The sequence below is a fragment of the Protomyctophum bolini genome (genome assembly GCF_963924005.1).
Source record: "Protomyctophum bolini genome assembly, chromosome: 12".
Lineage (NCBI taxonomy): Eukaryota > Metazoa > Chordata > Actinopteri > Myctophiformes > Myctophidae > Protomyctophum > Protomyctophum bolini.
The window spans coordinates 12,882,879-13,027,057 of NC_137873.1; the positions used below are offsets into that span (position 1 = coordinate 12,882,879).

The 144,179-nt window shown below is 42.9% G+C and overlaps 7 protein-coding genes across 10 annotated transcripts in view; 5 read left to right on the forward strand and 2 right to left on the reverse strand.

Annotated features, from left to right (window-relative positions):
- gnal2 (guanine nucleotide binding protein (G protein), alpha activating activity polypeptide, olfactory type 2) overlaps positions 1-6,767 on the forward strand; it is a 79,707-nt gene extending 72,940 nt beyond the window's left edge. For both annotated transcript variants that reach the window (XM_080779214.1, XM_080779215.1), the window contains exons 8-12: positions 1,636-1,694; positions 2,359-2,479; positions 3,485-3,615; positions 4,469-4,536; positions 5,200-6,767. In XM_080779214.1, the coding sequence (XP_080635340.1) occupies positions 1,636-1,694; positions 2,359-2,479; positions 3,485-3,615; positions 4,469-4,536; positions 5,200-5,346 (526 nt within the window). In that variant the 3' untranslated portion in view covers positions 5,347-6,767. The remainder of the gene's footprint in view (positions 1-1,635; positions 1,695-2,358; positions 2,480-3,484; positions 3,616-4,468; positions 4,537-5,199) is intronic.
- Positions 6,768-12,219: 5,452 nt separating this feature from the next.
- On the forward strand, positions 12,220-30,614 carry gipc2 (GIPC PDZ domain containing family, member 2). Its single transcript, XM_080779216.1, has 6 exons — positions 12,220-12,708; positions 24,804-24,989; positions 26,258-26,438; positions 27,933-28,045; positions 28,247-28,328; positions 28,769-30,614. Exons 1-6 carry the CDS (start codon positions 12,391-12,393, stop codon positions 28,918-28,920), a joined length of 1,032 nt encoding a protein of 343 aa, XP_080635342.1. The 5' UTR covers positions 12,220-12,390; the 3' UTR covers positions 28,921-30,614.
- Positions 30,615-30,683: 69 nt separating this feature from the next.
- txndc12 (thioredoxin domain containing 12 (endoplasmic reticulum)) lies at positions 30,684-36,997 on the reverse strand. The gene is made up of 7 exons (XM_080778843.1): positions 36,853-36,997; positions 34,952-35,012; positions 33,750-33,802; positions 33,143-33,216; positions 32,699-32,768; positions 32,175-32,258; positions 30,684-31,924 (listed from the first exon to the last, which is right to left on the reverse strand). Exons 1-7 carry the CDS (start codon positions 36,950-36,952, stop codon positions 31,845-31,847), a joined length of 522 nt encoding a protein of 173 aa, XP_080634969.1. The 5' UTR covers positions 36,953-36,997; the 3' UTR covers positions 30,684-31,844.
- Positions 36,998-39,610: 2,613 nt separating this feature from the next.
- On the forward strand, positions 39,611-45,981 carry LOC308325771 (transcription factor BTF3 homolog 4-like). The gene is made up of 6 exons (XM_080778455.1): positions 39,611-39,739; positions 40,450-40,505; positions 43,047-43,160; positions 44,198-44,399; positions 44,955-45,014; positions 45,540-45,981. The coding sequence occupies exons 2-6, from the start codon at positions 40,452-40,454 to the stop codon at positions 45,584-45,586; spliced, it is 477 nt and encodes a 158-aa protein (XP_080634581.1). The 5' UTR covers positions 39,611-39,739; positions 40,450-40,451; the 3' UTR covers positions 45,587-45,981.
- A 919-nt stretch (positions 45,982-46,900) lies between these two features.
- Positions 46,901-103,198, forward strand: zfyve9a (zinc finger, FYVE domain containing 9a). Of its 3 annotated transcripts, none has more exons than XM_080778650.1 (21): positions 46,901-47,182; positions 57,520-57,629; positions 59,828-59,939; positions 64,478-64,899; positions 65,341-66,244; positions 66,966-67,489; positions 69,225-69,324; positions 71,732-71,911; positions 73,044-73,210; positions 81,714-81,852; positions 82,568-82,690; positions 83,006-83,161; positions 88,146-88,370; positions 90,178-90,260; positions 90,402-90,506; positions 92,263-92,413; positions 95,341-95,421; positions 96,380-96,545; positions 97,320-97,425; positions 97,730-97,912; positions 100,874-103,198. In XM_080778650.1, the coding sequence occupies exons 3-21, from the start codon at positions 59,870-59,872 to the stop codon at positions 101,033-101,035; spliced, it is 4,047 nt and encodes a 1,348-aa protein (XP_080634776.1). In that variant the 5' UTR covers positions 46,901-47,182; positions 57,520-57,629; positions 59,828-59,869; the 3' UTR covers positions 101,036-103,198. The 3 variants fall into 3 exon arrangements, with proteins under 3 accessions (XP_080634776.1, XP_080634777.1, XP_080634778.1); XM_080778651.1 differs by having other exon boundaries at positions 81,714-81,828; XM_080778652.1 differs by lacking the exon at positions 100,874-103,198 and adding an exon at positions 98,143-98,259.
- Positions 103,199-110,207: 7,009 nt separating this feature from the next.
- LOC308326069 (kelch domain-containing protein 3-like) lies at positions 110,208-111,167 on the reverse strand (the record flags this gene model as incomplete). Its single annotated transcript, XM_080778880.1, has 1 exon — positions 110,208-111,167. One exon carries the CDS (start codon positions 111,165-111,167, stop codon positions 110,208-110,210), a length of 960 nt encoding a protein of 319 aa, XP_080635006.1.
- Positions 111,168-112,495: 1,328 nt separating this feature from the next.
- On the forward strand, positions 112,496-113,272 carry LOC308325094 (vesicle transport protein USE1-like; the record flags this gene model as incomplete). The annotated part of the gene is made up of 1 exon (XM_080777502.1): positions 112,496-113,272. One exon carries the CDS (start codon positions 112,496-112,498, stop codon positions 113,270-113,272), a length of 777 nt encoding a protein of 258 aa, XP_080633628.1.
- Between the last annotated feature and the right edge of the window lie 30,907 nt (positions 113,273-144,179).

The following is a 144,179-nucleotide window of genomic DNA, read 5'->3' on the forward strand; positions in this document are numbered from 1 at the left end:
CCCTAGGTTGAGACCGTGCAGCTGTTTTGGTGAAGCAGAATTTGCCAATAGTAATTTTGCGTGTCATTTAGACATTTATTTTAACCCCCTTTTCTCCCCAATTTGGTCGTTAAAATTGTTGATTCCTCCTCAGTGGCACACATTTCTGTGTTGTCACTGCTGTTTTATCCTACTGGTCCACCTGCCAGCGAGGAGCCTCCACCAGGAGGATGGATGTGGTCGGAGCCTTCGTCCTACTCCTCCCGCCCAACACTCCCCGCTGACAGGTGCCGCCCCCTCCCTGCCCGTAGGAGTAAGTGTAGTGGCAAATTCCACCGTCCCCGCCCGGCTTCCCTCCCCCAAACACCGGCCAATTGTGTTGGTATAGATAGACGGCAGTGGCTCAGGGGTAGAGAACATATCTATATCTATCATGTTCAGTGGCTCAGGGGTAGAGAACATATCTATATCTATCATGTTCAGTGGCTCAGGGGTAGAGACATATCTATATCTATCATGTTCAGTGGCTCAGGGGTAGAGAACATATCTGTCTATCATGTTCCATCCCGGGCTCCCCCAGAGTTATGTTGAAGTGTCCTTGAGCAAGACTGTGAACCTCTAATTGTTGCCGATGTGCAGGTTGGTGCCTCGCATGGTTTCCTCTGCCATCGGTGTGGGTGTGTGTGTGTGTGTGTGTGTGTGTGTGTGTGTGTGTGTGCGTGCGCGTGTGTGTGTGCGTGCTATGTAAAGCGCTTTGGATAAAAGTGCTATACCATTTATAGACACTCGACACATGGTGATAATCTCAGATTATGTCCATAACTGTTGATATATTGAAGATACTGTGACTCACCAGGCCTTTACTTTGCCTTTAAGTTCTTCACCAGATCATTTTCTTCTTGCCATCTTTATTGTGTAAATTGTCAATTTAATTTCAGTATACTGTAGGTCTCCCTCAGTGCATTATCCATTCATACCGAAACAAAAGTAACATTTAGCCAAACAATATAAAGGTAGGGTAAGTGAGTTCCTTTGGTTACAATAAGTGTTAAAAAACCTCTATATTGTGATAGTACTCATTGCTATAGAATGTGTGTTCAATAACAGGAGACTCCATGTCTCTCCAGCTTTTTATTAAGCTTAAAATGCATTTTCAGGTCGGGATACCAATTTTATCCAATCAGGATAGAGAACGCAGTCAGGATACAGATTAAACAAGTGGAATTGTACTGTAAGTGATGACACAAATGAGCAGACAAAATTGGAACTGGAACACAAAAGATTATGCTGATAAATGGCTACTCTCCTGATTGGCTGAAAGTTTGTCACCTACCTGAAAATGTATTTTATGTTTATTTATAGTTTATTGGAGAGACAGGGAGACCCCTGTTACTGAACAAATACTCTATAGCAATGATTACTATAGAATATAGTGATTTAGCCTTTTAACAGAAAGCTTTTGTTTTAACCAGTCCAAAACATATCACTTACCCTACCTTTAAACATCAGTAACATCAAAAGAACTCATTGACCCATGTGTTCATCAAGCTCACATGCTTGGTGGCGTGGTGCTCTCTGTGAACACTAGAGGGCATACTGTAGCAGTAGTTGGTGTCTGGCTATGACCTAATATTTTCTTTTTGTCTTTCTCTGCAGCATGTTTGATGTAGGAGGCCAGCGGGACGAGAGAAGAAAATGGATTCAGTGCTTTAACGGTACGTTCTTTGTTCTACGTTCATATTTTTTATACCTTTTAAACTAGTGATCTTGAACCGGTGGTCCGGGGACCACATTATAGAACTTCAACTCTCGAGGGCGTAAAATGAAACCAAATGGACACAATGTGTCATGTTAGCCAGTAATTAAGTACATTTACTTGAGTACTGTTACTGTACTTAAGTAGTAATTACTGGAATATTTAAAATTTAAAACTTGTACTTTTACTCCACTACATTTATTTGAAAACTTCTACTAGTTACTTTGTAGATTTTGATTATTATCACAAAACATACATGAACCACTTCAGTCCTCCTATATACATTTCGGCCATTTGAAAATAGCCGATATACCAGCTTGCATTGCGACACATTGCAAGCTTGTATATCTGCTATTTTCAAAATATTAATATTTGAAAACTTGACAGACATTGACATTCTGCACAATGAGTACTTTTACTTTTGGTACATTTTAAACACCGGATTTTTACTTGTAACAGAGTATTTATACATTGTAGTATTGATACTTTTACCCAAGTAAAAAAAACGGAGTAGCCTACTATTTCCACCACTGAGGACACATACTTTGGTAATATCGTCGCTTTTCAGTCGGGAGATAATGATGTTTTTGTTTTGTTTTTCTTGAATGTGTGTGTGTGTGCAGACGTCACCGCTATCATCTTTGTGGTGGCCAGCAGCAGCTACAACATGGTAATAAGGGAAGACAATAATACCAACAGGCTACGAGAAGCCCTGGATCTCTTCCGCAGTATTTGGAACAACAGGTCAGTGTGGTGATAGTTATGTCAATAATCCACTGGAGAATAGAAAAGACGATAATAGAATGGAACAGAATACAGTTGGAGTTGGTTCTTTTTACCAGTGGCTTGAAAAGCACTGGTCTATGAATAGCCATGAAAACTTGATCATGCACTTCAGTCATACTGACGCGTAGTTCTGTAGTTCTGATTGGCTGCCTTTCTACACAATCCATAGAGGGGGGGGGGGGGGGGGGGGGACACAACCAGACACGTATAATGCCATAGTCGAAACGGTCGCGCGAGTGGCGCCGCCGCCATGATGCCTCAGCGCAGCAAAGCAGAGCACTCCCGCTGATTTAACAGTAACACATTCAGACCCTCACGCAGCCTACCGCCGACCTCCGCGGGGACCCCGTTGGACCCATATAATGGCTTGGAGAATGTGCTACCTGAGTGCACAAATACAAATTCAAGCAGTCCATTTGTATTTCCATCAGTTTATTGCTTTTGTTCCATTTGTAGTAGGCTAAGGCTACACTGTCAGTTACAGAGTCCCCTCGACAGATCCTGTTGTTGTTAAAACTCATTCAGTGCCACCTGCTTGACACCAAAGTGTAGAGGTTGTGCCATTTTTGGCCATTATGACAAATACAAGGCAATTAAAATCTGTTGTGCACGTCGTCACGTGCACACCGGATTAGATTAAATTAAAAATATATATTATATATTATATATTCGTTTATTTTTAATATAATTTGCGCCACGAGAGACGCCACCATGCGAGCTAAAGAAAACGAGTTGCCGACTCAAGCGAACTTCGCCACGTTCAACACGGCAACTCGCTTGCTGTAGCTTGCTTGGTGGCGTCTCTCGTGGCTCAAATTCAAGCGGCTCAGCCCAAACCGGGGGAAGAAAACAGGGTGGCTTCTGGGAAGAGGAACTACTCTCATGCACAGAGCCTATTCCACCGCTGCTCATCCCGTGTCTGATTCTGATGTATGCATCTCCCTCCCCTCGTTTCCTTTCCAGGTGGCTACGTACTATATCGGTCATCTTATTCCTGAACAAGCAGGACATGCTGGCTGAGAAAGTATTAGCTGGAAAATCCAAAATTGAGGACTACTTCCCTGAATATGCTCGCTACACCATACCAAATGAAGGTGAGTGCTCCCGCTGGGACCTTTTAACCACACAAATACTATTGTCCCTAATCTGGGGTGAACAACATTTGGCGAAAATGGCCGATCTACAATCACTTTGTGGTGCGTTGTGTGTGAGCTTGTAGATCAGCAATTTTTAGCAAGAAGGTGGTGTAGGGGAGGGACTAAGTATAGAGGTTTGGGGGACCCTGGTCCACTAAGTATATAGAGCTTAAGTGGTTAAAATGGTTTAGTCATTTGGATGTGATACTAGATCTTACTGCTCAATAAGCATTTTTATCTTCAATCACAAATTTAGCTTCGAACGATTATGAAAACAAGATAGTTCAGATGAAACAATCATTGTGCCACATTCCGGCTCGCAATGATGCTCTTGTTGTGTCTCATGTTATGGACCCAGCGCACCCCTTTCATTCACAGAGGTGGTGGAGCCCGCCTCCCCAAAAGCAGAATGTCACTGTCAGTTGTTAGGCTGTGGCATGTTTAGATCAACTCAAGCTAGGAAGACAGAAACAGAAGAAGGTAAAACCAAATCAGCTGCAACAGCAAGCACTGTGAAAGTTGTGTTACACGTTGGCGTGTTGTGCAGTGCACCACAAGGCAATACGATCAATGTGTTTAATCATCTGGAAATCAAATACAAAGTGGTATATGATCAGACAATAAAGGAGCAAAACATGTATTTAAAACAAAGTGAGCAGTTGTGTTAATGTGATAATCGGGATAATGATAATTTAATCAATAATGACTGTAATAATTGTGATTATGATCTTTGCTATAATTGAGCAGCCCTACTAATCTGCACTTCTGCACATGATCTGTATCTGAGTTGTTTGTCTTTGGGTTCTTTCAGCATCCCCTGAACCTGGTGAAGACCCAAAAGTGACGAGAGCGAAGTTTTTCATTCGCGACGAGTTCCTTGTGAGTATCAGTCATGATTCATGGGTTGGCTCTGTTGCAAGTTAAAACTCATTGACTGCCACTATTAGTTCATTCATTCTTCCGCCAAGGCCAAGGCCTTTTCAGTGCATACTCTTATTTTGAAGGCCATTTGGTCCCGAGCCGTGAACCGGAAGTAAAAATGTTATTTTAATTCCCCGAAACATACATTTTGTAACCACAATAATCAATGCTTTAGTTCTGTGAATAAAGCTTGTTTAGTTATGTGCGTTGAATAAAGCTTGTTTTCCGAGAATCCGAGATAAATGCATTTTAAAAAAAAATAGCTGTTTACATGGAGGCAAACCTTTTCACTACCGGTTGATTTCCTGTTTACTCGGTTGCCTAGCAACCCAGAGACTTTCATACCGTGGTGAACTATTTACAATTCATCCAGACCGATTTTCAGTCTACATAATATGCTATCTAAATTACATAATTTAAGCCTTCGTATATGCCTGCAAGCTCGTCAAGGCTAGGGCAAGTGCTACGGCATGTGCTGCAGGTGAAGAGCTTGATCTAACTTAATCAAGAAAAATCTAAACATTACGCATTTTTCATCATTGGCAATATGGAGAGCTTTTTGACGTATTTTTTGTCACTGGCATTCAATTAATATCATCATTTTGTCTCTCTCTCTTTCAGAGGATCAGCACTGCGAGTGGTGACGGCAGACACTACTGCTACCCTCACTTCACCTGTGCCGTCGACACCGAGAACATCAGGCGGGTGTTCAACGACTGCCGGGACATCATCCAGAGAATGCACCTGAGGCAGTACGAACTCTTGTGATGAGAGAGAGAGAGAGCGCCCCCTGGAGGCAAAGCCCCTCCCTTTTTTCACCATTCTGCATCCTCGACAACCCCCTCCTTACACCACCACAACCCACCCCCCATCCCGCTGCCCTTCCCAAACAAACAAACAAACAAACAAACTCCCGACCAACTCCCATCCCGCTCTCCTTCCTGTCGAGGACTATGAAGTACTACTGAAGTGTGTCAAATCCTCTTCTCCTCTCCTCTTAATTTAGCTTTTCTCTGTCTTTTTCTTTTTGTAGTTTTTGTTTTTATTTTTAGGAGCTTGGTTCACCCTCCCCCCCCATTTCACCCACGTGAAGCCTAATTTACACGCCGTGGCATGACAGTGTACGACAGTGTGGGGCGGCGTGCCGACAGACAACACCGTCGTTTACGGAGTAGTATATTATATTAAGCTTAAACGGAAGGCAGGGGAACAACGTTTAGCTCTCGAATGCCTTGTTTTTGTTTTGTTTTGTCATTCCACTAAGCCTTGGGCTACCTCCTTATTCCCCCCCCACCCCCCACCCCCTCCTTTTGTTTTCGATCCTGATGTTGGCTTTGTGATTGGACCTGGACTGGTGGGTGTGGACATGTAAAACACACCCCCAGGACCTCAGCGTGGAGGCTGTGTGTGCGTGTGTGTGTGTGTGTGTGTGTGCGTGTGTGTGTGTGTGTGTGTGTGTGTGTGTGTGTGTGTGTGTGTGTGTGTGTGTGTGTGTGTGTGTGTGTGTGTGTGCGAGCGTGCATGTGTGCACGTGCGTGTGTATGACCGTTAAAACAGTGAGAGGGTGGGAGCATGTGATGGTGCAAGCGGCTGCCGTATATTGTCCGTGTGTCACTTTGCCAATCGAAGCTGGCATCACCACCATGACCTTTGCCCCTCCCACCCCACCATAATGATTCCCCTGCACGCACACACACACACACACACACACACACACACACACACACACATGCACACACACACACGATGACGGCTTGTTAACAGTGGACACGGAGGGGCGAAACAAGCAGCTGAGATAATGAAGAGATATATACTGTAATGCACTTTGCATCAGGTTCCTTAATAACTTTGTTCTTTTGTTGGAGGAGGCATACACACAATGTAGCATCACACATATTTATTACTCTGTCACAATGTAAGCGTGCCGAGTCGCAGGTGGACCGTGAGGCGTGTGTGTGTGTGTGTGTGTGTGTGTGTGTGTGTGCACGCACGTGGGATTCACACATGTGGAGCCTAAAAAAGCCAGATCTATACTTTGTCGTACGGCAGTGAGTAAGACGGAGCATGGATTAAGCATAAGTGTGTGTGTGTGTGTGTGTGTGTGTGTGTGTGTGTGTGTGTGTGTGTGTGTGTGTGTGTGTGTGTGTGCGCGCGCGCGCGCGTGTGTCAAGCGAGTGAGAGAGAGAGAGCGAGAGAGAGAAACGTAAAAAGAAAGAAAGAAACAAAGAAAGAAAGGGACGCACACGAGAAGGAAGGAAGGAACGGTGGTGGAATCTATTGGAATGAAAGGTTTTGACGGACAAGAAGCCTCCTGTGCAAACCACCACAATCGCTGCCCGCCCGCCGCTGCTTTCCGCCTACAAGCGTGTCTGCCAACGAAGAAAGACACCTTTTTTATTTTATTTTTCACAGGACTCGGCCACGTCTTGTTCACACAAACCATCCTTTTTAATTTAGCTCAGAAACAGTGGTTCTCAAACTTTTTTCTCCTTTCTTTTTCAAGAACCCCCCCCCCATAACTCTGAGAGTGTACGAATGCAAATGAACGGACCTGTATTTACGGGTCCGTTCATTTGCATTTGTACACTTAGAGTTTACAGACCTGTAGGGGTCTATTTGGAACCCCCACAAGGAACACTGAGGGTCTCTGGACCCCCAACTTTGAGAACCACTGGCTTTGGAAGATTATTCTTTTCCTTTTTCTTATTCTTCTTGATGGGGCGGGAGAGGGGAGGGGATGGAGAGAAAAAATGTATTGGGTTTTCTTCTTTTTTCTTTTCCTTTTTCGGTTGAACTTGTACACTGTGCAAGGCTGATTTATCCTGTACAGACTGTAAAATGTAATATTATTTTGTACAACTTTATTGAAAGAAAAACGAATCTACTTGTAGATCTTTGTGCCTTGATTATGGCTGTACCTGTAAAAATGAGCTCAGATGTAAGTATGTTTTTGACTGCGCTGTACAGCTTGATGTCACATCTCTATCGGGCAGTGGAGGCACTGCGGCGGTAGGGGACTTTCTCTGTAGAGTTTAGTTTTTTCTGGTTTATAAAAAAAAAGAAAAGAGGAAATGCTGTTTAGTAAAAAATAAAAAAATAGGGGAAAAAAATCCTACAAAACCTGTATACATTATGCAAATTAACCACTTACCTGCAGTAAGGACCACATGTTGCAGCGTCATGCCTTTTTTCTCTTTCTTTCTTTCATTTTTATTGTTATTTTTCTCTTCCTTTTTACTTTTGAATTTCACAGCTTTAAGAAAAAAAAGAAAAAGAAGAAAAAAAAAAGAACATTGGAAATCCATTTAAAAGTGTCCAAAATTGCAACCTGGTGTTGTTTTAATAGGAACCAACGTTTTATTTTTATTTTATTTTTTTGTTTTGTTTATTTTTTGTTTTCGATATGCTGTATGTCTGAGATGTGTACGTGCGTGTGCCCGGTGCGTATGTGTGCGCATGTGTACATAAAAACAAAACGTTAAGATTCACAGACGCATTTTTTGTGTGTGGGGCGTATGCGCACTCACTCATGCGTGTGTGTGTGTGTGTGTGTGTGTGTGTGTGTGTGTGTGTGTGTGTGTGTGTGAGAGCGAGCACGAGTGTCTGTTTGTGCGTAATCTTTTATAAATGTATGTACATGTAAATTTATAGGTCTATATAAATATATATGTACAATTATACATGTTTAATTATGTGTGTGGCCTAGGTGTACATACCTATGTATGTATACGGTAAATATGTATACATACACACATAGGAAAGCATGTTTTAGAATGGAGGTGAATAAATGAGAGCGTGCAATATTAGTAATTCTTTGGTCCTTTTGGAGCCATATAAAGCCTAATTTATACTTTGTCGTACGACGGTGTATAAATTAAGCGACACCCGATGGCACAGGCGCTATGAATGTGTGAGCAGCATCCAACAAGACAAAGCTATTTTCCTTGTACAAACGGCATCGAGCCTAATTCATGCTGCGTCGCACTGCGGCGTCGCGCGGCTATTCTCCACTCGAGGCGCCGCCGCGCGACAAAGTAATGGATTTGCCTTTAGTCTTTTCGTCTGCTACAGTACACAGTAAAGTCCTCAGTGTCATATTATAGAGCTGTAACTCTCTTTGAGTTACCCGTGTGAGGATTCTACTGCGTACACGTCTAAATCCCCAAAAGAGTGAAACTGATTGGAGGTGTGAAACCTTTGTTTGGCCTGGGAGGATAATTAAATGACATTTTTATTTTTCTTTAAATAAAGAGGCACATTAGAGGAATTGCTTTATTTCATATCATGGTTGTCCACCTGTTTTTGTCGGCGGTGAGCTGTGTTAGGGTGCAGTATAGGATTGGATATGTTGTAGAGTTCTCAACCTACTGGGCCGGCCCGAGGCTAGCCCTGGCCTGAACATTTACCATACTTTTAGGCCTGAAAATCTAACAAACCTGAAAAGGTCATTATGCGCTTAATGCAACAAGCTTTGAACTGAGCAGAATGGACCTTCCGTTCCAGGGATAATGGCCAAAACATCTTGAAAGCGGCCATGCACTTTCACGGATTTTCAATTGACGATTTTCGTTTGAGCTTTGGCTATAGTCGCCCGTTTTTCTTTAATAACACAGGCCTTACCGTTAGGCCGCTAGGGGCAGTTGAAATATTTTGTTTTTAACCCAACCATCATACATTTTGGGCCCAGCCCCACCCGGAAACGTCGGGTGGGATCTGCTTCAGGCCCTATGGTTCAGGCAGAATTTGAGAACTCTAATATGGTGTTCAGGTGCAATAGTATACTGCAGCATGTCAGGGTGAGGTGCCAGTTTAGGATGATGTGTTTCCTGTTTGGTTCATTCACACAGACTATACTTTTAAACAATTCTACCAAATAGTACTGGCCTAACTGTTGATGATTCTTGTGTCTACTCACTGTGGTCGCTGATGCTGAACCGCCAGCCGCCCACCCCCCAGTTGGCCTGGGCTTTGACCAGGAGTCACAGGTGCAAAGGTTCATCCACAGATGCCCTTTGAACATTTGAACAAGCACAACACTGGTCCGTTGGAGGCCCCCTGAGTCGAGGCACCGCTGGCTGGAGCCGTACCCTGGATGGAGCCGTACCCTGGATGGAGCTGTACCCTGGATGGAGCCGTACCCTGGATGGAGCTGTACCCTGGATGGAGATGGAGCTGTACCCTGGATGGAGCTGTACCCTGGATGGAGCTGTATGGATGGAGCTGTATGGATGGAGCCGTACCCTGGATGGAGCTGTACCCTGGATGGAGCTGTACCCTGGATGGAGCTGTACCCTGGATGGAGCTGTATGGATGGAGCTGTATGGATGGAGCTGTACCCTGGATGGAGCTGTATGGATGGAGCTGTACCCTGGATGGAGCTGTATGGATGGAGCTGTACCCTGGATGGAGCCGTACCCTGGATGGAGCTGTACCCTGGTCTCTGTGAAGTTAACCATAATCTCTGCCAAGACAAGAGTTATGGGAGTTATGTTTTCATCTTATTCTGTCTGTTTAGCAACATCATTTGAGAACTGATGGTGGTTTGGAGGTTTATATGACACCCAGGTAGGGGTGTACTGTACATGTTTGTGCTGCTATTGATGACACATTAGATGCAGCTGTAGCTGTAGGCCAGGGGAGATGAGAACACACAACACAACACACAGGCCCTGAAGGGCCCTTTAGGGACAAGCCCCTGGGCTGTGGCAACAGTTGAGCAAGCAAACATGTTTATACTGAGCTTTACAACAATCAGAATGTTAGAATGAGGCACTCAAGGACTCAAGGAGGACACTATAACACTTTATTGCCTAAGGGCTAGATCAGCGGGTCTCTGGAACTCTGGGGGTCCCTGGACTCCATTTTGATCGAGAACAGGTGGGGGTGGGGCTGGACAATGAAGCCCTATCATAGTGGTCACTGGTCACCTTAACAGAAAACTGGACTATGGATAGGCCTTTAGCATACGAATGTGTGCCAGATTACAGCTTTTTCTAAAATGAAATATCATAGGCTGCCTAACATGCTGAAATTTTCACATTTCCCTCATACTACTAGCTAATGTTGGCAAGTTAGCCTGATTGCTAGCTACATGTAAACAGACTGGCCGCCCAGTCAATGTAAAGCTCTTTTAACTCAAAAGCAAAACTGTAAACTGGAACATCTGTGTCATCCACGTCGTTAGGTGGCGCTAAGAAAAAACACCACGGTTCTACTAGGTTTTTAGAGGTTCTCTTGATGGTTCTAGGAGTGCAGCGGTAGTCCACTAGATGGTGCTGTCTGATGAAGATCAGTGAGAGACGGTCTAGTATAGTGGAATTTAGCAGCAGAATTAAACAGAAAGCTAGCTGTCTGGGACATAGGCCTGGATTATATAAAAACAACAGTGGTGGAAAATAATTCTCAAATTGTTTACTTAAGCAAAAGTATCAATACTGCAATATAAAATACTCTGTTACGATTCAAAATGTACTTGAGTAAAAGCATTTAAATTTCAATAACTGCAGAGGCCCCTTTTCCAGCTTTTTTTGCTCGTTTTTATCCCTGCCTATAATATTGAACCAGCCAGTGTTTCCACTGAAAATTGGTTCAGAATCCTAAAAGAATTGGTTCGGGACAGAATTCTGTGAAAGCACCAAGGTTCCAAGAATCTGGAACAGAACCAGTCCTAGAACCAAAGTTCTTTTGGTGGTACAAACAGACCCCTTTTCCACCGCTTGGTTCCCAATGGGAACCGGTTCAGTTATTTGTGCTTCTTATTCTTATAGTTCACAGGGCTTAAAGTTCTCAGTCCTGGGGACGGATTTCAGGGGTCATTTAATGAGATCAATGCAGATTTGCAAAAAATATTTTCAGTTTTATTTGGAACGTTATTTTATTAATTGAGTGGGCAAAACCTACATACTACTACTTACATTGTTATCACCATGAAACTTCCCCAGTTGATTACTTACACGAAGACAATGATTTATTATATTTTACTATTTTACTTTTTTTAATATGCAAATGAGGCATTATATAGGAAAATATGCAAAAAATTTAAAATATTAAAAAGCTACTACTGTGGAAGGGTTATCATATATTAATTTACTTATATTTATCCTATAAACAATTTAATATAGGTATAGTTTTGCCCACTCAATTGATAATTAACATTCCAATTTTGAAGCTCTGGCTCATGGACTAAGAACCACAAAGAACCACAAAGAACTGAACCGAAAAGGGGTCTGTCTGTGCTCTGGCTCTCAGAGTTACAGTTACAGACCTAAGAAGGGTCCATTTGGAACCTCCTTCAGGAGCCCTGAAGGTCCCTCGACTTCACTTTGAGAACCACTACACCAGGGTTCCAGGGGGTCACCTGGAAGCTTCCCCCTGAAATAGCTGGGGACCCCCTGGCTGGAACTGGAACTCCTCAGGGACACTGCTGGCCCCACTTTTGAGAACCACACTGGACTGGGTCATCATCACAACATCACCGTACAATAGTAGGCTACTGTGCGTGTGTTCTGTATTGTTTCCCTGCGACCAGCAGGGGGTGTCAGAGGTCAGGCTACCGTACAACCACGCCACCTACCTGTTGAATATTTACGACATTAATTTGTAAGCAAGAGAGCGAGAGGGGGAGAGAGAGAGGAGGGTTGAGTCACGCACACTGTCGAAGAACAAAGTCAAATCTAGGTAATAAAGACCAGTCAACCACAGAGCAGGTAAAGCGGAAGGCAGGGAGGGAAGACAAGACAGGTAAAAGAAAAACACGGCCACTTCAATGTTGTTTTAATCCCTAAAAGAAAGACTGCTGTGTACGCCACCACAATGCCTCTGGGACCGTGGAAAAAGAAAAACAAGGCGAGCAAGGAGAGCTCGTCCCATCTGGTGGAGAACGATGTGCTCAGTGGTGGACACCCAGGTGGCGGTGCCTCGTCCTCGGGCTCCTCCGTCAAGTCGGCCCTCGGTATGAATGGCGCCGCCAGTGCCGGCGGACTGCCGCCTCCACCTGCCAACCTGCGGCCCAAGCTGGTGTTCCACACGCAGCTGGCCCATGGCAGCCCCACGGGAAGGATCGAGGGCTTCACCAACGTCAAGGAACTGTACTCCAAGATAGCAGACGCTTTCAGTATCAGTCCGCCCGAGGTGAGTTATTCTAATACGATCGAGGAGGGGGGGGGGGGGGGGGGGAGTTGGAACTAAAATAAGTGCAGTTTCGACAGCTAGCTGGGGTTTGGTCGGGGAGTGTGATGATAATGGTTATTTTTGGTGTTTATTATTAATATGAAAATATGAACACTGGAGAATACTACCAGCAGGTGTTTGCATAAAGGCGCGCCCCATAAAGCACATAAAAGATCATAATAAATACTAGCCTTACAAACCCAACACACTGTACACACATTGACGCATTCCTGAGTTTTTTGAATAGTTAACCACTTAAGCCCTATAGGCTACTACTACACACTTTGTCTACGAGATCTGCTGTTTACACTGAAAATGGAAAAACAAAAACAACAAAATGATTACACTTTCGCCCATGACTTGCCTAAAATAAGGGATCCTTTTGAAAGTGGTTTAAATAATTAAATTTAAAAAGCTCATCTCATCAGCAAACCAAATACCGGTAGGCTATTATGTGCAGGAAATAGAATGGATTGTGACATTTCATGAATCATGATCACTGATCAGATAGATCCAGGATTTATATAAGTCGGACTTTTCAAGGGAGTAGGCAACTGCATGAACAACAGGAGTACACCTGTTGTTCAGTTAAACCTATCTGTAATCTGAACTAAAATACTAGAATAGATCTGTCCTGGCTAATGCCTAGAACTATACGCATCAAATGCTGCATGCATCATGCATGTGTGTTCACGGAGCATAACGAACTTTAATACGGTAACCAAGTGCAAGTTCACTGGCCCGGAGCCCTCCCCCTCTCCAGTCCTGACTTGCTTTTTGTAGGCCTACTTTTCAAAACAATCAGTGAAGAATGGTAGTGGTGGAAGAAGTACTCAAATATTTTACTTCAAGTAAAAGTAGCAATACCACAATATAAAAATACTGTTAATTATTACTTGAGTGAAAATACAAAAGTATTGGCATCAAAATATAGGTTACTTAAAGTACCTACTTAAAGCCTACTAAAATGTTTGAAAATAGCAGCGTTGTGAGCTTGTAGATCAGCTATTTTCAAATAGCCTATGTATAAAATAGGGCTAAAGTGGTTAATGTACTTAATAGCCTACCAAATAGGTAGCCTATAATAATCTATATAGTAACTAAGGCAACTATTAACTAAAGTTTTCAAATAATAGTAGTAGGCCTAGAGTAAAAGTACAATATTTGGAATTAGGCCTACTCTAGTAGCCTCAATTTACAAAGAACCTAAAAAATGTGGTTCTTCCTTACTTTCCACCAGTGTGTGGTGGTGAATGGTGCTATGCCTCTGAGCATGGGGACCAGATAGGCCGGCCAGACGGCCTGCTATCACCCAGAGCACTCAGAGCACAGAGGGACACGTTGATGCTCACCTTCCCCCACACAACCAAACAATGGATTCCAGTTCCACTGTGGTGATGGGAAATCTGGGAATCAGGGCCATTTGTATTTGCCCAAGTGCAGTAAATGTGTGGGAATTTGGCATTGGTGCATGTGTATATATTCGTAGGCTACCGGGATTGTCCGTCAGTCACATGTGGGCCATGCCTTATACAGTAGGACCTCAAGATGTACGATGCGATTTTTTCCTACCCATAACTTGCGTAATAACAGATAACAGTGTACTGTGTATGTAATAAAACATTAAAAAATGATCTAGGACAGTGGTTCTCAAAGTGGAGTCCAGGAACTCTCAGGCTTTCAAATGGACCCTTGCAGGTCTGTAACTCTGAGAGTTGGGGGTCCTTGAGAATAAAAGGTTTGAGATCCACTGATCTAGGAATAAAATAAATACAAATCCCATTAATTATTGTTAAAGTGCAGCTACAAGTTAGTATAAGAATCATGTCAAATTGTTTAACTAGTACAGTAAAGGTCCCTGCACACAGCGTGTTTTTTGGATTTTTAGCGGCGTTAGATTGTGCATTACATTCACCCATTCATACAGCGATGGTGGAGGAAACCATGCAAGACACCAACATGCTCATCTGGAGCAGGGTTCAGCGTCAGGACATCTCGACACTAACTCTGGGGGAACCTTCCGGTTCCCAACTGGCCGCTCTACCCCTGAACCACTGGCATAGTCATACTCACCGATAGCGATGCCAGCATTTTAGGAAGTATCAGCAACTTTTCTGATACTGGTATCGGTATCGGAATAACTACTCGCATAGCTGCTGTCCTGTGTAGTGAAGGGCTGGTTCGGTGAAGCTATAGAAACAATCAAAGTCTTTTTGAACTGGAGAAATGATGCAAATGATCCTGATCAGACGCTCAAACTGCACTGATGTTTTTTGAACAAAACCCCACCAGCCATAATTATTTATCTGTGGAACTAGCTGTTCCATCACAACACGTCTAGCAATGATCATAATCACTCTCTCTGTCTAGGCTTGTTGTTCTTTCAACAGTGTATTGTGGATTAGCACATTGTGTAATTGAAGCGTTACAGGACATCTTGTTTGTTGTTGTTCTTCTTCACCAAACTATTTAGAAACGTTCTACCTTTGTTCTGAGCTGTATGTTAAGTGACATACTGTACATACCACTGGGCTTCTGGCAGCAAGCTGATTTGCCTACATTACCTCCATCCATGTAAACATACTGTAGAGCCTTTCCTTTTGTGATAACTATAGCTTGTTAAATAGCACTGTTTTCAAAGTTTTAATGAATCAATCAATGAATCAGTATCAGCATTCTTTTTTTAATACTGTTTTTATTAGGCATTTTTTGTATGACATCAGAATATTATCGACAATGATAATGAGTAGTTCAGTTCTAAAAATGAACAGTATCAGCATTTTAACCACTTCCAAACTTTTTAAGCGTTCTAAACATATTTAAAACAAGCTCACAAGGTGTCACAACAATTTCCGATAATCAGTGGTCTACCCATTGGGGTACCCACACACGGAGTGACCCAAATTCGTTCAGGCTCTCTGAGTTTGTGTATTATTATTATTATTACATATTCATGGAGTGAGAGACAAACAGAGAGACAGTCAGAGATACAGTGTGATGTGATGGAGGGGGTAGAATTCAACATGGTCCTCCAGAGGAAGTCCCTCACGTCCGGAGCTGCCCTGATAACACCTCCTCCTCCAGCTGCAGTCCCCAGGGAGCCCCCTCCATCCACAAACACCCCCACAGCACAGCACTGTGGAAGAGCCCACGTCAACCTGGGTCACATCCAGAAGCAGCACACAGCAGTGCTGAGATATTATCCCATTGAGACATTCTACAGATGTCTTCTTAAATCGAGAAAAAATCTATATCAGTGGTTTTCAAACGTTTTCATGTCAAGGACCCCAAAAATTATATGTATGTGCCGCCAAGCCCCCCATCTCAAACTATTTTGTTCCAGGGACCCCAGAAGCAACGATTTGAGTAAAAACTTAAGCTGTGAAAGGATATATATTAAAAGATTTGCATACGTTTTCATGATTAAATACCAGATCTACAAGCTCGTAGCGTGGCTATGCGCTTGTAGATCTTCTATTTTTCAACAGCTAAAGTATAAAATAATGGTTAAAGTGGTTAAAGGCTAAGGTGACACAGATGCGTTCCAGGTCATTGGAAAGGGCAAATATGGAATGGTTGGCACACCATGCCCCAGAGGCTGCTGCTTTATAAATAAGAGTTTACAAATAGATGGATAGAGATGGCCGGCATTATTCTTTTTTACTCGAATTTAGGCCTGCACCCCCCCTTTTCTCTCTCTCTCTCTCTCTCTCTCTCTCTCTCTCTCTCTCTCTCTCTCTCTCTCTCTTGCGCACTTAAAAAAAACAAACAAGCGAGATATAAAGTAGTTGTGTCATCAGTACATCACATGGGTATGGCCAATGATTAGCCTCCACCTTATCTTAAATCAGAAATGAGCTGGCCTGTTCCTTCATATCAATGTACAGGTTGACAACTACTTTATATCTTGCTCGTTATTTTTTTGAAGCGAGATAGAGATATGGAGAGAGGGGGAGAGGGAGAGAGAGAGGGAGAAGCGTGAACTGAACTGAACGGAATTAACTTTGAGTAAATTTGAGTAAAAAAGGACGGCCATCTCTATCCATCTATTTATAAACTCTTATTTATAAAGCAGTTTTAAAGATGCACGTTATTATACACTATGGAAACAGCCAGCCAATTGAGACTCTAGCAGCACCTTGGGGGGGCGTTGTGTGCCAACCATTCCCAAATCATGCGCGTGAGCCATATTTATTGTATTGACTGTTGGGTTTGGCGGTAGATGTTGGACTTTGGCTGATGCATCAACATGGCAACATTACTGTACAACACCTTGCTGGAACAGAACTGGCCTTCAACTTCTAATGAAAACTGGAAGATAATGTGTAACATGATCTCCAAAATCACTCAAGTGAGCTACGAAAAGCCATAACTAAAGTTGTAAAGGGAAGGAATAGCTTAGTAACTCTGAGTTTACCTGCATTCATTACCCATTATGTAATGACCGGTGACGCTGATGTCTTCTTTCTATTAATGGTAAATGGTGCCTTTTTATCCAAAGTGCTGTACATACAATGTGCATTACACACATCGACAGTACGAACCTGCTCATTGGGGTTCAGTGTCTTGCTCGATGACCCTTCAACACTAACCCAGTGTTGAAGGGAGCCAGTGCTCAAACTGGGAACTTTATGATTCCCAAGCTGCCACTTGAACTCCTGTTACCTCCTGTCAAAATTAGATTACATTACAGTGCATGCATGTGAATTCGCTGTAATTATCTGTTGCTGGGCCTTTATTTAGAACTTTGTTTCATAATTAAGTCTTACGTCATTGCGTGAACAGTATGAAGCCTTTACAGTGCACACTACACAGGTCAAAGTCTGCTTATTGTCCCTGCAGTCGTAGTTTGAGGTGTGGCAGCCAACATGTCCACCTGTTCTCCCTGCTCCATAATCACTGGCCACAAGTCATTTGTTTAGATTTTGAATAGCCAAGCTGTCATCCCCTCCCTAGGCTGTGACAGAACTGCATGTTAAGAGTTTTTTCCTTCGCAAATTCCACAGGCTGGTTTTAGGCAGTGGTGCAAAGAATGGGTTAGTTAGCGCCCGTTCAGATTTAAGCGCACACCCAAACATTTCTTAATTAAGCAGGAGGATTAGCTGAGGTATTACCGTCTCATTTGATGGAGACTGTCTAGTGTTTGCATTATCCCTGGCTTCTACAATCACCTGAGCCCAATGCCATGGGCGTCTTAAAGGGAACAACATGCTATGCTGTGCAGATAGTGCTTACGAGACATGGGACCATATGATTTCCATGTTGTGATTATACTTGCCACAATAACTGAGATTCACAATATTATTTCGTGAAATTACGATTGAAACTTCAAATGGCAATACAACATACTAGAATCACTTTTACAGATATTTGTAGGCTATTGGATCACAGGACTTTTTTGTGAATCTACTATTTTACTGAAAAACAAACAAGGATCGAGTCAGACTCTGGTCAACAACCACCCTGCAGGTATTCACAATGAGAGAAAATAAAGCCATTGATAACAATAATATACCTATCAACCTGATATCAAAGCAGGCACATGGCTCACAATTACTTATGTGTAAATGCACACACAGTAAATTCATATTTTCTTTTCAGGTCACACAGACAGAGCAATAGCAAACACATTACAATCAATGCAAAAGAATATACCGTATTGTATACATGCTTTATTATAAGGTGTATAGTATTGTAACATAGTATTGTACTACTTTGAATCTGTCTTAAAACAGTGGCAGCTTTCTGTCACTGCTAGACCTGAGGCCCCAGAGAACATGAGTCACTGGCACACACCTTTCTCTTAGAAGGAAGTGGAACTGCTGAGCCACAATTTGTACATTTAAATTGGCCACAAAACAATTATCTAAAGTGTTTATTTTATTTATTTATTTTTGTATCACTATAAAACTATGGAATCATATATCCTACCATCCTTAGAAAGTTAGCATAGCAATGTGTAACATATTTGTACAGTGTTTTCATTGATACAATAGTGGAAGAAAAGTAACCGCCAAAAAGGACGTGTGATAAGAGACATTTTATGCTAAGATACAAAAAGTGACAAGAGTGCCACTATCAGTGCATAGGCTGCAGTGTTTCACTTGCAAAGGTTCTGAAAGTCAAACAGAAAGGAATTACAACCAGCCATGTTTGAAGTTTTAAAGTGCTGCTATTTGTGTTTCTTCCAGGGCCCATAGCCTACTGTATGTCTGCACAAAACCAGGGATTACTGGAAAATATAGGCTATTGCAGATATTAAGTATAGATTACAACCTTCAAAGGAATAGTTGAGATTACATGATTTGTTATTGAAAAACAAACTGAGGGTAGCACGTGGAGACTGGGGAGAGCTAAAAGGTTGTGCTGATTTAAGCTCTTTCTCAAGAAACAATAATAATTATCCTTTATTTCCAATAAAACACTTTTTATCATAGTAAAGAAAAGGGGACATTGTATGCTATTCAATGCAAACCAATGTTCAACTCAAGTGTGTGTGTGTGTGTGTGTGTGTGTGTGTGTGTGTGTGTGTGTGTGTGTGTGTGTGTGTGTGTGTGTGTGTGTGTGTGTGTGTGTGTGTGTGTGTGTGTGTGTGTGTGATGTGTGTGTGTGTGTGTGTGTGTGTGTGTGTGTGTGTGTGTGTGTGTGTGCGCGCGCGCGCGCGTGTTACGGCATTATTATTATCTAGCTAGAAAGTAATTCAGAAGTTGTTATGCAATGTTATGTGAAAGGAAAAATAGCGACTGCTGCCAATAATCGCCTAATTACACATGGCAAACAAGTAGAATAGATAAATAAATATTAGATGAGTGCACAATTTGGCTTTTATACTTCGTCAGTGTTCTGAAACCGAGCGGTACAGTACATTCCCAGTCACAGGTTTTATAATGGGCACACCGCTCCGCAGCTGAGAGACAGACCTCAGGTGTGGCTTAAGCCATGATTGGAATAAAAACGGGACTGATAGCGACTAAGTGGTTGTTTACCAGCAGATCAGACGGAAGGGTTGCTACGCCACAGCAGCCTTCTGAGGTCACTGGCGGGGAAGAGTTCTCATTGGCCGTCCCGCTCCAGAGAGAGGGCTGACTGTGTGGTGATGATATCGCAAAGCAGGAATGGGAGCTTGACAAAACAGCTACTGTTGATAGAGAAAGAAGAGTAGGGTTCTCGTTCTACTCTACTCGGATAGTTGTCATCACCTGCGTGGAATGGGTGTGTTTGTGCCTCTGGACTTCTTCTTCTTAGTTACTTTGTAAATTTAGATTAATATTACAAAAGCTAACCACTTCAGCCCTATATACATTACGGCGGCCGGGCCATTTGAAAATATCAGATCTATAGCTCACAATGCGCCATGATGAATTGTGAGAGTGTAGATCTGATATTTTCAAAATATCTTAAACATTTGAAAACTTTAAAATTAGACATTCTGCATAGTGAGTACTTTCTACTTTTGGTACTTTAATTTTTACACCAATATATGTGTACTTTTACTCAAAGTATTTTTCTACACTGCAGTATTGATACTTTCCCATCACTGGTTGTAACCAAGATTCTCGTGCTGTTGTTAAAGAATTGTATGTGTGTGACATCCGCAGTCTGGTGAATGATTACAAATGAAAGTGCTGATCAGTGTCATTCCTTGTCAAGAAATGAGCCGTGCATGGTGGTGGTTAAGAGAGCTGTTTAGAGAGTTATTCAATACATGTCTTTTAATAAATAATTAAATGCACCGCTACTTCCACTTCTTGATGCGGAGTCTGGCATGGTTGAGGTCAGCGAGTCCTTTTGGTGATAACAACACTAAGCAGAGAATACTGTAGGTAAACAATGGACAAATATAGCATTTCATTGTTAGACGTAAATCCATGACTCTGTAACAGTGAGCCACAATAAACCACTTATATACTTTCAAAAACAGCCTATCTACAAGTCACAACCCATCACAAATGTGTTGTAGAACATTTAGAAAATGTTCACCTATAATGAAATGCCCAAAGTAGGGAGTACTAGGGACGCCAGGTTGAAAGAAAGTGGTTGATCCTTTGACTTCTCTTTTGTTCCTGTCATCATCAGAAGACCTGTTGAAAAGGCGGTAAAATGAACAGTCGAGTGGGTTTACCCAAGGAACTGGTTCCCCAAGCTTTGTGTGATAAACACTATCTCATTACGGGCCAGGTTTCAAGGTAGTCAATTAATGTCTTCATCTCTCTAGCCTAAACTTCCCCCAAGTACAAGGACGACAAGCCTTTTTTTGGTGCAGTGTAGGTAATCAGATTACATGTTGGTTGGTGCGGGTGTGGGGGAGGAAGGAAGGAATACAGTGACAACTTTACTCAATTCTGTTTTCCATCTTGCTCTTTCCAAGTGTATTTTCTTCCAATATGTCGTTACGCATATGACTAGTAAAAATACAAGAGTTCTACATTATTGAACATGTAAATGACTGCAAAGGCCAGCAGATTGTGTGTACGTTCAAAATGCCCCACTCGTCAGTGTCACCGCTGCCTTTATTAAGCACCCATCCACCTTACAGCAAATGACATGTGAAGCCTCTTAGACTTAGATTTATACTTAGACTCTAAGTATAAATCGGGCTTAACGGCATCAATGCATCCTAGGCTTTATGGTGGTGGTGGAGTGTAAATGCATGCAGAAGCCGTAATGGGGTGAGGGGAGCAGGCGGTCTCATGGGTAATGCCCCTCCAGAGGGGAGGGGAGGCGTTCAAGGGGACTCTGGCATGGCGAGCACAGTGGGCCTAGCCGTAGAGAGTGACCGTTCAATTACAGTCCCCCTCTTATCCTCCCTTTTCCCTTTCTCTGCCCCCCCCCCCCTTTTCTGTAATCCCGTTCTTTTATACTCTGGTAACCAAAGGCAACGCTGCTTGTGTCTGTCAGCTGGTGTGTGTGTGTGTGTGTGTGTGTGTGTGTGTGTGTGTGTGTGTGTGTGTATGTGTGTGTGTGTGTGTGTGTGTGTGCTTGCCTGTTAGTACACAAAAGGGGGCCAAATACTGCCGGGTTTTGGCTGCCTTATTATTATACAGTATGCTGCTCGCTTGGCGGAATGCAAAAGTCTATCCTCTTGATGAACCCGTACGGATAAATCCTCCTTTTTTATTTCTACACATGGTAAATCACGGATAGGTGTTTATTCACAAAGCCCTAGGTGGTAGGGCGTTTGGAAGTGAAAGCACATTTCATGCATAGAATGCAAAAGGGGGGCCTGGGCCGTGGCTCAGCGGTCCAGGCACCTTGGCCGGTAGTCCAAGTCTGGCAGTGTGCCGCGGGCTCGACTCCCGATCCCGACGGGCTTTACTGCATGTCACTCCCCCATCTCTCTATAAAAAATATAAAATAAAGGCGAAAGCCGCAAAAAAAAGAATACAAAAGGGAAGCACGCACATCCAAACAATTCTGCAGGTGCTGAACAAACATACTGTATGTACAGTTTAGAAGGAATGAAGTCCACACACCGATCTTAAACTCCCATGCTCTTTATTAACAAACGGGTACAACGTTTCAACCCTTGTGGGTCTTTGTCAGGTATGTCATACCTGACGTTTGTAATTGTTGGATAAGATTTTGTCCACAATTCCATGCTGTATTGATGTGGCACTATGAGACGATAGGCAAACATTTATCAAAATAAATAATAATAATAAATAATGCAAATATGTAACTTTTGAGAGACTAAAATGAAACCCAATGGACCCATAAGGGGACCATTTCGTTCCCTTTTACACTGAATTAAATCAAATTGTAAATGAATGAAATTGTAAATCGAAATAGAAAATAAAACAAATATAAATGAAATATGTTTTCTTGGTTTCTATTTGCATGATCTTCTCTTGTAAATAAAACACCTTTTATCATTTTTTTAAAATGTGATTAACAGTTCTAGATAGTAGGATTCCTCAAGAGTTGCTGATCGCATCTAGTGCCTAGAGTCGACAAAGACAGCTGCCATACACTACACTATGTTTTATGGTCTTAAATTGGGGGAAATAAAATGTATCTAATTATAGATAGATAGTGGTTAGTTAAGTTACACAGTGGTTTTTTTTTATTGTACTGTATCATGATTAGCATACAAATACTAGTGTTGATTAACAACTTTCAACCGTATTTGCTCATTAGGGCATGGCAATATCTAGGGAAATTATTTCAAAGAATAGCAGATCCACAATGTGTTGCGATACAGTGCTGTGTTGTGACTCTGAGCTTGTAGATCTGCTATATTTTAATTAAAGTGATTAAAGGAGATAATTCAGTGTTCACCAGGCTCCTCCTGCTGGCTTTCACTGGCAATAAAGCAGTGGTGGAAAAAGTTCTCCCATTTTTTACTTAAGTAAAAGTATCAATGTAGAAACACCCCGTTAGAAGTCAAAGTGTTGAATTCAAAATGTACTTCAGTAAAAAGTTTCCACCACTGCAATAAAGGCTTAGAAATCAATCAGGCAACAAGTATATTGTTGCTGTCGGGCAGAAACCTCTTATCTCCATATTCTAACATTTTGTATTTTTTGTAAATGAATGCCCTACTTCAGTGGTTTTCAACCTTTGTCATATCAAGGCCCATTATTTCTTCGGCATTTGAGCCATGGACCACCATTTGATGTGATTTAGCCTTGCAGACCCAAAACTAAAGAATAGTTTTAATCATTGGATAACATAGCATACCGTGCTGTATTGATAGGAGAGATAACAGGCAAATGTTTATCAAAAGTAATTGTTTTACATTCTCAAAATGTTCTTTTAAATGAAGTAATGCAGTTATGCAGATGCTTAACAATAATTTTACTCTTGAGAGTGTAAAATGAAACCAAATGGACCCTCACTCGTCCATCTGGTTTTCATTTCAAGACAACTGGTTGAGAACCACTGCCACTGATTTTTTTCTTCTTTTTTTTATCCTGAAAAGTAACAGTTTTGGTCATATGAGGTTTCCTCCACTACAGAGACGATAGATATCCTGTTCCCAGTGATCACATTTACCACCGTCTATCACCATGTCAGCTCTGCCAACATGTCGCAACCGCATATTTCCATTTGTGATGCGGCGCCCTATTGCAATATCACTGTAGATTTCCTTTGTAGGAGTTAGAAACCGGTGTCTACCTATATTATTATTATTCAATTGTTTTGAGTGACTGAATTTTATCAACAGTATTATACATACACGACACCACATGACTTCAACAGTAATATACATACACGTTTATCAACAGTAATATACATACACGACACCACATGACTTCAACAGTAATATACATACACGTTTATCAACAGTAATATACATACACGACACCACATGACTTCAACAGTAATATACATACACGTTTATCAACAGTAATATACATACACGACACCACATGACTTCATGAAACAATATAAAAATATACATACACGACACCACATGACTTCATGAAACAATATAATAAAATACATACACCACACCACATGACTTCATGTGTTTCACCGTCCTGTGTGTCCCCAGCTGGAAAGTTTTGATTAATATAATCCAAAAACCTTTTAATTCTGCGTCTATTAAGGAAATATACCGATAGTTGATTGAACAATAAGGTGCAGAGTCAATACATCAATGTCTAGAACATGGACTAAAACACATGCACTTTAAAACACATACATGTATTTTAAAACATTTCACATGTGCTATAAAAACATACATGTACAGTATTATAAAACATGTACATGCACAGTACTATAGTGACATATTTTGGAAAGGAGAGGCCCTCCTTTCCTTATCTTGATGATTTATATTTGCATGCTGATAGAGAGATCTCATCTCCTATATTAAATAAAACACTGTTATTGTTTTTCTAGCTTGGTTTTCAAGCTTTGATTGACAGTGGTTTTGAATACAGGTAGGTATTGATTGATTGACTCATCTAATGCCTAGACAAAGGCAGCACCTATTATACACTGCACTAGATTGGCGTAGTGTGTGTGTGTGTGTGTGTGTGTGTGTGTGTAGTGCGTACAGTATGCTTAATGCATGTTCCTTCGTGTGTGTGTGTGTGTGTGTGTGTGTGCAGATCCTGTTCGCCACTCTCAACACCCACAAGATCGACATGGAGAAGCTGCTGGGCGGGCAGATCGGTCTGGAGGACTTCATCTTCGCCCACGTCAAAGGGATCAGGAAGGAGGTGGAGGTGTTCAAGTCCGAGGACGCGCTGGGCCTGACCATCACTGACAACGGAGCGGGCTACGCCTTCATCAAGGTAACCACCACGCCAACCCTATAGTGTCACTATTATGCTATTCTCCTTGCTATTCAACGAGAATAGCACATCTACAAGCTCACAACGTGCTTCGTTGCGGAGGAAACCATGCAAGGCACCAACCAAAGTCGGATTCACACTATGGTTCCAGGTGTGCACTCGGGACCACTTAGACAACCAGTAAGGCTATCCACCGTTGTAGCTGCCACTACCTACTGGCGAAAAGTGGAACTGCAGCACGTTCATGGAGGTGGACGGACGTTCATGACGTCATGTGTGTAACGTGCGTCACCCCAGTACCTCAAATTTGAGGTCTGGGCTTAACTTCCGCTCACTCGAGCCATTGAGTTATAATTGTACTTCCGGCAGTCTTCCGGGTGCTTCAAAACGCCACTGAGCAACTTCCATCGAAATGAATAGCGGGGGGCGGGGCTAACCCTCCGGTTCGGTCTCTATCCTTTTATTACTCTATGGCAGCAGCTAGGACAAAAATCACACCCGTGTGAAGTGAGGGGCGCTCTTATCATCATACATCATCTCATTCCTGCCCAACACAAGTTGTGTCCTCACTTTTGTCTTCAATGTTTGTGTTACACAATGTTTGTGTTTATACGAACACTCAAAATTGTCCATTCATTGTCAATGGCATTTAGGTTGGCACACACACTAAAAACTGGACATAGGAGGACCCTAAATGTTCATAATTATAACTTAACTTACTTAAGACAATGTCAGGAACACCCGTGCTGCAATTGTTAAACATCACGGTGGCTTCCTGTGAGGTTAGGGTTAGGGCTTGGGTACGGTGTTGGTATGTCTACTAAACAGTTAAGTGGAGTGTACTCAGGTGCGGTAGAATCAATGGCCATTGTGAATCATGGCCAGCGGGGACCTTAAACTCTTTCTTCTAGTACAATTCGGGGGTCCTCCTCCAAGGGAAATGGAAAATGGGAGATGGGAGGGAAATGTTTGAGAACCACTGAATGATATTCTTCTGCCTACACATACGTATCATGTCCTAGTAAGAGAGCAAATGGGGGAAGGGGATCAACGTCACAATTGATTAATTTCCCACTTGCGCTTCCCCCCTCTCTCTCCCTCCCTCTCCCTCTCTCTCTCCCTCTCTCTCCCCCTCTCTCTCCCTCTCTCTCTCCCTCTCTCTCTCTCCCTCTCTCTCCCTCTCTCTCTCCCTCTCTCTCCCTCTCTCTCCCCCTCTCTCCCCCTCTCTCTCTCTCCCTCTCTCTCCCCCTCTCTCTCCCTCTCTCCAGCGCATCAAGGAGGGCAGTGTGGTGGATGGGGTGAAGGTGATCTGCGTGGGTGACCACCTCGAGTGCATCAACGGCAGGAACATTGTGGGGACGCGTCACTACGAGGTGGCCCGCATGCTGAAGGAGCTGCCCAAGGACAAGTCCTTCACCCTCAAACTGGTGGAGCCCATGAAGGCGTTCGGTGAGTCAACATGGGGTGTGCACTGTGCAGTAGGGCATTCACTAAAAAGTCGATTTATCGATTTCATTAACACAAGTCGATTCAGATTAGGAGAAGTCGAAAGTTGAAAAAAAGAAGTTTGTCCCATATCATATTTTTTGCTCTATGTTTGCGTGTGTACAGAATTCAAACTGTAGCATTGATTATTGTCATGGACAGAAGTCATTCTTTCCCTTTGCATATGCACCGGAGTGCACTCGCCTATTGGTTTGCATTGCATTCAGAACGCGCCCTTAATTAAAAACCAAATGCAGCTGTGTATGTGGCTCTCAGCACGCGGTGTCCCTCAATTTGAAGTTTGAACTGCGCTGTGTCAGAGAAGTAACAGATAGAAGCGCGCAAACGTTACCCCCAAACGATATCCCCCTCACCTCCGTGCTGGAAATAAAACTTTTCCGAGGCTACATCCGTGCTGACGCAATGACTGTCCTGTTTCTGGTTAAGCTTTACGCGTGGGAGACATGAACCTCTCCGTCTCCGGTCAGTTGTTGTTTATTTGCATGGCTCAGAAAATAAGTAACAAACTAAAATGAGAACGTTATCGAGTTGTTGGAGGAGGAGGAGGAGGAGGAGAATAATAATGATATATTTTTTATTGTGTTCTCGGGCCGCTGTGCTGCGCTGCTGCTGCGCTGTGTGCCAATGCCACTACTTTACCTGGATAACATCATCTTCATCATCTTTTCATTTTTACATGAAATAATAATCCTGTACCGGCACCGCGTGTAGCGTTTGGTTTCATTAACGCGATCGTGACAAAATAGCCTACAGCTGCTGCTGCCAGCAGAGCATAATATGATGAACGGTAAAGATACCAACAGTGCTACGCAACATGGAAGTAACACTGACTCGAAGCCGTTTATGAATCAGTCAGTGAACGGACGAGTCAACTTTTCACCGCCATCCCCGTCGTCCGTCCGCCCAGACAGGGGGTCCAACTGGGCTACGGACCTCCGAGGTTTATGAGGTTTTCCACCCGACAGAGACGATATGCAACAAACAAAATCTAAGAATTAAGCAACAGAAGTTGAGGAGTGTATTGTCATGAATAACATGATTCATTATGCCTCATCATGTTATTTTTGATAAGGTGATCTCTGGAATGTTATGTTAAAAAAAATGTTTTTAGGGACACGTGACACAATCACAGTTTTAAATCAACCTGAGTAATAGACATTTTAGAGAACAATAACAAAATCGATGTCTGACATTTCTTTCTATGAGGTGTAATGGAGAAATGATTTTCCATAGCCTACAACGGCTTCCACGAATTGCAGTTTCAAAATATAACATAATTGTCAGGAATGGAAAATGTCACATAACAAATAACCCATCACAACATAAAAGTATCTCCTCAGTATCTTGTGGACAATGAAAATGGCCAACATGTACATACTGTACGTACCCTGTGACAGCACAGCAGTCATTCATATTTAGTCCTTTTTGAATGATCAGAAATGCTGGAGCCCAGGTCAAAGGGATCTAAACCTGCCAGTGAGAACAAGATTGGCACAGGGAGAGGGACCCTGAGACTGCGTTCCAAGGGTCCTGCTACTGTGGAGGACGTGGTAAGTGACTTCCCTTAATTGGTCCAGCAATGCTTTCCATAGCTGCATTATGACTTTGATAGATCCATCCTTAAAGATATACATGCAGTGATAGACAATTTGCAACACAAATAAAGGGATATTCATGACATCTGGTAGGAATGATGATCAGCAGGCTGCCCATGCTTGACATAACATATTGGTCTGTGTTTTGTTTTCTAGCCTACAGAATTTGAGGAGAAAGCAGTGAGGAAAGTGGACGATCTCTTGGAGAGCTACATGGGAATCAGAGACACTGAACTTGGTCGGTAGATTTGTCTTGGCCTCTTTTTTTTTCCTTCAGTTGGTTGACTAAGAACAACACACCACAGCAGGGCCTTAGGGAGTAATTACATCAGAGACATTTACAGCAGGGTAACATCACCCTATGCAATATTGTGGTTTAATGCTACAATCCATAATATTTATGTCCTTACGTGACGGGGAGAGGTAATTGCAACTCTTAAACACCTGGGATTCGAACCGGCGTCTCCTCAAACAAGAGCTAAACTCCACCCACGGTTAAGGGAGGCTTATGAGCGTCAGGCAGTGTTACTATTTTTTGTTCATAAGATAGCTAACATTTCCGATCATTCACTACTTATGTCATTTTTGTCAACATAGATTTGTCAATATTATGTTTACATTATCTTCCAAAATGTATTTATTTTGTTATTCTCACTGTGAACCACTTCCATGTTCCAGCTGCAACTATGGTTGAAGTCGGCAAAGACAAGAACAACCCAGATGAATTCGCCATGGCCCTGGACGAAGCCCTCGGAGATTTTGCCTTTCCGGACGAGTTTGTGTTCGACGTTTGGGGGGCCATAGGAGATGCCAAGCAGGGACGATTTTAAGGTTGAAGCACCCCTTTATACTGCATCATTCCCAGCATGTGCTGGGCTTTTTTTAGCCAACTGGACAAATTTCAACCAGCAGAACAAGGAGTGCGAAGCGTGTTCACGGGGGTAGTGCTGCACTACCTGGATCTTACCGCTTAATGCAGTGACTGTGGCGAAAGGGGGATCTAGGCTGTGTAAGGCAAGCCTGTGTAAGGCAAACCTGTGATATTTGTGAAATTTGGATTGCAGTTCCATCTCCGGAACTGGTCTTGGATGGTTAAAAACCTAGTAGGCCGTTCACTGTATACACGCATGCTGCTGTCATCTTGCCCAAAGCACATTACTTTACACACTGGTTACAAATGGTACGTATGCAAGATCATTCACGCTTTTTTAATCACGCTTCTTTATCTTATCTTTCTGTCTGGTAAATTTGAATATACAGTTATATACACGCGACGTATGTATGTATCACACGTTTTTATATTATGTGCAAATGCTACTGAGATTTTTGAGCAGCAGCATCCTGTAATTAGTGTATAATTATAGTGAACATACCAATATTTCTCGTGGGTCAGCCTTAAAGCCTGATTCATACTTTGTTTGCAAGCTGGTGTCACACGCCCAAAATAGCCAATTTACAAGATTTTAGATTGGCTATTTTTGGAGTTCAACACAATGTGCAGCCAAGTACAAATCAGGCAGTACAGTTGTCTTTTTATTGGTGATGATTTTGTGTCATGCTTCCATGGAAGCCCAGCCCATATGGACTTAAAGGACACTTTTACTTACATTTTACATGGTTATGGACTAGTTTTGTAGATGAATATATCTGTAAATGCTCTCATTCTGAGGGGGACAAACTTGATATTTTATTGATGCCAGTTTAACCTGTTTTGAACTGAATGTGATTTTTAATGAATTCCCTCTTCGTGCCCTTGCCTTCAATCCAGCTGGCAGTAGCTGCTGGAAGCATACTGCATATAGACGAGGCTGTGGAGTAGTTCAGTGGTTCTCAAACCTTTTCATTTCAAGGACCTCCATGGTCCATGTGGTTCCATGTGTACACTATGGAACCCTGAGGGTCCCTGGACCCCTGCTTTGAGAACCTCACTGCATTAGTCTGTTGTGATAACTTGGCATTTTGTTTTGAATGTTTTTGGCAGAGGTGTTGCCAGAACTTCAACTAACATTCCATCCTTTTAGGCTATGTTCAGAACTTCAGACTGGCAGAATCCCATTTTGGGCTATCGAGATTTGAATCAGATTGCTTTTACTGTATCAAGTCTGAACAGTACTAATCACATTTGAGCCACGTTCCGTGGCCGTTTGAAGGGAGGGAACCAAATTGGATATGTCTGCAGTCTGAACAGAGCCTGTGTGTGTCACTTTTGTATGTCACTTTGGAACAGAATTATAGATGCTTATTGTCTTAATTTATTTTTTCCACAATAGATTTGATATGCTGGAAAGATATTTTTACAGTCCTTAACTTTAGCTCCAATTCCACCAGCTTCTCTCCTGTCAAAAGGTGTTCTGTATATGGATACTTGTTATCCAATGCCTTGTGCGCACCATCCATCAGAAGGAATTTAAATAGTGACAACACTAAGTAATGTTTCAGGTTATTGCTCAACTCAAGGTACAATTGTATATTGTTTGACAATCCAGGGATCACTGATGTTATGTTGGAGAATAAAAAAGTACATAATAGTCTGTATTATTCACAACACTGTTTACCATGAAAAGAAAATACAGAGACTGCAATGGAAACCACAAACCACTCAATACAACAAATTTTATTTGCATACTTGGCTGTGTACTTGTATAAAATACAGCATGTGACAAGAGACACTCCAGCGGTTTCTTGATCGCATCTTTACAGAAAGTTTAACAAGGCCATTAAAAAGAACCACCGGTTTATCACTTCACAAGCAGCAGGGAGAAAGAAAGAAAACATGATTCACAAACCTTTTTTTTTTAAGTACAGGATTCTCCCCCACCTACACCATTCTAGTAAAGTTAATACAAAATTACAATTCCCCCTTGACAGATGTGACCAGTCTCAGCATTATTATAATTTCAGTACTGTAGAGGATTTGGAAGCACATTTTTTTAGTCAAAGATAGTATTCTAACAATATGATTGAAGTACCTGAAGAAGCAGGCGTGGGTTGAAATACTGCAGTAAGCTGGGATAACTTGAGCAGTTTTACAACCTCTACAAACAGTAGGTATATAATATGGCATTATATTCAAGTACAGTACATCTCATTGGACAGTAGTTAAGAGAAAGCGGACACAAACTGAAATTGTTAAGAGCTCTTAGTATTGTGAAATTCATAAAAGAGTAGATGGAATCGGTATATTTGGTTTGTATAGCTTCACTACCTGGCAATGATACAAGTCCAAATATTGTAGCTCATTTATGTATGGTCAAACATACCTCAGTGCTCGCCTCATACTGATATTAGTGACCTGTTGATTTTTGTTTCATCAAGGGTAATATGACATGAACACAGCCATATCACTTATAGGTTCTGTTTAATATAGGCAGAATCGGCTTCGTTTGCATTTTGTTCACATGCGGAAAACGTGAACGAATCAAAACTTCCATTTTGTCGCTCACGGAGCAGAGTCAACAGACTTGGACCGCCATAATGGCCAGGTAGGTCTACAAACCAAAGTTACACATGACCGCTTTAAGCTGCAACGGCTCAAAGTGTTGAGTTTGAGTTGGGTTTGCCTTGGGACAGCAAAATGGACTCAACTTGAAAGCACATGACCTTCCAACTCATCTAGAAGCATTATTGAAGTGAAATGAAAGGCAAAAACAAAAGTGAGAGGTTTTGAAGGAAGGGGTGAAATGGCTGACTTTGGACCAGGCTAGGATAGTGTGAAACATAGACCTTGTAGACTCCTGCCCCGTCTCTCTGCCTCCTAAAGTTCATCCCCGACGTGAGGCTGCCTAAACGCATCGCCCGTCAGCTTCTCCTGAGCTTCTTTCATACCGGATACAACTGAGGTGGAGGAAACAAAGGAAGTTCACATTCCAGGTAAAGCCACTTTCAACATGGTGTCCCCATCTTAGAATTTGAATTTTAGATCTATACAACTCGTAGATTAAATTGTGAACTTGGGCATCTTGTAGATGCACTTGCTATCCAATGATATTGAATAGTGAGTTCTAGACATTATTTTTGCGTAACATTTCTAACTTGGCAGATATAGTAGCACACAACATGGCAAGACTATAGTTGTATTTGTTACCTTGATCGGCACTGCTGTAAAAGTACTTGTAGTTGGGGTTCCCATTCTTGTTGGTTATGTCAGGATGGACTTTGCCACTGGGATCTACAAGGAAGAAGTTAAGACTTAAGAGATAATGAACTATTCTAAATGGCGTCACATATCTAGTGTCATGTTTTATTACTTAGTCAAACTTGCAAAACATGACATTCTGACATGATCCCAACGCTGATGATGGAGAAATAAAAAGGCTATTAACCATAGACCAGAGTCCCTATTTTGGGCCAAAACAATGGCTTATCTACAAGATCACAGCATGTTGCAATGAGACACGTGAGTTTGCAGATCGGCTATTTTTGGGGAAGAAGCAAAAAAGGAGAGGGCCTACCATAGACCTCTGGGGGACTCTGGTTTGATTTGGATGGCTAAAAGAAATGTCTAAAAAAGAAACGCTGCAAATAAGCTGGCAGACGGGGCAGCTGCACAGTCTCTCACTTGTTCCCAAACAATGTTTACAAGGAAGAGTGATAGGAGCGCCTCCTTACCAAGGAAAAGAATCCTAGGAATGTATCCGCCATCTGGGCTGAACGTCTCATCCTTGGGTTCCTCCTCGTCCTGTCGAAATAAGACACTAATGACGCTCTGAATTCCACATCCAACCACACAGTTTGTTTACACGCAGAGCGATAAAACGATGAAAACAAAGAAGGAAGAGAGAGACAATACTCATGTGTGCAGTGAAGATGAAAAGAACAAAGATTATTCCATTCTCAAACTAAACCAAATGAAAAGGTACAAGTACAAGACTGAACAAACTAAACGACACCCAAAAAGGAATGCAGTCAATTTGTGTAACATGCAAATAAATCAACAGCGCCGCTATATATATATACATACACACAGTATATATGTATGGATGACAATAAAACAAAAATAATCAGGTCCCGTTATATCTGAACGAGACCTTTGCTGCAGCCAAATGTTCTTACTTCCAGGTTGACCATGACAAAGTTGTGGGCAAGTTCAGAGATGTCTTTGGACTCAGCAAATTTTGGCTTCAGTGCTGCGAGAAGTGCACATAATTAAGCATGTTATTATTACATTAAGCATATTGTATTTGATCTACAAGATATTTTTTATCTTGTAGATCAGATGGTTCAGATCTATTTTCACAATTTTTGAGACACAGTTGAGTCAAACTGTGACTGAGATAGTTCACCCCCAAAATAAATGTCCTATCCATTACTCGCTCCATGGAGACTTGAATTCATAGATATTTTTGATCACATACCTAAGCCAAGAGGGGGGGGAAAAAATAATAATATATATATATATAAACTGTCCCTTTAAGTAGTTAATGGTAATATTCACGGCGTCTACCAAATCCATGATAAAAACGATGTTTTGTTATCGCTACCCTATTACTAATGAAAGCGACTTTTGGAATTTATGGCCATCTTGTAGAATTTGAGCATGGCTAATATTCCTCTTGTGGTATTAAGAGGGTTGACAAATAATGACTCAGTTTATGGCCCAGTTTATGGCCCACCTTAATCTCTTTCTGGTTATGTCAATATTAATAATGGAACATTTCACCTTTGCAGGCTCCACACCAGGTCTTGTGGATGATCACCATCATTGGCAGACCACTGTCGAAAGTAAACACACGAACAGGTTGTCACACAAACAAAGTCAATACTAGCACAGAGCCAACATACAATCTAATATCCGCACTGTGTTGGCACAACATATAGCCCTGGCCATTTGGACATACAGGAGTACATAATGTAATGCCGTGTGCACAGAAACACCTGCTCTCTTTCCATGAAACAACCTGCATTAACCATGGGAAATAAACCTTATTTATATCGTTGCTGTCGGGCAGAGACCTCCTATCTCAATATTCTACCAAAATAGATCCTACAGCGTCACAAAAGCATACAAAGTAGCAGATACCGTATACAAGCTTTGCGCCTAAAGATCTGTTCAATCTGAAAAGGAACAGCTTCGATGATATTAATTTCAACTATTATATCCTGTTAATACCATGTTAATACTATGATGAGCGATTGTGATAAAACAAAAGGGGGAGTAGAACTGATTGGAGAAAGTTTGTAGATACACAAGAGGACAGTCATTGAAAAATCAACATTGGGGAAAAGATGACCCCTGCTGTTAAGTTATAATTAAGCAGGTATTAATGAAAGACTTTTGCAGGCTAGAATCCTCCAGATATTACAATATGTACCATTATTATTGAGTTAATTAAAAGCCCTACTAGCACCACCTGTAGTCTGTGATGCTCCTTACACTCGGACTAAAGACATTTGAACCAACCAATGTTTACATGCGTGCATTGACACTAATGGGGCAACTATGCATTCTATTTTGATAGATCTTGTGGTACTAATGTGTGCTGCCCATTTTCATGCATTTAATGTTTCTTTCCCCATGCTTTTTATACTCTTTTAAATGTACTCTTAAACTGTCTGTAACAGTGAAAGCATGCATAAATAAGAATGTCACGTTACTTTTACCTTGTATCCGTGTTGTGACAATAACATTTGACTGATTCATTGATCGAAGTACTGGACAGACTGACCATCCTTGGAGCCCTGGCCTGCTGTGACATAGTGTAGTGTGGTGCTAAAAAGTTCATCAAATAGAGCGTCGCAGTCCCTCCCCCTTTCAGAACGACGAGTGGCCCAGGAAATGAATCGAAAAGTATTTATTTAAAGACGGTTATGCCGTGGACAAAGGGGGCTATCCTATCGTAAAACACAATCGGTCCTACTCACCTGGCCTCTGCTTCTTTCTTCCCATCGTCCAAGGTCCTCCAGTTGATGTTGTCTCCAAAACCTGCAGAGAGGACGAATCAATACTCTACATTAGAATCTAATCCATTGTTAGCTCTGGTCCATAGCTCTAATGCCATCGCATTTAGAGCTATGTTACTGTCGACTTCCGGGGCTCGCATAAATGCAGACCAGCCTCCTCTAAAAATAACGTTTTACATACTCACCAATACAAAGACGGGTTGTGTAATTAGAAAGCCTACTTTCCTTACTGGACGCACTTTGAGCCTCCCAGCACACGTATAAATACACTTTTTGGCCAGAAAGGGATTTTCTTTCACAGAAGGAAAAATCTTCTCTATGAGGGTTTTCTCTTGGCAATATGGGCACAGTGGAGTAACTAAAATTATTATTTTTTCCGGTGAAAACAAAATCCCTTCCTGGTCAAAAAGTGCATTTATACGCGTGGTGGGGTGCGTCCACTAAGGAAAGTAGGCTTTCTAATTACACAACCCGTCTTTGTATTGGTGAGTAGGTAAAACATTATTTTATAGATACAGAGGAGAGGCTGGCCTGCATTTCATGTGAGGCAGGAAGCCAATCAGTTCCATAGCCTTAATGCAACGGCAGCAAGAGCAGTAAGGCTATGGACCAGAGCAAATCCATTGTATGCCATAATACAGGGCAATGTTACATAATTTCACTCTTTTTGTACTCTCTCCACAGCACCATGGCCCTAAGGAACATGCCTTTCTTGTGTCAGGGGAAATGGAAATACAGAGCGGGCCACAAATGAACTGGGCTGGGTGAGTAGGTTTCATGCTTGTATTGGTTTTAGATTTCTGGGTTAAGGGTGTGTCTTTTTATGTACAATGTTGCTTTGCAAATTAAGGCCCTTCCTGGGGCAGAGCTCTGAATGGGAAGTAACTCGATAGGAGGCAAACAACAGAAATGATGACTTTGTACTCAACTCACCTGCAATAATTTCTTAATTCAGTTTACGGCTGCCCAATTAATCGAATATTTCTCTTTTTCGTTTCACAATTACATAAGTGTGACTTTATTTAGTTTGCAAATGGTTGCTATCTCCATATTCTAACTTTTGTCTTTTTTCATCAATTAAATCCCCTACTTGATCATACTACATTGTGTCACACAAATGCATCAAAGGTAGCAGATCCACAAGCTCGAAACATGGCACGAAACGATGCGTTTTGGGCTTGTAGATCTGCTACTTTTACTAAACTAAAAAGGGTCTAGCATTTTATTCATCATTGTGAAGTCCTACAATCCCGGGCCCCCCAGGAGTCCATAGGGCTGGTCCAGGGGGTCCCCAGGCAAATTATTATTGGTAAGTTAATCTTCAACATTATTTACATGTAAAAGTTCAATTAAAAATAACCTACAAGAACAGGTTCTGTACTTTAATCAGATTTCCACTGTAAGTATCTCTCTAGCTACAGTACAGTACATAGACAGACATTAAAGGAATTCTGGACCAAATGACAGACTAGATCATCCCAAATCATTTCTAATCCAACAATAAAAAGATTGGGGTCACAAATCCAATTAACATCGTCGTCCCTGAAATTCAAAGGTTTGAGAATGGGCTGTTCAGGATGTAGGCTCTGTGATCCAGGATGTCAATGAATTACTTATTACACAATAAAATCCTCAGTATTCATTTGTAACTCTGGATTGAGTCTGGAAGGGTACAGATGTAATGTAACCAAACATCTGGTACCCTCTCAGAGCTTAATGATGCGAATTAAAGTATTAAAGAGGAGAATTATCTTCCCAAAATGGTCATCATTGCTACCCCGGTATTATTCTGAGACTCGCACAGGTGACCCAATATAACACTCAATATTAAGATAAGAATGTGCACTTTAAATATCACTTACCTCTACTTTGGTTTGCAGCTACAACCTTGTTAAAAAAGGACAGAGAAAATAAGACATGGACAGAAGACAACAAGACAATGTTGAGCCTAGAGGACTGCATTTTTACAATGGTAGCTTGATGCTAGCTGCTGTCTGCTGCTGCAGAGCGACGAGGAAGAAGACTCCATATCCCATGGGTGGGAAGGAGTAGCGCTGTGATTGGGTAGTAGGTTGCCAATAAATAAAATGAACGAATGAATCAAATAAATACTATTTGGATTTATTAACTTTAACTTGTAACTTTAATTATCAAATAATTCGTTGAAAAACAAAGATAAGGCACACTTAGCCATTATAATTAAAGCTAACCTGAAACCCCCACCCACCCCTTTTCCCCCATGTTTCCCCCCCAAAATTCTACCTCCTCTATGATGATTTCCTGATTTTAGCTATATAGAAGAATTTGTACGTCTCTAATTGTTATGATGAATTGAACATGGTGGGCCCTATTGTAAACAAGTGTAATACTTTATAGTTACAGCCTATAGAGCCCCGGACCCGGGACATGTTGTCTACACCAAGGTTTTAAAACTTTTATGTTCGAAATGTTGAGTAGCCTATAGGTAGAAACTGCCAGATGCTAACTTGCATACATGTTGAGCCATTTCATAATATGTGACCATACCATTAACAACCTATAGAAGGCAAAAAATTCACAATTTCATCATACTCCGGATCGGTCTCTATCCTTTTATCCTTTTATTATGTGAAAATCCCCTAGTTTGACACGTCACATGCTACATAAAGCAAAAGCATGATGAAATTTAGATTTTTTTTGCCACAGTCCAGGCCCTTCTATAGGTTGTTAATGGTATGGTCACATACCGGTATTATGCCAATTGCAAGTTAGCATCCAGCAGTTTCTATATGCTGGGGAGGGGGACCTATACTCAACATTTCATAAAACGTTGGTGTACTCAACATGCCTTCATGGTTCACATTCTGGCAAGTGGTGTACTCCACTGTTAACAGTTTTGTATTGAGTTTTGTTTTCAATCAATTAATCAATCAATCAATCAATCAATCAATCAATCAATCAATCAATCAATCAATGAATCAAATATTTAACAACGAAACTAACGCTGCAGGTGCACATTCCTCGCGTTAACAGTTGTCTGCCTTGACAACCAACTAGCCAATCACAGCTGCGTCCAGTCCCGCCAGACCATGGAACCTGGAAGCTATCTTCTTCTCGTCAACCAATGAACGATGATGGCGAGGCGCTCGAGACTCGAATTTTCACAATAAAAGTATTTTGTAGTTTGTGTGTGTGTGTGTGTGTGTGTGTGTGTGTGTGTGTGTGTGTGTGTGTGTGTGTGTGTGTGTGTGTGTGTGCGTGTGTGCGTGTGCGTGTGTGTGTGTGTGTGTGTGTGTGCGTGTGTGTGTGTGTGTGTGTGTGTGTGTGTGTGTGTGTGTGTGTGTGTGTGTGCGTAAACGGATCTCTGTAAATAGAAATTGATTTATTGGAGAATTGTAGGTAGCCATGACGCACTGGAGCAGGGCTAAATTGTACACCATACATTTTGTTTTAATTGTATTGTTGCACTTTTTGTTTAGATATAGGCGTTTTGCCTACTCATGCCAATTAAGCCCTTTGATCCCCCCCCCCCCCCCCCCCCCCCTCCCAGTGAGCTGTGGCATTACACAAGGAAGCATGCTAGGGACTTTATTGTTCCTAGTATATCAAACTTTATTGTTCCTAGTATATCAAACTGGTCAGGCTCCTACTTGGCCTCAGTCTCACCCCCCGAACCCACCTCACCCCTGCCCACTTTGACAGGCTGGGATGGCTTAGGGTCGACGACAGAGTACAGCATCTTGCAATGGGTCTGGTCCACAAGATTCGATACACCACCAAGATACCCATGTACCCATGTTCCACTCACTGTAAATGTTTCTTTTCCCTTTTTGCTTCCTTTATGATGAATTCCTGTTCTGTTCTTTAACTAGAAGTGTCTATTTGTACGTCTCTAAATGTTTTGATGAATTGAACATAACCATAATTGGGTCAGGGTACTACTCGGCCTCACCCCCCGAACCCACCTCACCCCTCCCCACTTTGACAGGCTGGAATGGCTTAGGGTTGACGACAGAGTACAGCATCTTGCAATGGGTCTGGTCCACAATATTCGATACATACACCACTACCCATGTACCTAAATACTTCCTTAATGTCAATAAAGTCCACACCCACAACACCAGAGGGAGTTCAACAAACCATCTGCAACCCAGATTCGGCACAAACTACATTTATTTCGCACCTATGCCACAGAAATGTGGAACGCCCTACCATCTGTCATTAAGACAAGTGAATCCCTTGACTCCTTCAAAACCGCTCTCAAAGGGCACCTACCGACGGCTGAAATTCGAAACTGGCCCCTGTAAAATCTGAATCCCCCCCCACCCCCTTTTCCCCCTCACTGTATGTTTTCCCCCTTTTTACCTTCTTTATGATGATTTCCTGTTTTTGCTTAAGTGTATATTTGTACGTCTCTAAATATTATGATGAATTGAAAACGGTGGACTCGATCTTGTAAACAAGTGTAATGCTTTATGTTATGGTGTCGTTCACTCACAGTTAACAGTTTTTGTATTAAGTTGTGCTTGAAATGTACTGTAATTCTGCAAATAAATATTTCAATCAATCAATCAAAATCGAATTGAATTGTGTGCGCAAGTTTTTGTCGCCCCCTTGTGGCCTTCGTACGCTCCACACGTCCGCATGACGTCACAGATTAAGCACACACCGCGTGTTGCTCCAGCTGCCTGCAGTGCTAACTAACTAACAACCCCCCCAGTGTGTGTGAGAAGAACCTTTCTGCTGCTCATACAGCACTGATCATCTCAGGTAAAAACAAACATTCATGTCTTCAATACTTATCGATCGTTTTATTTCTAATTATCATGTATGGGCTTTAGACGCATTTAGACGTTAAGAACGTTAGGTGGTATGGTGGCTAACTAACTAGCATTACATTAGGTGTGTGTGGCTGGCTATCTGCTACGAGAGCTGGTGGTTGGTTTTGCTAGTTTGCTGCCTCACTTTAGCCAAAATGCTATCGTGAAGCTAGCCCCGTACTTTAATAGCAACTTTAGCTGACCCGAGCAGAGTTAGAAATGTGAGTACCCTATGGGTTTTAAACCTCTGTTGTCATCATTATTTGTCTGTAACTAAAAGGACACTGTTGACACTTAATGGATTGCTAGTACTATCAGTATGGCAAGTAACAGCGAGCAAAACTCAGTCTCAATGTATATGGGCTAAGCTCAATGCTTAGCTCATTAGCAGTCTGCTAGCGTTTCATGTTATGTGTTGTAGATGTTAAAACAACTTGGAAGTCCTCTTTTGTGATTGTGATAGCCTCTAAACGTTGTGTTGATGATAATTTGGCCAGTAAGCTACACATGTGACTTGTCTCCCTGAAGATTTAATTCAGCCAGTCAGCTGTTTGTGGAGAGCTGTGTGTGTGTGAGAGAGAGAGAGACAGACAGACAGAAGGCCATTTAGCAGCTGAGTAACTAATACTAATAATCCCATCACTTCTCTTCCCCACACAGCCATGAACCAGGAGAAGCTCGCCAAACTCCAGGCCCAAGTTCGGATAGGTGGAAAGGTACAGCAACACAACCTCTTAACCAACCACAATGTTAACTAAATGCCGCTAAAACGAATACTATAAATCTGTTGCAAATAACGGGCCTGTGTTCAAAAGTACAGAATTTACAGAGGTGTTGGTAATGGCATCAAAATATACTTGCAGCAAAAGTACTTAATTTGCTGTAGTAGTATATACTTTGGCTTATTTGGTAAATAATGTATAGTTTTGTATTAATAATAATCTAATTCTGCAAAGTAACTAGTAACCTAATATTAAAAATAATCCTAGTTGAGTAAAAAGTACAATATTCAAACTTGTATTAAATATACTTGTGTAAAGTCAAAGTTGCACTCAAGTACAGTACTTTCCACCACTGCCAACCAGTAACAACATGTGGGGGCTTGATCAACAGGTTTATAGAGGCCCTTATGCTAAGAACCTGATTATTTTACAGTAATACATGGCTGTTCAAGTTATGACAGCAGTTCTACATTTTGGTTTGATTGTCGCTGATACTCTAAAATTAGCCTTATTGTTTTTTCAATTCTTGCTCGGTTAAAAGGAGTTTGACGTAACGCAGCAGGTTTTCCTCCTGACCTCAGCATTCCTTTTATAGCCTGAGAGCATGACCCCTTTCAACAGTGGCTTGTGATAGTTAGCCCTTTTTTTGGACTGGGCAGGCAATTAACCCATTCACCCACTAGATGGCACCATATACATGATTTCATGATGATGAGCTCTTGCCCCAAGCATTGTTCATATTTCTGTATGCAGAGACTAAGAGTACAGCTACACGACTCTGGGTGTTTTTTGAAACGCACATTTCTATGTGCGTTTGGGCCTTTCAGCCAGACGCAAACGGCGTTTTCGGCCACTCAAACGGAGGTTTTTGGCAACGGATAAATAAGTGGAGATTTTCGAAAAGATCCGGATGGTGGAGCTGTGTAGTCATGCAAAACGGAGTTTTTGAGGAAGTATGACGTCACCTCCCTAGTCGCGCATGTTCGTTTTGTTGCTTTTAACATTTAAAATTGTCAAGCGTTTTCCAAAATAGCTATAATCAAAATGACAGAGTGGGGTATTCTGACAGAGTTGGGTGTCATGTGGTTTGGGAGGTGGGGTGGTGATGGAGTATGGGGGGTGGGAGTTTGGGAAAATTTCAGAAAATAGATCCACATGCATGCTCATAACAAGTCACATTGTAGATCGGACTTATGTGGTTACTGTAGGTTTTGTACTAATAATAAAATCTGCAAAGTAACAAGTACTAAAGCTATCAAATGCTGTAATTTTAGTGGAGTTGAAGAAACAAAAATGGAAAGTAAAGTAAAAGTACCACAATATTTTACTGTGCATTGTAAGCAGTAAGCACGTCTTCTATAGTACTTGAGTAAATGTACATATTTCTTATCGCCACCTACTGGCATGGCATGCTTGTTGGAGTCAAAAATGATCGTTTTGGGTTGTATGTGTGGACACAGATATCTTTGTCATATGGGCCCCTGCCCATACGACAACGGAGTACGAAAATATCCGTTTTATTAAAGATTGAGTACGTATAGCCCAGGCCTAAATGTTTTTATAATCGCCATGGGGGTGCCCCTCCTCCCCTTCCGCTATGGATGGTTAGAGCTGCGCGATTACATACAAAGTCAATGCAAAGACGAGCACGAACGGGCACGGCACGACCTGGTGCGGTACAAACGGGACGAACCGATTAAGCGAATATACTGTAGGCCTATATATTCAGGTCTAATTCATCATGGGGGCTCGAGCCCCGCCGCCCCCACGGAGTCGTCACTGTCTACACTCTACAGTATGTATGTGTATGAATGCGGAAGCATTCACTGGTGTGAATAATGGCAAAAAAATAATTTTTCTGTATGTCCCCACAGAAATAACCCACCACGAAAAACAAACTTAACAGTGGCTGGTGTAATTTTCCATAGCAGATAATAAGAGCTGATACAGGACCTGACACGACCATCTGTGGTCTCATTATGATGGACGTTGTGTGTATACTGATTATGCTAAAACTGGGCGGCTGTGGCTCAGGAGGTAGAGCAGGTCGTCCAATGATTCCTGGGTCGGCGGCTCGAATCTCGGCTCCTCCTGTCCATATGTCGAAGTGTCCTTGGGCAAGACACTGAACCCTACATTGCCTCCAATGAGTTGGTCGGTGTGAGCTCGCCACCATTGGTGTGGGAAGTGAGGACGCTGGCGTTGACTGTTCGCCGCTTCACCTCCAAATGAATGAACCATTGTAAAGCGCTGTGAGCACTTGGAAAGGGGGGGTGGCGTTATGGGTTTTTTGCTGCTTTCGCCTTTATTTTATATTTTTTATAGAGGGACAGACAGTAGGTAAAGGCCATTGGGATCGGGAGTCGAACCTGCAGCACACTGCCAGACTTGGACTGCCGGCCAAGGTGCCTGGACCGCTGAGCCACGGCCCAGGCCTTTACATGGGTTTTGCCTGTTTTTGCCTGTCATCCATCTGTCTTCTTGCATTTGTGCTCTCCCAGCACTAATGTGACTGTCTGTTCCATCCATCCTTAGGGAACAGCTCGTAGGAAGAAAAAGGTGGTTCACAAGACGGCAACAGCTGACGACAAGAAACTCCAAGGGTCATTGAAGAAACTGTCGGTGAACAACATTGCAGGAATAGAAGAGGTAAAGACACGATCTGTAGAACAGATCTCATTGTGAGAAACCTGGTCATGTTTTAGTTTTGGGCCACACAAAAAGAAAAAGTAATCATCTAACAATATGATGGGTTACATTGATATAATTTGCTCGCTATATGATACGTTATATTAACGAAAGCTTGAAGATTTGCTATATTCGGTGAAGAGATTTGGTACAGTAGGCGGGGGAAAAAGTAGCGGATCAAGTACAGAGCCCTGTGGGACCATAGTCAAATAAGTATAGAAGGCAGTAGTAAACAACTTTATAGTCGTGGACATATGAAATGCGTATTAAACAAAGATCCTGTCTTTTCATATGACGTCTCTGTCGTGTGGAAACCTTACTTCATATGTCAAACTGTTACTTTTCAGGATTCAAATTTAAAAAAATGGCAAAAGTAGCATGTTTCGAGTTTGCATATCTGCTACTTTTGATGCTTTTGGCGACACTAGTATGATCAAGTAGGCCATTCATTTAACAGAAAAAAACAAAGTTATAATATGGAGATAAGAGGACGGTATCAGCCTGACGGCAACGATGACTTAATTGGAAGTGCTTGTACTCTAACCAAGTAGAATCACTGATGCTTCGCTCAGCCTGTTAGAGAATAAGCTCCTTTACTCACAGGAAAACCAGGTTACTTTTAATGATGCCGTTAATCATTCAACCCACTTTATCATAGCTCTCTCTGTACCCTTCACAGTGTGAGGAGTTGCGAGTTTGTAGTTCGGCTATTTTCACAATATTTATCCATGGATAAATGGATAAAAATGGATTATATTAATTGGGGGGGGGGTCGCTGCCTGAAAGGTTTGGGAACCCTTTCTCTAGATGAGACAGCTGTACTTCCGATGGGAGTTTTTTACCCCGTAGCCTCTAGTCTAAACTAGCCTTGCGTAGCGATTGCCTACTAATATCACTTTGTGGATATTAGTCTCGTCCCACGAATCTGATTGCAAAGGCAGATGAGGGCTGGCTATGAGAGGCTAAGTCTAAACGGCGACATTGATCTCCTTCCCCAGGTGAACATGATAAAGGACGACGGCACAGTGATCCACTTCAACAACCCCAAGGTTCAGGCCTCTCTGTCTGCCAACACCTTCGCCATCACGGGCCACGCTGAGACCAAGCAGCTGACTGAGATGCTGCCTGGCATCCTCAGCCAGCTAGGAGCCGACAGCCTCACCAGCCTGCGCAAACTGGCAGAACACTTTCCTAGGCAACGTAGGCAGACACACAAATGGAACACACACACACACACACACACACACACACATAGACCATCAGGGTTCCAGCTGGTAATGGAATTTTTGTGTCATCACAGAATTTTGAGAGAAATGGTTCTGGAAGCTGGGGCACATTCTAAACTCATGGAAATTGTGACCGTTTTTATAGGTGAAGTCATATAAGTCGCTGAATTACAGAAATAATTTATGGGTGTCTCAAATGTATGTTGAACAACTTAAGCTCTATTGCAAGAAAGGCTGATCTGCCAGCTTGATGAAATGCTTTTGAGCTAAGCTTGTAGATATTTTATCTTTTTTTCCCCTCTTTTTTTGCATATGACACATCCATAATTTGCATGCCAGGCTGACGGTCTTTAATTGTCTCCTTTGTTCATCTGTTCCACAGCGAGGGTAGAAAACAATACACTATTATAATCATATCATCCGTTTAGAAATGCACACATTAAAACAAATGGTAGTACAAATAGTATACTATCGAGGACATTTGTTTGAGTGTATTTAACTAAAGCTAATTCTTTTTTTTCATTGTCAGCAATGGACATCAAAACGATCAAGGAGGATAAGGCTGAGGACGACGATGATGATGTTCCAGGTAGATGATCACACAGAACATGATTTATCATTATGTTCCTGATTGTACACTTTGTACACGTTTGATGGATTCGTAAAAACTAAAACATAAACGTAAGGAATAGGCTTTAGAGTTTTCTAGCAATAAAAGTATAATGCACATTTTTCCATCAGTAATTTTGAACATAACGTCTATTGCTGTTGACAGTGAATACAATACTGATGGTGTCAGCCTGCCTACAGCTGTGGGTATATGGATGATACATGTACAGTCTATGAACTGTAATGACTGTAATGAGTCAATATACAATTTATCTATCCTAACTGAGCATCATGGTTTCGTAGTGTACATTCCAGTAGTCCATGTGCAAATGTGCCAGAGTCGAGCAAGAGTTGTTAATCTCACTAAAGGAGCATAATGTATGGGAGTCAGGCCTGCTTGTGGAGATTGATGGCTGTCAAGCTCCACAACTGTCAAGAGTTGCTTTGCGTTGGACCGGGGGGGTGATCTGATTTTACAATAAATGTATTTTTTTCCATGTCACAGATCTTGTGGAGAACTTCGACGAAGCTTCTAAGAACGAAGCCAACTGATGATGCGTTGAGCGCCGCTGCAAAACATTTTCACCACTCGTGGGCTTACAAAAGGCCGGGTTTTGTTTTTCCTGTCATGGGAAATGGTTGTTGTTGAAGTGCATTGCCTCACCTCTGGAGACGTCAACCACTTCAGTGTATACCCAAAACAAACAGCACACAGATAACAGTATATCAAATATAGAACTTTTGTCTTCATTTAATTAGGCTGTCATCATATTCCGAATGAGCAGGATATTATGTGCAGCTCTTGTCATTCTGAGGACCACAATTGCCTTGGAAATGCTTTCTAAGTGGTTTGAACCCAGCGCTGTTAAATGTTACTAGTATTTAATATGTTATGTTTATTAATAATACAAATAAAAGGTGATTGAATTTTCTCACATACCATAGAATGGTGTTTGTGAATTTATTAACAGTGTGATTTGGTTTAAGTAATATGTATCTTTCTATGAGTATTATTTATACTTTGGCCATTTGAAAATAACCGATCTTCAAGTTCACATCACCTCACATTGCAATGCGTTGTGATTGCAATGTGTTGTGATTGTAGATCAGCTATTTAAAAAAATAGGACTGACAATATTTTGGAAAGATTACGATTTTGGAACAATTGGCCATTTCCCAATAAAGGGACTCCACTCTGTCATGGTTAAGTGGGATTAGGCCTTAAATCTGTGATTTTATAAATGTAATAAACATTGATTAGCACACAAGAAGACAAAGCCACTGGGGAATCCCTTCCCTGGTACAGTTCACCGAGCAGCAGCAGCATCAGACTGGGTAGAATTCATAGATGATCACGTCTTTAACAGAGGTCTTCGCTCTGAACCGTTACGTAACACTAATCCCGTTTGAATTGATCGCTATCGGTGACGTGTTCTCGCGTGGTCATTTGCTGCATCGCTGTCATTCACTACGACGAGCTACCGCGCAAGGAGACAAGGTTATTCATAGTCGGGTAATTAAACTAAATATCATAAATGCCATTTTGCCTCACTCCGCGGTGTTGTAACTTGTAACTATAGACGCAGTGATGCTCGCGCCGCCTTTAAGACACTTGCCTGGTGTGTCTTGTCTTTTCTGCGGTGGCTGGAAGTAGCCTGGCGGTTTCCAATCCCCCCCCCCCCCCCAAGTGTGCCTACATCATCCCATGGCCCAGAGGGACGGCAGCGGCTTGATTCGCTGTGTTTCTGTATAGCAGTTGCCCTGACAACTAAAACGAGCCAATCGCAGCGCGACAACGCCCTCCCGGGCCATGGGTTCTATGCGCTGCCTTATTTTTTTCCTGTCCATAATAAACCTTGGGGGAGGGAACGCGGAGTCCCGTCGCACTAACTCCGCCAACAGACTGGACAGCATTCTTTACTTTATCCCCACTGTACTCTCTGAACGTGGTAGCTAGCCTAGGTGGATAGCCGCTAGGCAGGTGGGTGCTAGGTTGTTTACACGGGGGCGACGGACGGTACTCGGAAATAGCATCCAAAGGCGATTGTTTGAGTGCTCGGGATTAAGGAGGCAACACATCACCATCATGACGGATACCGACGGAGGTGTTTGGCGGTGGCACCGCGCGTAAAGATGAGGATTCCTCCGGTGAGTGAGCGCTTGGATTGGTTTATATCGTGACATGGCCATATCATATCATTGCACTGTTATTACACCGCCATTGCAAGCTGTGAATAATAAATTGAGGGTTGATCGACCCCCATGGCCATGAATGATACGATAGCAGCAGGTGTTGGTTATCTGTCTCTGTGTATATGTAATTGAATATTATGGATAGAATGGTGATTCTGCATGCTCTACGGGGGGCATTTGGATTATTACAATAGTTTACATATGTTATTATTGTTACATCATATCCAGTAGAAAACACTATGTATCGGAGATGGCCAGCATCAATGGTCATTTAAAATGGGGAAACAAACTGGGAAAAGTCGAATGAAAAGCGTATAACGGTGTCTCTTCTCTCGCCAAGAACAGAACAGATCTACAGTCGCATCGCGACGAATTGCTATAGCTTGTAGCTTGTAGATAGTAGTTATTTTCGGCAAGTGACACGAACAGTGTCTGGGTGTGATTGTGATGATCGGCGGGTCTGTGGCGGTGTGACTGGCCGCGAGTCAGCCACTGCTCATCGGCCAGGGAGCGCCTGCAGCACTGCTGCTGCTGCTAGCGGCTACATTGTATCCAGTGTCTGTCTCTGTAACAAAAGTGTTACTTGGATACGATCAGCGGCGCTCGTGTCTGCCCCGTTACATTGTTGCCCGTGAGACGGCACCCGACTTTTATCTCTTTTAAAAAAAAAACAATTTTGGGAAACTTGCTCGCGACCGCTCTGGTGTGATTTGGGGGAAATATTGACTTGGCGGATCAGTCAAGCTAGCAGCTAACATTAACGACACCATCTGTGTGGTGCTGCTACTCCCAACTTGGAGCAAAACAAAATAAATACATGATCTCTGATCTGTGTTGGAGTCTACCATGCATCTACACTAATGGAGGCAGCCGTTGCTTTCCAGTCTACTTCTGAATCCGATGACCGTACTACCTTTGATCATAGTATACAGAAGCACACAGACAGCTGCTATTGTGTTTGCATAATCCAAGAATCTACCCAGTACCCAGGCAACGATTTTATTTTCGGATGCGTTTTTCAATGTATAGCCTAGCTCTTATTGCTTCATGTTATGCCACACCTAATCATTTAGGCCACAGGCCTTTACTTAAAACTCAAACTTAGATTTATGAAGTAACCGGGTCTGGCTTTAGTGCTTTCTGAAGTGCCAGGTCATAAGGAGTTTAAAGTCACTTTAGGCAGCAGAATGTAAAGACCTTTGCAGGACAGGGGGATTCTAAACTAAAGTGCCATTTCTTTCCTCAGCCCACAATGACATTCAACTTATTGACAAACAGATAACTATTGACATAACAGTCGGAAGCTCTGACTCAGCCATGGACTGTGGTGGTGCACTGGCCCTGTCCTCTTTGCAGGGCAGCCCCCATGGAATTCTGGGCCCGGCCCAATGACCACACGTATAGCATATCACAATTCATTTTCATAGTAGATCGGGTACACTAGGTAACCACGTAGAGTCCCTATTGTGGGCATGTCATACCTCTTAATAAGCAAACCGTTGCCAAAAACAGTAGATCTACTACTGCAGGCTCTGAGCTTGGAGATCTGCTATTTACAGCAAAGATGTGGGGCGTTCAAGTTCAAACACCTGACGGACCCCGGTCAAAGAACGATTTAGTGTTTATTATATTTGATGCGATTATCAATAACATATGATTATGATGAAGGAATCTTCTGAATTCTTATATTAGTTATTTCACACATATTCCCTCATTCAGTTCGAGAGCCTGTTTGATATATCTCTGCCATGAATAATAACAAGACAGTGAAGCATTCAGATGATGCTATATCATGACCAAGTTTCTTACATAATGGCAACAGAAGTTGATATTAAAGTGCCTCTGAAAGTAGCTTTCAAAGCCAACAGAAAGACTTGTAGCCCGATCCAACAGGCGTCCATGGTAGTAATGCCTGTAGCTCTTGCTAAAATTATGTCTACAACAGTATCCCAGACTTCAAAGATGTAGGTTAGCGTATGCCTTCAGAAAGTATTACGCCTGTTTTCCCTGATGGGGCCTGGCAGCGTGGCTTTTGCTGTTTTCTTGTCTCTCGTCGTTTGGATGTAGTAGATCAAAACATGAGGCAGAGAAAGAATCCCATAATATCTTCTGACGTCTCGCTGTGAAGCAGGGAGCCTGAGAACTGCTTTGTGTGACAGAATGATGACCACTCTATTTAGCTTTCTTGGCTTCAAATCTCTGTGGATTTAAACCTTTTTTATCCCCCCCGCCCCCCTTCTTGCATGTCAGGAAAATTATCGCTTTTTAAGCACCAAAGCAACCGTGACCTGCTATTTCTCTAGAGGATATTAACTTGTGGCGGCCTGTTATTCTTTTACCTTTGAGATTCTTTAGTTCCTTTTTAATCGCCAGCACAGCAGTTGTTCCTCTGACATGTATAATGCAGCCTACAGTATAAGCCTTCTAGGGAAGAGTAACTTCCAGTCTACAGTATAAGCCTTCTAGGGAAGAGTATAGGGCATTAGGTAACTTCCAGTCTTGCTCCCAGACAGTTGCATTCCCAGTGAGGGCGTAAAAGGTTACATAATACAATGTCATCCAGTCAGTCATGCATTTCTTTTTAGATTGTTAAGAAGTGATGTCAGTCAGTTCATTTTTTAAAGGGAGAGGAGGAAGTAATCATGTGTGGTTTCCTGTGTCCACCCTGTTACTGGAGCGGACAATATTCTGGAGCACAGGAGAAAAATAACAGGAAGTTAGTCCGGGAGACGGCTGCTCGCTCGGAGAGGACTCAGGACACCACTTTCAACCTGGCGTCTCTCATTCTTGTCAGGGGTCATCGTCATGTTGGCAAGTTGTGATGGATATTTTCGCCAGAATTCAATTTTTGCCACAGACAAAATGAGTGTACAATAATATTACCAGAAACACATAAAGACTGACCTGAATGACCATTTATTTATTTATTTTACAGGGACAATGCTCATTAATCAACACGTCAGTTTTCACATCCATGTAAATGGGCCAGAGTTAGCCAGAAGTTAATTTATCTGTAATCTGTAGTCCCTGAGCAGGCTCTTAAAAATGATGATAAAACTATCCATACAAAAACACATTGCAATACAATACAATACAATACAGGATAAATATAAACATTGTACAGGAGACAGAACAACCACAGAGTGGTTACTCGTAATTACAGATTTTATTTGTTTTTAGCCACCTCTTCAGGTTGAATTTGAAGGTCAACTAATTGGATTTCTCTCTTACTTCTGTAGGGAGACTGTTCCAGTGATGGGAGGCTCTAACAGAGTACTTCACAGTCCCCTCTGGTAGTTGCCCAGTCCCCTCTGGTAGTTGCCCAGTCCCCTCTGGTAGTTGCCCTTGTTGCTCTGTCACCACTGTCCGTTCGACCTATGAACTGTTTCAGTGGTGGAGGTGCAAGTCCATTTAAGATCTTAAAAGTGAGACGAGCATCTGCAAAATGTTTAAATCTGTCAAAATTAAATATATATATAATATATAAAATACCATGTGCCAATGGTGGTAATGGTTGGGTTGGGTTTTGGTCAAGTGTTTGTAATATCTGTTTGTAAAGTGATTCTATGGGTTTTAAAGTAGTCTGCAACCAGGTTGTGAAACAGTACGTTACCATAACAGGTCTGTAACTCAGAGAGTGTTCAAATGGACAAGGTTCCAGTGGTTCCATGTACACTCTCAAAAGTTTTGAGAACCACTAGTACTAGTTGGATGTCATCGTGTCATAGTAAAGAAGTGTCACATATTCTGAAAGAGACTTGGCATTCAGTAAGTGGGTCTTATGATCAAAATAAGAACATTATAATGATGTGTAAAAAGACAAAATAAAAAAACTGCCATGGACACATTTGTCCATATTGGTGGAAATTGCACGTTTTTTGTAAAGAAGATTCAAAGATTTAAAAAAAATAGCGTATCCATCTATAAGCTCACAATGAGTGGTAGTGCATGTTGAGGTTATAGGTTAAAATTGGGCTTAAATGGATATTTCACGGCTGGACTTTGAATTTCTCTAACTATAAACTTTCATGACACAGACAGCCTGCAAAGTACAAATATAATTTATGAAAAGCTACTACATTGAAGTCTGTTCACAGAAGTTGTTGTAGGCAATGTGGGGATTATCTGACGAGGTACCATTTGAGTGTGCAAAACCTTACATATACTAAATAATACTAAATTGTTTATAGGGTCAATATAAGTAAAATAATATAGCCTTTCTACAGGAGTATCTTTTTATATTTTTCCAAAAAGATTACAAACAGCCAATAGCATATTACAAAGTTATCCCCCTCACTGGTGACAATTCCGGGAGGAAAAACGGGCAAGCACCGGGGCGAGTCATCCGGTATTCCCTTCAAGTAGTTAATATTGCTTCATTCAGTTTCATTGCCATTCCTCCGTATCCAGCCAGGCATGGTTATCATATTAGCGCAGCGTTGAACCATTTCATTACCATGTCTGGCTAGTGGCTACTCCATTGAAGTCTATTTCTGGTTGTGGTGAATGAATGGAGACGTCCAGTTAGCTTAAGTCCAGCATGAAAATTAATCAATGGTTCGGCTCTCATTTCCCATTTAATGTTACTATTTGAACAGGCTTCAAGTCTGTATGTGCAGTAATTGCCCTCAGCGTCTGTCCATTTAATCATGTTCCATTTGTCTCCTGTAGTCAACAGTATGTTGATACACTTTAAACGGTAGTAGACCAGCTGGGATTAATTCATATTTGATGGCCTTTGTAAGGACCTCTGACATTAAGCTAACTTAGTTTTTAAAGCCACGAGTGGTGTGCGGATGCTCTTAAATGTAGCGTGCTTCCTCGAGTCATGCATGTTATTAGCAGCGATACATGCTGTACATGCACGCACAGTCAGAATAATCTTGGTTTTAATTTAGGCCATGCTACTAGGGATGAAAATTACACTTCTGATCGATTAATAATATAATTAATATAATCTAATTATAATCTTTTAGTTTGTATTTATTTTGATTAGTTGGGCTACTATGTGCTAAACACATAAGCCTATAGGTTTAATATTTTTCATTTAGACCTACACTGTTTATTTTACAATTGTTTATTTTATCATTTCTATCCATTGTGTGGCAGGGTAGTCTATATAGCCTATGATGTGTGATTCCCCTCATTTATACTGCATTTGCGCATATACAAATATTAAAAATAAACCTTTCATATAGAAAACACAACAATTGTATTGATAATTGCTGATGGGTGGGTAACACAGGCAGCAGACATTTCCTTAATGATTAATTCAACGAGTTTCAATTAACGATTATGAATATAAAATAAATAGTATCCCTACATTCTACATTTAATTGAATTGCATTTAATCAATCATTAATGTATTTCGACCAGTCATTGGATGTCTTCTTGCTATTTGATCCTCCTCATCCATCAGGATGGATGAGGTTGTACTTGTACAGAAGCCTTTCTAGACATTGTGAAACCTTTTAACAAACCGTCACAGATGGTGCCCTTCCTGCATTTTCAAATGTATACGTCTGTGACAGTGACAGACAGATGTTGCGTCACACACACACACACACACACACACACACACACACACACACACACACACACACACACAGTCACACACACACACACACACCTCTTTTGAGCCTCATCCTGAGTTTACACGTCTAAAAATACAACCACTTCACTTTGACGAAAGATGCATTATTCAGCACCTCTGCAGTGAGCAATTAAATCTTAATTAGGGAGTGACTCCTGTCCTCATGTCGGTGGTGTTGGTTTGTTTCCTTCTCACGCTGTGCGAGCTGGGGTCTGAGGAGTCGCGGTGAGTGTTAGGGGGAAATTATTTAAAGTTGAGTGAGGAGTCGGACGGGTCCGGTACTTCTTCATGCAGGCATGGCAGTTCTGGCATCTCTCTCTCTCTCTCTCTCTCTCTCTCTCTCTCTCGCTCTCTGGTGTGTTTCACACCAGAATTTTGGTAGTTTGTTTTGGTAGCCCAGAACCCCCCCCGTCTACTATAACAAACAGTGAGGGCATGTGTGTTTGTGCAGGTAAACACCACCACACTACTCATGTGGCTGATGATGACTGCTCCTATAGAGCCAGCGATGTGATGATGGGTACAAATACAAAACATTTGTGTCATGCTGTGGACTGCCACACCACCAAACATACATTAACTGCAATTGGTTTTCACCTCAAGGAGAGGAGATTTACTGAAGCAAGGGTTGAGGTCAGTGGTGGAAAGTAACTAAGTACATGTCACGTACTGTCTCAAGCACTGTGCAATGTTGCTGAACTAGTCTGGAGTATCTCCAATATTCAATACGTATTACACCATATAGGCAAATATTGTATTATTTTTTACTTATTACTTATTATTTGAAAACTTTAGTTACTAGTTACTTTGTAGATTTTGAAAACAACAACACATACACTTCAGCACTATACTTTGGCTAGTTTAAAATAGCAGATCTACAAGCTGACGTTGTGACGTATTGTGAGCTTGTACTGTTCTACTATCTTAAAAAGATTTTTATACAATTTAAAACTTGTGAAATGGGACATTCTGCGCAATGAGACTTTTACTTTTGGTACTTTAGTGCAAGTATATTTTGATATAGCAGTATTGGTACTTATACTTAAGAAACAAATGCTAGTAGTTCTTCATGTCAGATGAGTTCCACTGACTCCCTGGCTGCCTGGTGTACATGTTCCATGTTTAAGGATTAGATCAGGTGGACCTAATTAACTTTAACCAGATTAGATTACAAAGTGCTTAGTATTTTTACTTTTGCTCGCTGAATGAAAAGGCTCAGTCATCCTAAGGCCCAATTCTAATGGTTTCCCCCCCACTCACCCCAGGAAGTAAGTATGTATACTGTGTGTGTGTGTGTGTGTGTGTGTGTGTGTGTGTGTGTGTGTGTGTGTGTGTGACTGTGTGTGTGTGGGGGGGGGGGGGGTCTAAGAATGGTCTGGGTTTTTTTTTGTTAAGAAAGATGGCTTACAGTTAGGGAAATACCCAGGTTGGTGTTGGGTTTGGGTTAAAGGTAAGGTATTGTGCATGTGTGTGTGGTAGCATTTCATTCATGTACACATCCCTTGTGTCACTCTCAGCGCATCATGGGGTCTGCCTTAGCAGATAACTAGGCTACAGATATGTTTTGGCACTAGAAACGATCCCACGAAAGCGGTGTGGTTGTACTGTAAGTTACCAATGAATGGCACAGTATTGGCTCAGTGGCATACATCATGCCACTAAATAAATTATGTCCATGCACACTGGGGTAGGGCTGTCAGCCTGTCACGATTACAAATGTAATATATAATATAAGTGAGCCTTGCCGAGCCATGAGACCCATAGGGCAGGAGCCTATCTCTTGTTTCTGTAGCGTGAGCTAGTGACGCTAGTTGTATGTCGCAGGGACTTACCCACCATCCAACCCTTGATGCTGATCGAGTGCCACCACATTTTCATGACAAATTCTGGTCATGAACATGGCATCATGACTAAAATATCTAAAAGCACATACACGCACAAATCCCAGGAAAAAGAAACAAGAAGTGTTTCCTAAACATCATTAAAATAAGATCTGTTTGCAAAAGGTGGCCCTTTAATTTGACGATTAATTGTCAAACAAATAATTGCGATTAACAAATGAATAGTGTTTTTCTGCATTGAAGATTGGAATGTCCCATTTGCCTTTAGGCTTCGTAGTCACAAATTGCACAGGGCAGATATGACAAATAAATGTAAATATTTCCAAATTATTTTTAACAAAATGGCAGAAATAGATGATCTGTAAGTTCACGCGTTACAAAGTGACATGTTGTAAGTATGTAGATATGCTATTTCATATTGAAAAATAAATTATCAACATGGAAACGATTGACGATTATGCAAAAGTAATTGTGATCATCTCAAATAATTGCGATTAGGTGATTATATAATAATTGTGACAGGCCTACACTGGACCCATGTGAGTTTCTTTGTTTGGATGAAGCTATCCACCACATGATATATTGATGCTTTCTTTAAAACAACTTGGCATGATAAATCCCTCTGGGGCCTGGGCTTTTCATCAAGTGTTAAACAGACATGTGTTGGAATGTTTGTGTTCCATACTGTGTCCTCTCCAAGGTCTGTTGTTATCTGCTGCAAAATGACTGGCTGCTGTTTAGTTTACTGCACTGCTCTATTATTTATGTTCTACTTTGGCACGAGGAGAGAATGAGGTTCATGCTGTCTTGAGGTTGTAACTTTTCATTCATTCGGCCTCGTATTTATTTTCCCTGAAATACACTTGAGGGCAAGACCCTCATTTTCTACTGTACTACTGCTTTGTACTCGACTGTGGAATTTGGCTCCCGTGCCGACAGGGGTCTCTGATATGTCACGCTTTTTTGGGGGGCGTGGCTGATGTCACTGCCTGTGTGTTGGAGCATCTGCCATCTGTTCGCTGTCTTCGCTGCGCTGTGCTGACGGCGTGGCCAGAGCTTGCATCTTAAACCAAGTGGAAAATGTGTCGACTCTGTACCTGTCCTACCAAAGCCCCCACTCTGCTCCACCATGATTGATCTTGTCCTTACGTGAGTGGCACTGAAGTCGAGATGTTTGCCTTGTGTTCAGTCGCGATCGCTTGGTGCAGTCGGTGTAGTTCATCATTCTGCAGTGCAGGGCGGTAGGCTAGGTTTTAACAAACAATATTTAGGGACCAAATATCGATACTGGTGCAGTATGTCTATGTCACAGTATTATTATTGGGCCACATTCTCTAAAATTGGCTTAATTCTACAATGCAACAATATGTCTTTATCAGAAGCAGACTTTTGAGAGACAAAGTGTATGCTCTCACATTGCTGAAATGAAAGACACATTAAAGCACATTCCGAACTCGCCCCCTGGCAAATGTTTGTTTGTGAAAATATTAACATTATAGACTGAAAGTGTTAATTTAACCATTTGTAACTTTGTAAAGAGTGCGTACAAATGGAACCACAGGTCCAACTCCATTTGGTTCCATTTGTAGATTTTGTACACTCACTCTCAGAGTTAAATGAACACTGAGGTTATCACTGCTTATACTACTGTAAGTAAGTATCAGGGTGAAAACCAAGGGCTCTCGAGCCATGTGGCCGATAATTCAGGAACCTATCTCCTGTTTACTTTGCGTGAAGCAGCTGGATGTACAACTACACACCCTGGAAAGCACCAACAAACATTGATGCTGAGTGCCAAGCAGGGAGGCATTGGGTACCATCTTTATATCCTTTGATATGACTGGGCCAGGGATCGAACCCTCAACCCACCCCCCATCTCAGGGTATTCTAACCACAAGGCCACTGAGCTATGTGGACAATGGACGGACACACTGGCTTATTGTCTCCACCAGGCCGAAGGCATGGGGAGAGAGTATGTTTTGCACTCCGTCCGTGTGTGTGTGTGCGTGTGTCCGTCCTTCCATCTGTCCGTTACCAGCTAATCTCCGGCACCGTTGAGGCCGATTTAGGCAAAACACATTTATGTAGATTACTCGTACACATTTTATCCATACATCACACAATTCGGTATACCGATCGTGTTAATCACATCTCCATAGTCATGTGATCAACACGGATCTGCCATCTTGATTGGCTAAGATGGGCTTCCAAAGCTCACATGATTGGTCCGTTTCGATCAAAATGCCACAAATCACAAACACTGTGTGCAATTTCTGTGAAATTATACATGCACATTTCCACTAGGCAGAGGACGACATGCCACAAATCTTTTCTCAAAATTAGCCTCACGGTGGCGCTATAACAGGGAAATTCCTGTTTTTACCTATAACTGCATCGATCTGTATACAACTTATGTATGCGCACATGGAAAAACATCCCTCCACATCTGCCGGTTATAGCGCTACCATGTCGCACAGATTTCATCCAAATCTCACGCAAATCACATGATTTCTGTAATCATTTGATCAAGACGAGTCTGTTGGATTTCTCAGATTCTACACCGATTGGCTAAGATTGCCTTCCAAAGTTTTCAGGAGTGTTGTTCTGCGATCCTCAGAGATGCTATGAGTGATCTGGCTCTGCATTTCCTCAACAAAATGAAGAAAATTGTTGCGAACAAAAAAACATGTTTACATTACTCCTAAACATTTTGCCAAACATCACACACACTCCTATCCTCCTGGTGGAGATCTGTGCCCAGAAGGGCACTTTTTCTAGTTACATCTGAGAAAGCCAGTGAGAAGAAGGGCTGTTCTGTGTTCTAGTGAATGGTGTCGTTATCCCCCGCTTTGTCTCAGGTGTGGGCGCGGGGAGCGTGCCAGACTGGATGAACTGAAGGCCGACACAGAAACCTGCAGAGGGCACAGCGCTGCCACCCGGGACCGAGGAGGACCTCTGCTCTGCGCAGGTGAGGAACAATTAAACTGAGACGCGTTAACGTTCTGTCACTGTCGGGCTGGAAACCTCATGTGTCCACAATGTCCCACATTGAGAACCACCGTGTCTGGAGTAGTCTACCCAAGAAAATACATTTGTTTATTTCTGTAGTTCTGTCACAGGGTTGTCTTTGACACGTGTAGAGGCTTTAGTTTGTAAAACATTCCTTAACGTTAACGTTGAATCCAGAATCCACAAACGAAGTAAAGACTTGATGAATGGAACTGATCAGAGAGGCTCCATGTAACGTTAACAACAGCAAAACTCTATCAAAGATCTGTCCACGTAGTCCAAAACACTGCTCATTATTTATCATTTAGATTCTGTTCTACAGAAGTCCGCTGAGAAACCTGTGGGGTTCAACCGGAGCTTATTCACATGCACTCGAGCGGCCAGGTGCGTTCTTCGCTCCTGCATGATCTGGTTTAGCTGCTGACTGTTTTTAAAATTTTTATTTATTATTTTCTTCTGTGGTGATATTTCAGTTGGTAGAACAGTCGTGAGTCAAAGTCAACAACGGGTTGGTAAGCGATAGAAATAACGTAATTTCTTGGGTGAACTACTCCTTTAAGTTCGGGTATAACGGCCCTGATACGAGCTGTCTACATAAACTATTGCTACTATTCTTCAGCACAAACGCACAACTTTGTATATCTCGTCTTGTAGAAGGAACTTCAACAGTATTTTGGTTGAAACTTATTGACAACACGTCAATACAAATGCAACTTTTATGAAAAGGGAAAATCCAGAGGGAAAAACGATCATAAAAGTTTGGAGTTTCTACTGTTTTCAATCAATAAAGCCCTACTGCAATATGTAACTCCCTTAAAAATAAGTGTATGATGAAAGAGCTCAAGAACCTGATGTTGGATAGGAATTTGTGGAGGGCAGCGATCCAGGAATCCCGAGTTGGTGTTGGCTAGACTTCACTCTCGCAGCAAGAAGAAGAAGATGAAACCTCACAGCAGAATCAATCAGAATCATCATTGACAAACTCAGCACTAGAATAGGCTTGTTGACTTGCTGACATTAAAGTATGTGTAGTAGAGAGACCGAAGACTCTCTGGTTTACACACCGGTGGTTTTCAAACGTTGTGGGTAATTGAAAATCTCATGGCACACCTGTATTTGTGGGGAAAATATCCGATCTCCAAGCTCACACACGTGATGCGTTGTGAGCTTGTAGTACAGCTAAGTAGTAAAATCTGTAGCTTAGCAGCTTGGAGCTTTACTGTAAGTATACCGTGTAATTATTATTGCGGTTTTGGAAAATGTATGAATCGATGCAAACTGTTTCGCACACCCGGATTAAAAGTCTAAAAGCAAGTGCGCATGAACGGTGAACATCAACAATAGATAACCTGGCGCACACTGCCACTTGCAAGGTACAAGCAGGATGATTTTCAATTAGAGCAACGTTCCAGTCACGCACGAGTCACTTCATTTTCCCAAAATAGTGAGGCCAGGTTGAAACGTGGTTAAAATACTGAATAGAATAGAATTTGCCTCTGTATTGGGGAAACTACTGATGTACTGAATTTAAAAAACGATACTTTTTTATATACACCTGGACTTGTCTTGCGGCACTTTGGGGAGCACTGCTGTACACAATATTATTATGTAAATATAGGCATGTGCAGTGGTGTTAACTAAGTACATGTACTCAAGTACTGTACTTTTGAGGTATTTTTCTTTACTTTACTGGAGTATTTTCACATTTCTTTACTTTTACTTGTACTCTCAGAGGCAAATATTGTACTTTTACTCCACTACAATTATTTGAATACTTACAAGTTACTACTAGTTACTTTGTAGATTTTGATTATTATTACAAAACATATATTAACCACTTCAACCCTATATTATTAACATTTCGGCCATTTGAAAATAGCTGATCTATAAGCTCACAATGCCTCGATGTGACGCATTGTGAGCTTGTAGATCTGCTTCTTTCAAAAGATTATTATACATTTGAAAACCTTAAATGGGACATTCTGCACAATGAGTACTTTCACTTTAGGTACTTTACGTACATTTTCAAGCCAATACTTTTGTACTTCTACTCTTTTAATTGTAACATAGTATTTCTACATTGCATTATTGATACTTTTACTTAAGTAAAAGAATGTGAGTATTTTGTCCACCACTGTGTTGATCTCCTCCCTGTAGGTTCACTGGGCCGCCGGCAGGGTGGGCGGGGCTTGGTGACCCATGGAGAATTACTTCCAGGCAGAGGCCTTCAACCTGGACAAGGTGCTGGACGACTTTGAGCAGAATGAAGGTGACCACGTGCAACCACTTCATTAATACTATTATTATTTGATTAAAGCCCCCTAACCTTGCGTCACCAGATTTTCCACTTAGGAGGAAAGCCTGGTCTGTGTTCCTAAATCGCCCGTGTGATCTGGTCTAGGCGTGGCTTATAATAAATAAAAAGCTCTGCGTGGCTTTGTTTTGGTCTCCCCGCTCCCGTAAAGTTATGGTTGTTTTGGTCTCCCCGCTCCCATAAAGTTATGGTCACCCCTGTTTGGTCTTTGTCTTTGTTTTGGTCTCCCCGCTCCCATAAAGTTATGGTCACCCCTGTTTGGTCTTAGTCTTTGTTTTGGTCTCCCCGCTCCCATAAAGTTATGGTCGCCCCTGTTTGGTCTTAGTCTTTGTTTTGGTCTCCCCGCTCCCATAAAGTTATGGTTGTTTTGGTCTCCCCCCGCTCCCATAAAGTTATGGTTGCCCCCGTTTGGTCTTAGTCTCGCCAGTCACTACGAGTTGGAATAAAAGATGGATATACCAAATAAACTATTCCAAGAAGTACTTGTCGGATTCATACGCTGCAATGCCACATCAAGATTGAAAGTTAACATGGCCGAAGTCTGGACTGGTGACATGATCAGTATGTTTGTTCTACAGACCATTGTAAATGTACAGACAGTTATGGACAATTAATATTGTATTATGGATATGTAACATAAGATTAGGACGTTGGCAGACAGCTTTTTATTTTCTTTTTCAAGCAACAAGAAGACATTGACAAAACAGAATATGATACGTGATTACTTTTGTGAGCAATAAATCTTCTGTTCCCGTCTATTCCTCCAAGATATGAAATGGAGGAGGAACACATCAATCGATTTTGATTGATAGATCTGAACGCGTTGCTCGCTCGTCGGTGACGCCGTTACATAAGAGCTACGGCAAGGAGAAATGATGAGCGGTGCTGAGAACGCAGGTGTGTCAGACAATCTGCGACTTTTGAGTAATATTTGCGGGAGGTAAACAAGGGTGGGAAGAGTGGGAATAGGATTAATTGGATTAGCCGTTTCCCCTGGGCGTGTGTGGCTGCGTGTAATTGGTGCAAAGCAATAGAGTGGAGGGGATGATGCATCGCCCCTCTTCACACTTAGCCTCGGTCCCAGGCTTACTCATCTGCGAAGAGAAAAGCCTGGTCACAACCTAAGCCTATCGGCGGAAGTGTCCGTCCGGAACATCCAACAAATGTATTTCCCCCGGATACGATATTATTCCGACCAATCACAACACTTGTTTCATTCACGGAGAACGTAAACTGATTTGTAAAGCATCAACGTAATTTCCTTGAGCGGTACTTCCGCCAAAATCCCGCAACATCCGCCCAAAACAAATGATAGCCTCTACAGCTTAGGTCTTGCCCAGCGTGCTTCACACTTCACTCTGCACTGGGGCAGGACACAAGGTGTCTCTCTGCACTGGGGCAGGACACATGGTGTCTCTCTGCACTGGGGCAGGACACATGGTGTCTCTCTGCACTGGGGCAGGACACATGGTGTCAGTCACTCTGCACTGGGGCAGGACACATGGTGTCACTCTGCACTGGGGCAGGACACATGGTGTCAGTCACTCTGCACTGGGGAAGGACACATGGTGTCTCTCTGCACTGGGGCAGGACACATGGTATTAGAGTAGAGGGGAGCATTTTCAAAGGGGGCTTCCAGGGGATTTGTTTGTACTAGGGATGCACCGAAAGGGAAATTCTTGGCCGAAAACTGAATACCGAATAGGAAACAGTTGGCCGAAAACCGAATACCGAATATCCGAATATGATTAATATTATACATCTTTTTTCCTACCATTGCTGTCATTGCCGTACCTTAAAGCTATACCTGATTTTATGGCAAAATAAATGGTTATGGCAAAACTTAACTTAAATAATAATCACTATTATGGGTCCATAAAACATTTATTCAGCCCTCTTGAATGCATTAATTGCATACACTATTCGGTGATATATTTTCTGGCTATTCGTGCCGAAACCGAATAGGCCGAAAATGATTTTTTTGCCATTTTCTGCCGAACATTTTTTTACAGAATAAATAATCTCTCAATCACCTGGTAATGACTGTGACACAGTCCTGTATCTGAAAGGTCAGAAATGCTGTCCTTGCAACCACAATGTTTCCAGCCGGACAGGTCTAGTCCACTTAAGCACTATATACTTTGTTGTACAACAAATAGCAAAAATATGTTGACATACAAGCTTGTAGATGTTTGGAAAATTTGAAAGATTTAGAAAGCTTTTGCCTATAATCCCATGTTGAAAGTGGTTATCACTTAACATACCTACACCCGCACAGTATCATTGGTATGAAGTGTAACTGAATATCGCTGTTTTAGTATCCTCACTTATTAACCTGAGTTTGATTCTACAAATGTTATGTTATGGTTATGGCAAAACTTAACTTAAATAATAATCACTATTATGGATCCATAAAACATTTATTCAGCTCTTTTGAATGCATTAATTGCATACACTATTCGGTGATATATTTCTGCCTATTTGGGCCGAAACCGAATAGGCCGAAAATGCATTTTTAACCATTTTCTGCAGAATATTTTCTGCGGCCGAATATTCGGTGCATCACTAGATTGTACAGTAATTGTACAGTCAGTAAACAAACATTGTGTTTGTTGGGCTTTCTAAATGCGTCCGGTTATTCTATGGGGATGAGATTCTTCGCTGCTTCTTCAAAGGTGACCCTTGGATTGATGGCCTTACTGGGCGGGCATGCATGCACGCACGCACGCTACGTTACGTTATTTGACCCTCAGTGTGACTTTAGTGTGTGGATTTTGGCTGCGACTGATTATCTGTATCCTTTGCCAGAGGTCCAGCACGGCAGATTAAAGCGAGATCTATGATTATTTGCGCGGCGGTGTCGTGTACTCATGAGGATATTTGTCTCTTAAATATTGTCCATACTTGTGAGGGCCAAATATCCTCGCGAGTACAGTCTGGAATGTGAGAAATAGACACTAATGGGAGGACCATTTTAGGAATCCTCACAAAATAGCTTTTATAATGGTTTAAGAGGTCTTTAGAGTTAGGTTTAGAACTATGTGAAAAGATTCAGATTGGATTTAGGATTAGGCATTGAGGTTAGGTTTAGGAGTTTAGGAGAATTATGCCAATTTATACTTACTTGAGCGACACCAAAAATAGCCGATCTACAAGCTCACAAAGCGGTATGCTGCGACACGTATGAAGTTGTAAGCCAGCTATTTTGTGTGTGTGTGTGTGTGTGTGTGTGTGTGTGTGTGTTGTTTTAAGAATTTCCTCCCACATTCCACAGCATTCATGTGTCAGTTTGACTGATGGCCCCCAGGGGGAGCAGAACAGATTGGCCCATTTTCAGAGAACTTCCCAGTTCGTCCACAACACTTAATTTCCCAAATCGGTGCCAACCTCATTTCTCCAACCATCCCCCCCAGGACTCCAACACCCCCCCCCCCCCCCCCCCGATCCCTCCTGTGTCTTTAATAGCGCTCACTAAGTGAGACATGGCTTCCGTTGAAATACAAGTTTTCATTGGTTTGCGACAATCTGCTACTTTCTAGCGTTTCAAGTGAAGTGAGCTTTTTATGGTTGTCCATCCTTCCGTCTTGTCCCTCCACCGGTTCGTCTGTCCGTTTGTCTGTCCGTCAGTCCATAAAAAGCCTAAGAAACGTTGCGAGTGAAGTTCTGACACAAATGTCCACCTGGACTCCAGGATGAACTGATTAGACGTAGGAAGTCAAAGGTCAAGGTCACTGACCTCACAAATCGAACAGAGATTCTTATCTCCATATTTAAAATTTAGTTAGTCTTTTCTCTCCGTAAATGAACGGCTATACTACAGCAAAGCCACAGAAAAGCATCAACCGTTTGCTGCTTTTGAATTTGAGTCATGAAAAGTAACTGTTTTGGACATAATGACGTTTCCACTCCACAGAGACGATATTATACATACTGTATACTGTATGACACGTCAAATAGTTACAGATTCAGCCACCATGTATTTCTGGTTATTTATGCTTTCTATCCTTTCAAGTAGTTTTATTTGTACGTCTCTAAATGTTTTGATGAATTGAACATGGTGGACCCTCTTGTAAACAAGTGCAATGCTTAATTGGGTCGTCCACTCACAGTTAACAGTCTTTGTATTGAGTTTGTGCTTGAAATGTACTGTAATTCTGCAAACTGTTAATAAATATTTCAATCAATCAATCAATAGTTGGCTTTTAGTAAATTTTTTAGTACAAAAACCAAAAAGTATTTACGGCCTTTTGACAGTCAAAAGGTTAGTCTGACTGTATTAACTAATATTTGTGAAACCTAAAAACTTCAACAGTACAGTAGGGTTCAACAGCACAGTAGGGTTAGCGTATATTTCATCCACTCTAAGCCTGATTTTATACTGGCCTTGCACCGAAAATCCACAAGCTCACAATGTGTCGTGGTCCGACGCATTGTGAGCTTAAAGATCAGCTATTTTTGGTGCAAGACAAGACACCTCCTGTTTTCTCTCCCAGATGAGACGGACTCTCCCACCACGCTCTCGGACGCCAAGTGGACCCAGATCCTGGCCCCACCGGCCCACCTGCTCTCTCTGAACCCTGCCCTGACCCACGCCGACCTGAGCCCCCAGGAGAGCAGCCTGTTGCCCCCCTTCAAAACAATCGGGGACCCCGACAGCTCGCTGGCAGGTGGCGACCCCAAACGTCTCCTCCCCGGCGGCCCCGACTCTGCTCCGTCCTGGGGCGACGAGCGATCGGCGGATGTCCACAGCCCTCCTCTGCCCCAGCCCAACATCGGAAAACTGGTGGGAACCGACGACCTTTCGCCGCCGTCTCCGGCGCCCTCCAGTGGCGTCCTGGAGAACGGCCGCCCCAGCAGCCCAGAGCTCAACGGGCTCAGCCCGGAGAGAGACGGCGGTGGCTCCTCTCCTCTTCCGGTAGGATTGTTACAATTATTACATAATCGACTAATTGCAATTATTTGAGATATCGCAATGATTTTTTCCTAATCGTCATAATCGCGTTTCACAATGATGCGCGACCTCATCACACCTGTACACCCTCCAACGGGCACTGTTCATCAAATACATTAAATAAATACATGAAACACGTAAGCTTGTAGATCAGCTTTTTCCAAAATTGCAGTAATTTCTTATTTGTATATTATACAAATATATATATATATATATATATATATATATATATATATATATATATATGGTATATTTCAGTTATTTGTCATATGCCCTGTGCACGAATTACGAAGCCTACAAGGCAAACAGACATTTTACCTTGTTTCAATGCCAAAAAACAATGAGTTAATTACAATAATTTTGTTGTGACAATTAATGCTCAATCTAAATGTGTAATGTTGTCAGCCCCATCTTCCGGACGTCCAGCCCGGCGCCTCAGACCAGCGTCCCCATGGACTCACGCAGGAGGAGGAGGAGGAGGAGGAGGGAGGTCTCCGAGCGGGTCACATTCACTTCACCTTCGAGGGCGGGGGCGGACTGGAGGAGCGGCGCCCGACACCAGAGTCGGTGACGGCGGCGAGCAGCGAGGTTCACGAAGAAGAGGCCGTTCTCCTGCAAGATTCCGGTCACGGAAGACGGCGACGAACGGGAACCACGAACGCCGCCGTCGAACTTGTCCAGAACGGGGGCGGAGGAACGGTGGCCTCGGACGTCAACGGGAACGAACAGAGCTGTATGTCTCCCGACTCGCGGCTCAAAGTGGTCAAGGAGAGGGTCGCCAAAGAGGGACACACAGCTGCCCAGCTCTCTGAGATGATGAAGCCCCTCCCCTGCAACGGCGTGGTGGAGCACGAGAGACTGGACTGCAAGGCAGATGAGGAGGAAGAGGAGGGCATCTCTCCCAGTCCTGTTCCCTCCAAAGAGGAGGAGGAGGGCATCTCTCCCAGTCCTGTTCCCTCCAAAGAGGAGGAGGAGGGCATCTCTCCCAGTCCCGTTCCCTCCAAAGAGGACTCTGTGACGGAGGAGAAGAAGGCAGATGAGGAGGAGGGCATCTCTCCCAGTCCCATTCCCTCCAAGGCAGATGAGGAGGGCATCTCTCCCAGTCCCGTTCCCTCCAAGGCAGATGAGGAGGGCATCTCTCCCAGTCCCGTTCCCTCCAAGGCAGATGAGGAGGGCATCTCTCCCAGTCCCGTTCCCTCCAAGGCAGATGAGGAGGGCATCTCTCCCAGTCCCGTTCCCTCCAAAGAAGACTCTGTGACGGAGGAGAAGGAGATGGAGGAGAGCAAACAGGACGACGTGGGAGGTGGAGGTAGGCGGTGTCACCATTATTACATCATCGCGATTATTCGAGATAATCGCAATTATTTTTCGCAATCATTCCATACATTTTTCTAAAATAGCAGAAATGGCAACACATCACTTTGTGACGTGTTGTAAGCTCACAGATTAGCTCTTTTGTACATTATTTAAACATTATTAAATGTGTCTGAGTTCTTTGTGTATTTAAGTTGTTTGTCATATCTGCCCGGTGCGATTTGTGATTGCGAAGCCTCAAAGGCAAACAGAAATACAAATTGTAACGTTCCCAATGTTCAATGCAAAAAACACAATGAAATCGTTAAAGGTGTAGTGAAGTGAAAACTATCATTGTCTCTGTTCCATTTAGTGTAGAGTGGTTCTCAAACATTTGAATTTAAAGGTCCCCATAACTCTGGGAGTATACAAATGGAATTTGTACAAAGAGGGACACTCTGAGTGTACAAATGGAAATTGTACACTCAGAGTTACAGACCCGTACGGGGCCATTTGGGACCCACTCAAGGACACTTTGAGACCCACTGAGTGTTTCCAGTGAGCCAACATGCACAATAGCAGCACCCTGACTCTGTTTGACCAGAATGGAACAGAGCCTTCATTAGCATCATTGGTAACACCTGTGAAGGAAGTAGGGAAGGGTCCCAAGTTCTTTCCAAAATGTCATGTGTGCATGGAGCCCATTAATCGCCAACCTAATCTTGTAATCGTGACAGGCCTAGGATCAGGGGTGAGCGGCGGCGTCCAAAGCAAAGTGACCAACAGCAGCAGCCGCCTGCAGCCGGTCAGTGTGCCGTACGGCGGGGCGCGGCCCAAGCAGCCCGTCAGCCTCAAGCTCCAGATGCCCCGCCCCCTCTCTGGCCACCAGGTCCAGAACCACCTCAGCCCTGCACCCTCGCCGCTCGCCGGCAAGAACAAGAACTCTGAGTCGGGTCACTGTCCAGAGCTGCCGGGCCCCGCCGGGGCTGCCGGAGCCGCCGACCAGGGCGCCGCGACGAGCCGAGATGGCGTCGTGGACTCACTGTCGTGTCCGATGCCTCCTCCTCCTCCGCAGAGCCCCGACAACGACCTCCAGGCGGGCCAACAGCAGGGGGCGCTAGTGTCCAGGAAGGCGGTGGTCAGCGCCCTGGGGGAGGTGGCCCCAGTGTGGGTGCCCGACTCCCAGGCACCTGTCTGCATGAAGTGTGAGCTGAAGTTCACCTTCACCAAGAGGAGACACCACTGCAGGGCCTGTGGCAAGGTCAGTGTTCTCTAAGCGGTAACCAAAGGTCCTTCAGGCCATGGGGAGGCTCCAGTGGGTCCCCGGGTTAAACGGCTCTTTGAAGAGAACGGATCTACAAGCTCACAACACATTGTGAGCTTGTTACTTTCGAAAAATGCTTACAAAGGTTGTCAAACGATTAACAAACTGCGTAAACATAAGACGAAAGCAAGTGAGAACAACAAACGCATGCACGACACACATCTGTGTGTGTGTGTGTGTGTGTGTGTGTGTGCGCGCCTGCGTGCGCGCATGTGTGTGTAGGTATTGTTGCAACAGCAGCAGAGACCAGTGTTGCCATGTCTCCTTATGATAAGCGACTTTGGGCTTGTTTTTGTGTAGTTGCGGGTTGAGCTGTTTTTATTGAGCTGTTAATTTGGGCTTGCTTCCAATTATTTATTTATGTTATTGTTCACAAACATTTGCATGTCAAGGCCCAATATATTTGAATATATTTGACTTTACTGAGGACTTTTTTCCATTAAAGTGCCCACGTGGCCGCTTCTTTTGGGTTTGTTTTCATAAGACCTGGCTGCTTATTTCCTCTCGCGAAACCTGGCAACAGCGGCGGCCGTTCCTTCCAACACAGTGCCTGAAAGCGGAGCCGTGCACTGCTGTGAATGCTGCTTAATTTCCCCTGGTGGTAAACAAACACGCGCACTCTGCCACTTGAGCTGGGAGGAGCAGGCAGAGCAGTAACACTGACAGACACCAGCACAGGGCAGAGAATAGACACAGCACTCAATAACATGACTCAACTGTGTGCGCTAGTAAACCTGCAAACAAGCCGGCCATGTTGAGGTCAAGCTATTCTTCCATCAGTTAAGTGGTCACTAACAGTGGTGGAAAGTAACTTAAGTTAATTTAAGTACAATTTTGAGGTACTTTTACTTTACTGAGGTATTTCCAATTCTCCACCACAATTATTTGAAAACTTCAGTTGCTAGTTACTCTGTAGATTTGAACTATTGAAATTAGTGACATACATTCAACTCTTCAGTCCCATTTAAACTTTGGCTATCTACAAGCTCAGAGATGCGACACAATGTGAGCTTGTAGATCTGCTATTTTCAAATGATTTTATTTCATACACAATTGCTTGTGACATGGGACATTCTGCACAATGAGCACTTTTACTTTTGGTACTTTAAGCAGGCTATATTCTGACGCCCAATTAACCTCTTGAGCTCTATATTTCAAATACACTATAGTGGAAATCTACAAGATCTACAAGCTCACACCGCATCGTGTTGTTTGAGTGTTGAGCTCAGCTTGCTTTAGATTTTTTATAAAAAAAATTATAAAAAAAATTATATGTACGGTAGTTATTTATTTTAAGTTATTTTCTCATAATTAAATAAATAAATAAATAAATTTAATACATTTTCCACCATTGTCGCATACTGAGTTAATTAGCCATATGCAGGTGTTGGTGATGTGCAGGATATCATTATCTATGTCCATCCAAAGAAACTGTGTTTTTTTTCTCCGAGCTTGATTAATACTCACTGTCAAACTTGTTACAAATATCTTTTTCATTTTCTGTTGAGCAAGTAAAACCATTGGTGCAAATTGGATGTTCCATATTGTTGCTTAGTCAGGATTGCGTTTTCTATTATTCATGTGTGTGTGTGTGTGTGTGTGTGTGTGTGTGTGTGTGTGTGTGTGTGTGACTGTGTGTGTGTGTGTGTGTGACTGTGTGTGTGTGTCTCAGGTGTTCTGTGCGGCGTGCTGTAGCCTGAAGTGCAGACTGGTGTACATGGACAGGAAGGAGGCCCGGGTCTGCGTCACGTGTCATTCTGCGCTGACCAATGGTGAGTCGCTTCACAGTCACACACAGCGGATCGTTCAGAAACTCAATACGTGAACTACGGTAGTTGGAATAACGTGTTCCTTCCATGCACTACGTCCAACCGAGGAAACTCCCCTCTGTCAGGTGAAAAGAAGCGGCTTGGACTCCTCATGCACTGAAGGAAGCATGAGGTCAGTCCGTTGCTCTCCCCAGGTGGGCAGAGGGAGTGTAGCGCCCAGGATTACATTTGATAATTGACACTGGGTGAACAAAATGGGTTACAATAATCACAGGATAAAATGGCAAGTAAAACAAATAAACTCAATACGTGGCTAAACCTCCCGCACATACACTAAGACATAAATGGACCATGTCATCATGAATACAGTAGCGACAGTCCACACTGAGTTCTCAGCCTTTTCAGACTTGCATTACCGACCTACTGTATTCCAAATCCCCCTTTTCTACATCCCTTTCTTTGAACGTTTTTGTGTTCCATGAGCCCCCTACACACCAAGTAAAGCTAATGCATTATTTTGCTTTTATTTCAACGTAATATGCGAATGAGTTTTTTCCATTACATTTTGTTTTACATTTTTAATAGCTTCTAGAAGCTCGAAAATAGAAAGCATGTTTTTTTTCCCCTGGACCTCAATTTTGAAGCAGCTTTTTAAAGCTGTGTTCTAGCCTTCAGTTTCAGATTGTGGTCCGGCTTGGATCAGTGGAACTATCGTCGTAGTATACAAGTAAGTTCCTACATGGCTGTGTAATCACAATGACAACGTATTATGTTAATGTTAATACAATAAATAAATAACTGCATTTACAGCAGCTTGCCTTGGCAGGCATCTAATTATGATGCCAGTGAAATGCCAGCAGTCCGTGAGAGAGAAAAAACAACAACGCCACAGTCATGAGCATGAGTCATGAATCCCAAGGACAAAGCAGAACGCCTGGTGCCTTCGTTATGTAGTTTCATGGCTACCGGCACAAAGGACCAACCAAGGCGGCCAGTCTCACTTTGCATGGGGGGTCGGTTAGAATGCTGCGGGTGCTCATCTGTCCTGCCTGCTGCTCGTTAAGCGTAAGAGCATCAGATTTGGGGCACATTTAACCTTAAATTCTGTTATTTTATGCATAATATTGTCCTCAACTCTGTTTTTTGCAGATTGATCTGATTTCATCGCAATCCATGCATCTACATGTGTTGTAATTTAGATAAACGTTTTACTGTTTAATGCAACCATTAATTTATTTACCAGTTGGGAATGTCGTTATTGGCAAACATTTTGCTTGGCAAGTGAAGAACTATGACAAATGAAAAACGATCACGAAGAGGAAATAGAATAGACAAATATGTCGGAGCAGACACAATGAAGAATTTACATGAGTTGGATAAGTATATGATAAACCCCTATGAATGAAAAATGTGTTTGTCCAATTCTTATTATTCTGTTTAAAACCTGAGGTGTCTCATTCCAAAAAAAATATAGATATTTCCATAGCTATACCTTGAGCCTCTTGCACACGTGATATTATATATATTTTTTTATTATATATATTTTTTTTCACATTGGCCTGTTATAGCACCACCAACAGGTGGATTTTAGCAAAACACATTTTTGGAACAAATCATCCAATTGCCATCAAAGCCCTAAGAAGAAATATCACCCTTTTCACATTGGCCTATTATAGCGCCACCAGGAGGCCACAACCTGACCTGGCCTTGTGGAGACCTGTGCCCCAAGGGGCACTGTTTCCTTCTGCTGTATAGTGTACACTACAATAACGTTAGCTTGACCTTGACCTTGAATGGAGTTTAATAGGAGAGCAATGTTCATCCATGTAAAACATAAATGGTAACCGTCAGGTTTCTGTGTCAATCGCTAAAAATAGGACTCCTTTCCACCGTAAGATGAAGTAAAGTAGACCACTGGTTCTCAACGTGGGGTCCGGGTACCCCTAGGTGTCCTTGAGGGGGTTCCAGGGGGTCCCCAGCTAAATGGAACCAAATAGATCTGTCTATTAGAAAAAACACATGACATGCATCACGTCCACATCCCAAAATCAACACCTCTCGAACTGTGACACACTCATGGATTAAAGTTGTCAGTTATAAGATTAAAGATTACTAGAAGGAATCAAACCGGCAATATACATGCTGTTTAGAAGCATCTTCCAATAAATCCCAATGCTGTCCGATATTTCATAAAAGCAAAAGGTCAAAGCCGTCTGTGATTTCTTCTAGTTGGCTGGGCGCTACACTCCCTCTGCCAACCTGGGGAGAACAACGGACTGACCTCAAGCTTCCTTCTATGCATGAGGAGGAAAAAAATGGTTCAGTCATGACTCTCATGAGGTGTAGTTTTAGTTTTTTCTGCCTTAACGCCTGCTCTCTTTCCCATCACCTCCTCTCCCTACACCTGCAGTTCACTCCTGGGAGAGCCAGCAGGTGAGCGGCTGCAACCAGAGCCCCAACCCCAACAACCCAGCGGAGTACTGCTCCACCATCCCGCCACTGCAGCAGGCGCAGGCCTCGGGGGCACTCAGCTCGCCCCCGCCCACTGTCATGGTCCCTGTGGGGGTCCTCAAGACGCCTGGCTCCGAGGGTACGCAACCACCCGCCCCCACCCAATGGCTGACGCGCCCATAAATCCAATTACCACTTTATTTTTAGTATTTGCAACCTCTTTGAAATGTGTAGCCGTGATTTCCCTTCTCCTCCTCCTCCTCCTCCGCTTGTAGCTCAAGTATCAAGTGTTTTGTGCGTACGTGCGTGCGTTTCTTTCCCCCTGTTAGTTCTGTCCTTGTTTTTTTGCTCTGCTGCTTGCAATGAGTGTTCGTGAGTTTTGTTGTACTTGTATTTTTTATTATATATGTCTGTGCTTGACTGCTTGTTTGAGGGTGGGTTTGTTTATTCGTTGGAACAAATCACATCATTTATTTACTGCGGTGGTTCTCAAAGTTGGGTCCTTGGGGTTCCCTAGCTAAATGATTGATAGTTAGGGACCAAATGGACCCTTATGGGTCTGTGACTCTGTGAGTGTACGAATGGGACCAAATGGACCCTTATGGGTCTGTGACTCTGTGAGTGTACCAATGGAACCAAATGGACCCTTATGGGTCTGTGACTCTGTGAGTGTACCAATGGAACCAAATGGACCCTTATGGGTCTGTGACTCTGTGAGTGTACCAATGGGACCAAATGGACCCTTATGGGTCTGTGACTCTGTGAGTGTACGAATGGGACCAAATGGACCCTTATGGGTCTGTGACTCTGTGAGGGTACCAATGGAACCAAATGGACACTTTATTATGGGTCTATTTGGTCCCATTCGTACACTCACAGAGTTATGGGTAAGAGTTACTAACCGTGACGGAAAATGTTCGTCAACTACCTTTTTTCACTGACAAAAATGTGCCATAATGACTAAATCTAAGACTATATATACTAAAACGAAACAAAAGTGTTAAGGAGGGAGTAGTGCAGAAGAGATTATTCCATGTTTGGGTATTTTCAGCATGCAACCAAGTGTAAAATCAGGCATTACGACGACATCAAGGACCGCCAAAATTCATTATTCACTAAATCTACTGTAGATTTAGTAGACTAAAATCGTACGATATTTAGTCAACTAAAGCTAGACTAACATTAAACATTTCGGGTGACAAAAATATGTCTAAAGCTAAAATAAATGTTTGCCGTCAAAATCAACCCTGCTGCCCGTCCCTCCTCTCCAGGGTCGCTGTCGCGTGAGCAGAGGAGGGTGTGGTTTGCCGACGGCGTCTTGCCCAACGGGGACGTGGCGGAGGAGGAATCAAACCCCAAACCTCTGAGTGACGATGGCCCCGCCCCCTCGTCACCCTCCTCCAATAAATGTGCTGCTGCTGCTGCTGAGTCCTCTGAGGTAAGCCCCGCCCCCCTCGCCCCCTCCAATAAATCTGCTGCTGCCACCGAGTCCTCTGAGGTAAGCCCCCTCGTTGTTCCCCTCCTCCAATGAACACTTTAATTACCCAGGGTTATTTAATCCATTACATTATAGCGCTCAGTCGATTTATAAACACGGACCACTTTTACCGACGGACCGGATGTTGTTCCGGATGTGGCTGTATAGCAGCTAGATATAGCCACACTAGAGTCGATCGACAACGGGAGGTAAGAATAAATCTATCGCGACTAGCGACTGGACAGCGGAGGGCCGTCTAACACAGGATGTTTTTTTATAATTAGACGGGATGATTTAGATTGCGAGTTATTAACGTTTTAAGATTTTAGTTGTCGGCTAAACAGGGGAGGAACATTTTCGATGACGTCTCACTGTTGCGCAACATCGAGGATTGCACAACAGGTGCTTCCAGGCTGTGGAGCGATGCGATCCGTTTTCATATCAATAAACTTCGTCTTTTGGATCAAACTTCGTCTTGGGCGTCAGGTGTTACTAATAGAAAGGACAAAGAACTTCGTCCTGGGCGATTAATATGCTGAGGTAGGCCCACCTGGAGGTTACCGTCGCAACGACGAGCGGTGGTGGGAAAGTAACTAAGTGCATTTCCTCAAGTACTGTAGGCCTACTTAAGTACAATTTTTGGTAAAGTTTGTACTTTACTTGAGTATTTCCAATTTCCAATACTTTTACTTCTACTCCACTATACATCTCAGAGGAAAATATTGTGCTTTTACTCCACTACAATTATTTGAAACCTTTAGTTACTAGTTTCTTTGAAGATTTGTATTATTATTACAAAACATACAGTAACCACTTCAGCCATATGTTATGTATATATTTCGGCCAATCTACATAATTAGTACTTTCGATACCAAATACTTCTGTACTTTTACTCAAGTGCATATTGAATTCCGGCCTTCTACTTGTAAAAGAGTATTGCAATATTGATACTTAAGTAAAACATTTGAGTACTTTTTTCCACCACTGACCACGAGTCACCTGCACAACATTAATGTTACAGCTTAGTGCCATTAGATTAGCTTGTTAGGACCATGTTGCCACACATTGTGTGTTGCTAAGAGTTACTAGCTCTCATACAGAGGCTGCCTTTGTCCAGGGCTCGTGGTGAGTAGGGGTCAACAGCTACTAAACAAGGTTCAAAAGGAGCATTCCACATTGGCTTTGGCAGAGTTAACGGCTGTGTCCACACCAAGCACTGGAACTGTTCTGTAATTACTGTATATTGCTCACCACTGCTGCTGTGCTGCTGTTGTTGTTGTTGTGGTGGTGGTGGTGGTGGTGGTGGTGGTGTCATAAATGGCTTAAAGTTCTAGTTATACAGTAGTGCTTGGTGTGGTGGATGGCTCCACAGTGATAGCACTTGACCTAAGTGCTTGCATATGAAAGAAATACACACTGTTTACACAACTGTTAGAATAACGCCTTGAAAGCTACAATCCCTGTCGCGTTTAGAGTTTAGTCCGGTTTGCCATTTTGCTTCAATAACGTTATTGACACTGTCATTCTGTAGCTATCGTACCGGCATCTAAATGTCGGCTAAATGTCTCAATAGAAGAGTAGGGAGACCAGATCCAGCCATTATAGATGTGCTAGTTATATTGTTTCAACACAATGGTTTTGAACTTCGGCCACATTTGTACCACCATCACTTCAAATGGGCCCTTATGGGTCTGTAACTCTGAGAGTGTATGAATGGACCCAAATGGACCCTTACAGGTCTGTAACTCTGAGAGTATGAATGGAACCAATTATACACTCGGAGTTAGATTAACATTTTACACTGTAGATTGGGGTCCCAGGGATAAAATAAAAGGTATCAAATGGGGCTATGTAGCCTAATGCACACCAATCAGGCGGTTCTTCAATGAAGAATATATTGATCATCATTGATCTTGGTATTAACATAGTCTACAGTACAAAATTTAATTAAATCCCAGATGTGTAGCTTTTAAAGTTTCACTTGTACAGAACAAACAAAGCAGGACCTGTGCAGGATGATGAATGAAAAGCGTTGGAACTACTTCATTGACAGTTGAACTGAGTGGTTGTCACAATGTCACAGCCTTGACGACGTTTCATCATTTTATCTATGCTGCTACCATGCTAGTCACACAGTCTACCATGCTAGTCACACAGTCTACCATGCTAGTCACACAGTCTACCATGCTAGTCACACAGTCTACCATGCTAGTCACACAGTCTACCATGCTAGTCACACAGTCTACCATGCTAGTCACACAGTCTACCATGCTAGTCACACAGTCTACCATGCTAGTCACACAGTCTACCATGCTAGTCACACAGTCTACCATGCTAGTCACACAGTCTACCATGCTAAATGGTAAATGGTAAATGGTGCATTTATATAGCGCCTTTATCCAAGGCGCTTTACATAGATTGTGCATTACATTCACCCATTCACACACCGATGGCAGCGGAAACCATGCAAGGCACCAACTAGCACATCGGGAGCAATTAGGGGTTCAGTGTCTTGCTCAAGGACACTTCGACAGTAACTCTGGGGGAGCCCGGGTTCGAACTGGCAACCTTGCGGTTCCCATCCAGGCACTCTACCCCTGAGCCACCGCCGCCCCAGTCACACAGTCTACCATGCTAGTCACACAGTCTACCATGCTAGTCACACAGTTGGTCCGTCTGCACTTCAACAATGTTTCAGTGGTGGAAATCAGTCACTAAGTACATTTACTTAAGTACTGTACTTAATTTTGGGGTATTTGTACTATACCTTTACTTCTACTCCACTATATCTCAGAGGCAAATATTGTACTTTTACTCCACTACAATTATTTGAGAACCTTATTTACTAGTTACTATATTTGGATTATTATTAGGAACTAACCACTTCAGCAGTGAGCACTATACATATTTTGGCTATTTGAAACTAGCAGATATACAAGCTCACGGTGTGTCACGATGTGACACATTGTGAGCTTCTAAATCGACCTGTAGATATATATATATATATATTTTTTACTTTACATTTTTATCCCACGATTTTGTAACCCAGTTTTTCTTTTCACCCAGTGCCAATTATCTAAGTAATCCTGGGTGCTACACTTCCTCTGCCAACCTGGGGGGGGGCAGCGGACTGACCTCATGCCTCCTTCTATGCATGAGGAGTCCAAGCTGCTTCTTTTCACCTGACAGAGGGGAATTTCCCCGGGCGGACATAGCATGTGGAAGGGACACGTTATTCCGACCAGTTCTTTCCCCTCCATCAGGCGCCCCGGCTGGCCAGGGGGAGGTAGTTTTAGAGACCAGGATTACGGCATGTTTTTGTGAGGGTATCTACCCTAGGGGACACGGGGAGAACATGCAAACTCCACACAGAAAGGCCCTATCACCAACCCCCGCCTCGGGTATAGATATTTCTTTAAACATTTTGAACTTGCTAAATGAGACATTCTGCACAATGATTACATTTATTTTTGGTACTTTAAGTATGATTTGATGCCAATACTTTTATTCAAGTAAAAATTTAATTCCGGACTTTTACTCGTAACAGTATATCTATATTTCAGTATTGATACTTTTACTTCAGTAAAGAATGTGAGTATTTTTCCACCACTGGAATGTTTATGTTATGGCTGGATTTCTGACACTTAAACGCATGAGACCAAGTTCCCTTGTAGATCATTCTTTATTAACGTGCACTCAGTATACACGGATGCTACTGGCTCGCAGGCCGGTCCTCCCAAGAAGCATAAGCATTTCAATCACAGAGGTACACATATATACAGTAGATAGATCCCACCCATAAAGGTGGAGCAGAATGAGAGCAGACAGGATGGGGAGGTGAATAAGCAAAGGACCATTTGTTTACAACACAAAGGAAGAGAAGGGGGGGGGGGGGGGAACAGGTGAGAAGAGGTCCCAGGGGCAGGACGTAGACACAGGAAGAGGGGGGGGGGGGGGGGGGGGGGGGGTACAGGTGAAAAGAGGCTCCTGGACAACAGAGCAAGAACAAGTTCTGTTGTTATCACAGCATGGCTCCGTGCTTCAAAGCTCGGTCTGTATAGGCTCATTTAAATGTATTCCAATGAGCTTTTGGTGATGGTAAATTCCTCGTCAAATCCTTCCTCTTGTTAATTAAACAACAGCTTAATTAAACAATTAATTGTGAATTTCCCATCAATATCAAAATAATACATCATAATACATTTGAAGAAAATACATAATCTCACTAGCTGTCACTCATTCTGGGTGAACTGACTTAGGGAAAAATACCCCCTTTGATCACATTTACATCTATAGAACAGTGCCACTGGTTTTGTCAAATAACCCAGAAAACATCATATATTTCAAACAATATTTTCTTTCCGGGTATTGCATTTAGCTTTTTTAGCAATGATATCAAACTGGCATGCTGCAGGTGTCGATTTTCACACCTTACACCTACCTCCCTTAACTGAAGGAAAGAAGTTAACATGGTATAGACATTATTTTCCATTTCATCCTATGAGTCAGGTCATCTTTGGTGTGCCTGATTTTGGTTAGGAGATTTTGTACTTGGTAATGTTATTTTCTATATAACACAATTTTCACAATTTACATAATACAATTGTTTTAACAACACAGATCAATCCCACTGCCTCCTTGACAGCTGCAATGGGACATCTTTTCCCCTGGCTGCATCGGCGGCCATCTTCTGATAGGGGTGTGTGTGTGTGTGTGTTGAGGCGGTGGGCAAGTCATATGTCTGTAAATCATCATTCTGGCAGCCTTGGTCAGACGTGGGACCGGCGGTTGTAAGCGTAATTTTCTTCATTCCTGTGGTCCCCCTCGGAGTCATAATCTTCTTCATCCATGTGGTCCCCCTCGGAGTCATAATCTTCGTCATCCCTGGGGTCCCCCTCGGAGTCTGAATAGTCTCTACTGTCCACTCTTTGCATGTGATGTCTTTCTGACAGCATAGTAACCGCGCTAATCATTGCAAGCTGAAGGACTTCTGCCTTGTTTTTATCCTGTTTCTTCTCTTTTTCTTTCATCTCGTTTTCGACGTCCTCTGCATGAATTGCATGCTTGATGATTTCTGCCGGATCAGCGGTTCTGTAGCCAATGAGAGATTGTTTCACACGTTTAGAGAGTTTGTCATGCATGTTGCTTATTAGCTGGCTGGCCAGGAATGCTTTTGCAAACGGGTCGTTGGGGTTTTCCCCTCCCCCGTAGGTCAGAATGTATTCCTCCAGGCGGTGGCGGAACTGACTGATCGTTTCATCTTTGCCCTGCTTACAGTTCTGCACTTCAGTCAGATTTAATATCGTTGGGAAGAGTGTCATAACCTTCTCACACACTGCATCCACAGCAGTCATGTATCTGCGATTGTCCTCAAATTGTACAAGGACAGGCCTCTCATCTTGATACATTTGGGCGACATCTAGGACTGCTTGCATTTTCGAAGGTTCCATATTCTTGGCACAGATGTCAAGTACCTCTTTCATTGTAGGTCTGTATGTACGACAAAAGGCCTGCAGTTCTTTAGTCCAGCGGCATCCTCCCACTTCAGTAGGCGTTTTCAGTGTAGCTGCGTATTGGCCTATGTCGTCTGGAGACCACAGGCGTTGTACCATCATTACATCACCGTACGGATTGGCTACTTCTATCATGGGGCACTGTATGTCAGCCAGCAGTATGTTGTCCCCGTCCTCCTGGTCCATCCATGGGTCAGAATAAAGTCCATTTGGGGTGGGGACCCCGCCCGGCAGGCGACAGTACTCTGATGCACCCTGTGTACGTCTCGCTGTCCCAGGCCCTCTTCTAACCTGTTCATGTGGCGGTGTGCTGCCCTGGGTGATGGTGGCACTGCTGCGATGAGGCGTTGTCCCCCTATGTTGGCCAGGGGTGGACAGATGCATAGATGGGAGCAAGGTCTGTGGTTTTCGAGATCTTGGCTGTGTCGTGCCCGTATCGCCACTGTTGGCCAGCTCTGGGCCAGAGATGCCAGTGCAGGATGGAGCTTCTTTCAATAGGCCCAGTGCAGCAGAAACCAGGATCGTCGTTGGAGTAGTCAGGCTTGTAGTAACATTCTCCAGGCTCAGCGCAGCGGACACCAGAATTGGAGTAGAGGCCTGTAGACCCCGACTGGCTTGCATGGGGGACTGCTGTGAGGGAGACAAAAAAGAATTCTGAGGAGACAGTGGTCTGTTCTCTTCCCTCAAAGAATATTCAGGGGGAGCAAGTAGCTGGCTCTCTTCCCACAAAGAATCAAAGTTTGGTAGTTGTCTCATATCACTTTCTCGTTGTCTAAATTGTGCTTCCTCCATCCACAGTGAAAATACCTTTTTGTGGCGGTTGCATCTGTCAAGTTTGTGTGTCTTTACTGATTTTTTCTTTCTCAGTTTCTTCTCCGCTTCTTTTAGCAGTCGCTCTAAGGCAAGCAATCTTATTATACTCAAAGAGCCTTGTTCCGGAAAGCCCATGCGTTTCCACTCATCAATGCAGCATAGCGCTTCTGTACCATATTTTGCAAACATGTCTTGCATAACCAAAGACCATCTCTCTTTGTTCTCTGTGGCCGAAGGGGCACTTTTTTTATTCCCCATATTGAAATACTGTCAGATAAATGCTTTACAATACATACAGAGATCTAGTCTATTTAACACGGTTTTCTTAAATGCAACACGGTATTGTGTTGTCTTGCTTGACGTTCTTTTCTTTACTTAAAGCAAGCACTGTATCTTTATGTCATTCTGTGACGACAACAAATTGTATGTTGTATTGTAACAGTTAAACAAGTTGTCTTTGTGCTTTCAACTTAACTTTCTTTGCAAGCACCTTTCTTTATGTTGTTTCAACAAGGTTCTTTGGCTTGACTTATCTGGCAAGCACGGTTCTTTGTGCTGCAGCTGACTTAATGCAAACAAGGTGTCTTTATGTTTTTTTATGTTGTTTTACAACAAGGTTTAACAAGGTGTCTTTATGTTTTACAATCTTGACGTTAATTCAAGGTCTCTTTTCTTTTCTGTCCACTAGGCTAGATTTCTGTATTTTGTGCTTTAAGCATACTTGACTATTACAATAGGTAGGTTGGCAAAATATGGTCTTTAGAATTTATAATTAGCACTTCAATTGTCTGGAATTCGGAAGGTTCTCACCGTTTCAGTGTAGCCACAGGGTTTTTTTAAATCCAGGCGTTGAAACTCCATAGATCTGTCCTTTGGAGCCGTTTCGTTGATGTGATGGACAAAGATGCATGCAGCATTGACTCCTTTTGTAGATCTGTCCTTCCGGAGTTTCAGACGACACAGGATCCCACTTCTAGACACCAAATGTTATGGCTGGATTTCTGACACTTAAACGCATGAGACCAAGTTCCCTTGTAGATCATTCTTTATTAACGTGCACTCAGTATACACGGATGCTACTGGCTCGCAGGCCGGTCCTCCCAAGAAGCATAAGCATTTCAATCACAGAGGTACACATATATACAGTAGATAGATCCCACCCATAAAGGTGGAGCAGAATGAGAGCAGACAGGATGGGGAGGTGAATAAGCAAAGGACCATTTGTTTACAACACAAAGGAAGAGAAGGGGGGGGGGGGGGGAACAGGTGAGAAGAGGTCCCAGGGGCAGGACGTAGACACAGGAAGAGGGGGGGGGGGGGGGGGGGGGGTACAGGTGAAAAGAGGCTCCTGGACAACAGAGCAAGAACAAGTTCTGTTGTTATCACAGCATGGCTCCGTGCTTCAAAGCTCGGTCTGTATAGGCTCATTTAAATGTATTCCAATGAGCTTTTGGTGATGGTAAATTCCTCGTCAACATCTGTCATTCCTACATGACGACTATCGCCAAAGTCACGTTGTTGCAAGCTCAGCAGTAGGCTACAAGCAGACCGTTTCACCAGAGGTTGCTCTTTGACTGTTTTTCAATGGGCTAAGTGGTGTGCTTAGCAACAAGCAAGTGCTCACTTCTGTTTTCACCAGTTCCCCTTACTGCATTTTTCACCTAATTTATTAGTTATGCCAAAATGTTTGGTTTTAGGGTTAGAACGCAGACATTTCACATAGTCCCTGTCACTGCTTTTAATTATTCCTCCCTTTAAAGCAGTGGTTCCCAAGCTTTTTAGCTCAAGACCTAAAAGAGAAACAGATCTAGACGTTTTGCCAGGACAAAAACGAGTGAAAATCGAATAGAATTAGTTTTCTAATGTATTGATTTTATTATTATTTTGTTCTTCATGGTAATTAGGCCTACTGGATTTTTTTTGTTTTTAATTCATGAAACTGTTAGCTTTTTGGGGAATGTTTTTTGAAAATGTTTTGAAATAATAATAATTAAAAACAGTGGTGCCTCATCACCTAAAACGGTATGAATAAGCCTTTAGCCTCAGATACTCCATTCAGAACAAGCGTCTGTATTTGTAACCTCTTTCTCTCTCTTCCTCCACCCGACCCCTCCCCCACCCCCCTCCCCTGCAAATAGGCGGCCCGCGCCCCTGCACCCACCCCGGTGGTGGGCAGCCCCGTGGGCAGCTCCCTCAGTCTGATACCGGAGGACGGACTCCCTCCCATCCTCATCTCCACCGGAGTCAAAGGAGGTATGGGAGGCCACAACATCACAGGTGCTTGCCTTCATCCTCACCATTCACGCTGCCTCCTGTTCATTGCACCCTGAGCTACGTTCGTTCGTTCGCCGCCCATCCATTCGGTGGGCGTGTTGTACATTATGTGTGTTGTTGTTTTTGCACCTGCCTTCATGTCACGGCTCTCATGTTCACCGCCACTGCCACTCATTGCCGATGGTAATGGGGAGAGGGATGACGTATGTTCACTCGCAGAGAGGAGCCATGATGGACAATAAATGGGGCTTTGCTTGTAACTGTTGCGCGGGGGAAAGGGAGGACTCGCATAGCCAGGGCGATCTGAGATCTTCGTCCGTGCGGAAATGTCCGGTGACTTCTAAACTCTATGTAGGGCTAGAAACAATTTCAGAAATTAAATTAAAATGCACAAAGACTTCATACTGGGACGGTATCAGGATTTGTTTTCAAAGCAATATAGGCGTAGGTTCTTTTAGCGGACCGTTCTTGATGCTGTTCTAGCCGGTACATTACATTTAGAAGCTCTCCAGGCGTTTACGTATAGTTGTAGATCTCTGATCTGGCCACACGAGACTAAGGGAAATGCAACACTGTTTTTCTAACTTTGGAATATACTCTGCCCCGTCTCCTCCTTCTTTCACCCAAATCTCTCCTTTCAATCCTCTTTTCCTTCCTCGCCCCAACCTTCCTTGGGGCGTCCATCTCAACCCCTTCCCTCCCTGGTGGCTCCACGCAGACTACGCGGTGGAGGAGAGGCCGTCAGAGATCATCCTCATGCAGCAGCTGGAGGAGGGAGGCCCGGACCCTCTGGTGTTCGTACTCAACGCCAACCTACTGGCCATGGTGAAGCTGGTCAACTGTGAGTTCTCCCCATTGAGACCTGAGAACCACATTCTACAAATATCTTCTCATGTCATGTTATGATCAAATCATGATAGTTTTCTGAAAAACCTGTCAAGATTAAGAAAGAGCTTTTTGGACAGCTGTTTCTTAACACTGATTTACACTTAGTTGTGTGTGCCAGTGTCCCTCATGGATAATTAGACCCTCTACGAGCGCCCACGAGTCTGTCTCAGAGCTCGTACATCGTCTCATGTTCGACTTGCGACGCCGTAGACATATTATTCCACGTGACACGCTACTGTTTTCTGACATCCCGCTTCTCGTCCTCCAGATGTAAACAGGAAGTGTTGGTACGCCACCACTAAGGGCATGCACGCCGTGGGCCAGGCGGAGCTGGTGGTCCTGCTGCAGTGTTTGCCCGACGAAAAGACCATCCCCAAGGACATCTTCACCCACTTCGTCCACCTCTACCAGGAGGCCCTCACCGGTAAGGCATACCCCTCACTCGGGTGACCCAGCCGGGGTGGTCAAGTCCCGACTTACTACTATGCCGGGACTGAGAGGTACTATTCTGGCATGTGGAGGGACTAGGCTCTGTGGGATGACTCCTGTCCGGGCCCCTCCTACGTCTCACCAGGTCCACTCCTGCTCTGATTCTTTACTTAAGTAAGAGTATCGATACTGCAAGTAAAAGGACGAGTAAAAGTATTGGCATCAAAATATACTTAAAGTACTAAAAGTAATCATTATGCAGAATGTCCCGTTCAAGTTTTAAAATGTATAAATAGCAGATCTACAACCTCACAATGCGTCACATCGCAACACATTGTGAGCTTGTAGATCCTCTATTTTCAAATGGCCAAAATGAAGTGGTTAATGTAAGTTTGGTAATAATAATCCAAATCTAACTAATGTTTTCACATAATATGTAGTAGAGTAAAAGTACAATATTTGGATCCGAGATGTAGTGGAGTAGAAGTATTGGAAATACTCCGGTAGTGGAAAAGCTCATTAGCTGCGGAGGTCCTCAGGTGATGTTGTCCATCTATCACAGAGAGCTGCTGCTGCGCAAGTTAAAGTATGAGCTAATATAACCCCAGCTGTACTGACGTAATGTCCCAGCTCTGGGCTGGAGCTCTGTGGAGACGGCTGGCCCTCGGCCGCTCTGGTTTAGGAAACCAGGTTAGCGTGGCACAGCCCAGTCTCTGGCCTCCACGGGAATACCCCCCCAAATATGGCACAAACATTAGTGTCACCTTGATGTGTGAAATTATATTTTTTTTAGAAAGGAGAGATTATTCTTTTTTTTTTAGAGGTTTAGAAGTTAAACCTCTATATTGTAATAGTAATCATTGCTCAGTAACAGTCGCCCCGTCTCTCCGGCTCTTTAGCAAAGGAAAATAAATGTTCAGGTCATGCTAGGGACCAATGGCGTGTCGTGGGTTCGAATCCCCATCCCAACGACCTTTTCTGCGTGTCACTGCCCATCTCTCCCCCCCATTCCTGTCAGTCTACTGTCCTATAAATAAAGCCCCAAAAAACGAATAAAAAAAAAAGCATAGGAGCCAATTTCATAATCAAGAGAAAGCACTCCACAAAGATCATTTACTGTATCATCTTACATTTTTATAGTGTTCCAGATCCAGTTTTTTTGTCTGATCATTGTCATCTGCTCAGCTTCCATAGGGCACCCCACCTCCCCTTTTGTCCTGCATTCGGCCTCCACACACAGCGAAGTGAGCACCAGCTAACATCGGGTGACTTTGACGGCTCTCTTTGCCTCTCCCGGGCTGGTTCTGGTGGTTACATGTTCACAGCTCACGTGCAAACTCAAGGGCTCTCCGCGCTGCAGAAGGGGGGAAGCCAGGCTCGCGTTGTCACTGTCGTTTCAGATCTACGCAACGTCTGTCACTCTGGTCCCACGCGGTCTCCTCGCCATTTGCTAGGGTTGCTGTTTTATGGCCAGGTGCCATTATTTATTTATTTTATTGACGTTCCATCTCCCAAGATAATTAGTAACACGAAGCCCCACATGTGTAATACAAGGTTGCAGGCGGAGCTCGGCACCGGTGGTTATAAGCTTTTATAAGTGCTGAAAATAGCCGACCTACAAGCATCCGCAACACGTCGTGAGCTTGTAGGTCCGCTATTTTTGGATTAGGCTTTAAACCTAATTGTAATGTTATGCCTCGTCGTGTAATGTCACATAGTGACTCGGCATGTTTTTCAGTCGGAAATTAGATGTTTTCACCGAGTCAAAAGTATGAATTAGAGTGACCATCAGCTCCCTACGTTTGGAGAGTGTGTTTTCTTCCCGTGGTAGATTAAGCCAGTCTTTTATCCACAATAATCTGGGAGAATAAATTGACACGTACTAAGCCACACAGCCACTTCATATTCAGCCCTTCAAAGGATGATGAGAATTAGAATTCCAATTCCTTGTCTTCTCTGCCTTGCTTTTCCTTTTCTCACACTTCCTCCACATCCCATCCCCCCTCTCTTTCTAAAATCTCCACCTTTCCCCTGTCGTACATATATATATAATATATACTGCAACATTAACTGCTTTCAACCTTCTGACCCTATTTTGGGCTGGCGAGTTCTTTTTCAGACATTTTCACCATTTTATAGGTGAACATTTCAAAGAATTCTAAACGTTTTAAACTGTTCTTCAAAGTGTGTGTGTGTGTGTGTGTGTGTGTGTGTGTGTGTGTGTGTACTATTCTCCACTATTACCATTTATTTTTAAATAGGGCTTAAAGGAGTAGTTCACCCCCAAAGAATGACTTATTATCAATTACACACCTTGTGAAGCATTGAATTCATGGACATTTTGTTTGTTTTTGTTTTGCAATAATAAGCCAATAATTTGATAACCGGCGGAGACTCTTCGCGTGCGGTGAACTACTCCTTTAAGTGGTTAAGCCACATGTTTTCCTCCTCCACCAACTCCTCTCCGTATTCCCATCCTGCATCCTCCTCCTCTCTCACACCTCCCCATCTTTTCCTCACTCCTGTCATGTGTGTGTGTGTGTGTGTGTGTGTGTGTGTGTGTGTGTGTGCGCGACTGCGCGTGAGGGGGTTATGAAAGTGGCCACGTGAGCAGCATGACGCTAGTGAGAAAGGACACTCGCTCCACTCACAGAATCTACGCGGCGGTGTCCTTGAACTGCCGTCCTCTGGTTGTGGCCGCGGCAGGAAGCCACCAGACGGTCGTACCATAGTGCCGCTGTCCAGTCAGAATGCTTGTATCTCCATGTCGTTGCCATCAGGGCAGAAACCTCTTATATTCTAGCCTTTTGTGTTTTTCCCTCCTTGATCATACGACCGTGTCACACAAAAGCATCAAAAGTAGCAAATCCGCAAGCTCGAAACACGCCTCGAAAAGCTTGTCGATCTGATACTTTTGATGCATTTGAATTTTAATCCTGAAAAGTAACAGTTTTGGACATAATGAGGTTTCCACCCGACAGAGACGATATTTCTTCTTTTTCTTTATTAATCAATGCCCTATTTCATACTTTGATGTGCAAAAGTAGCAAAAATAACAGAACTACATACAAGCTACAAGGTTTCAGTTAGGTTGTAAAAATAAATACTGTTAGCTTAAAGGCGGAGTGACACGCCCCTCGGGAGCTAATAACTGCTATCAAACTATGCTATCATGATTCTGACGTCAGGGTGGCGAAAGCTTTCCCCAACGACTTCTATGCGGGCTCGCCGGGCTTGGTGGCCGTGGTAGCATAGCAACTTATGCTACTATTTTGGTGTCACATTTAGCTTGAATACTGGGTGAAAGTCTCATTCAAAAAATTAATTTTTCGCAACATTGTTCAGGTGAACTGTGTGTTTATGCTTGTTCATTGTAATAATCAATATCGCTATGATTATTTTATTTATCGCCGCGTCGCTCCGCATGACAACATACAGTCTAGCCCGTCTCAGATGCAGGCTGCACACACACGGACGGACGGACGTATAGTCTCTGGTCAGGTCCCCTCATTGAACTGGGCATGTGTGTACGCACACACACACACGGCTATAGTGCATGACAGCGGGGAAGAGAGCTACAGACGCCCGAGGCAGATTCCGTGCCATTGCGTGTGTGTGTGTGTGTGTGTGTGTGTGTGTGTGCGTACACACATGCCCAGTTCAATGCGGGTCCGTCCGTGTGTGTGCAGCCTGCATCTGAGACGGGCTAGACTGTATGTTGTCATGCGGAGCGACGCGGCGATAAATAAAATAATCATAGCGATATTGATTATTACAATGAACAAGCATAAACACACAGTTCACCTGAGCAATGTTGCGAAAAATTAATTTTTTGAATGAGACTTTCACCCAGTATTCAAGCTAAATGTGACACCAAAATAGTAGCATAAGTTGCTATGCTGTGTGTGTACACACATGCCCAGTCCCCCGTAGAGGCTCATGATCTCGTCCGCAAGACTATGCCTCGGCATAGCGATATTTATTATTACAATGAATACAAACATAAACACACTATAGTTCACTTGAACAATGTTGTGGTAACTAACTACGGTATTACAGAGTGAGAGCGAGGGTGTACATGTCAGCCTGCGGCTGAGAGGGGAAAAGAACAGTAGAGAACAGCTGCTCTCACAGCGGCCAGACAACAGCAGACCGTCCGTAGTCGCGACTGTCGCGCTGCGGGGCTGAGAGGTCTCAGAGCGGGCAGACAGGGGTGTTGGCGACCGGGGGAACATGGGACTCCAGTCCAAAATTTGCGCTTGTGCTGCAGTTCCCCTAAAAAACCCCACGCCAACCTCAATTGCATTCAAACTAAGCATTTCTGGCGAAAAAATAATTTTTTTCAATTACATTTATAGCCAATATGACGCTAAATGTACCGTCAAAAACGCTAGCCTGACCTATAGCCACTTGTTGCTAGCGCCGTAGCCCCGTTTCAAACTGTTTCAAACTGTTTTCAGTCAGACCACGTGATGTGCTGTACCACCCATATTAATTTCGGGGCATGTCAGCGGACCTTTAAACTTGGATAAATGAAAGAATTTTAAGTCATTTTTTTACTCCACTCACTGAATAAGCGTAATGTCTCTGCATGATGCAACGGCTCTCACCTCTCCACTGTCCATCTGAATAAATCATTAACAAATACACTCCCCTCATCTCCTCCCGTCAGCACTTTGCAATGCCATGTGAGAGTGAGTGGTCCAACTCTGGACTCCTCAATCACTGCCCTCCACACTCCCTTATCTAGCATCAGGGTCTTGAGCTCTGTCGCATCACAGTGCATCTACATAAAACATTTGAACTTATTCCAAACATTTTCTAACAATATTAGTTTTTTTAATTCAGAAATGGCAGATGTACAAGCTCGCAGCTTCTGTTCTAAACCACTGTTCTAAAGATTTTGCTTAAAAGCTGGTGTTGCTATATGTGATATACAGTATCAGAACACTGTGCTCCCGTCTGCTCCATCCATCCAGGCACCGTGCTGAGCCACCTGAGTCACTCGTTCTTCACACAGAGCTTCCTGGGCAGCAGGGAGCACGGCGGCTTCATCTACATCAGCCCGTCCTTCCAGTCGGTGACAGACCTGCTGCTGCCCAACCCTCCCTACCTGTTCGCCGTCCTCATCCAGAAGTGGGAGACGCCCTGGGCCAAGGTGTTCCCCATACGCCTCATGCTGCGGCTGGGGGCTGAGTACCGATGTAAGTGGAGAAGTGATGGGGCCAGAATCAAACTTTTGCCACGGACATATTTGTCCGTGTACGGACATATTGATGAACCCTGATGATGGAGGTTAGCTAGTGTCACAAAGTAGCTGCGGAAAAACTCATTATGTCTCATAAGTTATCAGAATTGCCCAATAAAACAAATCCAACATAACTCGGGAAACTCGTGTTTAGCAGAGAAACCTTTTCGTGCCAAGGAGGACGCAGGGATTTAAAAAAAAAGAAATTGTGCCTGGGAACTCAAAATGATTCACTTTTTTTCTCCAAAAATTGTAAAGAAAAGAAAGAAAAGGAAAAAATAGAAGATGTGCAAGCTCGCAGCGTGAGCCATGTCATGAAGCCTTGTGAGGGATTTGGCTCAAGAGGCACTTTATTCTGACACCAAATCCCCTCCTGCTGCCTGATCCGCCTACCTCGTACTGGTGTTGCCGTACTCGTAAAGAGTTCCTGGCTCCGCCCCTGCTGAGGAGATTCCTGAGACAGGTTTTCAGGCTAATTAGATCTCCAGCAGATGCATCAATATATGGTGATTCGTTTTCCAGCTGTTTTGCAGAGATAAGGCCAAAAATAGATGTTCATAAGGAGCTTTGTAGAGTCCTGCTGAAATCGCTGTCTTATTTTTTGCGCTTCTGTGGATTAACCCCCACTACTTTCCCTACAGGAGGCACAGTATTTACGTCTATGTGAGATTCTGTGCTTGGTTAAGCCATTAATACCTGAGGCTACAAATGCCTTCTAAAGTACGTTTTCAAAGAAAAACATGTTGCCAAGGAGCCCCAAAATGATATGTTATTGTATATCTCAGTGTGTATGTATATGTGTATATATATATATATATATATATATATATATATATATAAATGACTAGGCTTTCCCGGTTTTAATGGGTTAATGTTTGATGTCAACACAGTACAGACTTAGGCCTGTCACAATTATCACATAATCGCGTAATAAGCTTGTAGATAGGCTATTTTTGCTGAAGAGGGATGGTGTAGAGAAAAAAGATCAGATCAAGTACAGAGCCAAAGGTCAAGTTTACTGAGAAGTATTGAGGGTTTAAGTGGTTAAATGTCAGAAAACACACATAACATGAATCCAATATGTAGTGGCGGGGTCCCTGCTTCATCTCTCTCTCTCAGCTTAGGCAGGGGTTCTCAACCTGTGGGTCGAGACCCCCAGGGGGGTTCCCACATGATTTTTGGCAGGTCCCCAGCTGACAGTAAAGTGAAAATTTAAGGACGTTTAAGACATTTTTAATACTGGAAAGAAAAGAAAAATACCCTGTAGAGTGGACTTCTAGTCTGCTCGTCATGTTTCAGGGCTGACTACTGGTGTAGTGTGAACTAGATGCCATATTCTCAATATCAACTCTCAATTAATATATACCAATCAATCAACTCCAAAGCAAGACTAGCGAAAATAATGCTATCTTTGTTTGTTTTGGTGAGCTCCGTGTTGCCAGATTCTGAGAGTGAAACAAGCGACCAGGTCTATGAAAACAAATCCAAAAGAAGAAACCCGTTTCATCACTTGAGCCCTATTACATCAGCTATGAAATAAGCCCAAATTATAAAGCAACGGGCAACTATGAATATTAAGCTTGTACAGGAAAACTAGCCTCCCATTTGTGGATTTCCGCAAAAAAAAAAAGCATTAGCACAAACCGCAGCATTGGTAGAACCACTTCGGTGTGACAGCATGCACCAGTAAATGTGATTCTACCTTCTAGTTTGAAGTGTGTTAAACTTGGATGCTGTAACAACTGAACACTTTATTTTTCCAGTCTATCCCTGCCCGCTGTTCAGTGTACGGTTCAGAAAACCTCTCTTTGGAGAAACCGGTCACACCATCATGAATCTACTAGCAGTAAGAGCTTTGTTTTTCACTTATTTCCCATTGTTTTTTTAATCCCATTTCGTCTCTCACTACGCATGAAATTGTGGTTCAAACTATTTCTCTGTGCCGTAGGACTTCCGTAACTATCAGTGCTGTTTCTCTGTGCCGTAGGACTTCCGTAACTATCAGTACACATTGCCGGTGGTGAAAGGTCTGGTGGTGGACATGGAGGTGAAGAAGACCTGCATTAAGATCCCCAGTAACCGCTACAATGAGGTGAGACACTAATTTAAAAGCCTCACAGTTCCTCCTGTCTTGTATCTCGTTAATTGTTAATTGCTGTTAAGAAATTCTTCAATTAAACTTAACAGTTAACAATTAAACGAAAATCCTGTTGTTCATTGGGTGGTTTTCTGTGAATGTAATGCTGTCTGCATGCACGTGTGGCAGAGGAACGCAAACCACCACCCCCGCACCACCACAGAAACGTCTCTGCTTTTGCATGTGATGTGACAGACAAGACACTTTTCATTTTATTTTATTCCTCGTACAAAGCCGTTTTCCGTCACAATCCCAGTCTATTGATGCTGATATATGATTAAATGATTGATTCTTTATTTAAGTGTCATGCTTCCGAAGAAGCCCAGCCCATATGAACTTACAGGACACTTTTTACAGTTTACATAAACAATGACAATAAATGACATGACATTTTGCAAACAATAATCAAGTGAATACTAAACTTACACCCAATATTCTTGCAAGGCAGATTACATAATATACAAAATAAAATAAAATACACCATTATGCCTGTAACCGGAGATACATGGACCTACTTGAAGAGCTGGGATGGTCTTCTACTCCAGGCTCTAGAAACAAACTGTGCTGTTCAAAATACTTTTAAATAACCACTCTAACTTCTGAACATCATCTTCCCAGAATATATATAAGTGGCACATCTGTTATGCGGGTGCTTGTGGCGTTCGTTGGCTTGTGCGTTCCTCATCCGCCGGTTGATGAGTAAGGGTCCTTTTACATGGCCAGGAGGACTGTGACAAATAAACCAGTTTATTATTTTAGTTTTTAAAAAGGATTGGAGAGCTTAACCACTTGAACCCCAGCCAGGGGGAACATTCACCAGAAACAGCAGATCTACAAGTTGCTGTTTCTGGCGAAGGAACCGAGCAGAAAAATTACAGAGCCAAGTTGTGTGGCTTGGCCAACGTGTCGTTTGGCCACCGAACGCGGCGACAGATGGAAGCCCAGCAACATGAACACTGGGACCGTTTGACAACACAACAGCATGTCAACGTCCGGCCTTTTAACGCAGCGAGTGGGCTAAAAATGGCTCCCGATTTTTAATTTTCAAGCTGTGAAGGACAGATTCAAAGAAACGCCATCCGTCAATGAGTCACTGAAGGAAATTAATAGTTATTTTTTTCTTTTTTTTTTGCGAGTAATGATATCCGTGCTATTCATAATGTGTCCGTGTCCTCGTCCAATCTGTCATCTCGAACGCAACCCACTTAACAAGAACAAAGAAAGAAACACTTCACCCATGTGCCCAACGCAATTAAGGCTTAACCCAATTCAGTCCCCAAACACCCTGTCAAGCAGCTTAACCCATTAAGACCGGGAAAGTGTCATTTTATACTTTGGCTAATACAAAATAACAGATGTACAAGCGTGGCAAGCGTGGCACGATGAGCGTGTAGATCTGCTAATTTAGAAAAATCTGAACATTTGTGCAAATCTTTGAATATCCATGTTTAAAAGCAAACATTTTCAACTCATGTCTTTGCTTCTGGGGGTCCCTGGAACTAAATGTTTTGAGATGGGGATCGCCGGCCAAATGAACACATACAAGTTTGGTTGGTCCTTGACATGGAAAAGGTTTTGAGCACCACTGATGTATATCAACATACGTTTTATCAGAACACTGTCAGAATTCAGAATTCATACATTTTGTAGAATCCGGTCCTCGCGGGTCTTAATGCCTTAATTATACACAGAGAATGTTTGTCCTTTCCAGCTCATGAAGGCGATGAACAAGTCCAACGAGCACGTGCTGGCCATGGGGGCGTGCTTCAACGACCGGGCCGACTCGCACCTGGTGTGCGTTCAGAACGACGACGGCAACTACCAGACGCAGGCCATCAGCATCCACCATCAGCCCCGTAAAGGTAACTACTAACTAACTACCACCAGCATCCACCACCAGCCCTGTAGGTAACTATTCGTGTTGTAGTCGAGTCCACCTAAAGCGAGTCTGAGTCAAGACCAAGTGTGGGAGTGGTCCAAATCGCCGTGTAGGCCCTACACTCTATTATTTAACAAGACAGCTCTCCTATGATGTTAATGTGAATAATATCCTCATAACATTTATTTCGTTGCATTGTAGGGACTCGTGACTTGGGAGTAGGGGGGGGGGGGGGGGGGGGGAAGTCCCTTGGTCCGAGACCGAGTCAAGTCCAAGTGAAATTATGGGCGAGACCGAGATGAGACAGAGTAAATGGAAATTTGGGCTTGAGACCTGACTCGAGGTCAGTGCCTTACCAAAGTTTATTTCGGCAGCAGTTCTTGCACGTCCAAGATTTTTTTAACCATCATAATATAAAGAGTATATATAAGAGTGTGGTTGATTTGTGAGAAACTCATTCGTGATTGATATCCATTTATTTATTTCTGCAATCTGCCCACAACTGCAATCTGAGGAAGTCCATGATCTCGGTGGTTTGACCCAGAGCAGTGGCGTCAACTCCGTGGGTGCTCAGGAGCAGAAGCACCCACTGGCAAAATAATAAGCCAATAATAATAAGTTTGCGGGGCGGGTGGGCACCTTAACCTTAACTATCGTTATAGGAACCTTCCGCCACTGACCCAGAGCCAACTAATAGAAGAGTTACGACATTGAGGGGGCAGAAACCAAGCACTCGAGCGCTGTTCATGCAGCCTGAACTGAACAGTTTCGGGAGACAAACATAGCAGTTACTTTTGCACGCTTGATGCTACACAGACCATGCATTGCTAATGCCTGCTAAAGCTAATGTTAACAGCCTGACTGTGTGCGTGCGTCCTTGCAGGCGGAGGGCTCTCGTCTGGGAGTGCTCGCACACACACACACACACACACACACACACACACACACACACACACACACACACACACACACACACACACACACACACACACACACACACACGTGTGTGTGTGGAGTTTATGCTTTGAGAATTTCTGCCCTCTTCCATGGCATTTGCACAAAAAAAACCAAGCATTCTCCCATGTTGATAAGAGTATTTAAAACTTGAAAAGCACTAAAGCAGTGGTTCTGAACCTGTGGTCTGGGGGGACCACCAGTGACCAGTGGTCCTTGAGGTGGTTCCAGGTGGTCCCCAGCTAAATGACGGAGACTTGGTAACCAAATGAACCCTTATAGATATTAACTCTTGAGTGTAACATTAAACCAAGTGGGTCCATTTTCACACTCTCAACAGTTGAATAATTGTTAAACATCTGCATTACTTGGACACAATTTGAGAATGTAGAAAAAAACATGTTATTTTGATCAACATTGGCCTGTTATCTCTCCGGTACCAACATCAATACAGTTCTTTAGTTTGGGTCTGGAAGGCTAAATGTCATCAAATGGTGGTCCGTGGCTCAAATGCAGAATAAATAATGGGCCTTGTAATGAAAAATCTTGACAACCACTGATTTAAGTTTGCCATTCATCGCAATTAACTATCATGTGATTAATCAATCATGCGATTAATCGCGATTACATATTTGAATCGATTGACAGCCCTATTATTATATAAGACGGAGGCAACAATTGTGCAAATAGCCAATCCACAAATTAACAACGACCAACGATCTGCTATTTCACAACATTTATCTGTAGAACAATTCTGTTGCTTGTCTGGGTGGGGGGGTCCCCAGTTCAAATATGATTACTTTGGCGGGTCACAGCCTGAAAAGGCTCCTATAATTGCTAGCCTACCACTTTGATATTAACAAAAAATATGTTGTAACTTGTATTGCGTAGCCTTATGTACGGTAACTATTCATTGATTCACTCCCCAAATCCATTTGGCGCTTACTTCGCATTCTCTCATGTTTGGCTAGTTGATGTCAAGGTGATGTATGTTTGCTCAGCAGTTGCTGATGTCTGTTCAGGAGGTTTGATTGTTTACTCAGACCGAAAACAAATTAGAGGGAACATTGCCGCGGAACACCACACCAACCTCCACGGGGACCCCCCTTATATTAAACACACATAGATACAGAAGCTGCTGGTTATTATTCATGATGAATTAATTATTGTTTGGTCACTATTGGTAGAACTGGGCAAAATTGCTACTCTTGACAGGTATATCAAGGGCAAGGCTGAAGCATGCAGCAAAGCAGAGAAAGCAAGCCCTTGAAACCCTGGCCCAGGCCTCCACACTGACAGAACTGTCCTGTTGACTGCTGTGCAAACTATCCCACATTTTATTTATTTTGCCACTGAATATCTATCTTACTTGATGTGAAGAGTGTGGGATTTTGAGATTGGAGTGTTGGACCCATTGTTTGCAGAAGCAAGCTGACCTGTTTGAGACTTCAATTAAAAAAAACAGTTGGAGTAAATTGTTTTTCTATGACTTTATTAACGTCTTGTTCAATACTCACTATAGATTTGTATTTAGTAAATCATCTGTCATTTTATTCTATGATCTCATCAGGGAATTAATGTTATTATCTTAATACTGAGAGTAATAGATTGTACTGAAGGGCTCGATTTTCATCCATCAACACGTTGTGAGCTTGTAGATTGGCTATTTTAACTATTCAAAGATGTCTTTCAAAATAGTATAAGGTAGTTTAGGGATAAGGGGTTGAGCATGGATGAAAACAGAGCCCTAAGTGTACTATAACCTTGTAATGTCCCCCATGACCCCCCCCCCCCACCCTCCCCCCCCCCAAATGGGTTTGGTACCCATAAACCCTAAAAAGAATTTGCGCCGCATCCCCCGCACACTGTCATCTTTTTCACCCTCGGTCTGTTTGCATGCCTGAAGTTGAATTGAAAGTTATGACGGTTAAATTGTCCCTTTCCTGGTCTTTGCAGTGACTGGCGCCTGCTTCTTTGTGTTCAGCGGTGCTTTGAAAGCCTCATCGGGGTACCTAGCCAAGACCAGCATTGTAGAAGGTGAGAACTTTGTCTGTGGACCTTTAAACCCCTAGCACTGTACACGAAAATAGATATTTTAGCTCACTTTGATATATATCTTTGACCATATAATGTCATGCCCAAAATACGGATCCCAGTTGGAAAGTGGTCAATATGGCTGTTGTTGACAAAGGTTACTGGTCTATTCACAAAATGTAAACGGTGCAGGTGTAAATCCTCTACATTGTGCCATACAGTGAGTCAATATTGATGACGGATACATAAAGCGGTTGGATGGGGTATAATTGGATGTATGGATATGGAATGATTGATTAAGCATTACTATGCTTAGGTTAGTTATAGGTAGCCTCGGAGACTGCAGGCATTTTATAACAACTTTATTGTAACATAGTGATTTATGTGTAATAATATAGAATAGAATATTGTTAAATCTATTAATTTGATTAACTGTTGCACTCCGATACATTATACAACTTACAGTATACAGTACATACTTTAAATAATGTATCTGCCAGTTTCTCTAGAACAGTCTGCAGCCAGCGTTTTTACTAATCATGTACACAGAATATTTTGTTCTATGACTATGTAAACACCAAATATCTCAAAAGAAAGAAGATAATCTTTACTTTCATCGGGAGGATAAAGTGTGTTTCTGCAATGTTCCTTTCTTTTAGTTATTGGCAGTTGAATATAGCTTGTTTTCACCAAAAAATGCTGGGAACAGAAAGCAGAGAAAAATAATTATGTTTGTGAAATCCTATAATTGAATTTGATAGGTGATTTGTTTTGATCAAGTTTTATTCCGGTTGTTCTCTGATCCGGAAGCCGTAGATTAACTCACGAGGTTGCAGAAGGAAGAGCGCACTCTGTCGTAAACACAGAAATCAACACATGATGTCTATAGACCTCAATGGCAGTAGATGAGCATTGCTGAGAGCATGGTTTCCCTCCCTCTCCACATGGTGGTGGTGGTCAGATGGCGTGATGGTCCAGATCACGGCGGAGACCATGGACTCTCTACGGCAGGCCCTGAGGGACATGAAGGACTTCACCATCGTCTGTGGGAAGCAGGCTGAGCAGGAGGACAACCAGGAGCACGTCCTCGTTCAGTGGACCGAAGACGACCACAACTTCAACAAGGGGTGAGAGGACCACGCAGGGAGAGGGCCACGCAGGGAGACGGGTCCATGCAGGGAGACAGGGCCACACAGGGAGACGGGTCCACGCAGGGAGACAGGGCCACACAGGGAGACAGGGCCACGCAGGGAGACAGGGCCACGCAGGGAGACAGGGCCACGCAGGGAGACAGGGCCACGCAGGGAGACGGGTCCACGCAGGGAGACGGGTCCACGCAGGGAGACGGGTCCACGCAGGGAGACGGGTCCACGCAGGGAGACAGGTCCACGCAGGGAGACAGGGCCACGCAGGGAGACGGGTCCACGCAGGGAGACAGGGCCACGCAGGGAGACGGGTCCACACAGGGAGACGGGTCCACGCAGGGAGACGGGTCCACGCAGGGAGACGGGGCCACGCAGGGAGACAGGGCCACACAGGGAGACAGGGCCACGCAGGGAGACAGGAGTTACAATGTGAAATGATCCGTACTCATCTTGCGATCGTATTTTTAAAGATGGAGTGCAGACGGCCTTAAGATCACACTTTTATTGGCGGTGAATGGCGGGTGTACCCGAAGCCCTAAGTCACACGTGAGGCATGCACGTGCAATGTCGTGCATTATGTTGAGTTGACGCATGCAAAACTGGTGTAGAATTCAGACGAGAACCAATATAGAAATCAATATAATGTCTATATAATCCGCTCTTACTGCAGGCCGCTGTTATCTGACCCCCAACTGTGTGTGTGTGTGTGTGTGTGTGTGTGTGTGTGTGTGTGTGTGTGTGTGGTTGTTCACACAGTGTGATCAGCCCCATCGATGGCAAGTCAATGGAGTCCATCACTAGCGTGAAGATCTTCCACGGTTCCGAATTCAAGGCCAACGGAAAGGTCATCCGCTGGACTGAGGTACCACAGCTGAGCGTCCTTTCACAGCACAGCAAACCATAACATTCTGATTAGGTTGTTTATAAGTAGAAGGGGAGTAGAAGTAAAAATTCAGACAATTGGTAATACTTTATAATTATAAGTAAAGGGAAAAGAAAAACCTACTTATTGAAAGTTGATATACTTAGTTATTTTTCACCACGGGTTCTTGGCATTGAAAAGTCCGTGAACCAACCTGCTTTAAGGCCTGAGACCAGATTCTGCAAATGTCTTCTAAATCCTAACAGTGTGTGTGTGTGTGTGTGTGTGTGCGCGCGCTCCTCAGGTGTTCTTCCTGCAGAGTGAAGACCAGCCCAGCGGTCTGACTCTGAGCGACCCGGCCGACCACAGCCGGTTGACGGAGAGTGTGGCGCGGGCGTTCTGCGTGGCACTGTGCCCACACCTCAAGCTGCTCAAGGAGGACGGCATGGCCAAGCTGGGCCTACGCGTCACCCTGGACTCGGAACAGGTACAGTTCTTCTGACTGATTGCTGCAGTGCTGCTATGCTTTGGAAGAGTCCAGGCCATCCCACATTATGGCGCTGTCGGGGCATAATGTTTTTTTTTCTCGTTTTTTTCTTGTAAATTAATGTTCCACTTGATCGTACTACAGCGTCACACAAAAGCATAAAAAAGTGACATTGAGCTTGTGGATCTCCTACTACAGTAGTTTTACCTACCTTGGCCTACTGATTTCAGATCCATCCATCCATCTTCAACCGCTTATCCGTAGTCGGTCACGGGGGCAACAGCTCCACCAGAGTGCTCCAAGACTTCCCTCTCTAGAAGTAAATGTCTACACCTCTTCATACCAACGCTCCCCATTCTTCTTTAGTAAAGCTTTTTGGCCTCATTATGTACAAAAGCAATTAATGACTGTATCAGCACACGCATACGTATTCCCAATTGAGCTTCATGGGTCATGTCAGTGCTTCATAGAGAATCCGGGACTCTGGGTAGCTCAGTCGGTGGCATTTAGAGTTAGACCATACTGTACACATGGGCAACTATACAGCCTGGGGGCCACATGCGGCCCCACCATCACTTAATGTGGCCTGCAAGTTAATATCAGAATACTGATATATTATTGATTTCAGCTGTTACAATTCCAAACATGCAAACTTGACTCTCTATATATGTAGCTTAATGATTTTAATTTACCGGTAGTTCATAACATTTATATAACTATAACTAAGTGCATTAAATAAAAAGGTTACTTTTCAGGATTCCAATTAAAAAATTGAAAAAAATATATATTCAGGATTTCAATTCAAATATAGCAAAAATAGCTGATCTACAAGCTCATAACGCTCAACGCGTTTTGAGCTTGTAGATTTGCTATGACAGAAATGTGACCCTCTGGAGAGAGTGTGGAAATATAGTGTCCCTCTCCATCTTGCCCACCCCTGATTTAGACCACAAGGTCATGGGTTTGATTATATATAGATAAAAAAGATAATATATAGACGTGAATATTTCTTATTAAAATACCTTTTAGTTTTTTGCTAATTTCTTTTTTCTTTTCATCCCACACCCCGGTAGTTTGACACCCCTGCTGTAACAGGCTTGTAAAAGTTAAATTAAAGGTATTCTATGAGTTACAGCCATTACAACCGCAACCGTGTCATTTTTGATTTTAGCTTTTGGCTATTTTTATTTTATTTTGGCTATTCAAAAACAGCAGATCTACAAGTTCACAGCTTGTCACTTTGTGGCGTGCTGCACTCTTGTACAGTGTTGTCCCTGAACGTGTTCAAATAAGCCCAAATGTCCCCACCCAAACACTGAGATAAACTTGTTGTTTGATTAAACATAAAGTACTACCGAAAAATAGCTTCCAATAGCTTAACAAAACATCTCCCACAGTGAAGCCTGATTTATTATTCGTCATACAACGAAAATAGCTGATCTGCAAGCTCACAACTCGTTGCATCCGTGACACGTTGTGAGCTTGTAGATCAGCTATTTTCAGCATAAAAATGCGGAAATATGCAGGTTTTGCTTTCACAATAAAAGAATATCAGCTTTCACAAGTTAATTTTGTCCCATATAAAGACAGAAGCAGGAAAAGGATTTCGGATTCTGTGGCATTTAAACATTGTGGGCACCTCAGTGTTAAATTGGCTATTTTTCCCAAAATGTAAAAAAGGAATTAATTTGGATAATGGTAAAAATCACTTTATTAATCCCAAATGGATTTTTTTTAAGGTTTGGACTTTATTCCCAATAGGAATGTGTATGTGGTTCTATATGGGCTGTGGCAATACTTTTGACAATATAGCTCGCAGCAACTATATTAACAACTGTATTGGGGGGGAAAAAAATAAAAAATATAGATGACTAAACAGTGCAGTGCACAGAACAGTAGACACTGACTCAACGGTGTGCAGATGCAGTGCACAGAACAGACTCAACGGTGTGCAGATGCAGTGCACAGAATGGTAGAGTAGTAAGACAGCTTTCGCCCACAGCCAGTGAGTCAGTGAGTGCACTCAAAGTGTCCCCAAACAAGAAAGTGTGTGTTCCTGTATGATTAAAGTGATAGTGCTGACAGAGAGCTGTCAGTTTCCCAGACAGACACACTGCCCAGTGCGTCACTCACCGTTGTCTCCAAGGCTTCACAAGAAGTGACACGGTGACGGGTGGTGACGCCAGGGTGACGCTGTGTCATCGAGACTGCTCTAGTGGGATTTAGTGATGACATAATGGTGGTGTCAAAGCTACTACCTGCCCAACCCTGACTTAAATAAAAATGTTTTCTATCAATTGCGCAGTAAACGACACCCCTCGAAGCCTTGAATTCATGGCCACTGGGAGGCTGGCTGGTCAGAAGGAGACTCAATTGAGACTATATCAATTGAGATCAAATTATTGGCTCATGAATGTGAAAAAAATAAAATCTCTAGGATTCAAGGCTTCATGGGGTGTGTAATTGATATAATAAAAATTATCTTTAACAAATGGCGAGATCTACATCTACAAGCTCACTTTGACCTTGTCTGCTTTTTTTTATTTTTTATTTTTAATACAAACATTTGGAAACTTTTGGATACATTTTCTTTTTACGTAACATCTTCTATTCTGGGGGTACCTATTTTCAGATGGGGGTCCATGATGGCCAAATACATAGCTATCAGTTTGCGAGTCCTTTACATTAAATCACACGTGTGTGTGTGTGTGTGTGTGTGTGTGTGTGTGTGTGTGTGTGTGTGTGTGTGGTGGTCAGTGTGAAGCTCAACAGCTGCCTTTAGGCTGCTCAACAGTGCCACTTTAGGTCACCCAGCGGTATTGCAGCTGTCTGTACTCAAACATACATGCATACTGTACATACATTGCATACAGTACATAGGGACAGACACACATAGCTGTTCATTGGAGTGGTTAGGCACCGCTCAAACGGCCAACACTGTGCTGCTGTCCCCCGTTCTAGGTGGGCTACCTGGCGGGCAGTAACGGCCAGCCGCTGCTCCCCCAGTACCTGTCGGACCTGGACAGTGCCCTGATCCCCGTCATCCATGGAGGGGCCTGCCAGATCAGCGAGGGTCCCGTGGTCATGGAGCTTGTCTTCTACATCCTGGAGATCATCTCCTAGGGAGACTGACAAAGAAAGAGACTCCAAACATTAAAAAAGAGGCCATTGAAAGAGTTCCTCCTCCGTTCTCTTATAGCTCTTTTACCGGGGGCGGACCACACCACACACCCTGGTTCTACGGCTCCTCGGCTCTCCCAGGCTGCCCTCCTCCACCTCCCTCTCCATCCACTGGGCACCTCAGACTGCCTGAGGAAGGCCGTGCTGCTGGTGGTGACCGGCAAGGAGGACCAGCTTTCACATCCAGGTCTCTTATGATGCACCCCGGTTGTCATCATCTCCTCCAATCTGAAGGACGTTCTGAGCAAAGGGATGTCCGTCCGCCTGTCGTTTACCGTTAACTGTAGCCCCAGCCGGCACGCGCCGCTGCAACTTCACCGCGACATTCTCTGTAAAGATGAGGTGCTGGTTTTCATCTACCCTTAAACGGGATGGCTCAAATAGCAATGGCTAAATATTTGTTTTTAAAACCTGCGAAGCGGGCCCAGTTTACTGGTATGGTGGACATTCAGATGGTGTCATTTATCGCTCACAGAAAAGTTTAATTATTATTTTTATTAGCTTTTCTGGCACTCTTTTTGCAATACACAGTAAGAGTGTTTATTTACACACTTTTGGAATTCTTCAAAAATTGCTCAAATATCAGACCTACAAGCTCACAGCGCATCACGATGCACTGTGAGCTTGTAGATCGTCTGTTTTTCGCTGCGCGTTGCCATCATGCACCGAAATATAAAACAGGGCTCAAGTGGTTAGCCCTTTAAAGTGTTTGTTGTGTGGCCTGTGATGTGCACACTCCAGGTTAAGGATACATTTTAAACAAGATTTGTAGAAGTACTGATTTGTTTCCCTTCTGGCAAAACTGATATACTCATCAATATCCTCTCAATCGTTCCAGTTCCACCATGGTAGCCACAGCTCCCAAGGGAGCAGAAGCACTTAGCCTGGGCTAAACATCTGCAAAAGGCGTCCTTGTAGCACAGACGCAGCTGTGAGACCACCAGGGCATCCCTGCCATGTCTGGACTCATCATCACCACCACCACCACCACCACACAACAAGCACCCACAGTCTACAGACACAAGGAGAGAGAAAGTGCCTCTGTGTGGCCATCCAGTTCAACTGCACCCCCTTGGTGCAACAGTGCCTGCAGCAGCAACTCCCCTGGAGGACGCAAGCGGAAGTACAACAAGACACAAAATGTATACTTCTTTGGGCTTTAGACGCGTCTCTTTTAGCTTTATCCGTTTGATCACCCCAGATGCTTTATCATTTCACGATGGCGTATGGACGCCTTGGACGGCCCTATGGTTTGATTGTGTTTGTACATAATAATATTACTATTTTCTGGTCAGAACAATGGCTCTGCCACACAAACGAGTTTGGGACTCGGTAACGCACTAGCACTCGGACCCTGAGGTACAGAAGGGGACGGTGTTAAATGAAAAAGACGGTGACAGAACAATAACAAATATGTCGACTCTTTCGACTGGCATTCTGTGAAAGTCAGCGGAACCTGAATACTTCATGTCATTCTCCCTTTGTCTTAGGCCCTAACATATGCCTCATTGCATGCCGAGAATAGCTCAGGATATTTTGCGGATGCACCGCGTCATGAGCCTTTCTCGGCACACAACGAAGCATAGATTCGGCCCGAGACATGAACTCTGCTAACAACAAAAAAACAAGGTTTCAATGCTTTATCCGTAACTCTTTGAATCACAAACGAGGACAGAGGACAATAAAAAGATCCTTTCCATCCAACAAACCCCCCTCCCCCAACACCTCCGGACCCCACAGCTTCCTATAAACTATTAGCATTAACCCACCCGGACCATGCAGCGAGGGAACATCATCCCAGTGATGAGCCCCTCAAGTTTCATTATCTTAACATCAGCAAAGCTCTGTCTTTCTACGTCAGTGGTTGGGGTGTGAAAACAAAAACAAACAAAAAAACATTACTGTTGACGTAAAGTTTAAAGAAATAGAAAATAACACAAACAATGCAGAAGCAGTGCACTGGATTCAAAGCCATTTTACAGGAGGGAAGACACTGACCGGGGGAGTGGACAGCAAGTCTGGTTACAACAACCCAGAAAAAATAGTTTTCTTAAATTCAAGAATTCATGAAAATAGCTAAATTAGCAGATCGACAAGCTAGTTGTAGATCGACTATATATATATATATATATATATATATATATATATATATATATATATATATATATATATATATATATATATATATATATATATCATCATGTACTTTCAACTGAAATAGTGTTAAAACAGAACTATGTAACTTTCCTCTCCTACCCAGTATTTGAAGTGCTGACATTTTTACTATTGAGCTAATAGAGCCGGCCTGCTTGCCCAGGGGATAATTTGAGTCTTGACCATCAGGTAAAAATTCATGTCAGATCCTGTGTCTAGGTGAGACCTTTGGCACAATCTAAAATGTCTCAATAGAAGAGCAGGGAGATAAAATACAACCACCCCAATTGTATCGGTTATATTCTATTCACATAGGCCCCTTTTCCATCGGTTGGGAACCGGTTCAGTTCACAACCAGTTTTTTAATTGTTTATAGGATCAATATAGGTAAATTAATATATGATAACCCTTCCACAGGAGTAGCTTTTTCATATTCATCGCACATTTTGTAATTTTCACCTACAGTAGGCCTATACGTGATAGGTGAATAGGTAAAAAATACATTTATAGTTCTCACCATGAAACTTCCCCAGTTGATTACTTACACAGACAATGACAATTAGGCATTATGTAGGAAAATATGAAAAAAATAGAAAATATGAAAAAGCTACTACTGTTGAAGGGTTATCGTATATTTCCCCACTCAATTCATAATTAACATTGCAATTTTGGAGGTCTGGCTCATGGACTTAAAAGTGGTTCTGAACTGAACCGGTTCCCAACCAGTGGAAAATGGTTGGACAAAATGACACCGTTCATAAAAAATAAGTTGCACAGTGATGCTTTAACGTGAGTCATGATGATGAACTATACATTGGCCAATGCATGGTATCTAATGCCTTGTGGATAGTTGCATAGATTTGGATTGTCCTCTCCCTCGGTGTTATGGACCTGATTAAAAAAAATACTCAAAGAATGTATTTCTCCTCTTGCTGTTAAAATCTGTAAAATGTATTTTGCTGTTCCTTTTATGACGGACCTATGGTTAGATTCACATTGGGGCGAAAGCAACCCAACCATGTAATGAAATTGTATAATCATCCACGACATATATTGTAAAGATGTTACATCTCTCCAACTTAGTCATTGATTATGAAACCGCAAGAGGCTAAATAATGAAATGGTACAATAATTATGTAAATGCAGATTGAAAAAGTCCAGCATTTTATTTGAGAATGAATCATTGTGTCATTACAACTGAGGAGGAATCTCTCCACTTCCATTAATCGGCATCATTCAAGACAATCACAGGGATATCGGCAGAAGAGACAACCAAAGTTACTTAAGTGGAACTTTAAAATTCACCCCTCACTGCATTAGACTTCATTTACATTTTAACCTGAAATAGTTAAGGATCTTCTGGAGGTAATGTTACTTAAACTGATTACAGGGTTCCTATACTTTACTTTTTATTTTTAAAAATTATTATGACAATTATTATTACAATTAAATTATTAATTATTTTTTTCCATACTTTTCAGACTTCTATTTCTGGACTGAATTTGAAGATATCGGTTCCTTGATGATTTATGCAGACATAGAGTAATATGAGCTTGTTTTATGCAATTGCCGACCCTGTTACTTAATTTCACATACCGGTATTAACAGTATATGTACAGCATCTGTTGTGGAGCAATATTGAAATATATGACTCATACATTTCAATATCACGCCACGACACATTAGTATGTGAAATGTTAAAACAGGGTCTGCAATTGTACAATCTGAGAATCCCATTGTCAACATTGGCCCCTGTTCCTCGAAAGTTGACGCGAGGCAACAGTCTGTCTTGAGAGACTAGCAATTGTAAGCTCATCTCTATTTCAGAAATGAGTATATTTCCTTTGCTCATTTTTAGCAGGTCCAGGGTTTTGGAGATCTGTTAACATTCATATTTTTCTGGACTCTCTCGCTCTCTCTCTCGCTCTCTCTCTCTATGCTCTCTCTCCCTCCCACCCATTATTTTCCAGATGTCTAGGGACCCTTGTGGATAAAAGTGTTAAACATGTAACCAGAGGTGATGGGTCAGAGCTTCTGGGTTAAGTACTGTGATCCTGTTCTCTCTCTGAGTCCTGAGTTGAGCTTATCCTCATCACTGTGTTCTCTCTCTCTCCACTGTCTGGGGAGAGAAGCTTAGGTTCCTTTATAACGAAGACAAAGACAACTAATGGGTTTATTTTTCTGAGTCTGTTTTCTTTTACGTTCTTTGGCATTGAGGTGTGCAATATCCTTTATCCAAGTGGTGCAATTGTTTTGATGGTAGCATTCTTCTTTTCATTTCAGAGATGTTCAAACAATGATGGCATGCATGCATACAGAGAAATTGGGGTAAGCAGTGGTAACACAAGCAAACAAACGTTGCAGTTTGACAGTATTTTATTTTCGTTTGTGGTGAAAAAATCTATTTATACAATCCTGTAACTGACTTTGTTGAAATCCTTTTCGGTTTTTTTATTCAACATTGAACGAATAAAAAAGAAACCAGATATATGACAAGCCAAAAACCCTGTACACCCCCCCCCCCCCCCTCTCATTACACTACAAATGTCAATTAAAGTGGTCTTTATCAAAATTCTGTAGTATATGTATATTAAAACTTATAGAAATTTTAGATGAATCCTCAGTCGTTTTTGCAATTGTATTGAGTTGCATTATTATATGTTTTATTTAAGCAAAAGTAGCAAGGGGCTCAAACAAGGGGTTCAATTAATTTCGCTCCTATGCCACTAAAATGTGGAACGCCCTACCAACAGCCTTTAATAAATGTGAATCCCTAGACTCCTTCAAAACCGCACTTACTGGCGATTGCAATTTGAAACCCTGTAAAAAAAGTAACCCCCCCCCCCCCTCTTTATTTTATATTTGTACGTCTTTAAATGTTCTGTTGAATTTAAAATTGGGCCCCTTATGTAAACAAGTCCTACTGTTTACATACAGTTTTTGTATTGACCTGTACCTTCCTTGAGCTGTACCCATTCTGCACAACTGTTTCAATCAATCAATCAGTAGAGTAGGCGGGGCTTTGCAGTTGCACCTGATGTTAATCTAGATTTAAAAAGGCATGCAGGGAGAGCAGCCCATTTATTCATTTTAAAACTTGCCAGTCGCCTCACTGCAGCAGGACAGGTAGGCCTATTGTTTGATTTATATATTCATACATTTTATCCACCAATAGGCCTACTTAACACTATTAGTTTTAATGTGCATTATGACACCAAATGGACAATGAAACATCAAACAAACATTGTTCCAAATGTTAACAACGAATTGTTAAACTTAAACCACACTCACTGATGTGTATGGTTTGTAGATCTAACCCCACCAAGCCACCATAGACCGTTCATGTATAAAGTGAAACATTACATTTAGTCTCGGACCGTATGAAATGAACATTTTACATATAATACCAGTGAGACTCCTTAAGGGCGAGAAGCGACCGCAGGTAGTGGGGAAACGTGTAAATCTGTAAAAACGTGTAAATCTGGCAATGTACACACCAACGACGTCGACTCTGTGGGGGCTATGGGGCTACAGCCCCCATGAAGAATTAAATAGCCCCTTTTAGCCCCCATGAAGATTTTCGTGGACATTACAGACCATTAGACCATTTGGGAAATAAATAAATCCGCGGCAGTCCCCCCCCCCCCCCAACGCAATTCTGTAGTCTACCCAAAGTACCAGTGAAAACATCAACTTATTTTTTTCCACCGCTGCGGGGGGTCTGGTAACGCGAGACTACATTCACAATTACAGACACAACATTTTAGGTTTTTTTCCCCATATAATTTGCATTTAGTTGAAATCGAAAACGAGTGGTTCTTCTTCACCCAAATAATTGGCAGCTAATATTTTGAGGTGGATATAAAAAGGAAGTAGGCCTATAGGTGTTACTGTGCAAGCACTACATTGTGTATTCAAAATTTGTCAGTCAACAAAATATCCACCCAACCTAAACAATGATTTAAAAAATGGTTAAAATTGTTTCAAACTAAAGACATGGAAACTAAATGTAGTTTTTTTTGTGGAGGGCTGGGGGGTGTCCTACTGAATGGTGATGCTGCACTCTAGGCCAGGGGTTCTCAACCCGTGGGTCGCGACCCCTCGAGGGGTTGCCAAATAATTTTGGAATCTTGGGTATAGCATGGCACACTGCCCAAAAGACCGGTGTACTCTATAGCATCAGAAGACTGGTGTACCATGGGTGTACAATGACACCAATCTTCTGCCATCAGTGACTCTGATGACATCACTGAAACTCACCTTAGTGTGTCATCAGGTGAGAAGTTTAGTGCTTGCAAAAGAAAACTGCTCTCAGCAGTGCACAGGAAATGCCCAAACAAGGTTTCAAATGGTCTCCATATATGGACATGTTACATTTGTGACACGTGACGTCAAAAAAGTGTCACAAACAAGATTTTTTTGCAGCTGTCAACATTGCATTCAATACATACTTGTGCTCAATACTTCAGTGATGACACACATAATGCAAATATGTATATAGTTGCTGGACAACCACAGCATTTGTCATTCTAAAGGATACTGTAACTTCCAGCTGTGTGCAATTCATTCTTTATCAGAGATTTCCATCAGTGCAATAGTCTGTCCTAAATAATTTGACGACATGGAACAGCGTTTCAGACTAGTTTCTTCCACACTGTCATTTCAGCCAGAGGTAAAGACAGAGACCGTATTTGTTGCTAAACCAGAGAACCAGGTCCTGTCCAGTGAACAGAGATTGGACAATGGATCCCGTCGAGGATTTGACTTCTGGCAGAATAACGACCGTGAAAGCTGGAACAATCAGAGATTGGAGACCCGTCAGAGTGAAGAGCCTCCATCGTCTCATTTACAACAAGTGGGGACAAAGTCAGTGTTTCTCCACATAACGGAGGACCAGGTCTGGTCCAAAGAACAGAGATTGGACTTCTGGCACGAAAAGAGGTCAAAATGCAAAGACTGGCACGAAAAGAGGTCCAATCAGAGAATGGAGTTCTTACGGAACAAGTGGGCCAGTGAAAGAAAATGGAGATCATTACTGAGGACCACCGACATTGAAGAGCCTTCTTCTTCTCGGTCACGGGTTCCCAAAACGAGGTCCAATCAACACAAACGGAGATCCAATCGGAGAAAGGAACGTGAAAATTCATCCAATAGGAAATTGGATAGAGATCTTTCCCGGTCGTTTGCAGCCCTGTTGTTGCGATAACGAGTCCTACTGGTTTGTGTGTCGAAGGCAAGTTGCGTGTGTCTTGATGAATATGGGAGCCGACTCCCCACTACATCAACAGGGGGGTTAAGGCTCATACATAGTCTGGATTTACGGTGGTGGGGTGGCCACCGAACTACAACATGACGTCACGAGCCGCGGTGAAGAGCAAACCACCGCCCAGCCCTTCTCTCTGTTTTTACTCACCATCGCTCAACGTTATTTCAGCTCCGGTGCGGTGGTCACCTTACCACCGAAAATCCAGACTATGAATAGGCCTTTAGTCAACAAGTGACAGTGACTGTAGAACACGCGCGTGGAAATTGACAAAGAATTATTTTTGGTTTCTTAATTTTTTTTACGGGGTTAGTGTACACAGGGGAACTAAATCTTTTTAAACCACATGCATCGAGGGCATCATCCGCCTATAGATCCCTGAACCTGATTCAAAGACTCCCAGATGTTACCCAAATATGGAGATTGATTTCACTGGCTCCATGCAACTGGACTCCAATTACCCACTGCACAGGGAAGCCACATAACACTGTTATTAGACCCTGTCTTGTTTTTTCAAGGAATTACCCATGTCTTTTTGAGGGGCGCTAGCCCCTCCTATATACATATTTTGTCCCCACAAATTTGCCATTGACAATGAACGGAGAAATTAGGTCAAAATTTCCCCAAATATGACATAAATTAAACATCAAAACATTAAACGCTATTGACAATGAAGGAAAAGTTTATGTAGACGAGCAAATCAGTTAAACAATCACAGGAAATGGGCATTCTGATAGGCCAATATGAGATGATGCATGATGATGTACGATTATATGAGCGCCTCACTTCACACGGGTGTAGTTTTTTTATGTTTAACCCATTAGGACCTCCCCAAAGTATATGTACAGTATATGGCTGCGGACCCCCATCTCAAAATGTTCCAGGGATAAAAAAATAGCCAAAGTATAAAATAATGATAATGTGGTAAAATTCTAAAATGACACGGTTTGAATGAGTTAACATTCATGTTACTAGTGCAGTGACCGTTGTCAGCGGGTGCTACAACATCGTCCCGTCGCACAATCACCTTCCTGATGGTGTTCTACACGCCTTCATTACAGGAAGGATTCAGATTAAATTACGATAGGCCCTAAACCCGGCTCGAAGGACCATGAAAAGTAGAAATTACTGTTTAGGAATATAGGAACCGCCACAGTACCTGATAAAAACATAACCGATATCCAACCTCAAGGCCTGGAAATCTAGTATATACAGTATAGAATTTAATATTTTATTATTGACCTGGAGGGTCAATGTGCTGATTTATGTCTGACTCCTAATTTACAATTTCAATCTTATGCCTTTGTCACTATTTATTAAAGGGGGTGTAAGTAATGTTTTACAGCCCAATTGCATTGAAATAAGTAGGTGGAGAGTTTCTCCAGATGTTATTTCGTAATTTATTCTAATTGTTATTGCAATTTACGATCTGCGTTCGCTTCCCGCGTTTGCGCGTCTTTAGCTCTATGGACAGAAACACCAGAAGCTGTGGACATTTGCCGAGAGTCAATCAGACGAGTCATGGTGGAGCACAGACAAGCCAAGAAGAGGTGCAGGGCAGCGATGAAGACATGAGACGGTGCAAGGACGCTGACAGTCAAACAGACAAACCATGACGGGGCAAAATGGAGAGAGAAACTAAAGAAACCATTGTTAGATTCTGTCTTTATAAACACCCATTAATATGGGTATTTATTATTATGGGTGGTTGCTTATTGTGTTGCTGTTTGTAGTCATGGCTGCCAGTTCCCACCTGATGTCGCGTGGGAGTCCAGAGCGCTCCAGGCCGTAATGAATAACTGCTAGCTTGCATAACGATTTCAGATTAGGGCACAAGTCTAAGATGTAAAGGTCATCAGGTTTGTACGAACCTCCAAGGAAGATGACACTCTCTCCCACCATGCAACAGCACATCCTATACATCTGTGAACATGGGCCCTTTCCCTTGGGCGTAACCTCCTCCCAGGAGAAGGTTTCTGGATTGAACTTCCAAAGATCGTTGAAGTTCTGGTCCCAGTTGTGGCCGCCAAATATGTACAGCTCTCCATTGTATTCAAAAGCTGAATTACTCACACGTCCTCCTGGTCGAAGCTGTGCAGAAGGTGTGCTTAGCCAGTAATTGGTCTCTGTGTCAAACACTGTGACGTTATTGTTGTGGTCCTCAATCCGGCCCCTGTTGCAGTTTTTGTAGCCTCCAAATACAAACATCTTTGTCCCAATGATGGTGGCAGTGTGACATTCTGAAGCAGGCGCTGGAGTTCCTCTGGTATTAATTAAAGACCACCTCATAGTGGTGGTGTCCAACTTGTAGATGTCATTCATGCATCCAGTCCGCTGTGCATATCCTCCGTAGACATACATGGCTTTCCCCAAGGCACAGGCTGAGTGGTAGCACCTCGCCTCTGGAACAGTCCCAGAAATCCTGGGCTTGAACCATCTGTGGGTATCGACATCAAACACATAAAGCACATTGGAGTACACACTTCTGTAAGTAACGCCGCCCCACATGTAGATGATATCTCCTATGAGTACCGCTGTGTTGCGCCAGCGCATGGCATCCTGAGGGGGGCCGTCCCGTCCAGTTGTCACTGGGGACAACTTCAGCCAGAGCAAAGACACCGTGTTGAAGACATACACATCAATCTGAACGTTGTACATGTTACCATCCCCTCCAAACGAGAACACTTTGTGTCCTGCTGCCACAGCAGAATGACGGCCTCTGTTTGGTCCCCCCTTCAGATGCACTGTCCAGTGAAACATCTTCTCCACCAAGTTCCGAAAGGCTTTAACGAACCTTGGCACCGTAAAGAACTATGAACCTTGTTCTGTAAAGAAGAGTTATTTAACGAACGCTGCTGCTTAAAGAATCGAGTTCTTTAATGAACCTTACTCTGTGAAGAACCGAGATCGTTAACTAAACTTGCTGGGTAAAGAACCAGGGTCTTTAGCGAACCTTGGTCAGTAAAAACTGAGTTCTTTAATAAAATAAAGAATTAATATCCTGATCAAACCCTGCTCCATACAGTTACTTCCCAAGCGCTACTTTATATATTGGTATTTCTCCACAGATGTCACTCGATGCTTGGCCATTTCCCTGATTGGCCAATCAGAGAATCTGCTGTCTGTTCTCTGTAAAATGTATCACCATAGCAACCCCAACCCGGGAAGACTTGAAAACGAGCACTAAACTATTCCATTGCAAATAGTAGAGTAGAGTAGCACAAAAACAGTGGATGTGGACTGTACCTTTGAATGAATACGTCACCAATGTTCAACCTAAATCCCATTGTTCTGATGTGAGGAAATCAATCAATAATACTAGAAAATATGGTTCCTGAAGAAACAGTGTGGGCTCGAGTAGCTCATTACTCGATAATGATGTATTGGCCCACATGAAGTGAGGGGTGCCCAGATTTTGGGGGCAATTTTTTAGATTGATGTTCTCAATCATGTCCGTTAAAAAAGGAAATTAAATAAATGTATTACAATAATTATGTATTTATTATATCAGCGAGATAATTTACCCTAAACAAACATTAAACTCCATAGACTTGGCTGGGACGGGAACTAATAATTAGGCTCTCAAACATTAAAAGTCCATACATAGACATGGCTGGCCTATGACGTAATTTCTGAAACCCATGCATTGGAGGGGCTAGCGCCCCTTAAAAATACTTTACATTTTCCCTCGTATTTCTTCCTGAACTGTTGATGTCAACTAATGATGACGGAAAACATGTACACGTCATCGAGTGTACGGAATGTGCAGTATTTAGGAATAAGGATATCTCATCTGAAAACATTGCATAAATAGCATCACTAAGGTAAATTTAAGAGCCTGTATAAGCATATGCAACCTGTTTGAAATGTCATAAGCAGAACCAAACACCTTTTAGTAAATGTTGCAAAGGAAGATGGAATTACTTGGCTTGGTTCAGCCTTGGGGTACAACATAATTCTGACATTTCTACCCAGTTTTACAAAACATGTCTTCTAGGTTGGAGATCAATTTGATCCGATTATTGTCCCGGTGTGAGTCCATAGCTTATGAGAAACGAGTGGAAACGGAGTGGAGATTAGAAAAGTATTTTTGTTCTCTGGAGGATATGTTGGCGGCTTTGAGGAAGAGCCCAAGCAAACCCACAGCAGAAGTGCTGACAGACTACACAAGGAAAGTAGATTTCCTCAAAGGACTTCTAGATGCAGAGAAACTGTCTTCCCCGATAGGGAAGGCCTTAGCCAGTCAGTGCCTTGCTCCTGGACGGACACCCACGATGGCCAGTGATAACATACCAGCCATGAAGACTATCCATGTGCAGACCAAAGCCCACTGTACAGGAGAGATGAGGAAACAGCTGCTGGGCAAAGGAATGTCTGGTGGAGACGCCTCAAATACAAACTTGCGAAACAGAAGAGGTCTGCCTCTGGAGGACGAGCATCGGTCTGCCGCGGAGCTGGACTCTGCCCTGCAGCATCAACATGTCATGCACGAGCAGCTCGCTGAGGACATGCTCCACCTGGCCAGGAACCTGAAGAACAACACCCTGGCAGCCCAGAACCTCATCAAACAGGACAACCAGACCCTGGGGCAGTCCATGTGTCAGGCAGACCTGAACCTTGAGGAGCTGAAGGGGGAGTCGATGCGACTCGAGCAGCACACCAGAAGGTCTGTCAACTGGAGCTTGTGGCTGATGCTTCTCCTGGTCTTCTTCAGCTTCATCAGTATGATCCTCTTCATCAGAATGTTCCCCAGCCTCAGGTGACCGATCTGTACACCACCAGGTGACGACCCTGTATGAAACGTATGTACACTGCACAATCAGTGCTGCTGCTTAGAATCAAGGACAAATTAATAGATAAGTTCTCTCCTAGACCAAATATTTCCCGGTTGTCTTTTACTCTCTGCGTGTGTGCATGTGTCCCCTCTCGTGTGTGTGTGTGTGTGTCAGCTTTCTCTACTACATACTGCCTGTATGCACACCACCAGGTGACGACAGTGTACCGATCTGTACACCTCCAGGTGACGACAGTGTACCGATCTGTACACCTCCAGGTGACGACAGTGTACCGATCTGTACACCTCCAGGTGACGACAGTGTACCGATCTGTACACCTCCAGGTGACGACAGTGTTCCGATCTGTACACCTCCAGGTGACGACAGTGTACCGATCTGTACACCACCAGGTGACGACCGTGTTCCGATCTGTACACCACCAGGTGACGACCGTGTACCGATCTGTACACCACCAGGTGACGACCGTGTTCCGATCTGTACACCACCAGGTGACGACAGTGTACCGATCTGTACACCTCCAGGTGACGACAGTGTACCGATCTGCACACCTCCAGGTGACGACCGTGTTCCGATCTGCACACCTCCAGGTGACGACCATGCAATATCAAGAATGCATGGAGGCAGATTTACTTTATTTTAAATTTCACTGGAGGATAAGATTGAGTAGAGTGTAGTCCGACAACACCGTTGCTCCCGACATGCGTTGCCACAAATCACCCGTGGTCAGTTACAGATCTCCCATGCGAAAATAGCAGACGAAAATAGCAGATGTACAAGTTCACGATGCATTGTGAGCTTGTAGATTGGCTATTTTCTGCAAAGAAAAAAGAGAAGACCAAGTACCGAGCCAAAGTATTGAGGGTTTAAGTCGTTAAATGTGACAATGTAGTGGGGGTCCATATGCTTCATCTCTCTCTCAGCTAAGGGGTTCTTAATCTTGACCTGAAAAACGTTGAAGACATGCACCTACATTCCAATGGTTGCACTGTTGAGAGTAGTGCTCCCACAAACATTGCAATTTGCAACTGAATGATTGATAGCTATAGGCCTAATTAAGGGACCAAGCCCGAAAGGGACTTATTTGACTTTTTTCTTCTTCCGCCAAAAGTAGCAGTTCTGGCTTATAACCATGCAGTCGGTTTTCACAAAACTTGGATCTTTCATCAAAATTCACGAAAGCTTCTACACGTGAACTTTGGACATAAGGACAAAACAAATCGGGAGTACAATTTTTTAAGTGAAAAAATAAAGGTTTTATGAGCCAATGAAAATTGCAGTTTTATGAACATTGTTCTTCTGCCTCTAATACATGCATGCAGAGTCACATGTTTATGAAACTTTACAGTATGGTATAGAGCAGGGGTGTCCAAACTTTTTTCAAAGGGGGCAATATTAGAAAATATTAAAACACCCACGGGCCAACCTTACTATATCTCCTGACATAATGTAGTGACATACTAGTCTATAACAAAGTCACATAATGTAGTGACATACTAGTCTATAACAAAGTCACATAATGTAGCGTCGGACTAGTCTATAACAAAGTCACATACATGTGCGTTGCATTTAAACGATTCTATTGAACTCATCATATCATCATCAATATTTCATATCAATGGTCTTTTGTCGGGTGTGTGCTGTGAACAAAAAGTGTCTCTCAGCCTTTTTTCAGCCATATGTCACATTGCCAAATGTAACCAGAGGAGCAACGTAAAAATAATAATACAAGGAAGAAGGAACCAGGAACACTGACAAATTATATTCTGGGAAATGCCCAGGTTAAAAAGCCTTATGGAGGGGAAAGGAACTGATTGGAATAACGTGTTCCTTACTTCCTTCCACGCCCCTGTCAGGTGTAAAGGAGCAACTTGGACACTGAGGCATGAAGGAAGCATGAGTTGAAGTCTGTTGGTCTCCCCAGGTTGGCGGAGGGTGTGTAGAGCCCAGGATCACATTAGATAATTGACACACGGGTGAAAAATGGGTTACAAAATCACGGGATAAAAAATATATATTGAAAAAAACGTGATGGACATTTCCATTAATATTTTATTTTTGCCACGGACATGCAAAACAAGTGATCAATGATATTACCAGAACACAAATGTATAGCCTATAGTACTAATTGACTCTTGACGTGTCATAATGTCTACTCTATTCCACTGCGCTACACATTTTAAAATAAGTCATTTATCAAAACTTATTTTTGGGGAAAAGCCGATCTACAAGCTCACAACACATTACGGCATGTTGTGACCTTGTAGATCAGCAATTGTCCTTTCTTCTTAGCCTATAATGACAGGCCCAAAATTGGGATCTCAGGGTAAAAATAGCTATATAGTCACCCAACTTACCCAGAAAGACTGGGAAGTTATCCACTGTATACCGTCCAGACAGGCATTATATGTGGCATAATGCATGGTCCAAGTATATTCCATGTTTGGGATTTCAATAAATGGGTCTTCCGTCTTATACAGTAAGTAGGCTACAGTTGCAGTCCGAGAAAGGGACACTTAGCTGCAAAGGTGAATGGGTGCGCAATATACTTAATATTAGGTTATTGCAGATGGCCTTTCAGAGGACAGTGTTACTTGGAGACATGAGGAGACAGGATGTTCTACAAGCTAAACTAGTTTTGTGTTTGTCAACATAGCTTAAATAGTTGGTGTCAGTTGGTGTCAGTTCATTAAGGGTGATTTACTGTAGTTAGCAGTTAGAGACAGCATTCGGGAAATAATCAAGAGAGATAGCTGGGGGCGGAATCCCACGCAAGGTGGAAAATCTGCCTGACAGGTGGGTCACATCAGGCGTCTTTCTTCAGAATCTTTCCCCAGCTGAGAGAGAGAGAGAGAGAGAGAGAGAGAGAGAGAGAGACTTCTCCAGATGTCCGAGTGTTGAATGTTTAATAAATGGAAACAACCCTATGGCTTAATTGTTTGGCTTATATTGTATGTGTGCGCGTGCCTGTTCACAATACTCCTTCACCTCCACCTCAAGGACATCAGTGGGAAGATCGAGACACGAAACTGAACCTCTGCGAGAGAGAGAGAGAGAGAGAGAGAGAGAGAGAGTTTTGTGTTTGTGTTACAGTTTAACAATGGCTGTAGACGTGGTGGGGTTAGTGGGGCTGTTGGTCTTTTATGTCTTGATCCTGGCGATGGGCATCTGGGCGTCTAAGAAGTCCAGAGAGGAGGAGAAGAGGTGTGAGGGTCCCAGGAGTGAGGTCACCATCTTAGGGGGACGCAACATTAACATTTGGATTGGAGTCTTCACAATGACAGGTGAGCAGCATCCCATTAGTGTCTGTGCCGGCCAGTGCATTGCATCCCACAGCCCACAGGACATTATAGTGGTTCCCAAAACTAACGACCGCCCAAAAAATGTGTTTGCCTTGGACCAATAGGGCATAGGTCTAAGAGGTCATTTTGACCGTTTTTTTATTATTTTAAAGTTGATTATCTTTGCCCATGAAGCTTTCAGAAGGTTCCCCTTCCATGAGCATCATCATCCATCACCATTCTATCATCTCAGAAAAATTCTAAATGTGAATTTAAGCACATGCAAATTTAGCTGATTTTATTTCAGACCTTCTAGTGTTAATGCAATTACTGACAAATGTTTTTAATGTTTTTTTTAAATGATAATTAAATATTTTGTGGCGTTAGACGCTTCTAGTTTTATACATTTGACAACTTGAGACTTTCTACAATAATGAGTAGGCTACTTTTACTTTTGATACTTATGTATATTTTGATGCCAATACATTTTTTTGAATACAGCACTTTTACTTGTTACACTTGTGGTATCCATAATTCATAATATTCAATAATTTGGTCCAACATAGTCTACATGTAGGCTAACTGGCATGGGTTGGAAGTGGGGAAGCCCGTCTACAAGCTCGCATTTCCATATTGTGGTATTGATACTTTTACTTATGCAAAGAATGTGAGTAGGCCTATACTTCTTCCATCCCTGGTGCTGTGGTTGTTTGAGTATAATAACCGTTTTGATTTCTTCATGTATCTGTCACCAGCCACCTGGGTTTCAGCAGGCTACATCATGGGAACTGCTGAGACTGTTTACACTCCCTCACGTGGTCTCGTCTGGGCAGTAGCACCCTTGGCCTACGTAGTAACTTTCCTCATAGGTAAGAAACATGGCATTCATTCCAAATTCAATGAAAACTTGCCGTAGCGCTTCGCTTTCCCTTGCCATGTCGACCTTGGAGGCTTATGCAAAGGCTAACATAACATGTAGACAGATGCCAGTTGACTTGTAGACCTGGCATCCTGTAGTGATTATAGTTTCAATGTAGAGATAATAGTTTATATTTTTATATATTATACTGTGTTTAGACTGATGGGTTCTTGGTTTACCTGCTATGATCCACGTATTACCTTGTGCTTTCTTTGCTTACTAAAGCAAACCCATTAAAACCGGGAAAGCATCTGTGTCAAAAAATTCCAGAGATTCCTTGCGAAGCCCCGCGGAAGCATGAGTATGCGTCACAGAGCGCATGTTCGGGTCTGAGTCCCGGAAAAGATGCGCTGTGATTGGCCAGTAGTCACTTGAGTGGCAGCGTGATGTAGTGTGCCGTACACTCTTCCGGCGTACCAGTGTAAATTCTTCCGCCCTCCCATTACACATAATATGTGTTGACAGGATAGGCATGACCCCGTTCGGGGAAGCCAGCCCTATGTTCCCTCAGCCCTATGTTCCCCCATTCCAAAACAGCCCCTATGTTAGTGTAATAAGTGTAATACAGACAGCATTTTTCCCAATGAAATTGGCTGACAGCTTGTCTCGTCTCGTCATAATAATAAGTTCATAATAATTACTAAAATTCATTAACTTATAATTATATCGGTCGGCCTCATATGGTGGCGCTATAACAGCCCACTTTACGTTTTGGCTTATAACTCTTGAAGCATATCGTTGTCACCACGCATCTAAATCAAGGAAGCATGCAGGCACGGCTGCAATTCATCTTAATGTCTCTGAGCATTTTATCAGGTGCACGGTCTGGGAAGAACCCGTTAAACAAGATAATACCAGCACTCACGGAACTGTCGTTAAAGGAACTTTATTGTTTCCATAGGTTTTTAATCTGAGCATTTCCCAGAGTATAATTTTTCAGTGTTCCTTTTATATACTTTTTACCTTCCTTGTCTGGTTAAATTTGGTAATGTGTAAAAAGGCTGAGTCACACTTGTTGTACACACCTGACACACCATTGATATGAAATATTGAGACTGTACATGACCGAGACATGTCCCTTCAGGAAGGGTATGGGTATTTGTGACATGGGGTGCCGGAGCTAAAGGAAACCCTATTACTAAAGTACGACTTTCCCGGTGGATTGTGGTGGCTTATGCCAGTACAGGGTTGCAGCCTCCTGAAGGCCTGAGGACACAGGATGCTGCCTTACCCTGCGTAGAGCAGGCTGACAGCTTGTCAGCTGCCTGCCTGTACGTGCCTCTAGACGAGGCAGGTCAGTGAGGTCACGTACATAGACTTTTAGGTTTGGGTAAGTTATGTGTATTATTGACCCTTGGCGTGTCGTAGTGTCTACTCTATTCCACTGCGCTACACATTTTAAAATAAGTCATTTATCAAAACTTATTTTTGGGGAAAAGCCGATCTACAAATTACACATTACGGCATGTTGTGACCTTGTAGATCAGCAATTGTCCTTTCTTCTTAGCCTATAATGACATGCCCAAAATTGGGATGTCAGGGTTAAAGTAGCATGCATTATATGTGGCATAATGCATGGTCCAAGTATATTCCATGTTTGGGATTTCAATAAATGGGTCTTATACAGTAAATAGGCTACAGTTGCAGTCCGAGAAAGGGACACTTAGCTGCAAAGGTGAATGGTTGCGCAGTATACTTCATATTAGGTTATTGCAGATGGCCTTTCAGAGGACAGTGTTACTTGGGGACATGAGGAGACAGGATGTTCTACAAACTAAACTAGCTTTCTGTTTTTCAATGATAGCTTAAATAGTTGTGGTGTCAATTAAGATGTGGTACTGTACTGTACAGATAATTAAGTACATCATGAGTGTCAGCATTTAAAGGAATGCAGTGTCACAATAGTAGTTTGATTGGGGTGCCCAACCTTGATCAGACGGGACCCACCAGTACTGGTGAGGTGCTGCTGACCTTGATAAATAAGTATTAAAGTGAAGAAGAGGCTGCACACTCTTTCAGGGAATGTTTTTGGGGAAGGTCATCGAAGGAGAAACAACAGACAACAGTTGCTCTTACAGTAGTCGACTAGTCGGGGTAACCCCTATCGTGCACAAAGACTTGTATACATTCTATATGCTCTGTCCCAACAGGAGGCTTCTTTTTTGCCAAGCCAATGAGGGCCAAGCGTTATGTGACCATGATGGACCCGTTTCAGCATCGCTACGGCAACGCCGTCACCACCACCCTGCTGCTTCCCATCCTGCTGTGTGACCTGCTGTGGGTGGCCCTCATCCTGGCAGCCTTAGGTGTGTGTGTGTGTGTGTGTGTGTGTGTGTGTGTGTGTGTGTGTGTGTGTGTGTGCGTGTGCGTGTGCGTGTGCGTTCCAGTGGTGTAAAGTAATTAAATACATTTTACTGTACTTAAGTACAATTTTGAGGTAGTTTTAGTGCAATTTTCAATAGGCTACTTTAACTTCTACTCCACTACATCTCAGAGGCCAATATATTGTACTTTTATTACAAAACATAGACTAACCACTGCAGCCCTATATATTTCAGATGCGACGCATTGTGAGCTTGTGGATCTGCTATTTTCAAAAGATTTTTTGAGTAAAGAATGAGAGTGATTTCCCACCACTGGTGTGTTCTCAGGGGTAACATTCAGTGTGATCCTGGACATTTCTCCGTCCTGGTCCATTGTCCTGTCTGCAGCCGTTGCTATCACCTACACCCTGCTGGGAGGCCTGTACTCTGTGGCCTACACCGACGTCATCCAGCTCCTGATCATGGCCGTCTGCCTGGTGAGAGCAGAACATATGTTGATTGTCGATGTATGTTTGATTCATGCTGCTGCACTAGTAAAACCATGTATCTACAAGTGATACAAGTGTTGAAGCCAATAGTTGGCCTTATTGGTGTTACCCGACAGCAAAGATCTGTTCAATGAAGTAATCAGTGGTTTTACTATTTGTTTCTTTCTTCTCTTCCCAGTGGCTCAGCGTTCCCTTCCTGCTTCTCAACCCAACAGCATCATTGGCGTCGTCCCCGTCGGCGCCATCGTCATATAATACAGTGATTCTCAACCTTCTTCATTTCAAGGACTCCCAGTGTGATATTATACATTAGACCACCGACTCCCATTTGAAAACCTTTTGTAAAGTCTGCGCCGCAGGCTCCAACATGCACTGTAAAACCGCCGGGTTCCATTTGTATATTCTCTGAGTTATACATTAAGGATCCATTTGATTAGTTCCTACCAGTCGATTATCTGGGGACCTCCTCAAGGACCCCTGGGAGTCCTCAGAAGACCCCATGTTGAGAAGCACTGATCTAATATGACACTCACCTTTACAGTCACAGTTCTGGATTGGGGAGCTGAAGCTGCAGGATGCTGGGAAATGGATGGATGAATTCCTCTTATTGGTTAGTTTTTATTTTATTTTATCCTATAGGCCTACGTATAAGCCAGCTGCTTCTCAAAGCTTTGCATGTCAAGTATATTTGGTCGCAGACCTCCATCTGAAAGTATTTTGTGCCAAGGACTCCTATGCAAGATTCTGTTGTAAAGAAGGAAAAATAGATCTACAAAAAGTTGATGTAAGCGGTTTAACCGAGTTTGATGATATATTATTTTACACATTTCGCCAGGGAAAACCCTGGAACCCCGGACCACACTTTGAGAGCCACTGTTGTAAGACACATCACATCGCTGTGTCTTATGACTTGTGTGTGTGTGTGTGTGTGTGTGTGTGTGTGTGTGTGTGTGTGTGTGTGTGTGTGTGTGTGTGCGCGCGCGCACTGTGCATCCTCTGAAGGCCCTGGGTAGTCTCTCGTACCAGGTGTTCTACCAGCGGGTGCTTTCTGCTGCATCACCTGGTCAGGCTCAAATCACCTGCTTTTCTGCCGCCATCGTCGTCTTCATCATAGGAATCCCCTCAGTCATCACAGGAGCAGTGGCTGCTACTGCAGGCATGTGAGAAACACACACCGTATTGCTTTATAGAGGGTATGCGTACATGTCATCATCATCATACCCGGAAGTTATGCGGGAACGCCTACTGAGTGGCAAAAAACTACTTTCTGGCCTTGATTAGCCCATTCATCCAAAGTCCAAACAGAAAAGTCCTATCTGATTGAATTTAACAATGTTAAACTCACATCCTCTATTTTTAAAGAAAAATATTGGATAGGTCTACTAACTTACAAAATTGAAGATTTTTGTTCGTTTTGTAAACGCACAATACAATTTCAGTTAGTTATTGTTTATTTGTAAAGCCTTGTTTTAATTTTTATTTCAGTTAAAGCTGCACTATGCAACATTATGCAACAAGTGCTGCATTTATTTTTTACCATTGAGCTAATAGAGCCTGCCCGCTTGCTCAGGGGTTAAATTGAATGCTGACCATCAGGTCAAAATTCGTGTCAGATCCTGTGTCTAGGTGAGCCATGACCTTTGACATGATCTAAATGTCTCAATAGAAGAGCAGGGAGACAAAATAAAACCAGGATTGTATTTATTGTATTAACAAGCGGTACTCATAGGTTACCGTTCGATCAATCAATAATCGATGAGGCAATATACTGTATAGGAGTCGAGACAATATTCTCAGGTGGTGATGTATGCTTTATGTAACATGATAGATATGGTACGGTAGATCTGCCCAGAGCACAGGGCAATCACAGTTATACTGTAGCTGCTTCAAGGACAAGGTAAACCATAACATAACCATAACCCAAACAACGGCCACTAGGCCAAGTCCAGACATCCAAGGCACCAAATAGCACATGTCTTATAAATGATGGTAAAATATGATGGTTAGGTAAGCAATCATATAAATTCTTCCTTGCGGTATATAGTGCCACTTCAAGTTAAATGTTTTTTTTTTTTTTTTTATTATATTTCCGTTATTTCATTAGTTTGAGTCAACTATGATAATAACCCTGCATGCTTCTCATCACTCGGTTCCCCTTCTCAGACTGGAACCAGACCCGGTATGGTCTTCCACCTCCGTTTGAGCGCGGGGAGGCAGCTAATGTGCTGCTGCTGGCCCTGCAAAACCTCACTCCATACTGGGTGTCAATGTTGGGCATTGGAGGCTTAACTGCGGCCGTCATGTCTTCCATGGACTCTGTCCTGCTTTCTTGTGCATCCATGTTCACTCAGAATTTCTACAAGAACTTCATCAGGAAACAGGTTGGCATGACGAGTTTGATGACTATACATTTGGGGAGAAAAGGGATTAAAAAGCACACAAAAAACCCGGAATCGGATCCAACATCAAGGAACCAGAATTGGTTCCATCACACATTTGTTTCCGGAACCAGTTTTATCACACTGTCAGAGCTGGTATTTGGACTTAAACTTTCTGCTATACAATTAGGGTGTTCTCAAACTTTTTATTTCCAAGTACTACCGTAACTCTGAAAGTGCACAAATGGAACCCTGGGTTCCATTTGTACACTGTGCAGTGTTGACAACTTTTAGGATTTTAGAAGATCGGCCTCAGGTTTTAATGGGTTATTTAATAAATGTCCTACTGAGTATGACAGTAGGACCTACTCTCTCTCTCTCTCTCTCTAGGCGTCAGACAGGGAGTGTGGATGGGTCATCCGCGCCAGCGTGTTGCTGGCGGGCGTGGCCGGCACAGGCTTGGCCTTCGCTGGAGAAAGCGTCAGTGCTCTGTGGCTGCTGAGCGGGGACCTGCTGTACTGCATGATCTTCCCCCAGATCGTGTGCGTGCTGCACTGTAGGCGTGCCAACGGCTACGGTGCGGCGGGCGGCTTCCTCCTGGGCACCTTCCTGAGACTGCTGAGTGGGGAGCCGGTGCTCCACATGCCCCCCGTTCTGCTGTTCCCTGGCTGGAAGGAGGACGAGTCCACCTGTGAGATCGTTCAGTACTTTCCCTTCAGGACTTTGATAATGCTGCTGACGTTGCTCGTCATTCCCTCAGTGTCCGTGCTGGCCTGCCTACTGTTCGCCCGCCGCGTGCTGCCGCCTTCCTGGGACATCCTGGGTTCCTCGGGGGAGGAGGAAAGCTCCTTCCTGGGATTTATGAGTGTCTTGGCCTCGCGGGAGGAGGGCGAGGACTCGGAGGTGAAAGGGGGAAAGGGTGTCAACAGAGTTGAGAGAGCAGAGGTAATCGACAACACCTGTTTGTAACACAGATTCCACCTCGTGAAAATGACAACTTCTGACACACACATGCAAGCCTATTGTCTATTCCGCTCCCTCTGTTCATTTGAGTACACATAAAGGCATACAGCAACAAAATCCACTAGATAGAGTATTTTCTATTTACATAATAAAATAAATTTGCAATCGAGTAATTACATCAAATAAATTTGCAATCGAGTAATTACATCAATCACACTCGTTTAAAGTGAGGGACGCCCAGATTTTGGCATTTTCTTCCTCAGGCCTTTTTGCCAAATGCCCGTGAACCTCTAGTATTCAACAAGCTCATAATGTGCGTCGTTGTGGGCTTATAGTGCACAGCAGTGGGCATGATTTTCTGTTTCCACATTCATTTTTCCCATAGAGATTTACAAACATATTATTTATACCTAAATAAAAATATGACAGACAGACAGTAGTTGTTCATATAGGAGACAGTGATGCTCGATATTGTCTGAATCAACTTAGTTTGTGTTTGTTTATGTGCTAAAAAAGTTACTTTGAGATCTGTTTCAGAATACAATGTAAGTCAATGAGGAGCATATTTTTTAATTATCCATTTCTAATCACTGGAGCAATTATTTTTGATTTCTTGTCCACATTTAGATTTACATCATGGCAAGGTAACTACTAACTACGCAACCCAAACTTCTTGCAAGTGTTCTTGTACTTAACATGAATACAGTGGGTGTCCCTCCCTGCTTCATCTCTAAGACACCTTCATTATAGCAGTAGTCCTACAGGTTGCAGTGTTTGTCCACTAGATGGGAGCAGTGCTCCCACAAACATTGCAACTGAATGACTGATAGCTGTAATTATTATAACTACAATTTCGTGGTCCTTCGGCCCGTTTATCCTAGCGCCACGCGTCGCAAATGGGAAGAAGGCAATAGCCGAAGGGTGATATTCAATACTGTTTTTTCGTTTGTTTTTTTTTACTTGGAAAAGCAAACATGGCAACCATTATGTTTTCATATATCCAGTTGCTTGGAAAGTGCAAAGTTGGCAACCTGGCTGAGTGGCCCTATTGTTTGTTTTGCTTGTTTTTATTTCCATCTAAAAGCAAGCATGGCAAGTGGCAATGTTTCTATATACCAAGTTGCTTGGATGTCGTAAATGTGGCAACCTAGCGGGAATAGTATACTGTACTCCACTGTACTGTACTGTACTGGACTGGACTGTGCTGTGCTGGGCTGGGCTGGGCTGCACTGCACTGCACTGTACTGTACTGTACTGTACTGTACTGTAACTACACTTGGTGAACGCAGCTAAAGCAGCTGCCGTACGGCTTCACAACTTCACAGTACACTGTGGAGGATTTTTGTATCGCATCGTTCGGGCGTTGGATCCCATTACTGGCAGTCCGCGAGTGTAGGATAGCGTTACTCCGTGTGTGCGTGTGTGTGTGTGTGTGTGTGTGTGTGTGTGTGCGTGCGCGCGCAGTACACATACTATTTACCCAGGGTGTGTGTGTCGAATACGTAACCTGTGAGTGTGAGTGTGTGTGTGTGCGCGCAACAACAGTGTGTGTGTGTGTGTGTGTGTGTGTGTGTGTGTGTGTGTGTGTGTGTGTGTGTGTGTGTGTGTGTGTGTGTGTGTGTGTGTGTGTGTGTGTGTGTGTGTGTGTGTGTGTGTGTGTGTGTGTGTGTGTGTGTGTGTGTGTGTTGCATCTGGCCAATGGAGAGCGACGTTGCTACGTGGCGGCCATCTTACCTCGGGGCCACATAACATTGTGTCTATGGGGCATGCTATGGGGCATGCTATGGGGCATGTAGCCTACTTTAAATAACCACAACTTGCTCAATTTTCAAACGATTTTCAAACGATTTGGTTTGCATTTATACAACGTTCATATAAAAAAATAAGCAGATAAGCATCCTGAATCATAGCCACGTTGACAACGTTTGTAATAAACCAACCCGTTTGTAAATCCGTCAAGATTTGAACGAGTTATGACTGTTTTAGTTTGAGCTGCCATTGAACATATACTGTACTGTAGCCCCAAAGTAATATGGCCGCCGGGTGAACGACGTCAGAAACTCCGCCTTAACCCATCTAGACTTTATATATATCTATGGTGTACCCCCTGTCCATTAGGGTAGAAGGATGTAATACAACTTCATCATAAGGAAAAAGAAGGTTTGTAGGCCTATCTATCACTTATAAAGAGAGAGGAATGGATCTATAATAGCACAAAGATCGGATTTAGTGTCAAACTGTAAACAACCATGAAATGTAAAAAACTAGTAGCCTATATACTTATACTATATGCCTGCTGGGCTGGACAATAAAACACTGGACTCTTGACCTCTGCAAATAGGTCAAGAATCCAGTCAAGAATCCAGTGTTTTATTGTCTTGTAGATAGACAGTACAGGTAAATGCACTGAGGGAAAAAACCTAGCTTGCTCCATAACACAAATAAAATTATTTTATTTATTTGTGTTTTATATTATCATGTATTTTATTAAATGACTATTAGGTTAATGTGTCAAATCGAAAAAAGGGCTCCGTTAAGACCTCCATATAATTATGGTCCATGCCTGTGTGAAAAGTGGGAGTGATTGGTGCAGGCATGCAGTGAGGAGATACGGCGGTGTTTCTGACATTCATTCATTCAGACATTGTTAGAATTATAGTATGATTAATAAATTGTATCACAGGTGTAAGGTATTTTGCAGTGTAGCCACTAGCCATGAGCCTGTCAACATTATGCATATAACGACTCAAACAAACATAACGTTTAAATGTTATTCCAGATTATCCTATTTGTTCGTACAACTGATTACAGAGGCAGTAAATATCTATTTCCGTCTTTGCCAATTCAAAATGTATGCAAATGCGTTGTCCTAGTTGTCTATACAATTATTTTTAAAGAACCAATCACACTCACAAAAATCCTTTCACTTCATTTGATTGTTCGTGCGCCACGCCACAGCATATTTGCAGGTCATGTTGCAGCTGACCTGCAATACGATCTGCAACCGTCGACCCATGTATAAGCATGTAATTTATCTACTGATTTTTCAGGTCAAAAATCTTGAACGTTGCATTGCATTGATTGTAATGGACACTTTATTTGTTTTGAGGCGGGATACGATGAGGACACTGTAACTGTAGATCATTGTATACTGTAGCCTATAGGTGTGTACATTATATTGTTGTCCTGTATTCACCATGCTAGTAACTGTAGGTGTGAACATGTATGTTGTTGTCCTAAATTGACCATGCTAGTAATTGTTTTTCTTGCCTTTGTACTGCTGCATACGACAGTACTTTCAGGCATGACCATTTGTAAGTTTAACAGAGAATGGTGCGAAACGTTCTTTTGGAATCACAGGGTAATACTAATAATAATAATAATAATACATTTTATTCATAAGGCGCCTTTCAGAGTACTCAAGATCGCCGTACAAAAACAGTCAATACAGAACACAGTTAAAAGCGAGCAAAAAGTACAGCTTGCAGCAGAGACAACAGAGTACATGCCTGTCTAAACAAGTGGGTTTTGCGGTGGGTTTGAAAAATGGTGACAGAGTCCATGTTTCTTAAATCAGGGGGCAGGGAGTTCCAGAGGTGAGGGGCAGAGCGGCTGAAGGCTCTTGACCCCACTTATTGAGTGACACATGGAGTGAGTCATTGAGTCCATTGAGCAGCAGTTTTGTGAGCGAAAATGCCTTGTTGATGATGAGATGAGAATATGGAAATGGAATATAGAATGGCAACAGTAACTGGAATTACCACTTTACTTTATTTGTTTATTTAGACGGGACAATGCATATTAATGGACATTACATGAATACAATGTAAATACACCGGATTTAGCAATTTTGGATTTTGTTTCCACTGGAAAAAAAATACTTTTAGTTACTCCGCTGCGCCCTCTACCGATATTGCCCAGAGAACTGCCTCATAGAGAATATTTTTCCTCCGGTGAAAAAGAATCCCTTTCTGGCCAAAAAGTACCGTTTATACGTGTGGTGGGGGGCTCAGAGTGTGTCCACTAAGGAAAGTAGGCTTTCTATTGACACAACCCGTCTTTGTATTGGTGAGTAGGTCAAACGTTTGTGAGATTTCCACAAAAGAGGAGAGGCTGGTCTGATTTCGATTTGAGATTTAAAACTGAAAGTCCCATAGCCTTACTGCAGGGCAGAATCGAAGCAGTAGAAGGCTATGGACCAGAGCTAGCCCAATTAAGGAGTGTTTTGTGCAAAACTAATGCTTGGAATGGATCATGAAAAACCCCTAGTTTGACATGTCACATGCTACATAAAGAATGATGAAATTTAGATTTGTTTGTTGTTGTATGTTCACATATTATGCCACTTGTGAAAATTGCTCAACATATGCAAATTAACATCTGGCAGTTTCTACATCCTGGGGACATTGGTGTACTATACTCAAAATGTCCGGGTTCATATTCTGCCAATTCCTTACATTAGGAAACAAACCCATTTTGGACTGAGGCCGATTCTTAAAACAATATTTATATAGCAGCATTTTTTATATCTTTTAAGTACATATACTGTAGCCTACAGAACCCCAAAGGTTCCCGTCCAGAAGGATTAACCCCTGACAGTTATAAAAAGTATTCTCCCCTGCTTGAACTTTGACACAAGTTCAAGTTCCTCTCCACCAGAGTTGGGGTCTGTTACTCAAAAAAGTAATTACTTTTGAAAAAAGTAATGCCTTACATTACTTGATTACTCCCTGGAGAAAGTAACACTACTCGTTACATTACTTTTGCGTTACTCCATAAAATCGCCTGAGATACATTGTCACATAATTCGCCACTTAACAAATCTTTATCCTACTATAAATGCGCCACGTCTCTATCTGTCTGCGTGTGTGTGTGTATGTGTACGGTTGTAATGCACGTAACTCGAGAACCGTTTAACCCACCGACTTAAACTTCGACACACGCGTTCCACACCCCCACAGGGAGTGCAGTGCCCGGTATCGAGTTGGTCGGACCCACGGTTCTCCAGAACCACCACAAAAGGCTCTGGTCAGGCTCTGCCATTGGGCCTAATGAGGCCAACTCCTTTCACCTGGGCCAGGCTCTGCCAGTGGACCTAATGAGGCCAACTCCTTTCACCTGTGCAATTTCCAGCCTCTGCTTCAGCCAATTGAGGCTCAACCAATCAGGCTCTGCCAGTGGGCCAAATCGATTGCCAAGTACACTTTTCAGTTTGCAGTCTTCACACACAGGCACATAGACACAGATCTCATGTGGGACACCGGCTGACAGTTAAAACAGGTATGACAACATATATCATTAGGTTCCCAATTTGCATCGTTCCCAAGTAGGCCGGTTGCCGACTGTGATGGTACAGGTCTATAGTTGCTTACAATACAGCAAACTCCAGTATATCAGCTTCATGTAGTGATTAGTATCACCGGTAACACCTGTGAAGTAAGTAGGGAAGGGACCCAAGTTCTTTCCATAATGGCATGTGTGCATAGAGCCCATTGTCTCTTCAGGAGCTATTGAACCCTACAGATTGAGGTTAAACAAGTTACTTGACACCAAGGAGGATAGCCTACATTTCACAGAAAAGTTGGCTAGGATATCACTTAATTATTCCCCAGGGGAGAAAATCTTTCTTCCTTCCCAGCAGCAGCAAAAAACTAAAGTGCTCAAAAATAAACTATAATACAGCAATAAAACATACAATAGCTGCAGTGATAACAAACACTCACTCACAAGCACATCCACACTTTCCCCATAAATAATACAACAATAAACTGTGATCGCAGACACACAGTCTGTACTGTACTGTACTGTACTGTACTGTACTGTACTGTACTGTACTGTACTGTACTGTACTGTAACACCAAGGAGGTCATGTCTCACATTGTCACTCACCATGCCCATCACATGTCACCTGCCCACAATGTGCAATTTCCAGCCTCTGCCTCAGCCAATTGAGGCTCAATCAATCAGGCTCTGGCAGTGGGCCGAATTGATTGCCAAGTACACTTTTCAGTTTGCAGTCTTCACACACATAGGCACATAGACACAGATCTCCATGTCGTACACAGGCTGACAGGATTGATTGAATAGTCTATTGAACATAAATGTTAAACAGCAACAGAGTACAATCAAACACTCAGTTCAAAAGGGATAGCACCAAAAAACGTCCTTGCGGTCAGGTCATTCCATGCCTGGGTGGCTGTGTTGTAGAAGGAGAAATTACCCATGTTTGTTTTTAAGTGCTATACCAGATCATTGCTCACGCTCCCTCTAGTATTGTGGCTGTGGGTGTCACTCACTTTTTTGAGGTATGTTATAGTCATTAAGGTCCGATATGCAAATATTTTAATGGTAACGTTTCCAGTCACCAGGTCTCTTCCAGTGTTGCCAACTTAGCGGATTTGTTGCCATATTTAGCTTCTTTCCAGACCCCCCTAGCGACTGAATTAGTGAAAAGCTTCTGGAGAGATAATCTAGCTACTTTTTTTGGTGAATTGGGGACAAATCGTGTTGACAGTCGCCAGAGATAAAACCATCCTTTTTCTTCATTTTCCCTCTCTCAGCCTCAAATCCGCTAAGTTGGCAACACTAAAGTGCTCGGCGCGTCTGGCTTCCTCGGCTCGGTTATGTGCACAGAGCAAGGAAATGGTGTTCTGGGCTTCGCACGCGCATATCCCACCCCTAGCGATTTCTAGAGACTTTCCGAAGAGCCACTAGCTACTTCCGTTACTGGAGGGTTGGCAACAATGGTCTCTTCCTCAGACCTTCACAAGAGTCTATCCATCTATTCAGGACAGGTGTCATAATTTAGGCCAAGCATATCAGTCAACTGTGAAACGCGTCAAGATGAAAGTGACCAGTGACCTCTCTGGCGTGTAAGAGAAAAGGAGCAGCAGGACACAGGAGATCCCAGAGATTATGCATGAAAGGCTGCCAAAGAGACAAAGAGTTGGATGGATAACCAGTCCAGTGTACAGAGGTGTTCCCTCTGACCATTATGACAGTTTAAAAAAAGAGCAGTCATCCATTCATTGTGAACACAACACATATATCTCACCTCTCAAATGCTGTTGTTCATTGTCATGTGATACAATACATGAACAATGTATTGTACACATTCTGAGTTGCAATCTCTCCATCCTATACTTGCATCAGTTGCGTGTTTCATGCTTACTGCACTAGGCAGGCTGCTGGTGAGACCCCTGCATTTTCTCACGGGGATCAAGAAAGATCTTATCTTTTACATACCGGTATACATAATCTCAAACAAAGACAAACTAATTTCCTTATCCACCCTCTCCCATGGCTATTCACATAGGGGCATATCAGGTCAGTCAGTCTCCTTATGCAAATCACATGTTTTTCTTGAGGGGCGCTAGCCCCTCCTATGTCCAGCTTTTGGTGTATGTGCACAAAGTAACCTTGTCTCACACAAACATTAAATTCCCATTGACAATGAATGGACAGTTTTACGTCATAGTGTCTATTTTACGATGATAAGACTTCACACGGGTGTGATTCGTTTTTATATCCAGAGACCGATAAATAAAACAATGATTTATGTAATAATTGCTACCAGTTCCCTTCGGAAAAAATGACATCTTGTGTAGTCCGGAGCATCTGAAGTGATTAAATGACAAAGGGGTAGTAACTGGCAGTTTTTTGTGATCTTTCATATTAATTTAATTTATTATTTATTTAAATAATGTGTTGCAATCAAATTCATATTACCGTACAACAATCTTCACAAAAAGAAGAAGCAAGAAGCAAGCAAGTAAGTGTGTGTGTGTGTGTGTGTGTGTGTGTGTGTGTGTGTGTGTGTGTGTGTGTGTGTGTGTGTGTGTGTGTGTGTGTGTGTGTGTGTGTGTGTGTGTGTGTGTGTGTGTGTGTGTGTGTGTGTGTGTGTGTGTGTGTGTGTGTGTGTGTGTGTGTGTGTGTGTGTGTGCGTGCGTGCGTGCGTGCGTGCGTGCGTGCGTGCGTGGGGGGGGGGGTGACAGTACAGTACATGTCCTCTTTGGGGACGTCCTGATTGGCTGGTCAGAAAGGGCACAGCCTCTAAAAGTATCAGAAGAGGTAGCAGCATCCATTATTATTATTGAACAGCTGACAGTCATCATGGACAAGCAGTGGATAGCATGTCTCTCTGCTATACTTCTGACTGTGGCACAGGTAATCATGTGGATTTGTTTGGTTGCTTTTCTGCTTTTTAATTTCATAAAAATATTTCTACAGTTGTTTTTACTAAGAAATAACATTTGATTTTGCCTTGATATTTTCTCATCTCTGCTTCTTTCCAGATTCAGTATGCCTTAGCCACAGGTGAGTGTTATTTTGTATGGACACACACACACACACACACACACACACACACACACACACACACACACACACACACACACACACACACACTTTTGTTTTCAAATGTGATGCGTTCTCTGGTTCTGTTAAAGTGAACAATTAAGTAATATTTTCAAAAGATGCCTATTATCAGTCCCCATGAGAGGACTAGCTACATCAGATAATTGTCAGAAGTCAATGTAATACTTTCCTGACTATAAAAAATACTGTGTAACAAAAGCTTGGATCTTCAAACAAGCTCGAAACTCGGAAACGAAACGAACTTATCGATCTGCTACTTTTGATATTTTTGAATTTGAATCCTGAAAAGTAGATAAAAAAGAATCCTGCACACTGTCTTCACTTGAGTTTAGATTTATTGAGCAACGTTTCGGTCGTCAGACCTTCATCAGGCATTGATGCCTGATGAACGTTGCAATCTATACTCAAGTGAAGACAGTGTGCAGGTTCTTTTTTCTCTACTTCTCAGTTCCAGTTATCCAACGCACCTGTCCATTGTAGGTGTGCAGAAAGACTTTTTCTTATAGAATCCTGGAAAAGTAAAACAGTTTTGGACATATGAGGTTATAAACCCCAGTTAAGTTCCAATTTCCAATTTCATTCGGATTTGAACCTCGGATCACACACGGGAAACCTAGAACTCCCTAAAAGGGGGATCACTGCGTGGCTCTGCCATCAGCCAGAGTAACATAAGTAACTTCAAGGAGTGTCTACATCTCCAGATGAAACCACAGCCGGATACTAAGAGCTTTGAGTGGACCCCCAGAGGAAACCTTGGGAACTAAACAGAGGTCATTGCCATGTTGGCTTGTGGTGGACAATTTTGTCCAATTTTAAATGTATTATTTATACAATAATATTACCAGAATTGAAACAATTGAAACAATAAACAGCCCTGATTGACCATAACAGGTCTGCAACTCTGAGTCCTTTGAGAACTACAGTACTTGTAGTACTTGGACTTATAATATAAGCCATAGTCGTAGTAAAGCAGTGTCATACATATTCTGAAGCAAACTTGGAGACTTGACATTCAGTAATTGGGTATTAAGATCAAATTAAGAACCTCATAATGGTGATGCTGAATCAAAAAAATTGCCACATTTGTCTGTGTGTACAAACATATTGATGTTGACAGTTGTGTGTTAAAAGAGCCCAAACCATGGTGCATTGAAGTTGCTCTGGTGAAGGGAAGGCATTTCCTTTATTATTTCTCTATTACATGTGCACTTATATGTTATAGTTAATCATTTACTAATTTATCTTTTCCAGGTTGTGTTATTACTTCAATATCATCTCCCTCTGCATCGTCACTGCAAATTGCATGGGACCCTACGACCGATGCAACAAATTATTTATTGGACCTCCGAGTTGTCAACTCAACAAGCAGCGCTCCAGTTGTGGTGTATTCTTCTTGGCCCAACAGAATGGTCCAGGGGCTGAGATGCGGTCTATTGTATGAAGTCACACTGAAGGCTTTCAGATCTCACACATCGTTATTGTGTCAGAGCACACAAAGCTCATGGACAGGTACAATTAACAGCCACAAATCACATTGAATGAAAAAGGAGAAGTTGCTGCACAACTGAATAACAAAAAAATCGTTATTGCTTTCCTACAGTGCCGGCCGCGTCCCAATTTAACCTTTCCGAAGCCATTTCCAGTACCTCCATAAAGTTTGAATGGACCGCGGTGAAAGCGGATGAGTATTTTGTTGTTGGGACGAACTATTTGACCACAGTGCAGGTCTTCAACCAGAGCTTCACAACCACCAGTGGACAGGTGGATGGTCTGACTCCATCTACAACCTACAAATGCTATGTTTACTCCTCTAATAAAGGAGGCATGGGAGCCAGGAGTGGATCTAAGATCATCACAACATGTATGTCAGCATCAGAGTTTTAATGACTATAGTGAATGAATCATTTATGTATTGTAGTTGGAAGTTACTAGAATATACCATTAGTCAATATGTCAATGTGAAAACTATGTAATCTAGGAATTACCCTTTCTTGACATTTTGTACACGGCTGGGTTTTGTAAATGCACAGATATAACAGTCCATGTTCTTTCCTCACAGTGGTACAGCCACCAACAGCTGTGAATTTTATGCCAACGTCAAAAAGCACAGCCACAGTCACATGGGCTGCTGTGAACCATGTCCTGAAGTATCAGGTGACCCTTAGTGACAACGATGACTCCAGCATCGCCCAGATCGTCCAAAGAATTTCAGCTACAACTATGGACATCACTGATCTGCAGCCTTGCTCCAATTATACAATCGGCGTGTCATCAGTCAACAACTTCCTTGTGGCTGGCGAGCCTACTAACATCTCACACACAACCAGCAGTGAGTATTATTCATTGTTTAATAAACTATTTTTAGAATCAACCGTTCAATATGTTGACCACATTACTCCAGCGCAATGGATCCTATAGTGTTCATTTAAGCTAAATTAACAGTAGATTTTACTGTATCACAGTGGCATACGCCATCTCCGTCGTCTCTTCCCCTTCCTACAACAAATATTAAGCACCGTTTATGTGTGCCATACATTACTTTTTTTTTTTCTTGGGTGTCCTTGTATTTTAGTTCAAAACTAGTTTTTCTCTTCTGTTTTGTATCATTTTTTAATGTTTATACATGCCTTTGTAATGTTGCTTGTTTTATGTATTCCGGACTATGGATGGGAATTTCAGATTTGCATTCTTGCTAAATCCCGTATATTTCCACTACATTTTGTATGTAATATTCATTAATATGCACTGTCCCGTCCAAATAAATGTTCTCTTTCTCTCCCAGTCATAAACAAAGTGAGTTCGATCTCAGTGAACTACGACTGTACTGCGAGCACTGTGACGGTGACATGGGGTGCAGTGTTTGGGGGTAACTCCTACAAGGCCACGGTCATCGACGGCACGGCCACAGAACTCAACTGCACCTCCGCCTCCACTAGCTGTACCATCAGCAGTCTGAAGTGTGGTGAGAGGTACCAGGTCCGCGTCACAGCCATCTCCGACGACTGCCAGAGCATCTCCAACACCTCCACCTTCTTCGACACAGGTGCGTGTGCACATCACATGGAACTGTAGCAGTTAATTCACGCTTTGTTCTCAGTCACCTGCCTCACTCCGTACATCTCTATACCTGTCAGTCACACATGACACATGTGCATGTGTCCAGTGGTGTGAATTAACTAAGTACATTTACTGTACTTAATTACAATTTTGAGGTATTTGTACTTCACTTGACTATTTCCAATTTCCAATAATTTTACTTCTACCCCACTACATCCCAGAGGTACTACATTGTACTTTATACTTCACTACGATTAGTTAAAATTAAGTAAAACATCCGAGTACTTTTTCCACCACTGCTGCAGGTGTCTCTTACACATGGTTACTGTAATGTCTATGTCTCGTCAAGTCAGTCCATTGAGAGCCTATAGCCCTGGTCAGGTTCCTCCAGTGGTGTCCTGTGCTGTCTTCCCATTCTTAGCAGCGGAACACGCCCGTCATTTGCCATCACGAGCTGAACTAGAGTTCACACCAGAAGACAAACATTCATTTGAGTGTGTGTTACCTAGACATGAATACAACAGAAGCGTATGTTTTTTTATGCTTGAGACAAAGAAATGTAAGCACACAGAGCCAGCTCTTTGTAGGGCTAGATAACTCTGGGACAATAGGTTTCAGTGATAAAAATAGTTGGTCTCAGTTGGTTTTGTGGTCTGGTGTTGAAGGTATACTTTACTCCTCAAGATTTACACTGGTCTGGATACTGTAGCTTATTTGTCATCAGTGGAATCATTTGGTCGTATTTTCTTTTTTTTTAATATATTTTTTATCCCACGATTTTGTAACCCATCCTTCACCCCTGTGTCAATCATCTAATGTGATCCTGGGCTCTACACACCCTCCACCAACCTAGTCCCCATATATGGGGGACAAGGGGAGAGCAACGGACTTGAACTCATGCTTCCTTCATGCCTGAGTGTCCAAGTTGCTCCTTTACACCTGACAGGGGGGAGTTTCCCTGGTTGGACGTAGCGCGTGGAAGGAACACGTTATTCCAACCAGTTCCTTTCCCCTCCATCAGGCGCCCCGGCTGGCCAGGGGGAGGCAGTTTAGTGACCAGGATTTTGGTCGTATTTTCTATATTGACATAGAACTCGATCATTTAGGAATAAAGCACCATGCACCAATAGTGCATTAGATGTATTGCCTGTTAACTTAATTCCCTCAACATGCACAAATGGAGCAAGCTGGTCACAGTCAAGCTGGTCTCACACGCATACACCCTTCAGTCACACACGCCAACAGTATTAACCGTGGACCAACATCTTATATGCTCAACAGACATGTGAACAGGTTTTCACTATTCATCAATCATCAGTCATTATCACAGTGACATATTTAGACTCAAGAAGGCCCCTAGGCCAATTACCTTTTAGTAATACTCAAGTAAAGTACAAATCCTCGGAATTTGAAAGTACATTTACTCAGTTACTGTCCACCTCTGCATGTAATTCAGTACAGGTTTATATGTATTGGATCTTCTAATTTTGTATCTTCAGGATCTACCTATATGAGCGGTTGGGTTCATTATGTCTATTATCATGTCCATGTAACAAAAGTGCAGTAGGCTATAGGCTCTAGTCTGCTTCCGGGGGTTTGTGATCTCAGAGTTGGCCATGCTTGCGTCGACTGTTCTGGAGCTTCACAGGAGCTGAGCCACACTGCCAAACCTCATTGCAATAAATGGATTTCATGTTGTCAAGTGGTTGACTGAACTGCCATACATTGTTCCTATAACTAACTAATCTGTCTCTTCCCCATGCTCTGTAGTTCCCTGTGCGCCTGCTAGCGCCTCAGCATTCCGGGAGTGTGCCAGTAACGTGGTGGTCTTCAGCTGGGAGGCCACCCACAACACCATCCACTACTTGGCCACGTCTGTGAACAGTGATGGGGTGGAAGTTAAATGCAGGACCACCGACACGTCATGCTACTTCACAGACACTCGCTGTGGTCTGTCCTACAACTACACTGTGTACGCCATCAGTACAGAGTGTAACAGCGAAGTCAGCCCCCCTACAATAGTACACTCCTGTGAGTACTAATTCAAAGGTTTGGTTTGGTCAGATACAAAGTTAATTCATTATTAGCAAGTCATCAAAATCTCTATTACTTATTATCCTGACAGAAGGATGTTACAGATGAAATAGGAAAATGTATGTGTATACAGTATGTTGCATTATGCTGAAGTGCCTAATTGTCCATATTGTCCCTCCCCCTCTCTCTTCTAGCTCCATGTAGACCAACAAATGTGATGACGTTGTCAGACTGCCAGTCTGACAATCTGACCACAAGCTGGGATTTTGCATCCAGTTCCCAATCCTACCTGGTGGAGGTTTATGGGAACAACGGAGACATATATCACTGTACCAGTAACAGTGACAGCTGCGTTGTGGCTGGAGTTCCATGTGGTGAACACCTCAGTGTGTGGGTCACTGCCATTGCCGGTGAATGCGCCAGCAGGGTGCTGGGACAAGTGGCCTTGACCGGTAGGCACTGGGAAATATGACTGTACAATACTCAATACACACTCAATACAATACTGACAATAACGTATGGGTTCAGAGACATTTGGTGGGCATCATCTACATTTCAGACGTGTTTACTGCTATATTATGATGATGAATACTTCTCTTCTCTCCATTCCAGCACCCTGTACTCCCACCAACGTGTATGTAGCGGTAGACTGCAACCCAAATTCTGCATTCGTTAACTGGACATCGAACAACGGAGCTGTGTTCTACATTGCTACAGCTCAGCACGCCAACGGCATGGTGCACCACTGCACGTCTCAATCAATACAAACAAATTGTATCATCGAGGGCCTTGTCTGTGGCCAGGATTACACTAGCAGTGTCATCGCAGCTAACCTTGAGTGCAACAGCACTATCTCTGAACTGGTGGCATTTACAACAGGTTAGAGTTAGACCTTTGCCTTCATCACATTCTCCAAAAACCTTGACATCTTACCATGTCAAAACAACATCTAAAAACGTTTGTATTTTATCCAGACATTAGGCATCATACTAGTGATGCACAATATTATCGTTAGCATATCGATATCGTCCGATATTTCATCAAGAATGCAAAATCTGTATCGGACCGATGTCAAAATAATTCTGTTTTTTTCCCCCCAACTATATAGACCGATAATTTACCAATATTTCACAGATCGATATTGATGCAAATTATTTTGAAAACACAGGACATGATGTTAAGTCTTTATAGTTTTTACGTTTTTATAGCGCTTTACAATGTGCTTTACAATGGTCCATTCATTCATACATTGGGAGATATGTAATATATCGGTATTGGACGATTTGACCCTACATATTATCAGATATCTGTCAAATTTCAAAATTGTGCATCTTTAATTCATAGTTCATACTCATGCATTCAACGGCACATTATCGCACACAGCCAAAGATAGAAATTCTACATTCTAAAGTTCAATAGTAAACAACCTTCAGTCAGAGTCAGGGTTTACTGAACTAAAATGTTTAGCCTACTGTATAAGACAGTTTGATTGAGGAAAATGGCATGGTATGGCTATGAATGAGTCAGTCATGTCTTCTATCACCATGTCTCTCTGGAAGATCTGAGAGAAGTGTTGCTACAATGATAGCATAACAATAAATATTACTCTGCGAACTGCATGTGAACTGCATTTCGTTATTGAAAAAGTTAAAGTAGCCTGTTTCCTAATTCTTCTTCCTGCCTTTTTTCTCTTTTCCAGGACCGTGTTCTCCGAGCAACGTTCAAGCGGTCGCACACTGCCCGTCCGATCACGTTGCTATAAGCTGGGAGCACCATCAGCCCACAGGCAGTTACACTGCAGTCATACAGGACTACAACAACTCTCAACTCAACTGCACCTCCGACACACTCAACACATGTGAAATCCTCTCGGTGCCCTGTGGGAAGACGTATGACGTCACTGTCACCTACAGTGATGGAGTGTGTTCCCCCGCCTCAGTACCCATCAACCTGAACTCAGGTACTGGAGCCGGCCTACATGAATACATACAATAAAATAAACTTTTCACAGGATTCCTTGGATCACAGAATCAGCATCATTGCTCACATCACAGGTTTACAAAAGTAAACAGTGGGTTTAAATTAGTTTTTGTGGCAGTTCTATTGTTTTGATATTTCCATAGAAAAAAAGAAAGGGAAGAAGAAAGGGGACAAGGGGGATATAGAAATAATCAAGAAAACAAACTTATCTACAATTTACATTGTAGATAGATTATGGTGCAGGAGCATACAGTAGCATGTGTACACATATTGGCACACAGCCTATTGTGTGTAAAAGTACTTTTCTAGTTTCAAATAAGATGATCAGACATTTCTTCTTTTTCTCTTCCCAGTCCCGTGTGCCCCAGAGAACGTTAGTTCCAGTCTGGTGTGTCCCAACACGGCCCATGTGACCTGGGCAGGAAGCCCCGGTGCCACAGATTACAATATGACAGCAGTGGGAGAGGATGGACACATTCATTACTGCTCCGCCAACAGTACTGGCTGTCAGATATCCAACATGCACTGTGGCCAGAGCTATACCATCACAGTGACACCATATGCTGACTTGTGTGCTGGGATTCCCAGCATTCCTTATCACTCCATTGCCGGTAAAGAGAGACAAGACTTTAAATCTAAAAGCTATGTAGTAATCTGAACTAATTTGATCAGACTAATTAAGATTTGCTCACATACGGATAATGATAAGGAAACATGAATGAATCATTTGTCTCTCCACTCCCTCCATCCGTCTCTCCAGGTCCCTGCCCCCATAGCACCGTTTCTGTTTCTACAGAATGTGGGGTTAGCACAGTGTCCTGGTCCCCTGTTTCAGGAGCCGAAACATACATAGCAACAGCAATAGCAACTGCACATGATGGACACAACCACAACTGTAACTCAAGCGTTGCAAACTCCTGCTCTTTCACTGATCTACACTGTGGTGAACACTACTCTGTCAGGGTTGTAGCTGTTGACAGAGGTTGTCACACCGAACCCATGAGTTCAGCTGTGGAACTGCAAACAGGTGAGAAGGAGCTCAACAGACACTGCAGCTTTTGACCTGGTCAGTCCCCCTACTGGACCTACTGGTGCTCGACTTAATTAGACTGAATGGCTGAAAATCTAGAAATGGGTGAATGCGTGAATTGAGTGAAGGGAGAAATACATTGGACACCCCACAATGTAAAAGTCTCACTTTGTGATCCACCAAGTCACTGTGTAATGTTTACCTCTGTTGTATCCATGCTCTCTTTGCAGTGCCATGTGTTCCTATCATCATCTCGGTAGCTCTCGACTGTATCAGCAACACTGCTGTTGTGTCCTGGACTGCCAGCAAGGGGGCAGTACAGTACTCTGTTTCTGCCTGGAGTAAACAAGGCAATGCCACCTGCCAGTCCTCTGATCTTAGCTGTACTCTTAACATCACTTGTGGCTCCAGCTATGGTGTACACGTGAAGGCTATTAATGACAACTGCTCCAGTGACCCGAGTCAAGCCCTGTCATTCAGCTCAGGTAAGACATGGAGAACATAATGTATGCACACCAAAGACCAAAAACATGCTGCTTTTGAGCTCTTGAGTCTAATCATAATTATCTTCAGAAAGACTGAATGAATGTATTCAAAAGTAGGTAGGATCGATGAATGACTTATATGCTACTGAATGAATTAATCCGATAATGGTCGATTCAGGTAAAAGAGGAAAGATGTGTGATCATCGATCCTTTTATTCCATACATTTATTATCAACATATTAACACAATTTGTCACCCTTGGGCTTTGTCTCTTCCCAGCCCCGTGTGCCCCAGTGAATGTTAGTACCAGTCTGGCGTGTCCCACCTCTGCCCATGTGTCCTGGGTACAGGACACATGGTCCCACAGTGCCACAGCTTACAATGTGAGTGCAGTGAGTTACGATGGAGAGATACATGGCTGCTCCACCCACAGTACCAGCTGTCAGATATCCAACATGCACTGTGGCCAGAACTATACCGTCACAGTGACACCATATGCTGACTCATGCGTTGGAAAACCCAGCATTCGTCATCACTTCAGTGCAGGTACACAGAGAGAACAACACTTCAAATCTAAAAGCTAGTAGTTGATCTGAAATACCGGTATCCTGCAGACTAATTTGATTAGACTTATTACAGTTTGCTCAACACACTTGTCATTTACTCAGTTGAAGGAAACAAAAATAATAATCTTTCTTTCTCTCCACTTCTTCCCTCCATCTTTCCAGGTCCCTGCCCCAGTATTACTGTTTCTGTGTCTACAGAATGTGGGGTTAGCACAGTGTCCTGGTCCCCTGTTTCAGGAGCAGACATGTACATAGCAACAGCAATAACACATGATGGACACAACCACACCTGTAACTCAAGCTCTGCAAATTCCTGCTCTTTCACTGATCTACACTGTGGTGAAACCTACTCTGTCACTGTTGTAGTTGTTGACAGAGGTTGTCACAGTGAACCAAGTCCAGCTGTGGAACTGAATACAGGTGAGAAGATGTTCACCAAAGACACATGCTGCTGCTCTTGACCTGTCAGGTCATTTTGCACTGTCGGTTGATTTAATTAAACTGAATGGCTTATAAAATGTTGTTATGGATGCACGTGTGACTTGAGTGAAGGAAAGGTCTTACTTTGTAATCCACCATGTAATTTGCGGAGCCATGAGGCCCATAGGGCAGAAGCCAGCTATATTGTTTCTGTAGCGTGAGTGTACAAGTACACCCCCTGGATATGATGTTCAAGTACACCCCCTGGATATGCTGTTCAAGTACACCCCCTGACATGACGCTAGTATGTTGCAGGGACTTACCCCCAATCCAACCCATGTTGATTGAGTGCCAAGCAGGGAGACATTGGGTCCCATTTTTTCAGAGTCTTTAGTATGACCCAGCCGGGTATCGAATCCCGACCTCCCAGTCTCAGGGCAGACACCAAGTCACTGTGCAATGTTTAACTCTGTTTCCATCCTCTCTTTGTAGTGCCATGTGTTCCTACCAACGTCCAGGTATATCCTGACTGTATCAGCTTCGCTGCTGTTGTGTCCTGGTCTGCCAGCGAGGGGGCAGTAGGCCTACAGTACTCTGTTTCTGCCTGGAGTAGTCAAGGCAATTCCACCTGCCAGTCCTCTGATCTCAACTGTACTCTTACAAACATCACCTGTGGCTCCAACTACACTGTAGATGTGAAGGCTATTAATGGAAACTGCTCCAGTGACCCGAGTCAGACCCTAACATTCAGCTCAGGTAAGAGATGGTGAACGTAAATATGGTAAATCAGTAGTTTATTTGCTAATCTACTCGTAGGTTTTTGACTTGTGGGTCAGTCCTTTTGAGAAAAAGATGATGCTGATGGGACGAGGAGTGCTCGTTTTGTTTCTGCAAGGCAGGTGTGTCAACAGCAAGGCCTTGAGGCTCATAGGAATTAGGAACCCCCGAGCGAGCGTTAGGGTTAGAGTCAGGAGAAGGGGTTTACGTTTAGGCTTATATGTTCTGATTGATGTAGAATGTAGATCTTTTACTGGTTAGTGCCACCTTTTCCTTAAATTCCCTAATCCATCAGTGAGTTTGCAGAGTTACTAGTCAGTTTGCAAACTCACTGACCTAGTAGGGAATTGTCACATTTACTGTCTGTAAAATATACACAAGGAAGACCAAAGACACTGTAAGGCCGCTCTTGGTCTCTCCGGTCTAATCATACTCTCTCTCTCTTCAGTAAGATTTAAGTGGAATGACTTCATTCAAATGTAGTGATGAATGCTGAATTAATTAATCCCATAATGGGAGACACGAGTAAGGATAAATGAAGTTGTTACTGTGTGTGATTATTGATTTGGAATGTCATTTCATTCTCCACATAATGTATATTATCAATATATCAACATACATTTTTACCCTTTTCTCTTCCCAGCCCCGTGTGCCCCAGTGAGTGTCAGTGCCAGTCTGGTGTGTCCCGACACAGCCCATGTGACCTGGGTAGTAGGAAGCCCCGGTGCCACAGCTTACAATGTGACAGCAGAGCCCCAGCCCCAGAATGGAACCATTTTTCTTGTTATTATACTTATACTTTTTGTAACACCACTAACTGCCAACGGTACCATAACCAGCGCTCACATAGCCAACATGCACTGTGGCCAGAACTACACCATCACAGTGACACCATATGCTGACTCGTGTGCTGGGATTCCCAGCATTCCTTATCACTTCATTGCAGGTACACAGAGAGGACAATACTCCAAATCTAAAAGCTATGTACTGATCTGAAACAGACTTTAGCCCCTCCTATGTCCAGCTTTTAGTGTGTGTGCAAACACAAACTTTGTCCTACACAAACATTAAATGCCATTGACAATGAATGGACACTGTAACCACAAACATTGAAGACGAAGGTGAAGACACAAATTCTGATTGGCTGGAATGAGATGATGTATGATGATGTACGATGATAAGAGAGCCCCCTCACTTCACACGGGTGTGATTTTTGAATAGACTAATTAAAATGTTCTCAATATAAATTTTATTTGATCAGTTCTATGACAGTAATGAACAAAAGATGAAATAGAATAATCTTTCTTTCTCTCCACTTCTTCCCTCCATCTCTCCAGGTCCCTGCCCCCCCAGTAATGTTTCTGTGTCTACAGAATGTGGGGGTAGCACAGTGTCCTGGTTCCCTGTTTCAGGAGCAGACATGTACATAGCAACAGCAACGGCACATGATGGACACAACCACACCTGTAACTCAAGCTCTGCAAACTCCTGCTCTTTCACTGATCTACACTGTGGTGAAACCTACTCTGTCAGTGTTGTAGCTGTTGACAGAGGTTGTCACACCGAACCAAGTCCAGCTGTGGAACTGAAAACGGGTGAGAAGATGTTCACCAGAGACACTGTAATGTTGCTTTTGACCTCTTAGGTAATTATTTCTGTTGAAAGTATACTTATTTATATACTTATCACCACAATAGAATAACCAACCCACAATGTAAAGTCATTTAGCAATTCGGAATGCATAAACAACCTATCATTCGACTCCAACCTTGCACTTTTACATTTACATTACATTTAGC

What these genes read in the sequence shown, in the direction of transcription:
- gipc2 (XM_080779216.1), top strand. Translation starts at nt 12,391, where the DNA reads ATGCCTCTGGGACCGTGGAAAAAGAAAAACAAGGCGAGCAAGGAGAGC. An exon ending in GGAGCCCATGAAGGCGTTCG is followed by an intron (nt 26,439 to 27,932) that starts GTGAGTCAACAT and finishes TTGAATGATCAG; the next exon opens with AAATGCTGGAGCCCAGGTCA. An exon ending in AATCAGAGACACTGAACTTG is followed by an intron (nt 28,329 to 28,768) that starts GTCGGTAGATTT and finishes TCCATGTTCCAG; the next exon opens with CTGCAACTATGGTTGAAGTC.
- txndc12 (XM_080778843.1), bottom strand. Translation starts at nt 36,952, where the DNA reads ATGCAGTCCTCTAGGCTCAACATTGTCTTGTTGTCTTCTGTCCATGTC. An exon ending in AAGAAAGAAGCAGAGGCCAG is followed by an intron (nt 33,803 to 34,951) that starts GTGAGTAGGACC and finishes TACTTTCGACAG; the next exon opens with TGGTCTGCCAATGATGGTGA. An exon ending in CTGGTGTGGAGCCTGCAAAG is followed by an intron (nt 33,217 to 33,749) that starts GTGAAATGTTCC and finishes CACTTCTCGCAG; the next exon opens with CACTGAAGCCAAAATTTGCT.
- LOC308325771 (XM_080778455.1), top strand. Translation starts at nt 40,452, where the DNA reads ATGAACCAGGAGAAGCTCGCCAAACTCCAGGCCCAAGTTCGGATAGGT. An exon ending in ACATTGCAGGAATAGAAGAG is followed by an intron (nt 43,161 to 44,197) that starts GTAAAGACACGA and finishes CTCCTTCCCCAG; the next exon opens with GTGAACATGATAAAGGACGA. An exon ending in AGAACACTTTCCTAGGCAAC is followed by an intron (nt 44,400 to 44,954) that starts GTAGGCAGACAC and finishes TTTCATTGTCAG; the next exon opens with CAATGGACATCAAAACGATC.
- zfyve9a (XM_080778650.1), top strand. Translation starts at nt 59,870, where the DNA reads ATGGAGAATTACTTCCAGGCAGAGGCCTTCAACCTGGACAAGGTGCTG. An exon ending in CAAGACCAGCATTGTAGAAG is followed by an intron (nt 95,422 to 96,379) that starts GTGAGAACTTTG and finishes GGTGGTGGTCAG; the next exon opens with ATGGCGTGATGGTCCAGATC. An exon ending in TCACCCTGGACTCGGAACAG is followed by an intron (nt 97,913 to 100,873) that starts GTACAGTTCTTC and finishes CCCCCGTTCTAG; the next exon opens with GTGGGCTACCTGGCGGGCAG.